Raw genomic sequence first — 144179 nt, 5'->3', positions numbered from 1 at the left:
AGATGCTCAGGAAAGTCTATGACTAGCAGCACTGGTAATATGGAGGTAATAATACACGAGGAACTGTATGGACAAGGGCAAGTGGAGGTAGTCAGTGGTCTGCGTTAGCAAGTTGTACCACTGCTATAGTGAGGAGGAATGTCCAACAGAAACGAGGAGGTGATGAGAGTCAGCGGTCTGCGGATAGCAAGTGGTACCGCTGTCTGAGTGAAGGAATGGAATCCAAGTGGAGGTATCCGGGAAGTCAGTGGTCTGCGGTAGCAAGTTGTACCACTGCTATGTGAGAGGAATGAAACAGGTGATACTGGAACAGGAATCAGTGGTCTGCCTTCAGCAAGTTGTACCACTGAAAATATATGTGAGGAGGTGTACGGGGAGAGACTGCAACACAGGATGTACACGGGCACATTAAACACGATCCACAGTAATATGCACAATATATATAAATGACTGAACAGGTCTGCAAATGTAGGAAGTCTCTGAAGTAATCCAGTACAAGGTAACACAGTCAATGATGGCAAAAGACTCAGCGGATTGCAGACTCCAGAGGAGAACCAACACAGTCCAGCAAGATATGCAATACACCAGCACAGTCAATGAGAAGTATGCATACCGTGGTTCAGAAGGCAGTCAGACAGGAGTGCAGTGATACCTGGGCGGCAGGAGGCCGACAGGATGAGAAGTCCCTGGATGTAAGAAGCAGGAGTCTAGTAGGTGCAGCGCACAGGTAAGTAGACCAACAGGGACACGAATCCAATGCTGACAGGAGGGTAGCGACCAGGGGAACCAGGAAGGCGTGGAGAGCGGATCAGCAGTAGATGGACGATAGGACTGGCAGCGGCAGCAGGACTCTGCGAACCCACGGGAGAGATGAGATGAGGCTGAGGTGCACAGGAGCAGCGGATAGGAATCAGCTAGCAGTCACGATGATGAACACAGGCGAGTTGCCAGCTGGAGGCTGTAGTGCACGGAGGCAGCGGATAGGAATCAGCTCACGGTCACGATGATGAACACAGGCGAGTTGCCGGCTGGAGGCTGTAGTGCACGGAGGCAGCGGATAGGAATCAGCTCACAGTCACGATGATGAACACAGGCGAGTTGCCAGCTGGAGGCTGTAGTGCACGGAGGCAGCAGATAGGAATCAGCTCACAGTCACGATGATGAACACAGGCGAGTTGCCAGCTGGAGGCTGTAGTGCACGGAGGCAGCAGCTAGGAATCAGCTCACAGACTTGATGATGAACAGGTGAGTGGATAAGGAGAGAAGGCTGTAGTGCACGGAGGCAGCGGATAGGAATCAGCAAACAGTGACTATGGAATATAATAGCGTTGAAGTGGTATAGGAGACTGTAGTGCACGGAGGCAGCGGATAGGAATCAGCAAACAGTCACAATGGAATATAATAGCGTTGAAGTGGTATAGGAGACTGTAGTGCACGGAGGCAGCGGATAGGAATCAGCAAACAGTCACGATGATACAGTTGATGGTAGAAGTGGTATAGGAGACTGTAGTGCACGGAGGCAGCGGATAGGAATCAGCAAACAGTCACGATGATACAGTTGATGGTAGAAGTGGTATGGGAACCACAGTAGGAGAAGTGGTTAGGAAACCACAGAGGTAGAAGTGGTTTGGAAACCACAGGAATCAGCAGCGCTGAATACACGAGGAAACACAGGAACACCTTCAGAGGCTCATGGGGAATGAGACTCCAAGATCAGGCAACGTGGTGTTGACCACAGGTGCTTAATATAGGGAGTGTTGCCTGATCTGCCAATTGAGTTAAAGGGACATACACTGAAGTATAGGAGAGGGCTGCGCATGCGCAGACCCTCAGGATGGAGGACGGCCACGGTTCCTAAATGTCCGGGAAGAGGCACTCACGGTCCGGTGAGTGACAGTACCCCCCCTTTTAAAGGTGGGCACAGAACGCCTGGAACCGGGCTTGTCCGGATTTTTGAAATAAAACTTCTTCAAAAGGGCAGGAGCATTAAGATCTTCAGCTTTGATCCAAGAGCGCTCCTCAGGACCAAAGCCCTACCAATGAACGAGGAAACGGAGTACTCCTCGCGAAATTTTTGCGTCTAATACCTCAGTAATTTCAAAATCTTCCTCCTGATGAACTTGAACTGGCTGCGGAGCTGAGGGAGGTTTTGAAAAACGGTTGATAATAAGAGGCTTGAGTAAGGACACATGGAAGGCATTAGAAATCCGAAGATTCTTAGGAAGAAGAAGTTTCACACATACTGGATTGATTACTTGAATGATCCTATATGGACCAATAAAACGAGGGGCGAATTTCATAGATGGGACCCTCAAACGAATGTTTTTAGTAGATAACCAGACACGATCTCCAATTTTTAGTGGTGGAATAGCCCGCCTCTTCTTATCTGCGAAAGATTTATATTTGATAGATGTTTTCTTCAAACAGGTTTTGACCTGAGACCAGATATTTTTAAAGGTCTGACAGGCCGTCTCCACCGCTGGAACTTGGGTGGGCGGGAGGGCAGGAAATTCCGGAAAAGACGGATGGTGACCGTAGACCACAAAAAATGGAGTTTTGGATGATGACTCATGGTACATGTTGTTATGGGCGAATTCGGCCCAAGGAAGCAACTCTACCCAGTTGTCTTGATTGGCTGAAGAGAACATCCTTATAAAAGTCTCAAGATCTTGATTGACACGCTCAGTCTGTCCGTTAGATTGCGGATGGTAAGAAGATGAGAGTGCTAATCGTATGCCCAAGGTTTTACAAAGGGCTCGCCAGAATCTGGAAACGAATTGTACTCCTCTATCTGACACAATCTCAGACGGACATCCATGGATGCGGAAGATCTCTTTAATGAAATGTTCGGCCAGGATAGACGAGGAAGGCAAACCAGACAGAGGGACGAAATGAGCCATCTTCGAAAATCTGTCCACCACCACCCAAATAGTGTTATGATTCTTACTAGGTGGTAAGTCAGTAACGAAATCCATACTAATATGGGTCCACGGCTTGGACGGAATGGGTAGTGGTCGCAGCAACCCTGCTGGAGTTCTGCGGGAAGATTTGAATTGGGAACATAATTCACAGGAAGCAATGAACTCTTTGACGTCTCTCCTCATTGAAGGCCACCAGTAACTTCGAGAGAGCATCTCAAAGGTCTTGTGTTCACCGGCGTGTCCAGAAAAACGAGAGGCATGGAACCACGAAAGGATTTTCCTCCTTAGAGTAGGAGGCACGAGAGTCTTCCCAAATGGTAGCGTTTTGGTGGATGAAGCAGCCAGTGAGATACATTTGGGGTCTAGAATGGTATGGTTGGAAACCTCTTCTATATCAGAGGACGTCACAAAAGCTCTAGATAAAGCGTCAGCTTTTTTGTTCTTGGCAGCTGGTTTGAAGGTTATTATTAATTCGAAACGGGAAAAGAAAAGAGACCATCTTGCTTGGCGAGGGTTCAAGCATTGGGCAGACTGAAGATATGACAAGTTCTTATGATCCGTGAAGATCGTCACCGGATGGCGAGCTCCTTCCAATAGGTATCTCCACTCCTCTAATGCAGCTTTGATAGCTAGTAACTCCTTGTCCCCGATAGTATAATTCTTCTCTGCGGGCAGAAGACCCCGAGAATAGAAGGCACAAGGATGGAATTTTTGCTGTTCAGAGCGTTGGGAGAGAATAGCTCCCAAGCCCACATTAGAGGCATCTACTTCTAGAAAGAAGGGGAGTGTCACATCAGGCTGTCGAAGGATTGGAGCCGAAGAGAAGGACTCTTTGAGTGTTTGAAAGGCTTGAAAAGCCTCAGGCGACCATTGCTTAGGATTAGCCCCTTTTCGAGTCAGGGCCACAATAGGAGATGCAATGGAAGAAAAGTCTTGAATGAAGCGTCTATAGTAATTGGCAAAACCTAAAAAACGCTGAATAGCACGAAGAGTAGTTGGCTGGGGCCAATGTAGTACAGCATTCACCTTGTCTGGATCCATCTTCAGGCCAACTCCGGAAACTATATACCCCAAGAATGGAATCTGGGGCAATTCGAATGAACATTTTTCTAATTTACAGAACAATGAATTTTTTCGTAGCCTGGAGAGGACTTCTGCCACATGTTGGTGGTGAGAAGGCAGGTCCTGAGAAAAGATCAATATGTCGTCCAGACAGACGACGACACATACATATAATAAGTCCCGAAAGATCTCATTGATGAAGCCTTGAAAAACAGCGGGGGCATTACACAGCCCGAAAGGCATTACCAGATATTCGTAATGCCCGTCTCTGGTGTTAAACGCTGTCTTCCATTCGTCACCGGAACGGATTCTGATTAAATTGTAGGCACCACGAAGATCCAGCTTAGTAAAAATACGGGCTCCCTTGATGCGATCGAATAGCTCAGTAATCAGCGGAATGGGGTACCGATTCTTGATAGTAATGGCATTGAGTCCACGAAAATCTATGCAAGGGCGTAATGATCCATCCTTCTTTTTGACGAAGAAGAACCCAGCTCCAGCGGGAGAGGTGGAAGGTCGAATAAACCCACGCTGGAGGTTCTCCTGTATGTACTCAGATGTGGCTTGAGTTTCAGGTAACGAAAGTGGATAGACCCGGCCCCTGGGGGGAGTCTTGCCAGGTAGAAGGTCGATCGGACAATCCCAAGAACGATGAGGAGGAAGACGTTCAGACTGAGCTTTATCAAACACATCAGTAAATGAAGCATATTGAGGAGGGAGTCCCGGTGAGGTAGATGAGATGGAAGATTGCTGTACTTTGAGAGGAATAACTTGGGAAAGGCAACGATGGTGACATTCAGGCCCCCAAGACGTGACTTGAGGGGTGCGCCAGTCAATCTGGGGAGAGTGACACTGAAGCCATGGAAGGCCTAAGACAATCGGACTTGTCGTAACAGGAAGGATTACAAACGATATTACTTCATGATGCAGGGCACCAATCTGAAGTGTTACTGGAGACGTACTCTGAGTGATGAGACCGTTGATGAGACGTGATCCATCTATAGCCGTCACAGTAATGGGTGTTTTTAAGGTAATCACTGGTAGAGACCATTGATTTACTAATGATTTGGAAATAAAATTTCCTGCTGCTCCGGAATCAATTAATGCCTGTGACTCAAAGGTTTTGGTAGCAGAGGAAATCGTAACATCAAAAGCGCAGACTTTAGATTTCATGGAAGATGGAGAGGACTCCAGGGACCCTAACTTCACCTCTCCAGAACTAGTTAGGGCCTGGCATTTCCCGATCTCTTAGGGCAGGAGCTGAGAATATGAGTGGAATCAGCACAATAGATACAGAGTCTATTCTTTACTCTTCGTTTTCTCTCCTCGGAAGATAATTTGGAACGTCCTATCTCCATGGGAATCACAGAGGGTGAAACTGGACGAAATTGAGGGTTAGAACGAAGAGGTGCTATAGCAGAAGTTGTTCTTTCAGCCTCCCTTTCACGAAATCTCATATCAACACGATGGCAAAGAGAGATCAAATCTTCAGGTGACGAAGGAAGCTCTTGAATAGTCAGTGCATCTTTAATTTTATCGGAGAGCCCCTGCCAGAAGGCGGCAACTAGGGCTTCAGTGTTCCACTGAAGTTCAGAGGCTAAGATCCTAAATTGAATGACGTACTGGCCTACTGTATGAGGTCCTTGTCGTAGGCGGAGGATGCTGGAAGCAGCGGAGGTCACACGACCTGGTTCATCGAACACACTTCGAAATGTAGAAATGAATTTGGCACTATCTTGCAATATAGGGTCATTTCTCTCCCACAGAGGGGAGGCCCAAGCCAGGGCTTGTCCTGAAAACAAAGAGATAAGATAGGCCACTCTGGAACGATGGGTAGAAAAATTTTGAGGTTGGAGCTCAAAATGGACTGAACATTGGTTAAGGAAACCCCTACAAGTTTTGGGGTCTCCATCGTACTTTGACGGAGTAGGCAGGTGAAGCGTGGAAGCTGTAGACACCTGGGATGGCACTGGGGAAACGGAGGAAAGCACAGAAGCCTCAGGAGTAGCTGTCACAGTCTGTCCAGATGTTCCTTGGGAGGTTAATGACTGATAACACTGAAGTAACAGCTGTTGGCGGGCATCCTGTTGCTCCACACGGCTGACCAGATGCTGCAGCATCTCTTTGGCTGTAGGTTCCGTATCTGGGTCTGTCATGGCCTGATCTTACTGTCACGGGCACTAGGAGTCTTTACCCAGGGATCACCAGGTGGTAAGCTTACCAGAGCAATGTAGATGGTAATAGTGTACTCTGGTAGCAGGGTGATCACGGAACAGGCAATAGTAGATGATGAGATGCTCAGGAAAGTCTATGACTAGCAGCACTGGTAATATGGAGGTAATAATACACGAGGAACTGTATGGACAAGGGCAAGTGGAGGTAGTCAGTGGTCTGCGTTAGCAAGTTGTACCACTGCTATAGTGAGGAGGAATGTCCAACAGAAACGAGGAGGTGATGAGAGTCAGCGGTCTGCGGATAGCAAGTGGTACCGCTGTCTGAGTGAAGGAATGGAATCCAAGTGGAGGTATCCGGGAAGTCAGTGGTCTGCGGTAGCAAGTTGTACCACTGCTATGTGAGAGGAATGGAACAGGTGATACTGGAACAGGAATCAGTGGTCTGCCTTCAGCAAGTTGTACCACTGAAAATATATGTGAGGAGGTGTACGGGGAGAGACTGCAACACAGGATGTACACGGGCACATTAAACACGATCCACAGTAATATGCACAATATATATAAATGACTGAACAGGTCTGCAAATGTAGGAAGTCTCTGAAGTAATCCAGCACAAGGTAACACAGTCAATGATGGCAAAAGACTCAGCGGATTGCAGACTCCAGAGGAGAACCAACACAGTCCAGCAAGATATGCAATACACCAGCACAGTCAATGAGAAGTATGCATACCGTGGTTCAGAAGGCAGTCAGACAGGAGTGCAGTGATACCTGGGCGGCAGGAGGCCGACAGGATGAGAAGTCCCTGGATGTAAGAAGCAGGAGTCTAGTAGGTGCAGCGCACAGGTAAGTAGACCAACAGGGACACGAATCCAATGCTGACAGGAGGGTAGCGACCAGGGGAACCAGGAAGGTGTGGAGAGCGGATCAGCAGTAGATGGACGATAGGACTGGCAGCGGCAGCAGGACTCTGCGAACCCACGGGAGAGATGAGATGAGGCTGAGGTGCACAGGAGCAGCGGATAGGAATCAGCTAGCAGTCACGATGATGAACACAGGCGAGTTGCCAGCTGGAGGCTGTAGTGCACGGAGGCAGCGGATAGGAATCAGCTCACGGTCACGATGATGAACACAGGCGAGTTGCCGGCTGGAGGCTGTAGTGCACGGAGGCAGCGGATAGGAATCAGCTCACAGTCACGATGATGAACACAGGCGAGTTGCCAGCTGGAGGCTGTAGTGCACGGAGGCAGCAGATAGGAATCAGCTCACAGTCACGATGATGAACACAGGCGAGTTGCCAGCTGGAGGCTGTAGTGCACGGAGGCAGCAGCTAGGAATCAGCTCACAGACTTGATGATGAACAGGTGAGTGGATAAGGAGAGAAGGCTGTAGTGCACGGAGGCAGCGGATAGGAATCAGCAAACAGTGACTATGGAATATAATAGCGTTGAAGTGGTATAGGAGACTGTAGTGCACGGAGGCAGCGGATAGGAATCAGCAAACAGTCACAATGGAATATAATAGCGTTGAAGTGGTATAGGAGACTGTAGTGCACGGAGGCAGCGGATAGGAATCAGCAAACAGTCACGATGATACAGTTGATGGTAGAAGTGGTATAGGAGACTGTAGTGCACGGAGGCAGCGGATAGGAATCAGCAAACAGTCACGATGATACAGTTGATGGTAGAAGTGGTATGGGAACCACAGTAGGAGAAGTGGTTAGGAAACCACAGAGGTAGAAGTGGTTTGGAAACCACAGGAATCAGCAGCGCTGAATACACGAGGAAACACAGGAACACCTTCAGAGGCTCATGGGGAATGAGACTCCAAGATCAGGCAACGTGGTGTTGACCACAGGTGCTTAATATAGGGAGTGTTGCCTGATCTGCCAATTGAGTTAAAGGGACATACACTGAAGTATAGGAGAGGGCTGCGCATGCGCAGACCCTCAGGATGGAGGACGGCCACGGTTCCTAAATGTCCGGGAAGAGGCACTCACGGTCCGGTGAGTGACAACCTGATCTTTACCCATAACCCATCCAGCTTCACTTTACGGACAATGAATAACAACCTCACTGCCACATATCAATATACCATACACAATATACATATTTACAATGAGCTACAATGTCCCCTTATCCACATGTAATTAGTGTCAGGCGCCCTCTCCGCACTGACACATGGTGCAGGAGACGGACACCTGCACCATCTCGACAGCCACGTCCCGATAGGCAACGGGATGCTATCTACGCTCATCTCCATCACCAAATCAGGGTGGATCTTATGGTTTATATAGCGCCCTCAGACACCTGTAGAGTGCCAGAGTATTGGTTCACTCCTACTCCAGTGCTTCCTGAACTACTGATCCTGTGTTCTTCAGTTCTGATTTGGCTTCCTGTTACCATTTTCCTGTGTTACGTTTTGGTGCTTCTTGGTTGGTTTGACTATTTGGCTTGACCTGACTTCTCTCTGGATCCTTCCTGTGTACTGCATCACTTGTTTGGCATTGACCTGGACTACCTGACTATGCCTATCTACCACTGTCTCTACACAGGTGACTGTGTCTTGGAGAACAGAGACCTGCGTACCTTCTGCAGCTAAATCCAAACTCCCTTGCGGGGGTTCCTTGTGAATACCGGGGGTACGTTAGACTCGGCGTCTCCCTGTTCAGTTGCGCTAATACCAGTTAGCGGCCATCTCTGCAATTCCGTAACAATTAGACACTGCTTTTGTACTCTGTTGGGCTGGGGAACAAAAACAAGTGCTATAAAAAGGACATGCTATAATCCACATTTTGTGAAAAACGAGGGACAGGCTTGTTAGGGTGATATTAATACCTTGTTTCACCACAACAATGCATGAATATAACACAGTCTTTGTGGCAAAGCAGGAATATAACATTCTTTGTGACAATGCAGAAATATACACAGTCTTTGTAGTAATGCAGTTTTACAACACAGTCTTCGTGGCAATGAAGGAATATAACACTGTCTCTCTGGCAATGTAGAAATATACACAGTCTTTACTGCGAATTCCCCCTGTGACTGAGCAGTGACAATTACTGCAGTCTGTGCTTGAGGCTACTGTATAGAGCTATATGAATAGCATGCAGATACAAAGCCAGATATTAGGAACCAGCAGACGGTAAGTTGCAAAGTCAGATGTCAGGAACTAGGAGACCATAAGTTGCAAAGCCAGGTATCAGGAACCAGGTAAATGCAGAGCCAGGAACTGTTTGATGCACAAAAGCACACAGGACACAGATACAGGAACCAGAAATCTAGCCTAAAACACTATCCCTGGCATTGAGTGCAGGTCACTTGAGAACTTTTAAAGTGCAGCCTTCCAATCAGCACTCAGAGGGAGACACAAACTTGAAATGCATAGCAGATTTGTGTAACAATCAGAATGCAAAGCAGATGAAAACCTAACACTACCTGGTAGAACTGGGTGTTTAAGAATGTTCATCCTAACTTTGTTTTTTTTCAAGAACCATATGAAAGAAGATACCATCTGCTGACATACAATAAAGGACATAGAGAGGGGATATTAATGGGTAATGCTTGGAAAAGATAGAGAAGTCTTGGAACGATGATCATTTAAACTGAGCTGTTATGGCCAATATGGGAAATGTTCATTTTTTTCCAGGATAATAAACTTGATTTAATAGTAGCCGGAAAGGGGAGTAGTTAACCAGAAAAATTGATTCTAGGTTGTTAGTAATATAAGTACCTAGGTATTTGAATTTACTTAGCTGCCATTCAAACGGAAACTTTATTGCAAGTAATGTTTTGGAATTAGGGGGCAGAAATAAATCTAAGGCTTCAGTTTTATCGAATGAGTCCGAATTGATGAATTTTCCTGAACATCTTAAAGAGCATAATCAGAGGTTTGGAGACAAACAGAAGAGAATTGTTGGCGTACAAAGCTATTTAATTTGGGGATTTTGTCGGAGCCTGGCAGACAATGGTTCCATTACTAGAGCAAAAATAATTGGCAAAAGAGGGCAACCTTGACATGTGGGATTCGAAATCTTAAAGGGAGCAGAAAAGGAACTTTTCACTATTACAGATGCTGATGGGTTATAGTAAAAAGTGGCAATGCCGCATCCAGAAATTTCAAGGACTTCATGAAGGGCGAAGTAATGCGATAAAAAGTCTTTTTGGCATGCTTTTTAGGCAAGTGTCTTGAACTAATTAAACTGTTGCACTAGATCAATAGCTCTTTTTGTTGTCTATGGCATGTCACAAGGCACATGATTTGGGTGTTATAGCTTTAGAAAGCCAAATATTGATTTTAGAAAAGATTTTTAGATTAATGTGCTGTTGTTGTTTCAAAATATTCCTAACCTATTAATTGCTGAGGACAGAAAATTCATCAGGGTCCAGAGTGGAGCTGGTTTTCATTGAGCAAATAGTTGTCAATGTTTCTTTTTGTTCAATTGGAGCATTAAGGATGTCTATCGCAGCTGTGTAAAATTAAGTAGGTTACAAGTTGAGAGGTAGTTAGTACTGCTGTGTAAATTTTGAGGACTGCTGCTGACTTAAACAAATTGTAAAGTTTGTAATAGAAAGATTGAAATCCTATGGTGCTTTTTTGGGGGTCGTACTGTAGTAGACCTTGTGAGTTTTGAGCTTATCACTTTTTGAATACAAATTTTAATTCATCCACTGACGTGTCCTATCAGCTTTTTAGGAGAGGAACACATTGACTTGGCCCCTCAAAGAAGTAAAGAGGTTGTGTCCCTGACACAGATGTGGATTGATGCTGAGACTGCAATAACTGAATCTGGTATTTTGGACTCCTAAGAGTAAATTTACTAAAGCTTCTAAACAGGAAAAATGGAGGTGTTGCCCACAGCAACCAATCAGATTCTAGCTATAATGTTTCTAATACATTCTAGAAAATGATAGCTGGAATCTGATTGGTTGCTATAGGCAACACCTCCACTTTTCCTGTTTAGAAGCTTTAGTAAATCTACTACTAAGAGACCAAAATCTACCCCCCAAATGAGTCCATGTTCTTTTCATTTTCTTTTTGAAGCCAAATTGACTATTTTCACTCTGATGGTTTCCTTATGGGTTTCAAAGAAAGTGGTCAGAGAAACATTATCTGTGGAGTTTTAAAGGAAGTGTTCATTTAGGTAATCTATTAGCACATGTTGTCAGATCTAACACTATGGTCTGATACCTTTGTATTTATTTTGTTTTAGATTATGAGTAACAACTACACAGTTTATACATAATATACATAATAAAATATATAAGATACCTAATTATAGTCAATATAAACCAATTGATGGAATGTTTGTTGAAATGTTATTTAATGGGTTAAGAAGCTGTTATAAATATATGTATTTTTTTATAACAAATTAACTGGAACAAATGTTTTTGTATATGAAACTTCTATGAGATATTGTTTTCTATATATGACATAACATGTTTTGTGTTTTAAAAACGGCTCGCCATATATAAACGCAAGTATTTGGTAATTTCATTTATGTAATAGAAGATCTGTTTGGCTTCAGGAGTTTCAATACATCCTCCTCATTTTAGATGTAAATGTTTTACATTTGAATTAATCTATGATTTAAAATGCAACTATGTTTATATTTTTTTAAATAATTTTATTTGTAATAGCAAAAATATCACATAGGCTACAACAAACATATAATTTGTGGTGCAATTTCAAATATAAGGGATTATAATAAAAAGAATAAAGATAACACAAACAGGTATAAAACCCCATGAGTAACCTATTGGGGTTTTAGTTATTATACATAAAAATAATCATAAACCTTTGGTGATGTGAGGTGGGGGGGGGGGGGGGGGGGGGGGAATGTGCATCCGGTAAAAAAGATGCAACTTGTGTGGGGAAAGCGTACGGAGGGGGGAAGCGAAGTTGTCCAGGTATCTGTGCAATAGATAGAATAAATCAAATAGAAACTGAATCTCGGGAAACTAAAGGGTAAGATAATTAAAGGAGGTAAAATTGGGGATTTATAAAGGTAATAACTGGGGGGAGGTTATGTTTCTGAGTGGTTACTGTTATAATGGAGAGACTACAGGTTCCAGACTGTATGGAATTTGTCTACTGTATCACGAAGGATACTCTATGGAGGCAGATTCTGGGATGGTTCCGATACTTTTTTCCAGTTGCTAGCTATTTGAAGTTTGGCTGCATTGAAGATGTGTCTGATCAGTTATTAGACGAGTTATCTACCGATTTAATTGGTTGGCATAGTAAAGTGATCATTGGGTCCTTGGGTAATTTGGGGTCAAACATTTTGTCCCGGAATCTAGATATTATTGGACAGTCCCACCATGTGTAAGAAGGTAACACTGTGTCCACAATAAGCAGAACATGTGGGGATAAATAGTCTGTAATTTAGTATAGATTTTGTAAGTGTTGTCACGTACAGCTCTGTTGATTGGTTTGTGATACATACATGTGCGAACGACCATCCCTCCCTATTCAACGAGACTCCCAGGCTGTGTTCACATGCTTGTTCACATGATTCCGCTGATTAAGTAATGATAGGGTAATCCTGCACAGTAATAAGATAGTACCCAGTCTTCTTGGCGTATAAATACAGAAACACTGTAATGCTCAAACTATGGGGGGGGGGTTCTGAGTTTAGAAGATTGTATTTGAGTCTGTATGAAACTTTTCAGTTGAATATAGCAAAATTGGAGTGTGAGGGAGGCGATATTTTTTCCTTATGAGAGAGGATGTGGTGTCAGTGTAAATGGATATGGCGCTAACTCTAAATGTTAAATAAGTTTATGACATATCTCCAGTGTAGTGTATGGATGGGACTACACAAGCTGAGACTGGTCTAAGGCTCCTGGAGAGCCATGGTAGGAATCGTACTCCCTGATCGCTAGACATCACTTCTCTAATATCAACCCATTTCTTAAAGACCGAGTCAATGTGCCAGGAAAAGATGTGGCTCTATTGGGAGGCGTGGTAATATTTTTCAAACAGAGGAAGGCCCACGCCTCTAGTATGGACAGACTCTTCTGTTTCTGGGCATTTTTCCATTCCAGATAAACTTACCACATAGCGATTAGAAGGAGTAGAGGAAAGGAATTGGGACTTTAACTGGTAAAGTGTCACTCACCGGACCGTGAGTGCCTCTTCCCGGACATTTAGGAACCGTGGCCGTCCACCATCCTGAGGGTCTGCGCATGCGCAGCCCTTTTCTATACTTCAGTGTATACCCCTTTAACTTAATTGGCAGATCAGGCAACCTCCCTATATTAAGCACCTGTGGTCACTACCACGTTGCCTGATCTTGGAGTCTCATTCCTCATGAGTCTCTGAAGGTGTTCCTGTATTACTTGTGTATTCAGTGCTGCTGATTCCTGTGGTTTCCAAACCACTTCTACTACTGTGGTTCCATACCACTTCTACCATCAACTTTATCATCATGACTGTTTGCTGATTTCTATCCGCTGCCTCCGTGCACTACAGTCTTCTACACCACTTCAACGTTATTTTATATCAATGTGACTGTTTGCTCATTGCTATCCGCTGCCTCCGTGCACTCCAGCTTTTACCTCACTCACCTGCTTCTCATCAAGTCTGTTTGCTGATTTCTATCCGCTGCCTCCGTGCACTACAGTCTCCTGCTTGCAACTCGCCTGTGTTCAACATCGTGACTGCCAGCTGTCTACTATCCGCTGCCTCTGTGCACTACAGTCTCCTGCTTGCAACTCGCCTGTGTTCAACATCGTGACTGCCAGCTGACTACTATCCGCTGCCTCTGTGCACTACAGTCTCCTGCTTGCAACTCGCCTGTGTTCAACATCGTGACTGCCAGCTGACTACTATCCGCTGCCTCTGTGCACTACAGTCTCCTGCTTGCAACTCGCCTGTGTTCAACATCGTGACTGCCAGCTGATTACTATCCGCTGCCTCCGTGCACTACACTCTCATCTCATCTTTGCTGTGACTTCCTCGAGACTGCCGCTTTTCATTACCATCTGCTACACTTCGTGATCTACAGCTCCTGCCCTGCGCTGCACTCCTGTTTCCCATCGCTGTTGGTTCCTGTGGTTGCTACTGGTTACCTCCGTGTGCCGCTGAGTCCTGCCGCTGTGGTCAGCGCTATCGTCCATCTCCTGCTGATCCACTCTCCACGCCTTCACGTGTTCCACTGGCCTCTACCCTCCTGTCAGCATTGGATTTGTATCTCTTCTACTACCCTCTGCTGGATCATCTCCATTCTCCTGGGTTTCCTATGAGTCCAGTTCCACGTGTTGCTGACTCCTGTGGATTCGTGTCCCTGTCGGTCTACTCACCTGTGCGCTGCACCTGCTAGACCGCTGCTTCTCCTATCCAGGGACTTCCTATCCAGTCGGCCTCCAGCCGCTCAGGTACCGCTGCAATCCCATCTGACTGCTACTGCTGAACCACGGTATGCATACTTCTCATTGACTGTGCTGTGTATTGCATATCTTGCTGGACTGTGTTTGGTTCTCTCTGGAGTCTGCTATCCGCTGAGTCTATTGCCATCATTGACTGTGTTATCATTGTGCTGGACTACTTCAAGAGACTTTCTAGATTGCAGACCTGATCAGTCATTTACATATATATATACCTATATTGTGCATATTACTGTGGATCGTGTATAAGGTGCCTGTGTATATCCTGTGTTGCAGTCTTCCCCCGTGCACCTCCTCACATATATATGCAGTGGTACAACTTGCTGATGTCAGACCACCGATCCCTGTTTCCGGTATCACCTGTTCCATTATCCGCTCACATAGCAGTGGTACAACTTGCTACCGCAGACCACTGACTACCTGGATACCTCCACTTGGATTCCATTCCTTCACTCAGACAGCGGTACAACTTGCTACCCGCAGACCGCTGACTCTCATCACCTCCTTGTTTCTGTTGGACATTCCTCCTCACTATAGCAGTGGTACAACTTGCTATCGCAGACCACTGACTACCTTCACGTGTCCTTGTCCATACAGTTCCTTGTGTATCATTACCTCATTATTACCAGTGTTGCTAGTCATAGACTTTCCTGAGCATCTCATCGGCCATCATTTCATGTTCCGTGATCACCCAGCTACCAGAGTACCCTATTACCATCTACATTGCTCTGATAAGCCTACCATCTGGCGATCTCTGGGTAAAGACTCCTAGTGCCCGTGACAGTAAGATCAGGCCATGACAGACCCAGATGTGGAACCTACCGCCAAAGAGATGCTGCAACATCTGGTTAGCCGTGTGGAGCAACAGGATGCCCGCCAACAGCTGTTACTTCAGTGTTATCAGTCATTAACCTCCCAAGGAACATCTGGACAGACTGTGACAGCTACTACTGAAGCTCCTGTGCTTTCCTCCGTTTCCCCATTGCCATCCCAGGTGTCTATAGCTTCCACGCTTCACCTGCCTACTCCGTCAAAGTACGATGGAGACCCCAAAACTTGTAGGGGTTTCCTTAACCAATGTTCAGTCCATTTTAAGCTCCAACCTCAAAATTTTTCTACCCATCGTTCCAGAGTGGCCTATCTTATCTCTTTGTTTTCAGGACAAGCCCTGGCTTGGGCCTCCCCTCTGTGGGAGAGGAACGATCCAATATTACAAGATAGTGCCAAATTCATTTCTACATTCCGAAGTGTGTTCGATGAACCAGGTCGTGTGACCTCCGCTGCTTCCAGCATCCTCCGTCTGCGACAAGGATCTCATACTGTAGGCCAGTACGTCATTCAATTTAGGATCTTAGCCTCTGAACTTCAGTGGAACACTGAAGCCCTAGTTGCCGCCTTCTGGCAGGGGCTTTCCGATAAAATTAAAGATGCACTGACTACCCAAGAGCTTCCTTCGTCACTTGAAGATTTGATCTTTCTATGCCATCGTGTTGATATGAGATTTCGTGAAAGAGAGGCTGAGAAAACGACTTCTGCTAAAGCACCTTTTCGCTCTAACCCTCAATTTCGTCCAGTGTCACCCGCTGTGATTCCCATGGAGATTGGACGTTCCAAGTTATCTTCTGAGGAGAGGAAACGAAGAGTCAAGAATAGACTCTGTATCTATTGTGCTGATTCCACTCATGTCCTCAGCTCCTGCCCTAAGAGATCGGGAAATGCCAGGCCCTAACTAGTTCTGGAGAGGTGAAGTTAGGGTCCCTGGAGTCCTCTCCATCGTCTATGAAATCTAAAGTCTGCGCTTTTGATGTGACTATTTCCTTTGCTACCAAGACCTTTGAGTCACAGGCATTGATTGATTCCGGAGCAGCAGGAAATTTTATTTCCAAATCGTTAGTTAATCAATGGTCTCTACCAATGATTACCTTAAAAACTCCCATTACTGTGACGGCTATCGATGGATCACGTCTCATCAACGGTCTCATCACCCAGAGTACGTCTCCAGTAACCCTTCAGATTGGTGCTCTGCATCATGAAGAGATATCGTTTTTAATTCTTCCTGTTACGACAAGTCCGATTGTCCTAGGCCTTCCATGGCTTCAGTGTCACTCTCCCCAGATTGACTGGCGCACCCCTCAAGTCACGTCTTGGGGGCCTGAATGTCACCATCATTGCCTTTCCCAAGTCATTCCTCTCAAGGTACAGCAAGCTTCCATTTCAGCTATTTCACCGGGACTCCCTCCTCAATATGCTTCATTTACCGATGTTTTTGATAAAGCTCAGTCTGAACGTCTTCCTCCTCATCGTTCTTGGGATTGTCCGATTGATCTTCTTCCTGGCAAGACTCCTCCCAGAGGCCGGGTCTATCCACTCTCGTTACCTGAAACTCAAGCTACATCTGAATATATACGGGAGAACCTCCAGCGTGGGTTCATTCGACCTTCCACCTCGCCCGCTGGAGCTGGGTTCTTCTTTGTCAAAAAGAAGGATGGATCATTACGCCCTTGTATAGATTTTCGTGGACTCAATGCCATTACTATCAAGAACCGGTATCCCATTCCGTTGATCACTGAGCTATTTGACCGCATTAAGGGAGCCCGTATTTTTACTAAGTTGGATCTTCGTGGTGCTTACAATTTAATCAGAATCCGTTCCGGTGACGAATGGAAGACGGCGTTTAACACCAGAGACGGGCATTACGAATATCTGGTAATGCCTTTCGGGCTATGTAATGCCCCCGCTGTTTTTCAGGGCTTCATCAATGAGATTTTTCGGGACTTATTATATGTATGTGTCGTCGTCTACCTGGACGACATATTGATTTTTTCACAGGACCTGCCTTCTCACTACCAACATGTGGCAGAAGTCCTCTCCAGGCTACGGAAAAATTCATTGTTCTGTAAATTAGAAAAATGTTCATTCGAATTACCCCAGATTCCATTCTTGGGGTATATTGTTTCCGGAGTTGGTCTGAAGATGGATCCTGACAAAGTAAATGCTGTACTACATTGGCCCCAGCCAACTACTCTTCGTGCCATCCAGCGTTTTTTAGGTTTTGCCAATTACTATAGACGCTTCATTCAAGACTTTTCTTCCATTGCATCTCCTATTGTGGCCCTGACTCGTAAAGGGGCTAATCCTAAGCAATGGTCTACTGAGGCTATTCAAGCCTTTCAAACATTAAAAGAGTCCTTCTCTTCGGCTCCAATCCTTCGTCAGCCTGATGTGACACTCCCTTTTTTCCTAGAAGTAGATGCCTCTAATGTGGGCTTAGGAGCTATTCTCTCCCAACGCTCGGAACAGCAAAAATTCCACCCTTGTGCCTTCTATTCTCGGGGTCTCCTACCCGCAGAGAAGAATTATACCATCGGAGACAAGGAATTACTGGCTATCAAAGCCGCATTAGAGGAATGGAGATACTTGTTGGAGGGAGCTCGCCATCCGGTGACGATCTTCACGGATCATAAGAACTTGTCATATCTCCAGTCTGCCCAATGCTTGAACCCTCGTCAAGCAAGATGGTCTCTTTTCTTTTCCCGTTTTGAATTAATAATTACCTTCAAACCAGCTGCCAAGAACAAAAAAGCTGATGCCTTATCTAGAGCCTTTGCTACGTCCTCTGATATAGAAGAGGTTTCCAACCATACCATTCTAGACCACAAATGTATCTCACTGGCTGCTTCATCCACCAAAACGCTACCATTTGGGAAGACCCTCGTGCCTCCTACTCTAAGGAGGAAAATCCTTTCGTGGTTCCATGCCTCTCGTTTTTCTGGACACGCCGGTGAACACAAGACTTTTGAGATCCTCTCTCGAAGTTACTGGTGGCCTTCAATGAGGAGAGACGTCAAAGAGTTCATTGCTTCCTGTGAATTATGTTCGCAATTCAAATCCTCCCGCAGAACCCCAGCAGGGTTGCTGCGACCACTACCCATTCCGTCCAAACCATGGACCCATATTAGTATGGATTTCGTTACTGACTTACCACCTAGTAAGAACCATAACACTATTTGGGTCGTAGTGGACAGATTTTCGAAGATGGCTCATTTCATCCCTCTGTCTGGTTTGCCTTCCTCGTCTATCCTGGCTGAACATTTCATTAAAGAGATCTTCCGTATCCATGGATGTCCATCTGAGATTGTGTCTGATAGAGGAGTACAATTCGTGTCCAGATTCTGGCGAGCCCTTTGTAAAACCTTGGGCATACGATTAGCACTCTCATCTTCTTACCATCCACAATCCAATGGACAAACCGAACGTGTCAATCAAGATCTTGAGACTTTTATAAGGATATTTTCATCAGCCAATCAAGACAACTGGGTAGAGTTACTCCCTTGGGCTGAGTTCGCCCATAACAACATGTACCATGAGTCATCATCCAAAACTCCATTCTTTGTGGTCTACGGTCACCATCCGTCTTTTCCGGAATTTCCTGCCCTCCCGCCCACCCAAGTTCCTGCGGTGGAGACTGTTTGTCAGACCTTTAAAAATATCTGGTCTCAGGTTAGAACCTGTTTGAAGAAGACATCTGTCAAATATAAATCTTTCGCTGATAAGAAGAGGCGGGCTATTCCACCACTAAAAATTGGAGATCGTGTCTGGTTATCCACAAAAAATATTCGTTTGAAGGTTCCATCCATGAAATTCGCCCCTCGTTGTATTGGTCCATATAGGATCATTCAAGTTATCAATCCAGTATGTGTGAAACTCCTTCTTCCTAAGAGTCTTCGGATTTCTAATGCCTTCCATGTATCTTTGCTCAAACCTCTTATTATCAACCGTTTTTCAACTCCTCCCTCAGCTCCGCAGCCAGTTCAAGTCCATCAGGAGGAGGATTTTGAGATTACCGAGGTACTAGATGCAAAAATTTCGCGAGGAGTCCTCCACTTCCTCGTTCATTGGAAGGGCTTTGGTCCTGAGGAGCGCTCTTGGATCAAAGCTGAAGATCTTAATGCTCCTGCCCTTTTGAAGAAGTTTTACTCCAAAAATCCGGACAAGCCCGGTTCCAGGCGTTCTGTGCCCACCTTTAAAAGGGGGGGTACTGTCACTCACCGGACCGTGAGTGCCTCTTCCCGGACATTTAGGAACCGTGGCCGTCCACCATCCTGAGGGTCTGCGCATGCGCAGCCCTTTTCTATACTTCAGTGTATACCCCTTTAACTTAATTGGCAGATCAGGCAACCTCCCTATATTAAGCACCTGTGGTCACTACCACGTTGCCTGATCTTGGAGTCTCATTCCTCATGAGTCTCTGAAGGTGTTCCTGTATTACTTGTGTATTCAGTGCTGCTGATTCCTGTGGTTTCCAAACCACTTCTACTACTGTGGTTCCATACCACTTCTACCATCAACTTTATCATCATGACTGTTTGCTGATTTCTATCCGCTGCCTCCGTGCACTACAGTCTTCTACACCACTTCAACGTTATTTTATATCAATGTGACTGTTTGCTCATTGCTATCCGCTGCCTCCGTGCACTCCAGCTTTTACCTCACTCACCTGCTTCTCATCAAGTCTGTTTGCTGATTTCTATCCGCTGCCTCCGTGCACTACAGTCTCCTGCTTGCAACTCGCCTGTGTTCAACATCGTGACTGCCAGCTGTCTACTATCCGCTGCCTCTGTGCACTACAGTCTCCTGCTTGCAACTCGCCTGTGTTCAACATCGTGACTGCCAGCTGACTACTATCCGCTGCCTCTGTGCACTACAGTCTCCTGCTTGCAACTCGCCTGTGTTCAACATCGTGACTGCCAGCTGACTACTATCCGCTGCCTCTGTGCACTACAGTCTCCTGCTTGCAACTCGCCTGTGTTCAACATCGTGACTGCCAGCTGATTACTATCCGCTGCCTCCGTGCACTACACTCTCATCTCATCTTTGCTGTGACTTCCTCGAGACTGCCGCTTTTCATTACCATCTGCTACACTTCGTGATCTACAGCTCCTGCCCTGCGCTGCACTCCTGTTTCCCATCGCTGTTGGTTCCTGTGGTTGCTACTGGTTACCTCCGTGTGCCGCTGAGTCCTGCCGCTGTGGTCAGCGCTATCGTCCATCTCCTGCTGATCCACTCTCCACGCCTTCACGTGTTCCACTGGCCTCTACCCTCCTGTCAGCATTGGATTTGTATCTCTTCTACTACCCTCTGCTGGATCATCTCCATTCTCCTGGGTTTCCTATGAGTCCAGTTCCACGTGTTGCTGACTCCTGTGGATTCGTGTCCCTGTCGGTCTACTCACCTGTGCGCTGCACCTGCTAGACCGCTGCTTCTCCTATCCAGGGACTTCCTATCCAGTCGGCCTCCAGCCGCTCAGGTACCGCTGCAATCCCATCTGACTGCTACTGCTGAACCACGGTATGCATACTTCTCATTGACTGTGCTGTGTATTGCATATCTTGCTGGACTGTGTTTGGTTCTCTCTGGAGTCTGCTATCCGCTGAGTCTATTGCCATCATTGACTGTGTTATCATTGTGCTGGACTACTTCAAGAGACTTTCTAGATTGCAGACCTGATCAGTCATTTACATATATATATACCTATATTGTGCATATTACTGTGGATCGTGTATAAGGTGCCTGTGTATATCCTGTGTTGCAGTCTTCCCCCGTGCACCTCCTCACATATATATGCAGTGGTACAACTTGCTGATGTCAGACCACCGATCCCTGTTTCCGGTATCACCTGTTCCATTATCCGCTCACATAGCAGTGGTACAACTTGCTACCGCAGACCACTGACTACCTGGATACCTCCACTTGGATTCCATTCCTTCACTCAGACAGCGGTACAACTTGCTACCCGCAGACCGCTGACTCTCATCACCTCCTTGTTTCTGTTGGACATTCCTCCTCACTATAGCAGTGGTACAACTTGCTATCGCAGACCACTGACTACCTTCACGTGTCCTTGTCCATACAGTTCCTTGTGTATCATTACCTCATTATTACCAGTGTTGCTAGTCATAGACTTTCCTGAGCATCTCATCGGCCATCATTTCATGTTCCGTGATCACCCAGCTACCAGAGTACCCTATTACCATCTACATTGCTCTGATAAGCCTACCATCTGGTGATCCCTGGTTAAAGACTCCTAGTGCCCGTGACATAAAGTTTGAAATAAATAAAACAGTTTGGGCAAAACATTCATTTCTGAACCACAAACTATGTATGTTTTATGTTTAAACAGTAATTGCTGTCAATTTTTGGTTGTACGTGTAGTTCTTCCTATCAGCACTAACATCAAGGTATAACGTAGCCAGTTGGAGAGGTGTTCATTCATAATTGAAATGCACAGCAAAGGTGTTCCAGGTAATATGAGGTCCAGCCAATATGAGGTGCAGCTAATTAAAGGTGCAGAGGTGAGGAGCAGTCCAAAGAGTTTCTAGACAATAGCAATGCCGCCTCCTTAATGAGAGTGCAATTACATATAATTTGAATTTTAATGTATATACTGCATTTGATCCATTGTAGATTTGTCTGCTTTTATAGATTTGTCATGCTCCATGCTTAGGATCTGCAGATGAACTTCACCTGTGCAGTGGAGATAAAGATTTGAACTCTAAAAGTGTGATCTTCCATTTTGGACGGTGCAGCGGACCAACTTTTACTTGGAAAAGAGAGAGAGAGGTGTAACGTTGCTCTTACATATTTTATATATCTGTATATTTTTAGGTTTACCACTGCTCTTTCATGTAATTTTTTTTTGTTTTTGCATAAAATAATCACTGGTCAACTAGTTATTATTTTCCAAATTTTATAAAAACACATTTTTTCTGTGGGAATTGCAGGTCCAGTTAAAGCATGTAAAAGCTGATGATTATTTTGGATTTTAAGATAAAAAAAACTATAAACAATTTGTATGTACCCTAATTAATTGACTTCTCCTCCCTTATTCTCTTTCTGTAGCCTTACTATTTACTTTGAAAATAAAATCTAGTAAAAAACAATTTAAAAAAAATAAAGCTGCACACAAATAAGCTAATGTTAAAGGTCATAAAGTATCATGGCATTTATGCTACTATTAATACACAGTAGTTACATTTTCATAATCTGTTAAATGTGGTAAACATGTCTGTTCCATTTCACTAGTGTGAAGAAGTGGCAAAGAGGACATTTTTGTCCTAGACTATTGCAAAAACGAATCTTTCAACTGTCATCACAAGCCGACCAATGGATTGTCTTTCAAACTCAAGAGAATGATCTTTTGTTTTATTCAGTTTTAACTGTTGTGTTATGTATAGAGTAAATAGCATTAATGTTTTGTAACTCGTTATTATTGGATTATTGTAGCAACTGTTTGAAATAAAACTGAATTATTGATCTTCTTGAAAACACAGAGGTGGCCTTCTTAAGACAACTTGCAAGTGATGGAAGATTAAACAACATACACGTGAGCTTGAAATATTGAATAAAGAGAAATGGGGAAAACTATTGTAAAGATGAGAGCAGATGTATTTGCAGTTTGAAAATCAATAATAAATGTTTTGAGGGGATGAAAATCATTCGGGACCAATCTGTCTAGAGTAAAGCAGGAAAATGGCAAGGGCTGCTTTCAGCTTTGAAGGAAATATTTTAGTATGATTGCTTTCAAAATAAATTGGAAATTGTCATTTATTTCACTTTGCTGCAATTTTCAATGCAGGGTGAGTGAGTACAACGTTATGTGTAAAGTCGATAGGAAGTCAAGGTGGATAAACACATATTTCAATGATGAGGTTTCCTATCATATTTTTCTAAATTGTTTATAGATTATTTTTACGGCTTAATTTTTCTAGTCTTTTCCTATATAAGCATAAAACCACAAGATGAGAAATATATATTCAAAGTAACAAAAGTCCAGTGCAGCTATCTAGTATAGCATTTAAAGGATTAGTCTGACTTTTTACATTTAACAATAATTTTTCTTATTCTAGTAGAATGGATAGATACAGATCAAAATCTCAAATTTTATGCAGCTGCATGGAGGTCCCCACCTTCTATTCTCCTGTAACGTTATTTTAGTGATATCACTGGTTTACAAATCCCCAGTGCGAAAGACTATGCACATGGGAAACTTCAAACCTACTGACAACTAGAGATGTTCACTGACCCCCTGTGTTCTGGTTTTGGATCTGGATTAACTTTGTGTACTGGTTTTTGTTTTGGCAAAACCGCGCTTGCGTTTTTTGGTTTTGGATCATGATATTTTTCTAAAATCCCTATTTTTTTATTTTTTTAAATAAAATCACATATTTTTGCTTTTTTCCCCACTACATTATTATTAATCTCAATAACACTAATTTCAAGTCATTTGCAGTCAATTTTGATGACCTCACAGATCACAATATTATTTACATACACTTTCAAACAAAGACTGCAGCAGTTCTTGCCAGTGATAAGTAGAAGGCCATTGTCATGCCTGGGCATAAGACCAAAAAATTCACGTCTTATGTGTGGAATTATTTTTACCCAAATCCTGACAACAGTTGTCTAGCCATTTGTAGCATTGTAAAGCCACAGTTAGTAGAGGTAGGGACCTTAACCATCTAGGAACCTCATCCATGTCATTGAAAGCTTTTGTGAAAATCAGAAACTTATGCTAAAAAATAACAACAAGCAGTCCAGCATCAGCTACCTCCCTTCTCTCAGCTAGATCCCAGCACCTGCAATGTACACCCACAACACTTTTATTATCAATATCCTCACAAGTGATCAGAGTTAGTCCTGCATCCAAGTTTCTAAGGCAAGATGACTCCTCCCCTATCCAGGACTCCTGAGAAGAATGCTTCAGCGTTTGGCCCACTGCTCCTGCTGCTGGGGGTGTATCTTCAACCCAGAAGCAGACCAAGTAGAAGACTACTAGTAGTTTACAACAATTGACTGATAAACAATCCTTTGCAAGAGGAAGCAAGTATGAAAGCTGTCACCCAGTCGCAAAGCGGATCACAGACACCATGGCGACTTTGCTAGTATTATACTGAGTCCAATATCCACTATTAATGCAACTGGCTTTAGACAGTTACTTGAGCTCTTCTGTCCCCGTTACCAAATTCCATCACGACACCAATTTACTAGAAAAGCTATTCCTCACCCCTACCAGAAGGTTCGAAAAAAAAATAATTATTGGGCTACAAAATGCCATTCTACCCACTGTACTCTTAACCACAGACATGTGGAGAAGTGGAACTGGGCAAACTAAAGATTATATGATTGTGACAGCCCACTGGGTTGGTGATTCGCCTTCACCAGCAGGGACAGTCGCATTTTTCAGAGGCTATTCTGTGTATCATCTGCTTCACTAAGAGGCATATTATTATTATTATTACCATAGAATTGTAAGGCACCACAGTGCTCCACAGCGCCTTAAAGTAGGGAAGACAAGGACATACAAAAAATAAGAACAGACACGGCAAACAAAATGAATGGAGACATGAAAACAAAGGGTATGGAGGACCCTGCTCATTAGAGAGCTTACATTCTAAAGGGAAGAGGGCACAGCTGAAACAAGAGGAGTGAGTGTGGCTCAGAGTGGAGTTTGGGATAGCTGTGAGGGTACATTAGTGTGAATAGTGCTATCGATGATAAGGTCACCTCTAAAAAAAGAGATAGGTTTTCAATCTAATCTAAAGATTTAAAGGCTGCGGGAAAGTCTGATTGAGCGTGGTAGGGAATTCCATAAGTGGAGAGCAGCACGGGAGAAGTCTTGAAGGCGGGAGAGGTGGCTATCAGAGACGAGACAAGGCGCAGATCAGTGGTAATACAGCTGACAATCTGTTTGAAAAACTAAAGGATGTCATTGCAACATGGCTTATCCTGCTTGGACTCTCCTGAGGATATGCGATTTCTGACAACGCCACCAATATTGTTAGAGCATTACAGCGGGGAGGAAGGGGATTCCATCACATTCCTTATTTTGCAAACACAATCAACTTGGTGGTACAGAACTTTATAAAAAATGACAATGACATGCAGGAGATCCTGTCTGTGTGACAAAATATTTAGGGTCATTTTCGGGATTCCGCAACAGCATGTAGGAGAATGCAGCAGCTGCAAGAATAGAATTTAAGGGGAATGTACTTTAGTCCAGCGCAGTGGAGAATACTTTCCGTGTTGTGCAAGGTGCTGAAACCACTCGAAGTAGTCACCTGTAAAGAGAGTGCAGGCAATGTTAGCTTGAGTAAAGTGATTCCCCTAATCAGACTTTTTGAAAAGCAGCCAGAGAAATTGAAGGAGGAAATGAAACAAAGCAATTCCGCTAAATATGTTGGACTTGTAGATTAAGTACTTTATTCGCTTCACCAGGATCCAAGAGTTATCGACATCTTGAAATCGAGCCATTACATTTTGGCAACTGTGCTTGATCCTAGGTTTAAGAGCTATGTCTTTTCTTTCTTTCCAACTGACCCACATCTCAAGAGATGCAATGAGCTGCTGGTCAGCAAGCGGACAGCTCAAGTGGTACATGACACAATGACGTCTCCTCCTTCAGTTTCTTTGGAAATTGCTGCTATGAAAAAACTTAGCTTTTTTTGGTCTCGTCTAAAAGAATTGCCCAAAAATCGTGACAGCTCTTCCTTAAAATCATCATCACCATTTATTTATATAGCGCCACTAATTACGCAGCGCTGTACAGAGAACCCATTCATATCAGTTCCTGCCCCATTGGGGCTTACAGTCTAAATTCCCTAATACACACACAGAGACTAGGATCAATTTTTGTTAGCAGCCAATTAACCTACCAGTATGTTTTGGAGTGTGGGAGGAAACTGGAGCACCCGGAGGAAACCCACGCTAACACGGGGAGAACATACAAACTCCTCACAGATAAAGCCATGGTCGGGAATTGAATTCATGACCCCAGTGCTGTAAGGCAGAAGTGCCTACAAATTCCATGAGGAAGGCCATTAGCGGCAATTATATCAAAGTACACAGACTTCTGTGATGGTGGATTTCAGCGGGGATAAATTAGTATTTTTTGAGGATGATGTACACACTGATGATAGTGAATATGATGACAGTGTAGATTGCAGGTGCTGAGATCTAACTGAGAGAAGGGAGCTAGCTGATGCTGGTATGCTTGTTAATATTTTGGGTAGAATGACATGTTGGCAATTTTATGTTTTTCTACAGTAAATGTTCACCTTCATTAGAGAGGTGTTTTTTCTTTACAAAAGGTACAAGCTTTTTATTTACATTTTTTTTTTCCCTGACTTAAAACCACTATGCACTTGAACATAGACTTTAGCACATGAGGTAGAGGGATTAGTATAATCATGACTGAGACTTGAGAGTGACAAAAAAAATGCCACCCCTCCTGTTTCTGTAAGAGCTATGGCACAGTAGAATATCACTGGAGACTTTTAAGAACACAGACAGCCCTATTATTACAATTTCTGTTTCAGTACTGAACCTTGCCACCTCTGCTGTTTCTGAGTGAGCTATGGTACAGTAAAATGTAACTGCAGATTTAGATCAAGATTGCCAGCCCTATTATTTATATTTCAGTAATGACAATTAGCAATGGAGCTCTCCTGAATGTCACTTGACACTTTGAAGAACACTGCTACCCCTCCTCTTTCTTTTCCACCTATTATTTCTATTTCAGCAATGACAATTAGCAATGGAGCAATGAAGCTCTCCTCTTTGTATGTTGCCTATATAACACAGTACAATGTGACTGCAGATTTAGAACACAAAGCCTGCCAGCCTTATTATTTCTATTTCTACAATGACAATTAGCAATGGAGCTCTTCTGAATGTCACTGGAGACTTTGAAGAACACTGCTACCCCTCCTCTTTCTTTTCCACCTATGACGCTGCCCAACTGCACTAGAGACTGTCAAGAACTGTGCTACCCCTTCTGTGTCCCTCTGTGAAATGGAGCTGGATTGTTGTGGAGGGCGATACCTATAGAATCCAAAGCTCGCGAGATCCGACATCAGACGACGGAACAATGACGTTTTGCCTCGTTTTCAATTCTGAGGGCGCGAAAAAGTACTGTCTCGTCTCAACTCGATAATCGGATCTGCTAAGTTCGGGTGTGTTCATTTCTCGGGGAACAGAGCCTGAGCATCTCTACTGACAACATAATGATACAATGCAAAGGGCCTCCTTTGGGAATGCACAGGGACTCTGCATGTTCAGAGAACTCCCACAAGAAGAGAGCAGAGGTTTTCGGAGGGCAACATGAGGACATTGTGCCATCCCCCAAATTTTGCTATGGTGCCTTATAATACTGTGGACCGTCTCTGCTTACTAATTATTGATTTATATATCTTATAGGTATTTGCAGATTAATAAGCTAAAATATATTTTAATTATTTGCTGTTCTTCTAATATTGTGCATTTGGCGATCTTGCAAATCTATTGTGGGAAAAAAAACTATTTATTAGTATGCATGACTTTATTTATTTTTAATTATTTTCTATTTATTGTTCTTCTGCAAATCATATTTTTACAATGTATTGTGCATAGCAAATTATATGTCTCTACATATTTATTAACATGAGTGGAATTTCTCACTTTGTAGCCAAGTTATGTAACAGGGTTCTACTCATGGACTCTAGTGACACAGAGCCCCTAGTGGTTAAAGGATGATAAGGAGTTATAGAATAATAAACAAAAATCAATAATGATTTTAGCATTAACGAAGATTTGGTCTAATTTTCATTATAATAACAACAATGTAATGAATTTATAGACGATAGCAATATAATTCATTGTAGAAACTTCACAGACCTCTGCTCCTTCTACCTTACATTGCTCCATCAATCCACCCAAATTCGTGAGCACACAGGGACACCTAAATGGCCTTAACCTGATCCTCTTCTCAGCATCATTAGACGCACCTATCATTGGTACCATGTCCTGCCTTAACACTACACTAACTACAGCCCTAGATGAGGCAGCTCCAGCCACCACATCTCATCTTCGGCAATCTGCACACCAACCCTATTACTACAAACAGACCAGCTACCTGCAAAAGTGCTCCTATACCGCTGAGCATTATTGGAGAAAATCTTGCTTCAAATCGGACTTCCTCCACAACAGATTTACCTTGTCTTCTTACTATACCACGTTCTCTCTCACCAAGCAAACCTACTTTACAACCATAAGAGCTACCTAATCGCCCAGCCCCCATTGCCTCTTTGCCACCATCAACTTCCACCTCTGCCCACCCACTACCCTCTCCTTTTTCCTCCTGCTCATAACTTTGCCACCTACTTCAAAGGCTAAATCAACATCTGTCTAAAGATCTCTTCTTGTTAGATCCATCACCCCACTCCCATCTTCTCCTCTATTCAAATAACCACCCTCAGTTCTTTATCTCCTGTTACTGAGGATGAGATCGTCATACTCTTCCTCTTCCCACTCAACCAGCTATCTCTAGTCCAATATTTCCCCTCCATCTCCTCCAATGTTTGTTTGCACCTAGCTCACCTCTTCAATCTGTCCCTCTCCAGTGACACTTTACCTTCCATTTTCAATTATGCACTCATCTCTCCTATCCTCAGGAAACCATCTCTCCATCCTACCTCTCTCTTCAGCTACTGCCCCAATTCTCTTCTTTTCTTCCAAACTACTACAGTACTTATCTACAATCGCAAGACCCACTTTCTCTCCACTCACTTGTTGAAGTCAAATAATTGGATGAATTTGGTTAAATTAATATCGGATTACTGTGTGATTGCGATTAGTATGGTACGTCTAATGACACAATCGCATGTGTAAACAACCCACACACTTATACTTGAAAATAGTACACCTTTTCAAAAAAGTTCCAATCCACATTCGATTATTTAATAAATGAATGAAAGGTTATTTATACATAGATAATATTATGGTAAAGGTATCTATGGTTAAAGTACCGTAATAACGGTAATTACGCGCACTATTACCGTAATAAAAGTAGTCATATAATTATTATTAAACTGGGCAGCCTCTGGCAATGCTCTTGTAGCAGTGTAGCATCTGCCAGCACAAAGCATGCACTAGCAGCAAAATGCAGCTCCTGGCATTGTTTAAGAATGCCTTTAACTTAATTAAGTTTTCCTTTGCTACTATAGTTAGAAAATAAATAGGAAAAGCATATATAGAACTTAAATGAGGATTTTGTGCATATAATCCACAAATTTGATCTGCGCATGCCCAGAACCTGACCATACGTAACTAAACGCAGCAACGTACAATTAATCTGCACTTGCAAAGGACACTTACTAAAGTTTATGATTTCTGGGAGGAAACAGGGTGGGTGAGGAGCGTTCGCTTGTAGTAAATGTACAGAAAAGCTGTGCCAAGCACGAGCGCACACAACCATGTCCGATTCAAGCTTTGGGCATTACAAAGGTGCTTGTTTTTCTGCCGTATCTCCTGCTCCAGCTACAGGGCTCGTCTAAGTCCTCATTACTAGTGATGACAGTTGCGTACGCATGCTAAAATATGTATTTGCAATCAGGAACTACTGTAAAAAAAATATTTTATTGTTCAATAGACATTAACAACATCCTAAAAAATATTTCATGGGGGGAAAAATACATAAAAAACCCTTTTTTGGGACTATTTTATCAGTTACCTATAACATTAACAGGCAACATTATTTTTTTTTTCCTGTCAGTTCATTTGCAAATTTAAATTCCTGATAGGTATTGGACATATCCTGCAGTGTCTAAGTAGAGCTGTGCAGACCTACACCTGAATTCAAAATTGCACTTATCTTCAGATACGCTCCTTGTTGAATTCCGGAGTGTGTATGCCTGAACTCCGTGCGTTCTAAAACAAACGCATGTTCTGCTCAGTATGCGTGCCTTGATGAATGAGGCCCTATTTGTGGATGTAGATCTAAATATAGCCCATACTTTGTATATAATTTTTAGTTATTTTACTGGTACAATAGCTGTGTGGCACTTGTAACCATTTACAGTAAACTGTTATCGTCATATGCAAGCTAATTACTAGTCATATAAAACTGAAAATGTGTTTGTAAATGAATTCATAGGGGCATATTCAATTAGCTTTCCGGTCAGCGGGATCGCGCCGGAACGGGCCGCGTAGTCAATACACGGTACCGCAATAACATGGATTTTCGTTTGCAGCCCATAGGGTTGCGTACGAAAAGCTGCGTTAATGCGGTACCGTATTAACGGCAATAGTGCGCAGGATTCGCGGTAACAAAGAGGGAGGAGGTCCTGAAGTGTAATAGGCTGCACCTGCACAGATCTGAATATAGCTGAATGAATGAACTGGTGCTGGGACATGGCAGTTTCCAGATGGAGTGCAGGTAACGAGACAGGTACTATCTGTGGGACCGGAGCGTTACACTGGGTCGTGACAGTGGTCTATAGTAATTTACATCTGTTACTGTTAGAATAATTGCACATTTTTGAATAATTCTTAAATGTACTTCTTTGGCCATTTGAAATGCTGAGCAGTATAAAACATGGCTGGAATTCCATAGTAGGAGGTAAAGCAGTGACGGCTGCCATAAGTCCAGTAATCTACACAGGTGATTTGATGGTGGTGAAGAGAATAATATTAATTTATATCTAAGCTGCATTGCTAGAGTGCAAGAGATTGGCAACACCACAGTATTGGTTTACATAAACAGTATTATTGGGCATGGAGTGGCATAGTAGGGCTATCTGGTAACATGAGAGAGCTATAAGGTGACACGATGAGCTTAAATAGTGAAAGAATGGGCTATATATTTGTATGATGGAGCTTAGTCAGATAAACACATCATACCACCATAAGTAAGTGGAGATATACATGCCTAACATTTCCAATCTGGGAGGACTCCTTAACTAACAAAAGGGGACTAACATTATTTTAGGTTATATATAGAAATGTTATATTGTAAGCGCGCTTCATTAAAGTGTGTGTTTAATTGTTTATAAAACCGTAATAGATGAGAGAAGCCTTTTTGTGTTTTTATTTCTTCATTCTCTGCGTACAACAGAGGGGGTGCTCTTAAGTCGTCAACAGAACAGAAAATCATCACAGAGATTAATTACATGCTGGTTAATCTTTTTTATTCATGCAAGTACACACTAGGCGCCATAGATTTGACTGTTTAATCATTTTACAACTATATTACACTATTTGGCTATACCATTATTTTTAGGTTAAATGAGAACATTTTATAGAAGATATTATATACTTTATAAGTGTAATTGCTTGCCGCTTCATCCACTGCACGTCACCTGGTGGGCATTATTTATCACTTTTACCCACTGGTAATGTATGATACCATCACTGGGAAGTTCCAGTTATATATTTAATTTCATATTATTGCACTGATCCAGTGTGTTTTCTTCTCTTTTTTTTTTCTTTGCTCATTTTGGTACAAACAATAAGATTTTGGAAAGAATAAGAAACAAGAAATATAGAAGATTCAATTGCCGGCAACTACGGTAGGAACCTCCGCTCATTTTTCCTCGCACCTCTTTACTAGTAAGTGGGCAGGATACGGTAGAATGGCCTGCTCTCCCGGGATACATATGCGGAATTTGGGAGTCTCCCAGAAATTTAAGGAGAATGAGCAAATATATGTACAGTCATGGCCAAAAGTTTTGAGAATGACACAAATATTTTTTTTCACAAAGTCTGCTGCCTCCATTTTTATGATGGCAATTTGCATATACTCCAGAATGTCATGAAGAGTGATCAGATGAATTGCAATTAATTTCATGACATTTTTGTCATGACAATGAACTTTATCCCAAAAACAACATTTCCACTGCATTTCAGCCCTAACACAAAAGGACAAGCTGACATCAGGTCAGTGATTGTCTTGTTAACAGAGGTGAGAATGTTGACGATGACAAGGCTAAAGATCACTCTGTCATGCTAATTGAGTTAGAATAACAGACTGAAAGCTTTAAAAGGAGGGTGGTGCTTGAAATCATTGTTCTTCCTCAGTTAACCATAGTTACCTGCAAGGAAACACATGCAGTCATCATTGCTTTGCACAAAAAGGGTTTCACAGGCAAGGTTATTGCTGCTAGTAAGATTGCACCTAAATCAACCATTTATCGGATCATCAAGAACTGCAAAGAGAGAGGTTCAATAGTTGTGAAGAAGGCTTCAGGGCACCTAAGAATGTCCAGCAAGCGCCTGGACGTCTCCTAAAGCTGTGGGATCGGGGCACCACCAGTGCAGAGCTTGCTCAGGAATTGCAGCAGGCAGGTGTGAGTGCATCTGCACACACAGTGAGGCAAAGACTTTTGACTTTTTGTCAAGAACACCAGCAAAGAAACCACTTCTCTCCAAGAAAACCATCAGGGACAGATTGATATTCTGCAAAAGGTACAGGGATTGGACTGCTGAGGACTGGTGTAAAGTCATTTTCTCTGATGAATTCCCTTTCAGGTTGCTTGGGGCATCTGGAAAAACGCTTGTCTGGAGAAGGAAAGGTGAGTGCTATCATCAGTCCTGTGTCATGCCAACAGTAAAGCATCCTGAGACCATTCATGTGTGAGGTTGCTTCTCAGCCAAAGCAGTGGGCTCACTCACAATTTTGCCTAAGGCCACAGCTATGAATAAAGAATGGTACCAAAACATCCTCCAAGAGCAACTTCTCCCAAGCATCCAAGAACAGTTTGGTAACGAACAATGCCTTTTCCAGCATGATGGAGCACCTTGTCATAAGGCAAAAGTGATAACTGAGTGGCTCGGGGTCAAATCATCATCACTGGTGGTCAATCCTCAAGAAGCGGGTGGACAAATAAAAACCCACAAATTCTGACAAACTCCAAGCATTGATTAGGCAAATGTGGCCCAGAAGTAGATGCCAGGACAAATTGCCAAGGTCTTCAAAAAGAAGGGTCAATACTGCAAATATTGACTCTTTGCATAAACCTAATTTAATTGTCAATAAAAGCCTTTGACACTTATGAAATGCTTGTAATTTTACGTCAGTATACCATAGCAACATCTGACAAAAAGGTCTAAAAACACTGAAGCAGCAAACTTTGTGAAAATCAATACATGTGTCATTCTCAAAACTTTTGTCCATGATTACATATACAAGACTCAAGTTTGTGACTGTTTATCCAATGGGTTATTTACCAACATAAAAGTTCACTACTAATACTGCATTTAGGCAAACAATTTGCACTAAACCATGGAAAAACACTTGCTTCCCTTGTCTAAATTGCACTATATAGATAACATCTAATTGCTGATCGGTTGCTGTGGTTCAATGCAGTGACAAGATTGAGACCTTAGAAAAAATTGTCATCTGTGCAATGTGCTGCCGCATATCTGGAGCGGGGTTGTCTATAACCTGGTGATATTGATTGCTGAAACCCCCTGTAAGAAAGAGAGCTACTGGGTCTAAGAGGACACAGATTAGTAACAACAAATAAAATAAGCTACTATTACAGTAAACAAATAGTTGCTGTATAATGATAAAAAAAATCTAACAATTTGGAGGACAATTTAATAAAAAGTAAAATATAGCATTGAAATAAATAAAACACACATCATTGTTAGCCCCTATCACTTTCCCTAAACTTGAAAAGATCACACATATTAGGCAAACAGGATAAGCATTCAGGTCATTACAAGATTAATAGCGCCACCGAGCAGTAATTTATGGCAACTAAACACACACTTGTTTTCTGTGTCTTACGCTACATCGATGAAAGCTAATGGTTGATTCGTTGCTATCAGGGCCGTCTTTCCCATTGGGCACAATGGGCAGGTGCCCGGGGCCCTGCAGCCCAGGGGGACCTGTCGGAGGCAGCAAAAAAAAAAAAAAAAAACCTGAAAAAAAAGAAGAAAATACTTACCTTGCGGTCAGCTGGCGATCCGGCTCCCTCCATGGTCTCCTCCTCCGTGCGGCGCTCGCAGTGCATGACGGGCGTGAGGTCATCACGCCCGTCCGACATCCATTGCGGAGCGCGACGGAGAAGACCATGGAGGGAGCCGGATCGCCAGCTGACCGCAAGGTAAGTATTTTCTTCTTCTTTTTCAGGTTTTTTTTTTTTTTTTGCTGCCTCCGACGGGCCCCCCTGGGCTGCAGGGCCCATATATATAATCATTTTTTTTTTTTGTATATATAGGGGCCCCGGTGCACTGCTGTGCCCGGGTGCCCAAGATGTTCTTAAGAGGGCCCTGGTTGCTATGGGTTACTGGACATTCACACATCTATTAGTAAATAGCCAACAAGAACAGCCAGAGAAGAATAGTTAGTTGATCCATCGAGGCAGAAATGGCTTCTGTTCCTCCTAATATGCTTGAAACATTTGTACTACTGACCGGAGTACCCGCTGTAGTTGGTGCAGTGAAAGCTGGGAAAAGGAGTATTTGCTGCTGAAGTGTTGTGGAAAACGCGATAAGCTGATGCATTTTGACCACGTGAGGCCTCCGTACTTCCTGTAGGTGACAGTGGTTGTCCTTACGTATTCTCCGTAACGCTGCGCCTGCGCAGTGGGGACCTACAGAGCTGGTAATCATGGCGGCGCTTAGGGCCAGCCTGCTGGCTGCGGTGACCCGTAGGGCCGCTCTGGTATCGCTTGCTGGGCGCAGGGCCGGTCCGTTGTTGCAGTGCTGCAGTGTGAGAGCAGGTGGGTGACACGTTATAGACTGACCGCGATCTGGAGGTCATGTAGACTACAGGCTGTCTCAGTGTCACCTTCACACTGTGCATGTCCGCCCAGAGTTATATGTATATAGACAGTCATACTGGTATCTGACATAACTGTATATGTGTATATAGATCCGAAGCTGGATAACATATATGTACCACTACTTGCAGTTATTTAGATTTTATTTTCCCTTTGAATACCCTTACAGATCATTTTGTCTGTAGTATATGTGTCTGGCAGGGGCAGGCTGGGCTGGGGGCATCTGCCCCCCGAGCTGGTCCCATAGTTTGCTAACTTGGGCTGGGTGATCTGCATTTTTTTTCCTTTTTAAAAGGCTGCTGCGCCAAGTCTTGCCCCCTGGGCTAAAATATGTCATCCCTCCCCTGGTGTCTGGTGAGAAAAACTGATACATCTTGATGAACCATGCAGAAGTAGGGTTCTCGTTAATAAGTAGTGATCAACTGTACAAATGGAGTAAACGGCAGTTTCCCTGTAAAATGGCATTTGCATAATTTATGAAGGGTTCATGAAGGAGAGAAATCATAGATGACCTATATATCAATATGGGGACCGCAAATTTATCCAATATATTGAGCAGTGAAGGATGTCGTTACCTGTCATTTTCAATGGATCCCTCACCTGTGGAAGTGCTATGCTCCATTCACTGACAGTGTTAGGCTACTGGTAATTAGGAAAAAAGAGGGGGTGACTTCAGTGGGGCTCCCAGAGCAGCCCTGGCATAATGAAACACTGCTGTAATTTACCTTGCATAACTGTGATTTGCAGTGATGCTTATTGATTGTCACTGTATTATTTTAATAAATAGACCCCAAAGTCTTCATAAAATATTTGTTAAATGTACTCCCTAAAAAGAAAAAAAGTTCAGTCCTTTGCAGGAAACCTTACATTTATTATTGTTACTGCTCACTTTGTACGATGTTTTGCAAAATAAAGGTAATTTATGAATCAAAATAGTGTAAAACTGCAGTGCAAATGCTTTGGTTATATTACATGGTACATAAATTAATATGGGTGTAAGGTGCTACCCAGTGACAGTTAGATGCAGCTTATGTGTAAAAGGGTGAAATGGAGTCTAATGGGACATACATTACAAAGGACTGTTGCACAGTTGTGCCTTGGTTCCAGGGAAGCAGTATATTCTGTGGTGCAGAAGTTTGCATGGGCCCCTCGGAAAATATGTTTGGAATAACTGCTTGCGTGCATTTACTTTTGTACTGATGTGCAGAAATGAGATTTCTTTTTGGACATTGGGAATAATTAAATGAGCTAAAGAGTCAGTGAGTGAAGATCGTGCCCTGTCACTTTACTTTTAATTGGTATACTTTGCACCTTCTATTTCCACTTAAGTCATAAATTATGCTAAACCGAGCTCTGCTTTAGAAGAAAAGTCCTAAAAGCATAACTTAATAAAGTGGTGGTAGGTTGGACTTTGAGCTTCATCATTGTCAGCTATTTATATATTGCCACTAATTCCGCAGCGCTGTACAGAGAACTCGCATCAGTCCCTGCCCCATTGCAGCTTACACTCTAAATTATTTTGATGTGATGTTATGACTGTTTCCACCAGGTCTATGTTTCGGCGTAACTTCCAACATGCAAAACTAGGTACAAAATGAATTTACTTTTATATTCTGTGTATAGTAGTATATTACTTGTGCTATATAAAAAATAATATATAAAATATGAAGTGTGCATGTATAATTACACCATTTTTGAATTCTTCTACTGCTATAAAAAATGGTTATGTATTGCACACACACATATAGTTATGTAAATGTGTGAATATGTAATACAAAACTGCATTTTATACCTGCTTAAAAAATAAAATAACCCTAATCTGTACACATAAGTTACATGCCCTTAAAATAAACCCATATCTATTCTGCTTTTTAAATTCTTATTTTTTATATTTTAACATAGCTTCTGACCTTCCAAAGGATCTTTTGCCTGGACCGTATCCCAAAACAGAGCAAGAAAGAGCAGCTGCAGCCAAGAAATATAATATGCTACTAGAGGACTATAAACCTTACCCAGATGATGGAATGGGGTGAGTTACCTGAAAGATGGACTGCTAACCACTTGCCATAGAAGACTTGATTGTATTGTTCATTTTGTGAAACCCTTTTTGCTGTTTTCATTTTGTTTATTTTTTAACATATTATACATGTTAGATAACTTTTAAGATAAAGACTAGAACACCAGAGAAAAAAAATGAACATTTATTGTTTTATCCATTGTGTATATCAGAAATCATATTGTGAGCTTGGTAGAAGTTAAATAAAAAAAACTCCACACAAGACTTACTTTGTTGTCTTGGGTGGAGTTCCCTATGAAAAATAAAAGTATGGAGGTTTGCTTACTTTGTTATATGGACTTTGCCGGGGTTGCTCTCCAGCCGTGGAACGATCTTCCACGTTCCATCAGGTTAGCATTTACTCTCAAAGGCTTCAAGCGTGCCCTTAAGACTCATTTCTTTATTTAAGTCTATCAGTCCTCCTCCTAACTCCCTTGTCCCAGCTCTCTCCCCCAGTTAGTACCACCCTATTTGTGTCTCCCCCTTTCCTTTAGGGTGTAAGCTCTCTGGAGCAGAGCGCTCTTTCTTTGTGGGCTCCTTCTACTGTTCCATCACCCTCTGTACCTCTTGGCCTGCTTCCCTAGCCCTGTTTTCTTAAGCTTCGACCTACTTCTCGCTCATTTCTACCATCACTTTCACACATTGTCCCAGATATATTTTGATTTGCATTACCCTGTTACCTGTGTGTATGTGTTTTTGTTTGTGTTTTTGCGTTTTTTTGTTCTTCATTTTCTGTTTTTTCTGTATCATGTTGTGTCATGGGTCACTATTTTCTGTATATGTCATGTACGGCGCTGCGGACCCTTTGTGGCGCCTTATAATTAAAGATGATAATTCCTGATCCACCGGAGTTCCCAAAGCCTCCCATAGCCAGTCTTCTGTATACTTCCTATTCTTGCCTGATGAAATATTTGCCTTATGTGAAATAGTCAATCATATGCTTTTATTGAATGCAATCTGAAGAGAATCTTATTTTTATCTTCCCAACATGATATCCAAAATTATTGTAATTTTATTGTAATTTTGGATATCATGTTGGGAAGCAAAAGAGAAGATTCTCTTTAGATTGCATTACATTCAATAAAAGCATATGAGAAAATTAATAACACTGAAAACCAAAAGTGGGGCATATAGTTTCCACTGTGGGGGATCTGATTGTACTTTTAATAATGTTTGTCAAATCAATGCAACAACATTATCCTGTGGTATAACCATATAGAGCTCAGCCACATACATGGTAGACAAAACAGGCCAAAGGTAATTCACATATCCTGTAACAATTTAAGGTATGTAGAAAGAGTTGTACAAAAAGTTGTAATAAAGCATCAAAGATGAAATAAGGTTGCTGAAGTGAACTATGTACTGACACAATGGTCTGAGCTGGTGGACCATCCAAAGATTGATACATTTTTGGTAGTGTGTTTAAAATGGGTATCAATGGATATTCTGTGAACAAGACATCCTATAAGTCAGAATCAAGGCAGCTGTCTGAGGATGCCTTGTTCAAAGGTCCACTTAATTGTCTCTGGTGTTCCTTATTTGGATCAGAAGGTAATAATTAATAAGCCTCAGAAGCAGAAAGCTGGATTGTGCACTTCTTCCAGTAGTTTGTGTAGTTATTCACTACTGTTTCCCCACAGTCATTATCTCAGGATCACTTGAAAGCTGCCCATTCTGTGTGGGTTAAACTTAGTTGCTGAACTAGAGTGAAAAGCAATTTTCGGTTTAAATTTAGAAGAATGCATATTAGCTGATTATTTTCAGCCAAGTTTGCATTGTAGAGCATATAAATTAATATGCAATGAAAAAGGATTGGAGGGGGAAATTAGTTATTTATTCAATGAGAGAGCCACATACTCCATAAAAATCTCTTGGACAAATGGATAACTGTTTTTGTAAATTGGAGGTTGTGTTGAAATCCTTCAACCTCGTCCTCTTTTTCCCCCACCTTGTTTCTGAGGGGGGACTGTATTGTGGACATCCTCGTGGCATGAAATAAATACTATGTGACTGAACAGTATACAGATCGGTGGCAGTAAATACTGAAGAATAATTGGAGCTGACGTCAGCTGTAGATATAGAGAGATAGGTTTTGGTTTGTGGATGCATCTCCAATGGAAGGCATGATGCCTCTCATTTTGTAAAGATAGCCAATTGTAAGCTTGTCGTTGTTTGTAATCCCCCTGTACGTTAATTGTTCTTACATTTATGGTGTGTTATCATATGTTTACTATGTTGATTAATGAGAGCCTCTGTTTTCTCCGTTTGTATTAGAGTAAGGTGTTTTTTTCTGAAATGCTTCTATATCTGATGTTTTTGCTCTCAGATTTGTAACCACTTCTGCAATAGTTAACAGCATACAATGAAGTGAGCACTTATTTGTAATGGCACGCAATTGTCGTCAGAAGTCTGGATTATTATGACTGACTAGGCACATTGCATATATAAGATCACTTGAGTAATTGTTAAGCTCAATGGTATTCACTTAGCTGCCCCCACACATTTCGTTTGCTAAAATAAATGTTGAGTGGAGAACCCTTTTGACACAATCAACATCCCTACATTTATTAAAAAAACAAATAAACAAACAAAAAACTCCATTTAGTACTGAATCAATGGATGTCTGAATAACATGTATATGTTGAAATATTGATTTTAAGTAAGGCATATCCATATCTTGTATCTCTATAGTTACAATTATGAACAAAACTATTCCTTTTACTACTTTATTTTTGGATTAAATATTCTCGCATTATAGAATTGTAGTAATTTATTTAAGAATTAGTCAATTTTTAAAGGATTTGACTTTCTAAAAGTGTTTTTACAAAAATAAAAATCCCCACTTCCCTTAAATGTGTTCTTAATTTTAAATGTCCTATTTGCCTTCCCTAAATGATGGGAGTCCCTCTTTCTGTTGGTAGTAACAACCCTACAGAGCGGTAGGTAGTTTAATGTCAAATCCACTCTGTACTAATGGGGCTTTCCTGTATACAGTTTGTTAAATCTTGTCATTTATATGTTGTGGCAAAAAAAATCTCTAACTGTAAAATCACTAAGTAACTGATAGTGTTGCCTCTGTGGGAGATATGTCTGCTGTGCAAAACATTGGTAGTGACAGTGATTCTGTACACACAGTCATTCCCGGTAGCAAACAGTAACTTTTATTTTATGACTTATAGGCTACATTGACAACTGTAAAAAAAAGATAAAAAAGTGTTTTTTTTTCATGATGCTCCAATGGCAGCCTTGTTAAACAGCTTAGTTTGTTCATCACACAATGCAAAAGATGTACCCAAGAGCTTGCAGTCAATAGGACTCATTTATGAACACCACATTTAGGTACACAATTTGCACTGAACTTCAGCAACCAATCAATTAGCTTATATCTGTCTAGTGAAACTCAGAAAATGAAACACAGTTTCTGGATGCTGTGGTTTACTATATTTTGTTTTGTACTTGTAAATGAGCTTTAATGTGTAGTAGACTATTCCTCTAACTACAAATAATACACATCCCTTTTAAATGTTAGAAATCGCATAATTCTTTCTGGAGTTGCACTAATTGCAAAGGGTGCAAGCTTTTCTGCTTCTTTTTCTGTATATTCCACTAAAATAAAAATATATCTTGGCAGTTCCCGAGAGGTTATTAGGAAATTGGTGCATCAGGTCTTGTTTTCATAGGTCTGTCTTTTGTTTTTATGTTTTAAAGTCAAAAACCACTGCATGTTTAGAAAATAGGAATAAATTATTTGATAATATTATACCTTTCTCAGCTTTAGCAACATGCTTTGCGGCTGCTGCTGTTTCTTTGAGTACAGTGTGGCAGGGTATTTGCTTTAACTAAAAGGCTTCTAAATTGTATACATGATATGTGAATTACATCTGGTTTTTCCATGTGTATTGTTTTCTAGGTATGGTGATTATCCAATGCTTCCTGACAAATCACAGGAAGAAAGAGACCCTTGGTACGCGTGGGACTATGCTGTCCATAGGAGAAATTTTGGAGAACCGGTGAGCACAATTGCTACAGTCTGGCTGAGGGAAGGAATGCACTATATATATATATATATATATATATATATATATATATATATATATATATATATATATATATATATATATATATATATAGTGCCCAGGAAACACTAGTGTATTTGGTGGATGTCCGTTGCACCTCTTCTTCTTGGAGTGTTTTCATGGGTGGATGGGGAGGTCTTGGTGCATCTGCCATTTGAAAAGGCGGCATCTTAGAAATAGGGGAGGGACACTCACTCTTAGGAAATCGGGTTTGTGTGACCTATGTGGTGATTTCCATACTGCCAATAGATGCTGTATGGACTCAAAACTAATTGTGTCTGTCCAATCAGATTCAGTAACATGATCACAACATCTATGGCTAGCTTAAAGTGGATGATATACGTATTATCTATTTGTATGTGAAAGTGATAGGTGGATGTTTGATACTGTCTTAAATCAGTTTTGCACTTTCAGTCTCGACTGGGATCTGTAGATACATTTTGTATGTTAATGGCACTGCTTTGCTTTAGTTTCCTTGTGTAAATGAGTGATAAGTACGCAGGCAGAGAGGACCTGAAGAGAGGATGTATCTCCTTATTTGTGCTCTACTGCTTCCTGCCATGTGGAAGGGAACGTGTACCTACCCATCGTCATTAGAGGCAGTCATTTTCTGGACTATGTACATATTTAGGAGAATGGATCAGTGCCGCCATGATGTAACTAATTTTTAGTGAATTGTTAGTTTCAACATAGTGGCTGCCTCTACTAATGTGTGTTGGCTCAGATACACTTTGAGGCGTTACGTTTTTGTTACAACAGCCTTGTTTTAATCTTTTTTTTTTTTCTTTTCTTTTCTTTTTTTTTTTCAGATGCATTGGGACATTGACAAGTTTGTCCGGACTCGAGTTGATACATCACCAACCATTGTCCCATTTAATACAATGTTAAAAGTTGTGGTTGGGTTCATCGCTGCTATGCTCTTCATGTTCTATATTGGAGAACAATACCCAATTTATCCTCCTATTGTATGTATTGAATATACTTGATCATTTGAAATGAACTGTCAAGTAATATTGTATACTGTTCATCCAACTCATTGAATTTGCATGTGTTGGCCAAATCTGGTTTTGATAGGAGTTTAATGACTTCACAATTCATTCTCTTCCAGCAATTTTAAAATGGACCTGGCATTACTGCATACAGCTACAATGATAGCTTTATAATTCCAGACAAAGATTTTTGTACATCTTGTGTTAAAATAGAAACTGTTGTAAATTGTGTTAATGCAAGTCTGAGATTGTTGATGAATGCTTTATAGCCATGTCTATTCAGAATTCTACATGCCTCTTATACACTTCTGAACAGCATAAAATGCAAACTGTATTACATGATCAATGTCTTAATTTACATAGGGTGACATGATCTTGCAATAACTACTAGTTATGGTTTCTACATTTTTATTTTTAAATATTTTTATTTTAATATTTTTTTAACTGGTAATTGTACATATCTTTATTTACAACATATTCAATCTTTTCTTTAACAATTCTGCTTCAAATACATGTACAAGAAGATAAAAACTAGAAGCTAAGACAGAGGATATGTATAACATTGAACAGTCTACAGAACTATGGTCTCTTTGTGCCAAGTACTTTAAATGATCGCCACTAAACATGTATGATAACTTAACAATGCTGGGTCACCAGGACAAAGTAGTTATGATGTGAATGGGAAAGAATTAGGAATTTAGCCTCTCTGGGGTTTCTACATTTTTTTTTTTTTTTTTAAACGTTTAGCTCCTCCTGCTAGATCCATTCCCTCTGTAAAACTATAGTACCACCTGAGATTTTTTTTTTTAATCACTCATGGGACCTGTGCAGTGTGACTTTTCCCTGATGACCAGGTCTAAGACATTGTGTACCTTCTAAAGAGAGCTGGCTTTCATACTTTGTATTTAATTCTTCATTGCTTGTGAATATAGGGCACAATCTTGAATCAATGTTCTAAAAAAATATCCAATTAATAATTTTTATGGTGTCTTTTTTTTAATTTTTTTAATTTTTGCATCATTTACAAGTTCACTGTGATGTACTGTATCATAATTCACTGATTCACTGTACCTATATGTTACAATAGTCTAGTTTTAACACAACCATCTATTGTCTTACAAGTAGGTACCACACCATATAGATTGAGGGAGAAATCTTGCACAGATTACAATTGCACCTCTATCATGTAGTGATATTTATTTGTAAAATAAAACAGCAGAAACATCAGTAATAACCCTTTATTTAGATTGTTACATACAAATGACTCGCATTTGATTTATGGTGGCTGATGTTTTTCGGTCTGGCTAATTATTAGTGGCGTCATTCAGATGAATTGCTGAACATATAAGTAAACCTGTCACCTATACACAGTGGCGGCATCCTTATTGTGTGCTGAACTAATATACAGAAGAATGCAGCTTATCAATCCATTAGGAAACCATATATGATGATTGAAGTCAGACCTGATAACATAATTCACATTCTGAAAACATCTATGTACTTAAGGACCCTATGCTAAGAACACAATTGTTTTTTTGTTTTTTTTTCTTACAGGCTCCCAAGCAATATCCTTACAACAACCTGTACTTGGAACGTGGGGGGGATCCGTCTAAGGAACCTCCTGAAGTAAAAAATTACGTCTTCAAATAGATTAAAATAAATGGTTGATGGAAGTTCTACAACTGTTGTTTATACTGCAATAAAGGCAACCTAAACAAATATTTATTAACTATATTTGCATCTGTCTGTCTGTGTAATGGTTTGGGTTATTTTGCATGACCTAGATTGTAAAAGATGGAATGACAAAAAATAAAATAATTTTATTTTTAAGAGCCGATGGTAACAATATACTTATACCTGTGTATGAACACAGCAGATATAATCCCTGTGGTGACTTTGGAATTGGTTTTGCTAAATGAATATTTGGCATATTCTGTGTTAACCATCTTATTTCAATACGTTATTTAATGCTGTAATTGATTTAAAGGGAAAGTTAGTTATAAAAATAGGACTGAGTTGTGGTAACACAAATGTAATATTCTGTGCTCATAAATGTTTATTGTTTAAGGTTTTTACATGGTAGAATACACCAGTATTGCTCTAAAATACAACTGAACCATGGTCTAAAATATGTTCCTGCAGCCAGGTTTTGTCAGTATAAGGTCTCATTGATGACAGATGTCTCATTCATTTTTATATTCATGAACTGTGAGGCACTGTTGTGGGAATGTTTATGTTGGTCTCTGACAGGAAAAAACACTGTTAGCTGTAGATCATACTTAAATGTAATCCAGTACATGGCGTTATTTAAATAACTGCAGCATAAAATGCAAGTCAAACTTGATGTTTTCATGAGGGTATTACTACTAAGAGGGTGACATAATGAAATTATTATATGTCCATGCAGAAAATATAACTAGTGGTGAGGGTGGCATTATAAAGGAGAGGCTGTTATGAAGAGGGAACACTATTCTCAATGTGTGTGGGTTTGTCTTTTGGTTTTGTTTTGTTTTGGGTTTTTTTTATATATAAATGAATCAAATATGTGAAATAATATTCAGCTCTCCATAAGAGAATAAAAATGTCTAGAATCATTAAAAAACCTCTGCACGGTGAGACAGGTCATATTTGTGTGAAAGAAAGCACTGTTTTAACATTACCATTCTTATTAGTTAATTTAAGCATCACATTGCATAAATCAAGCAGTGCTATGGTATAGTTAATCTGTTAGAATAGCTTCAGACAACATTCGTCCCACCACAGAAAATCAAATGTATAAAACTTTCCTTTAGAAAAGCAATATTTATCAAAATAAGTTGGGTTTAATGACTGCAGGGAGCAGCCATGTTAAATGACCTGGCTTCAAATGCAATAATGAAATAATATTGCATGAACACAATGTAAATGTGTGAATCTTATTTTACTAGTTAAAAGAACTAAAATGGAATGAGACCATGGGGTAAATTTATCAACCTGCGAGTTTCTCCGGTTGCAAAGTGGAGATGTTGCCTATAGGAACCAATAAGATTCTAGCTATTATTTTATAGACTGTACTCAATACAATATAGCTAGAATCTGATTGGTTGCCATAGGTAACATCACCACTTTTCAAACCCACCGGAAACTCGCAGCTTCATAGATTTACCCCCATGAGCATTAAAACAGCAAAAAAAAAAAACAAATATACCCAGTGTAATAGGAAAATATAGTGGACTGATAAAGATGTGTATGTGTGTGTGTATATATAAAAAAATAAATAATTGTGTGTAATATGCTATTATAAGTTACAATACCAAGATGGAATTTTTTTAAAAGGTTTTAGTCTATTCCACTGTTGCCAGCTACTGACCTCTGTTATCAGCATCTTCAGTGCAACTATAGAGTTGACCCAGGAAGGTGAATGCAGCTTAGATGGTTATTAAAAAAAAAAAAAGTGACCTTTTGATCAATGTCACAATCACAGTGCCAGTATGTACAGTACTGACTGGATGGACTGTGGACACAAAAATCTTTTTTGTTGTTAAATCTTCCAGTGTCTGATGCCCATGCTATGTTTTGGAAGTGCTCTCCAAGATTGATTTTTTTTGAGGACCCTCAACATGCATGACCTTCAGTGGTGGTACTGAGTACTATCTTTTTAGTGCCTTCTATTCCCAAATGGGATGTATATTTTGCATCATCCTTACAGTTATTGCTGCTGTTGCATTTGAGGGGATTTATACAGCTGGCAGTGATATCAATGAAAACTAAACCAGCATACATATATGTAATTTGTATTTCTCCCTGGGCATAGTGGGTTTGTTGCTGCTATTGTTTACCTGAATACTGTTTTAAAAAAATAATAATAATTATATTATATATAATTTCTAAAGGACAGTATGTCAGTACACACTGGTGATTTCCTGAACGCTTAGACCTTGATGTTGCATTCATGATCTAGAAATAGACATCACGCTCACTGTAGATATCATGCACAAAACAAACAGTGCTGTGGTATAGTTAATCATTCATAAGATTTACCTTTATTAGTTTGCTAGGAACCAGTAACATTATTGAGGTGCTTCATTATCTGATATTCTGGAGACACTGCTAAATTCAAAATGAATATTGCTTCAGAACACAAAACGGCTACGTATACTGATTATAGAAGACGTGAACTTTTAGCCTTTTTGAGTCACTGACAAATTTGCACATATGATGACAGCTGTGGACCCCTCTAAAATGCTACGTACACTTTCTTATGTATTTCTTTCACATGGAGGGAATTCAGACACAAGGTGACGCAGTCATCTCTGGAACAGTCTGCGTTCATTTCCCCCCGCGTTCCTAAGAGATGCAAGGCAAAAGGAGTGTAGATTTTTGTACAGTATTTGTCATCCATGTGAGCAGCAAGACATAGAGATGACTGGCGGGAGCTTGGCAGAAATTGAATTCCCCCTTCCATAGAATAAAACGCATGCTTTAGGACTACATGTTACTGTCTATTGATTTTCATGGAAAACATAATGGGCACTGCCTTAAAAATGAAATAAATCCAAAGAAAAAAAAAGTGAATTTTAATGATAAAATATTAACACCAAAGTGGAGAATATTGTTTTGCATAAAAAAGTGTTTGATATTGTGAAGTGGTTGACTCCAGGGAAGACAAACTCTCAGCTCCAGGAACCTGTGCTTTAGATTAGCTTCCCTCTATTTCTGTGTGTGTGTTTGTGTGTGCACATATATAACATATATATATATATATATATATATATATATATATATATATATATATATATATATATTATTATTATTATTATGTGTGTGTGTGGTAAAGATTTTACCAATGACAAAGTCCTGATCAACATGCCGATTCATGCATAACACTATACACGATTTACCATCTGATCTGTGATTTGTCTGTCATAATCGTTAGTTCAAATGATCATGACTGTACACACTGTACAGATATATGCCATCCAAGCAGCTAAATTAATTGAAATAAAGGGTTGAACCTCTGTGCATAAAATACTCACAAACGTACATCCAGAAACAGCAAATGCCATCATCGCCATTCATTCCATTGTTTAGCTTTGTGTATAGTGTACGTTCGGCAACTCCATTCATAACTGTACATTTGTTACAATTTAAATATACCAATCACCTCTTCAAATAATGAAAAGCTCATGCTTTGTTGCTTTTCGCCTTGGCCAGAACGTGGCAAACATTGAACCGGAGGAAAAGAAGATGAAAGAATCGGATTTGTTGGACTAAGGAGTGGTTTCAGAGGAGACTGATTTTCACATATGCCCCTGCTACAGGAGACAGGAGACACGGGACAACAATCCTGATGACTTCAGGAGTTTCCTGCGGATGAATGATTCCGCATTCCAGGACATGCTCCACTTTGTCACTCCACTCATCCAGAAGGTGGACACCCATTTAAGGAGACCCATATCTCCTTATGCACGCCCAGAGAGGCGCCACAGTTGGAGGAACTATCAGCAGAATTGTCGGGCAGATGGTTGTGAGTTCGTACACACTGCAGAATTGGCACAACATCGTTCATAAAGATTTTTAGTCCAGTTATAAAATCAAATCAAACAATATGATGTGCTTTGTGATGATAAAACATGATCGTTAGAGCATACACCCTAATGTGATATCTGACCTAACGGTCGTTTATTGTGTGTTTGGAACAATATTGGGTGAAAAAACTAGTGTGTACCAAGCTTAACACATTTGTTTTAGGGGCAAATGAGTCTCTCATTATATTAAACCATACTCCTTGATGATCACTGGATCCTAGATGCTCACTCATAGATTTGATACTCTGTCACCATTTCTAAGTATTAAGTCTAATATTGCTTTTTGCCAAGTGGGCTTCCTCAGCAATTACTTGAGAGGTGCTCCTGCTGAGAAATGTACAATGTCCTTATGGTGAAACATGCAGAAGACACACTAGAGTCCACATTAGAAAAGTCCCCCCTGAGGTTTTCCTCTTCATTTGATAATGTCATCAATAGATTCCAGCCAAGTTCCTCTTTCTGCTCTGATGGTCTGTAAATCACCCCAATATGAAGAATATTGTTTTCTCCAAAAGTGTTTGTATTAAAGTAACATTTCTTTCACAGAAGTTGGTTCTTCACACCTCTCCTTGGCCACACATTGAATCTTCGTCATTTCTGTGTACAGGCAATACATCTGAAAAGGTCACAGTGGTTGCTACCTACTTGGATGCAGTCCTTAATTTCGTAAATTCTTCTTCAGCAGTCATAATTTCAGTACTTACCAGATCATGTGTACAGCCCAGTCTGAACGTTGCTCCCATACTGTGCTGCATGTACCAGGTCCAAGTCATCAATGGTTAATCTGTTTCCACGGTCACAGCTTCCAGGATCACCAATTCATCTTGGTACAGCTGGATCGACCAGCAGGAATTGTAATCCCCCGATAGTCCTATCAACCAGCTCTTCAAGAACTCCTGAATTCTCTGTGCAGCCTTATTTTAGACCTGCTCCTAACCCCATGGTATGTTGTTCTGGGTACAGAACACCATACTACGGGAACCTTTATATCCTGATTGGTGGATTTTTTTGGATAGGGACGCACTGCCCCACTCTCTCCTGGACCTCCTGATGACTGTGTCTTTGTGAAGTCTGGAGATAAGAGGCACATGCAATTTGGGTCCATATTCCCAGTACGGCAGATGTACTCAGGCGGTCTAGCATACGCTGGGAAGAGACTGCATTCAAGCCAGTTATTGCAGGAGGAAATACCCTAGGGAATATTAAGCATTTTTACATAACATTCTAATAAATAGAACATCATAGGGTTACATGAAAATCAGAACATTACACTTGCACACTTTGGGAAAACATATCTCTGGTCAACACTGAGGGAAGGGGTCCTGAAGAGACTTCACCTTTAGCGAACATGCTTGACACCTAAATCTGCTAGTACATAGGGAACACTTGGGAAACATAGGATAAAAAGTATCCCAAATACAATCCTACACACTGTGGGAAATGAGGAACTTGTGTGAAGAGGTATCCCATTTTTCGCCCACCCCACCACAAGCCAATCATATGGTAGCTATGGTTAACACTTGTGATTGGCTGAGCTGCTTTTGACACTTGCAGGAAATTGATTCTTCACTCATTCTGTGACGGAGCAGTGTGCATCGTCTCTTATGTTTTGTTTTATTTACAGTGGGGTACAAGAAAGAAAATTTCCTTTTGGATTATAAATATGGAACATTCTTTTTGGATTAAAAAAAGAACATTTTCCCTTAGAATATAAATAGAATATTTTTTATGACTAAATTGGTGAAAAGGGTTTGATAAGTTTTTTTTCAATAAACATTTATTTGACAATCATGTTTGTAGTTTATTTATATTGTATTACTATTTTACATATAATGTAATAGGATCTTATGGACAACTTACTATTATCCTGGGATCCACTAGGGTAGCAACGTTCCACTTCATGGGTCCCAAGAGTCACTATTACCCCATACCCACAGCCTAGTATTTGTGTGAGTACACACGCTGTTTATTTTTATTTTTTGCGGAACTGGTCCCATAGAGGCTCCAGTCTGGGCTGGTTTTGCTAGGACAGGGGTACCCCATGCAGGTTTTCTTGTTAGTAGTGGGAACGAGCCAGGCTGTCCCCCTGCATTATTAGGAATCAGACGAAGAGGTTAAGGAATAAGGGGATGGGAAATATGATGCCTTCTTTTATTTATTTTTAATGTACAGATCTTCTCCCATTAATTTCAATAATGCATTCATTTTGACATACAGCTCACATATGATAGTTGATAAGTGTTTGCAAATGCATCCAGAATGCCTTATAGTATAGGACTGGTGTAATGGGGTTAAATCATTTAATCCCATGACATCAGTCCTAACTTAAATGACACATCTCTGCATGGTTGCCAACTATCAGTAATATGTGTCACATATTAGCTCATCAATAAAAAAAATAAGGTGAGATAATTAAAAATGTGGCATTCTGCAGACACCAAGTTACACAGAAAAGTAACCACTTCATGGATCTCATATTTGCAATCATTAAACCCAGCAAGGTGGCTTAGTAGTTAGCACTTCTGCCTCACAGCACTGGGGTCATGAGTTCAATTCCTGACTATGGCCTTATCTGTGTGGAGTTTATATGTTCTCCTCCTGTTTGCGTGGGTTTCCTCCAGGTGCTCTGGTTTCCTCCCACACTCCATAAACATACTGGTAGGTTAATTGGCAGGGGTGCACGCAGGGGGGGTTTCTGGTTCTCCAGAAACCCCTCCCCTTTGCGAAGATCGGGGGCTAAACAATGCTCCTACATAGCAGGACTGTACTGTACAGCAGCCGTGACACTGTCAAAGATGACAGCGCCGCGGCTGCTGTACAATACAGTGCCGCCGAAATGCAGCAGCTCTATTTTTATTTTTTTTTGCCTTTTAAAATCCTGCGTGCGCCCCTGATTGGCTACTAACAAATTGACCCTAGCATGTATGTATGTATGTATGTATGTATGTGTTAGGGTTTAGACTGTATGTTCCAATGGGGCAGAGACTTATGTGAGTTCTCTGTACAGCGCTGTGGAATAAGTGGTGCTATATAAATAAATGATGATGATTAAATCCCTCTTCCCCTATATTCCACTACTTTCACTTTGTGATATAATTTCCAATTACATAAATAATGTGTCAGTAAAGAAATACTGTCTGTCAGTCAATATTTACAACATTGTAGGCAAAAGCATTATTTGTAAGGTTTGCCAAGCCTGCATTTCTGTTGCAGTACAACGACTGTGGGAAATAGGTTGCACAGAACCAAGCTCTGCGATTTCCCCGATCTGTGAACCAGCAGATGGCAGCAGCAGCTCCTCCTCCTCCCTTGGCCTTGACCCGCCAGCCCCAGCAAACAGTGCGGGCTGGGCAGCGTCTGGGAGTTCTGTGCTCCAGCGCGTTTTACTCGGTGAGTCCCGCTCCGGCCGCCGTAAATCCACAAACCCGGACCAGACGATCAGCAAGACCGGTAAGGATCAGTGCCGGGGGGACAACCGGGGGAGGGGAAGGTCGGGATAATGTGGGAGTGACGGGAGTGCATCACTTAGGTACTCTGGAGTTGTGTTAATGACAAGTGACGTAGTTACCGGGCCTGTCACTGAGGTGCCTGATGGAGAGCACAGTGTCAGTGGCTGGGAGTAAGTGCAGCGGGTTAGGTGCTGACGGGCAGGCTGGGAATGTGCAGGCTGGAAGGTTACATTGCTTTTTCCAATAGACTATATAAATAACTGGGTGTATAAGTGTAACACACGAGGAGCAGGACAGTGCAGCTTGGCTTGTACTACATTGTATGCTGTCTATATAAATAACTGGGTGTATAAGTGTAACACACGAGGAGCAGGACAGTGCAGGTTGGCTTGTACTACATTGTATGCTGTCTATTGTTAGGGTGTGTAGAATGCAACCACACTGTCATTCCATAGGTAGAAAGAGTTTGTGCTTTCTGTGTAGTACTATGGTGATTTTTATAGGCTGAGCCACTAAACATGCGTGGGCTGTACACATTAGGCTGACAACAGCAACTCCCACATTATGTCAGTCATTGACACTCCACAGCTAGCTCCATACACTTTTCCTTAAACACTGAACAGCCCTATATAATACAGGAAAGTCTATAATGGAAAAAAGCAAAATGTACGATATGTTGTATCAATGATATGAATCCTGATGTTACCTATTGGTGTCATTTGTTGCAAAGCACAGTTATGTTTAAGGTGCATTTGGTAATTTACCTTTTATTTTTCTTTCCTTGTTCGTGACACTCTTTTGGTACATGTTTTTCTTTAATTTGCTTCGTATCATGACCAGTAATGATGTCTCATTATTGATTTTAATTTATACGCTGCCAACAAACTCTGTCGCACTTTACAATTGGGGAAAACACAGTAGTAAAACAAGGTTGGCTATTAACTAACAGACAAAGAGGTAAGAGGCCCTGCTCACAGTCTATAGGAAAAAAAGGAGTTTGGAACATGTGTCACAGATTACACAGCAATGTTTGTCATGGGGTCCGTAGGTAGAGAATAAATGTAAGTTTTGTACAAATTGTGTAGTGGGTGGAAATTAGGAATAAGAGCCATGGGGATTAAGGAACTTGTTAAACAAGGAAGAAGAGGTGTGTTTCAGTGAACAGGTTTGGAGGCTTGGGGAAAGTTTTGTACAAGGAAGGGAATTCGACAGAATGGGTGTAGACAGGAAAAATATCCTATCTTGGAATGGAAGCAAGTATTGAGTGAAGATGAGAGGTCCTGAGCTGAAAGATTGAGATGGGAGATATTTTGAAACAAGTGAAGGAAATTTATGTTGGTGCAGTCTTGTTAATTTGTATTTAAGTAGAAGTATTTTCTTTTGGATTCGGTAATGTCCAGTCAACCAGAGCAAGGACTGGAAGAGCATAGCAGCAGTAGAAAAACAACTGTTCTATTCAAAAAGGATTGCAGGAATGAAAAACTAGTTAAGGGGAGATGAGTAAGAAAGGATTGCAATAGTCAATGCAGAAGATGAGTGTATGAAATATATATTTTGGCTGAAATAAAAGCTGCATGACATTTCATTGTTTAATTACTTGCTGCGAGAGGTGGAGTGAAATCATTTTCTCTAAAGTCAAGTGCCAACAACTGCTGACTAACCCATACTTCTTATTAATTGTGCCATTCTACCAGTCGCATGTCTCTCGATGGGTGGCCAGGCAACAGGTTTTTAGATAAGTTCTTCTTAAAGTGTACTAGTCAGTTATTAAAGATCCATCTGAGGCCTGGATAAATTTCTTGGAAAGCTAGGAGCCAGGGCTAAAAGTGTGGCGGATGCAAAATTTGTAAAACATTTGGACTGTACCAGTACTCCGACAGTACTGAAGCACCATTGACTTCTCCTGCCTGTGCACCCACAGTTCACTATCACCCTACATATCATTTAGTGTATATCTCCCAAAGTCATTCCCAAACAGTCAGTAAGGCGCGTAAGTGCAGAGATTTTAAATGGAACACTCCCAGCTATGAGCTATTATTACAATGTCTTGTATATTTTATTCAGCAACTAACCACATATTATCTGTTGCAATAACTGGAAACAATTCACACACTATGTACTGTACTTTGTACTGTAACAATCAATGCCCAGAGACTATATATGCAATACAATAGTATATACCAAGTAGTGTCTTTATTATTATATACTCAGCCCAGATGGTCTCACCCCACAGTACTACAAAAAGTTTGCGGTGTTCTGTTCGCACCTGACAAAATTCTTTTAATGAAGTGCTTAAGGTGTTGCCTTTGATTCTGCCACCACTAGGGCTAACGTTATTGTTATTCCAAAACCGGGGAAAGACCATTCTCTCTGTGCTAGCTATAGGGCTAGATCATTACTCAACCTTGATTTAAAACTTTATGCAAAAATTTTGGGCGCCAGATTGAACCTGCTCCTCCCATCCCTCATCCATCCTGACCAGGTAGGTTTCATTCCAGGGCATCAAGCCCCTGATAATACTATAAGGGTTATCAATCCAAGACATGTGATTCATAGCGATAACCTTCCCTCCCTACTTATGGCGCTAGATGCCGCAAAGGCGTTCAACCGCATTTCCTAATCTTTTATGGATGGGGTGATTGGAGCAATGGGATTCACTAGTAGGTTTCTGAAAGGCATGTTGGCCCTATACCACTTTCCTCCTGCTACGATCTCTGTGAATGGTCTGACCTTGGTGCCCTCTGCTATTTCGATTGGCTTGCGTCAAGGTTGCCCCCTCTCCATTTATATTTGCTCTCGTCATTGAGCCTCTGGCTGCCAGGATCCAGACCAATCATGAGATAACTGGCATACCCGTGGGTCCCTCTACCCATAAAATTGCGCTCTACACTGATGACGTCCCATTGTCCATCACTCACCCGACTACTTCTCTACCTCTCCTCTTGGCCGAGCCTTACCTAAATGGGCACTTTTTAGGCTACAAGATCAACCCGGACAGGACTGAGGTTCTGGACTTCATTTCACACCCTCTATCTATCTGGGACTCCTCTTCTCAAAATTTCAGCCTTTCGCCTCATCCCTCCCCAGTGATACCGCTACTTAACTTCCCAGAACTTATCCCCAATACTTTTCAGCTGTGGCACTCAGCGGGAGTCGGATATCTTAATCATCTAACTTCTTCCATGATTTTTCCTCAATTTTCCGAAATTCAATCTCGCTTTTACATTCCCTCAAAACAATTCTACAGCTACGCGACTTCCATAATAAAGTCAAAACTCGCTTTTCCTTCTGCCTAACTACTACCTCTGAATCTGCTGTGTCTACGTCAATCCTCTATAAAAGGTCTCATCTATACGTTGCATTATGAACTAGCTCCCCCTACTTCAGGCCTTCGGTGCCCCCCATGAACTAGTCTGTGAACGTTACCTTAGCGAAACACTATTAATTAGGAATGGCCTGAGATGAATGAGAATTCAGCCTCCAGTTCTATCTGCATCAGAATAAAAGAGAACATCTATAATGTTTTGTTTCGTTGGTACTATATGCCTTCGACTTCATTGCATCCTCCGTGGGAGCCCCCTCGGTGTCCCGGTATCGGACGTATTTTCTCGGCAGCCACCTGCCAGATTGCAGCAGACTGGTGGTGGCAAACTCCCCCTTGCCTCCAAACTATAATTAATAGGGTCTGTCGGCCACACCGGATGGAATATTTGACCAGCATCGAGAGCTTCCACCAAGGTATGGGATCCGTGGCTTTCCTTCTTTCACGCTTGCCCACCACTCGCATAACTTTGTGCTGCTCTCTATCCCCCCCCTTGCTCTTCTCTGCAAGCTTCTTGCATCTCCTAACTTGGAACTAGCCACTCCTCCTTCATATCTCTACCCTTCCTTTCTCTTTCTACTTCTTTTTTTCTTTCCCCCTTTACTCTGTAAGAAAAACTCTTGGCCATTCTTTCTATTCATTTATAATCCTATACTGATGTAGAAAGTTTTACTACTGCTACGCTGGTTGTAGACACAGGTTTTTTTTGTTTATTTAGCTTGGACATGTGAACTCTTGTTGTAAACTATTTATCATTTGACCTTGCAAAAATAAAACTTTAAAAAAAAAAAAAAAAAATATATATATATATATATATTCAGCAGTGGAATAAGATATTAAATACCCAGACAGTGGTCAAACTACATTTTATTTTTTCTGAGGAATAAAATTACTCCTAATTTATTTAAGGAGTACTTCTATCCAAAGAGGAGTATAACATTATATCAGTAATTCAACATAATGATATTAAAAACTCAAGATACAAGCAGGGCAGCATTGTAGTAACATCACTTGCCATTAAATGCCACTTAGACACCACACTTGTCCCGAAATGCATCCACATGCCCTCCAACCTCACTTGTCAAAAAATACTCCAACTTGCTCCAAAACACCCCCACATGACACTCAAACCTCCCACTTACCGTACAGTCTGGAGCCTGAAGAGGAAGGAGGCAGAACGCATGGTACTGAAAGCAGTGCACTCCCTCCTCTCCTGATGTATCACGTGATCGTCATGTGTTATACAGAGGTGGGTACCAGTGTGGAAACCAGTTGCTCCCATCATGTTCAGTCTTATTCTCTAATTTATAACATAAAGCAAAAAATAAGTGGGGTGTTGGCAGGTAAAGGGTTACTGGCAAGGGGCCATCTGTTGCCCACCACTGTCTATAGTAACATGCTTTGGAGCACAATAATCTCTTGCATATAAAGATACAGGAGTCTGATCTTGAGGAGTGTCAGGGTGACATAGACTCCTATACATATGTTATTACGATCTCTGTACTTAGCAATGCCCAATCATGTATCCAGAACATTAAATGCAGAGCAACGGGCATTATATATCAGCTAGTGGCCAAAACTGTATTATGCAGAGAACCAACATAATAAACGCATAACAATGCCCAATCTGTGAACAGTATCCAGCACTGAACACAAGTGTATAAGATGTATTTGTGCAGTGCTGGATACTGGTTCTGTGATTGGGTGTTCAATGTATTTGTTCTTTGCTGGATTTATTGTAACCAGTAGTAAACCATACATGTCGTTATCATCATCATCAACATTTATTTATATAGTCAGTAAATTCCGTAGTGCTTTACAATTGGGGATGAATACAGTAATAAAACAATACTGGGTAAGACAGACAGAGGTAAGAAGGCCCTGCTCGCAAGCTTGCAAGCTATGGGACAATGGGAGTTGGATACATGCTCAAGGTTAAGTCTACATATTGCATTTCTGACCAGCCAGAATGCAAAGGTAAAAAGTAATTTGTATGCTATATGATCCAGTCACCCAGTGCTGGTCAGGGGGTCAGAGGGTTGTTGCTTTGTGTGAATTATGTAAACAGTGGTATATATACCATGTAGAACCCAGATATCTGTTGCGTTTAATTTGAAACTTGATGTCTGTGCTTATGTCAAAAGCTTATTGTCCTTAAAATTTGGGGGGGGGGGGGGGGGTGACTATTAGCGCAAGCAAGAGGTTTAATTGGGCCCTTTTATCCCATTTCGTCTGCGCTGTGGGTGGTTTTGCAACTGACAGTGGTTATGAACAGGTGCCAGTTACATTAAGGATTCCTTAATGTAATTGGCAACACTCACTAACAGTCACTTCCAGCACTTAAAGAAAGCCAACCAGAAACAGTGCAGTACTTGTCACGCTGACGTCAACCTCGCTACCCACTGGTACCATTTAGCTTTTCTTAATTGTCAGCAGCTTCTATAAGTCGCAGGAAGGCAGAGTGGCAACTGGTCGATGGCACCTTCATTTTTGGTAAACAGGCTGGATTTTTCCACTGCTGATAGAACTTCATTCTTGATTTCTCCCTCACTCTGTGCCATTAATGCCTTAGACATTATTTAAATATTTATATATGCCCAGACAATGGCTAACTCCATGCAGACAAGTACAGAGGTGACAATAGAACAAACCATATGCCTTTGGCTCATAGTAAACACAACATTATGCTTGTTTATATGGTGTCTGTCTAGAGATCTGTTTAATGCGCAGTTGTATGTAGGTACATGTCTGCTTTAACGTATAGGATCCTAGAACCTTAGGTGTCATATCATGATCCTGTCTCCAAGAAAATAGTATAATACAAACTGATCATGAATAATAGTTTAATATTTCTGTTTCTATTTATTCATATTTAATTATAATATATTGCATATAGCCATAAGTAATTCATGTTATTACATAAATAAAAAAGTTGAACTATGATTGTATCAATCTGGGTGCCCGATGGGGAAAAAGCTAAGAACCCCTTGGTTTAGATAAAAGTAGCTGCCTTTTTTTCTGTGGACGTTATTCTTGGAAATATTGATACTGTGGGTAATATGGACCAAATTGGGCTGAACTAAATATGTGTGGAAATGCAGCTCATGGGCTCATGCAAGTGTGGTACATTTAAGCACATTAGTCCTGTGTCCCATTAAAGCATATGTAGAAAGAGGTAGGACTGTGCAGGGCCAATACATCATAGTCCTGTATGTGCATGACCATACTTTATCATGATGCAGGACTAATGTGTCTAAATTACTTCCAGTGAAGAGGAAGACTTGCACCTCCATGATTTCCAACAAGCAATCAGTGTTAAGTGGCTGATTGGCAGTCGGGCATCAATAGAGGAGAGGCGTTCAGCAATCTAACCAGCAATCTAACCAGCCACAGCACCGAATACCTCTTCTATCTCCAGCCCACAGGTATACTTTAATACATCTGCCAGGTTTTGCTGTGTTTGCAGAAAAGTTCAGAAAGTAATGATTGCCACAGCAAAATGTCCTTTTGAGAAGCACTGTACTACACTATTAAATATATTAAGAGGAACTCCACATAAAATGACATATTTACTTTTTTTAGCTGATAATTGTACCTGACATACTTTCCCATGCCTCTGCCTGTACTGGTCACTCCTCCTGGGTGTGAAGCCTTGTAGCTTGAATGAATAGAGTGATCAGTGCAGATGTATACATAACGCTTATTGAACATCTGACATGCCATCCAGTTGGTGTTATCACTCTGATGCCCTGGGGGAGAGAGATGGCTAAGAAGCCCGCTCAGTATGTTAACTCCGTCTTGAAAAGCACTCTGTTCCTTCCTCACAATGCCCTTGTTGCAAACCAACATTTCTCAATGGTCTAGATGAGCACCGGTTGCCCAACTCGAAACTGAATCTCCAACGTGAGTGGGTGAAGGGAATGAGAGTTTTGTGGACACTCTTTTAAACTCTTCAGTAAATGGTGGGTAATTCTACAACCAGGTATCAAAAGTGATAAAATTTTTCATTTACAGAAAACACTACTAAATGAAGATTCTTAATTAGTATTGTTAAACATGCAAATTTAAAGTGCAGATACAAATTTAATCCTTCTCTGAGTGCAATGTTATCTCATGTCCAAATCTGTTACATAAACAAATCTCAGAGTGTTAGACTTTAATTTATTTATACAAGCTGAAAAAGGAATTTTCCTGCAACAAGGTTGTTGTGCCTTTGGGCCAGCATATGACAAATGTGATTTATTTGAACAATTGCCGTCATTGATGTCTATGGCTTAATATTCTTACTGAGAATAGTCTCCCTGTCCCAGGTATGAGTGGGATCTGTCGTCTGTGATTTAGATTTGCTGCAGTCACAGAAAGCAAATGCCAAGTTCAGTCTTTTTCTTGCTGCTGCAAATTATGAAATTGACGGATGCATGTAGTGACATGCTTCCATTTACCTTCTGATTCCTTACGGGAATGGCAAGAGAAAGGGAAAAGTCTTTTTAAATACGAAAACAACTGTACAACAGTTAAACACTATGGCCCTGATGCGGAGTTGGATGAATGCCTGTAAATTACGAGCACTTGCACTTTGCAAGCCCACAGAGGGCGGACACATGCGTGCATGCAGAGGTGTGCGCATCTGACACTTGAGCCTTCTTGTGACTGGGGAGGAGGAATGGAGAATGGAAGGGGTGGCATAACGTAGGCTAAGTAAATTAAGGACGTGCTTGTGCAAATGTGGCTGAAGCAGACCAGCACTGAGATGCATATATGCCTGTTAGGAGCCGTATATTTTGCACCTGCTAGAGGACATGTGCAAATACATGCAGATCATGATGATGTCTTCGCCCGCACTTGCTAGCCTTTTTTGATTGTCTGATTGGGCATTCACCTCTGACGCTGATAGGTTCTTTCTGCCATGATTGTGCATATATTATAGGATCATAGGGCGTATTTTAAAAACTATTTTTTATTTATATTTTTTGTTTGCTTCTTTCATTTGTATGCGAGAAGAAATATTATATCTAATAGCGAATGTTAAGAAACTTTTCTTGTGCTTATACTCTGGCTGTGTGTATACGTATGCGGGTGTATACATGCCTGACACACACCTGGTACATATGCTACTGGTGCCGATCTGGACGCATTTTCATATGCCCCCAGCTCAGCATATGGGTGTAAACACGCTGTCTTTACGGGCGGCTTTTTTGAGCATAAATAGCGCCCAACGTGTATCCAACTCGGCATCAGACTATACGTCTTGAATGACCACAGCTGTGCATGCTTTTGAGCCTCTAAAATACTTACCAGTTTAGCAACACCAGAATCATGTTGCTCTCCTGGTCCCTTGCACTGAACACAAATCGCACAGCTTACAGGTAGTGGGCTCTATTGATAAACTTAGGTGTCCTGTCTTCACCCTCTCTACCCTCTAAGCGGGTTGAATCAACTCAGGCTTGGCACACTATTGATCCGGCATGCCCACAAATGTCCTCTGTAGCGCTGCATGGCAAGTCTTTCACTCGAAACTCCATCAGTGTAAATCTTGACTATAGCTCAGTGCCCCCAATATCCCTGCATGGGTCAGCAAAGGGCTGCAGTCCGTTAGGTGGTACTTCGCCAAAGGCATGACATATAGGTTGTGCAATGTTTAAATGTGCCATTATAGGGACATATTCAGTTGACCACGTTACTGCCGAAAGTATTGTGTCCTGCGCACTACTACCATTTCTACGGTAATACTGCGCATAATTACTGTTAGTACAGTAATATTTAACGCTGGTTTCCTTGAAACTTGAGTAATTTTAACGGTAAATTAATTAATGTCACGTTGACTGCGGGTAATTACTGTTAGTACGGTAATCTTTAACGCTGGTTTCCCTAAAATCGGAGTAATACGGTAATTTTAACGGTAATTTAATTGATGCCACGTTGACTGCGGGTAATTACTGTTAGTATGGTAATCTTTAACGCTGGTTTCCCTGAAATTGGAGTAATACGGTAATTTAATTGATGCCACGTTGACTTCGGCCGAATTGAATTCCCCCTTAGAATATAATTGTATGAATGAGTCATAAGAAAAAATTCATCTTATGTTAGTGCCTTTTTCTGTTTTATGATAGAAAAGTGGACCAACGTTTGATAGCTGTGAATAAATCCTTAAGGACCACTGAAAATAAAATGCTTGTTGCTCTATAGAAAATATGTATTAAAAGCATACGTACATGCAGTACATAAAATGTTTTGTGATCTAAAGCTAAAATAAAGTTGTGATTATAAACGCACATTGAGCAACATCTGCACTAAACCATAGCAACCAAACATTTTCTTTAATTGTCCAACTAGTACTAGACAGGAAACTCTTTACTGTTGATTGGTTGCTGTGGTTCCGTTCATGTTTTGTAACTAAATGCAATGGTCGTTAATGAGTCCTATTGTCTTCTACAAATTGGCTTTGATCATTGAGACTAAAGTCTGGTTTGGTAATGATTGCATTATCTTGCATCTGGTATACTCCGTTAGAATCCAAAAGGCCCTTATGTTTTTATTATATAGTCCAAACATTTGACCATTCGGTTTATAGCCAAATCGGCCATAGTTTTGGATGTTTTGTGATCAGCTTTAAGCTACACGACCACAAGACCATTATAGCACCACTGCTTCGCTGCAGCCCTATGCTGCCATTTTTTTTCATGCTTAGGCTCACAGCTCCAACTGAAAACTGAAGATATGTGACTTTTGGAGGGGGGTGTGGGTAGGAGGACCAATGAGAAGCCGCAATCGTGGACATTGCCTATTCTGGTTAGTCTTTCCATTCACATCCCCATTCTGCAGCCATTTCAAAATGATGAATGAAAATGTTCTCTACTTTAGGTGGTAGTTAATTATATTAGTGGATACTATAAGGAGAGTACAATACCTTGCTGGTTAGATTATATACAGTTTTAATCATTATTGATACGAGAACTATTACATATATAGTTTCAATATGCTTTTTCTGCAGTGGCTTTCTTTCAGAAGGTATTTACAAATCTCTGCTATAAAACACCATTGCTTTGCAAAATGTGTAATTTAATTATGTATTTGAGGAACTGTGGGTGGAGACATACAAATCATTCCTTTCGATGTGTCTGGAGCCAAATGTGGTACAGAATCGGCAAAGATGTAGAGCCATATATCTAACTTGCATACAGCTGTTTCGCTCTTATTAGCTCTAAGATATGGAGCAAATGGTTCGATGGTTGTGTAGAATTAATGGGCCCATATAGACTCTACACTTAATGGTTATTCTGTATAAGTGCTACACTGTATATTTCTATCCACAATTCCTTACTAATGAAATATGTCATTTTTGTTTTATTGAGTTTGAGCTCTAGAATAGTGGTAAGTAGTTGCATTTGTAACATGATCTTGCAAGTTTTCTTTCAAGTAAAATTAATACAAAACGCACATTTCTTTGTTGATGCTTTTTTTTTTACCTAATATAAAATGTAGATCTGCCTGTGCCCAAGGAGGGGGGGGGGGTATAAAGGTACCCCATAGAGGTGAGGTAGCAACATTTGTTTGCCATGGAAGGTGGGATGCTTGGTCATATAGTGCATATGCATTATTACCATGTTCGTTTCCCAAGCACTTATTAGGCATTTAATTATTCAATTTATTCACCTCTCAGTTTTTGACACATCATTTTTTTTTTTTTGTGGCTTGTTTTCACTCAGACAGGGGTAGCAGGCTGTACCCTAATGGCCCATCTATGTGTATCTAGTGGAGGTGGTGTTGCCTTTTTCCCACCTGTCTGCTGATTTTGTATGTTCCCAATTTGGGGGGGTAGAAGAGGACCAGGTCCATGGAGGATTGTACCAAAGGGGAACCTGAAGGCATTTGTCCACAAGGAGCTTTATGGTTCTGGTGGTCAGAGAACAAATTATTTTGGTTACGTTAGGTAATGCTATTTTGTATAACAAAGATATATAGATGTCATCTGTTTTTAGAGGGTTATTTGCTGTAGTTTTAGCTCGCCTCACTTGAACCTCAATGGTTGTTCTATTTAAGATGTTTTTCATAAAGAATATTTTTCTACAAAGAACCTGTCCCTGTGGGAGGGGTGATTGGTGTTTATTTATGATGTAGGGCCTTGTACACTATGATAAAAACAGATAGAGCCTGCTCACTTTTGAGCCTAGATTCATATGTGCTATATTCTACCAGGCTGACCTTTTTTTCTGTTTTTCCTCTTTCTTGCCAGTTCACCCCGGTGACAGGTTTTCTGTAGAGCAATGCTAGTTTTGTGTATATGCCTCTTATTTTTGGGCGCCCCTATCCTCTTCTGCTGGCCATTACTTTTTAGGTGCTATCTTTTTGTATAGCTTTTTACATAACACATACAGCAATGTTTTGCTACCAGTGGTCCATTATCAACCACTGTGTATTTATACTAGTCGTGTATGTTGGTTTAACTGATTTCACTAAACTTGTCAGTCCAAATTGGACAAGCGTAGCTGAAAGTTCTTCTGTTTTTTTTTTTCCTTTAAATTATTCTATGTGTTTAAAGCAATTTATGATATTTGTTCTCCACCTGCCGTGACTCACACAGCAAGTCTTGGAATGTTAATTTTGTCTTATTCATGTTCTTTTATGTATGTGTGTTACACATTGCTCAATGTTAATTATCTCTTTTTAATGGTACAGAAACAGGGAGTAAACTCTTACAGCTGCTGTCTTAAGCATAAAAAAAACTCCCTCTGCATTTTCATTTTTTTGGCTGAAGGAAAGTAGCTGCCAGACACATTGTGCTTATTGTCACTTTTTCTTGCCATTGTATTCTGCACATGGAAGACTAAAAAAACCTATTTTTATAAGGTAAAACAAGGAATTGGATGCAGGGTTGAATTTAGAGATGACATTGAATGCTGTGGCCGTCAGAATTCCGACAGATCAAATGCAAGCACTTAACGTCGGCAGGCTAAATGCCGACACTTCCATTGTACTGACAGGTTCCCAATGTCACTAGTTGATTTGCGACATTGACGATGTCGCTAATCACAATGCCGACATTAAAAGAGTAATGGAGTCCGGCAGCTATACCTCGGACCCACCTCCATTACTCTTTTAATGTCTGTATTGTGATTTGCGACATTTGTCAATGGCGCGAGTCGACTAGCGACATTGGGAACCTGTCAGTACAATGGTAGTGTTGGCGTTTCCACTGCTGAATTACGTTTCCACCTATTGCTGCTCCAAACTTTTAACAGAATGAAGGTCAGACGATGGTTTACAATGAACTCTTCGTTTAAGTTCACCGTGCTGGATTATTTCACCAACTTGTTTGAGACAGCAGTGTCTGGACTGGCTGCAACTTTCAGATAAATAGCTTCAGAATGCTCTTTTTCATGACGCTCCAAAGCTTGTATGGATTAATAATAACCAAGTTTGTCACATGTAGTTAAAATCTTTTGGAAAAAGTAAAGATGAGCAGATGAACGAGTAGTATTTCCATCCTGCACCCATCTTAAATAGCTAAAAAGTTTTCTGTTCTCAGTGTCCTGTATGGAAGTGGAAAATAGCAGTTGTAAATCAATCCTCAATGTGCAATCTCTGTTTCCTCTCTGATGTGTGCCATAGCCTGTAGTACTGTATCTGCCATGCGTATATACCATGCATCTCCACTGCAAAAGGTAACGCTGACGAAGAGGAGACTGAATTTAGAAGCGTAAGGGGAATGTAAGTGGATGGAACCCCCCCCCCCCCCCTCCCAGCCTGGGGTACTGTATGCTTGAGGTGGCTGGACCCTGCCCCGGGACCAGACACTTTGCAGCTTGTGTGCAGATCGTTTCTGTCTGCACTGTTCACAGCCATCTCTCCCCAACAAGTACTGAAAGCAGCAAGAACAGGTAGGAGAGAGCAGGACAGTCTGTCAACTGTTCTGACACACTCAGTCAGGATTTTGTCCTGATTGTAGGGACATTTGGGAGGTATGTCCTGCTTCACACGGCTCTGCTTTAAAAGGGAGAGCTGTGTGCCCCTAACAGTAGTGCACGCAGCATTGCCCGTGTATATGATGGGGATAGGAAGAGTTGGAGAGCAGCCAAGCACTGTCTAAAATTATAGCCACGCCCCGAAGCATGCTGGCCACGCCCACTGGTGGTGTGGCATTGAAACTCCTCTCTACAAATCCTGCGTTTGCCCCTGTTAGCACCTCAACTTCCCAAGTGCTGTACATCACTACAAAATAAATACATACAGAAATAATGCATAAATACAATAATAGTACAGATAATACATAGGAACAAATTAGAATAAAAGATATGCAACAATGCACATAGCAAATAGCACAATTCAGCACACCACGTGCAGCGTACAATGTAACGGGGACATACAGACAGGAGACAAATGGTAGCAGGAACCTGCCTCTGTATCTCTAAAATCTACAAATTTAAGTACCACTGAAAAATGTTGTTTTTTCAGGTAGCTGACAGAACTAAAGTAGTTACTGACTTAATCCTGATATGACTACAAGAAGCTTTATGGCACTCAGAATCAGTTTGAAATATATTCTTAGAAGGCTGCTTTACAAAAGGAGAGTGCCAGAATCTCCTCAAAATGGATGAGTTGGCAGAGCTCCTTTCCCATTCCTTGCCACAGGGCATCTAGTGGCTACACATATCTAGGTTACAGGATTAATAATTGCTAGGCTAGACAAGTCCGCTTCACAAAGCCCTGCAATGTCCTCGAGGACTGTCTGCGTCGACCTGTTACATAAAAATATACTTTCCGTGCACTATATGAAATGAAATGAAATACAGTTATATGAAATAGGTATACCCTCAAATCTCTGATATTTTACATATCAACACATAACAATTTCCATTTCACCACCAAGTCCTAAAATGTGGTAAGTCAGAGACAAGTGGGCCATAACAGATATTACTTTGTTTTTCTTTATTCAACAAAAGTAGACCAATGTGAAAAAGCAAGTGCTGCTAATCAAGTGCACTTAATTATTTGACCATCAGGAAGGGTCACCATGGTTTGGTCAAAAACAAGTAAAATTCTGTAATTTTGAGCTTATTTTTCTTCCTACATTAGTATTTATATCATAAACATTCATTTACAGTCTATTTTCTAGTGACCACCTCACAACTGTCAATATTTTCGCCAATATTGGCCTCAGGCTGCAGCGAGCTGGCTGTCTAAAAGTAGTGACAGAGCAATGGCATCAAAAACATGGCAGTTTAAGAAAAAATACACAGTGGCATGGCATTGGAAGATAGGATTGTAGTTAAATAAAGTAAAGAACACCTCTAAAACTTACAGGCAGGGCACAGGCTGATAGAATGGTCATTTTAGAAAAGAAGATACTCCACCAGAGTATACTCACCCAGAAGTGAAATGGTTACAATGGTATTATTTAATCCTCAACATTATACAGCATGTCATTGGATAGGGAGATTAATGGCCGAAATAAAAGGTAATTTTAGATAGCATGATATATCAAGGTGGGTAATATAATGTAGAATAATGCAAGATGGAATGGTCCTTGGGCCCTCTCATTCACTCTTATGATATAGATATAGATATATAGATATAGATATAGATATATATAAATATATATATATATATATATATATATATATATATATATATATATATATATATATATATATATAAATTTGTAGTTCATTTTGATGGAAGTATCCTCCTACAATGGTTGCTCACTGTTTCCGAATACATGCTGGAGGGTGGGTAGCTTAAGTACACCATAGCTAGTTTGTACAAATAGCCCTTTTCCCTCCCATAATTCAAAGGGATGGTCTGAGATGCTAATTTGTACATCATCATTAGAAGTAATCTTCTTCCATTCTACTGATACAAAGTGTATCAGATTGAGACATGGTAGAGGTGTCAATATATTTGGATATTTCTTTTGTGTGCTCTGTTGACTCCTCACGAGTGTGACGCTTAGTAAAGGTAAGTTTTTTTTTTTTTTTTTTTTTTTTTTTTTCCAGCTGTAGTATTTTTAGGAGAAGGTCAAGCAAGGGTCGTGTCATGTGCCACTTGAGCCGACAGCTTGCTCACAACGAGCTTTTTGCATCTGTGAAGATTTGTGTCAGTTGGAAATAAAGACATTACTTATAACTTACTTACCTAGGATCAAGCATGGTTACCAAATTGTAGTGGTCCAGTTTCAAGATGCTGCAAACTCTTGGGTCCTGTCGTAGCGAAAAAAGATCTTTATCTGCACGGCCAACATACTTAACAGAATCGCTTACTTTCATATCCTCCTTCAGCTTCTCCAGCTGCTTTTCCAGTAGTTGGTTTAGGGGTACGACTTGACTCGGTGGTAGTGTCTGAACTCTTTCACTTGTTACAATTTCAAATGGTTTGAGTAGCTTGCATAAACCGAAAGGATTCTCCAGTATTCTGGGGTAAGGTAACATGTCCCCCTCTCCCTATCTGGTGGCTTGATGTGTATGGCTTGTTGCTCTTCCTCCAGTTGCTGAAACATGTATATTGTGGAATTCCACCTGGCTACTACCTCTTGCTTCAGTTCATGTTTATGTGATATACTTACTGCCCATCACAAAATATCTTTTACTTTCTAACACTTTCTATTTTAAAATCAAGAAATGTTTTTTTCTGTCCGCTCCTAATTAGTTTAGTAATATACTAGTACTACTACCAATAGTCACTGATTGTCTTCTCTTCACTCTCTTTAATTTCACTCTTTCACAATTTAAGCGGACTGTGATCTGTAAATAAACTATAAAGATTTCTGCAGTACAATCACAGCTAGTCCAGTACACATGGATTGCCTTTCTCACCCTCTACAATCTACCTTCCCACTTGCTATCTGTTCTAAAATGTAAATATGAGCGCTCCCCCCCCCCCCCCCCCTTCTGTGTACACATTTGATAAATAGGTTATTATCTCTTTCTTGCCTCCTTGTCTGTGTTATCCATCAACCTAGATGGCTGGGTATATTTGCCACTGAGAGGGGCTGGCTGTGTTCAGTTTCTGTGTTTCGATGGAACGGAAAGCAGAAGCACAGGGACCCTCCCAGCTACTCTGGCAAAGGTTCTAATGAACTCTGTGGGAGAGTGGCATCATGGGAGTTCCAGAAAACCAAGCACTGCCTACAAATTGGTCAGGAAGGATTCAGCCAGAGCAACTAGCAAAGAGGTAATGCAGCTGCTAAACATTGCCCAACATGTGTGAGCATGTTGGTGAGGGAGCCTGGTGGTGGCAGCAGTTACGTAGAACTAGGGACACTTCGTGGTTGCACATTTGTCACCATCAATCGATGAGTGGCTGGCTCAGACAGGCGACACCAGTAGGAGTAGTCAGTGGTTTCTAGTTGCTGACAACCCGAAAAAATCTGTATAAAGCATGGTGAAATCCGTTGACAACCCACAAGCACAGTGGTGGTGGGAGCTTGGCCAAAATTGGATCATGGAATAGGACAATGGTCCTAAGCACACCAGCAAATCTACATCTCAATGGCTGAAAAAAGAAAAGCATTATTATTATTACCATTTATTTATATAGCGCCACTAATTCCGCAGCGCTGTACAGAGAACTCGCTCACATCAGTCCCTGCCCCATTGGGACTTACAGTCTAAATTCTCTAACACACACACACACACACACACACACACACACACACACACACACACACACACACACACACACACACACTAGGGTCAATTTGTTAGCAGCCAATTAACATACTAGTATGTTTTTGGAGTGTGGGAGGAAACCGGAGCACCCAGAAGAAAACAACGCAAACACGAGGAGAACATACAAACTCCTCACAGGTAAGGCCATTGTCGAACTCATGACCCCAGTGCTGTAAGGCAGAAGTGCTAACCACTAAGCCACCGTGCTGACCTCAATGCTCAATGTTGTGGATCTTAAAAAAGCTGTGCATAAACAAATGCCCTTAAACATCAATGAGCTGAAGCAAATGTTGTAAGGAGAAGTGGACTGATAAAATCATACAGAAGCTGATTACTAATTGTTACTGCTAAAGGTCGTTCTGCAAGTCACTAAATCATGGACTGCACTTACTTTTTCACACATGGCTTCTTTATGTGGAATAAATAATGAGAGAGCCAAATCTGCTATGGATTTTTTGCTCATATGAGATGGATTTAACAAATGTTAGGACTTTGTGAGGGCTAAATGCTTGTTAATTCCCGATATGTAAAAACAAATTTGAAAGAGGGTTCAAATTACTGTATAACTGAAACTTACTTTTATATACACACAGCGTCTCTTATAGGAAGCACACGTGATGCATACTGCAAATTGCCTTGATTTTGCATCCTTAAAAATGTATGCTCAGCACAGCACACATCAAAGTGAAGTCTTAGGGCTAGATTTACTAAGCTGCGGGTTTGAAAAAGTGGAGATGTTGCCTATAGCAACCAATCAGATTCTAGCTGTCATTATGTAGAAGGTACTAAATAAATGAAAGCTAGAATCTGATTGGTTGCTATAGGCAACATCCCCACTTTCTCAAACCCGCAGCTTAGTAAATCTAGCTATTAGTCTACTCTTCAGAGACTCTTTCAGAAGCTACAAACGTGGTGCAATAGTGTAAAGGTTACATTAAGTGCACAAGTTCAACCTCCTACTATTTTAGTACCATCCCTTTCAATAAAATATCTGTTTTTCAGTTAGAATACCGAGTATTAATGGCAGTGTGTCCTTTACACAACATGGAATGCCCCTAAATTAGCGCCTTCTTCATTCCTTTGTCTAATTTTCAGTAATCTCATTCCACACATGCAGACCTATGCAGAAATGTAGACACACACTGGGACCAAAGCTGCGTCATGTGACCTATTCTGCACAGAGCAAGTAGGTCACGCTGCATAAACGGAGGAGGAGGTAGCGCATTATGCTCTCTGTCCTTTCTCTGTGCGCCCCCTACAGGGGGTGGAGGACCATGCATGTTGTCACTACTAGTTTTAAATAACATTATTCTGTTTAAAGAGTCTACATGTTAGTATACCATATACTCATTAGGGTTGGTTATACACTGGTGTTGCGTTTACCTGAAAAAAAAAAGGGGGGAAAACACACACAAATGCTACACGTCTGATAGGCGGTTCAAATGCACTGGACAGGTTCATACTCAAAATGGCTTTGAAATGCATTCTTAGAAGTCTGCTTTGCAAAAGGATAGTGCCAGAATCCTTCAAAATGGTTGTCTTGACAAAGCTCTTTTCAAATTTCTAGCCATAGCACATCTAGTGGGTACACATGTCGTTGTTACAAGATTATTAATTACCATGCTAGACAAAATCAGCTTCACAAAACTTTGCAATGTCCTCCACTGCTAATTAGGGGTAGGGGAATGTTTGTTGAACAATAACAATGGAAGAGTGCGCCACTGTTTGAACTGTTCAACTCCTCTCTGCAGTTTTTAGTTGTAAGTGCTCATCTGCTAACAATGCATTTCAATAAATATATGTATAATTAGTCTCCCTTAATATTCAAGACCAAGCTTTGTAGTATGTATAAATATATATTATTTGTTTGTATTGCTATTGTATCTTTTGTAATCAACACTTTATGTATGTTATACAGCGGAAGATGAAGCTGAAAGAAATTGAACGATCTGCTGTCCAAGCCTGGAGCCCAGCCAAACAACACCCAATTTATTTAGCAACAGGTAATCTTGTTTTATTTTGTTTTTTTTAATTACAGCAGAAAAAAAAAGTTGTCTTCAATTTTATAAGCCTCCACACTGTACTACCTGCTTTGTAACCTTTGACCTACAATCAGGTCTTACAGGGAAATAGTATACTTTGTAATATTACACTGACAGTGAAAAATCTGATTTAATTTATTCGGCTGGAGGTGTCTCCGGAAAGTCCACGGAGATGCATTTTGCTGATGTTTAAATCTCAGATCCCATTGAGGTGCGCAGAAAATGAGCTGAGATTCCTACCGCAATGCCTGGCAATATGCGCATCTGAACATTGAGGTTATCTACAGCGGCACCTCGCGCTCTATTGAATCTCCCCCAAAATGTTTTTTTATTCTTTGGGGGGTATTCAATTGTTAGCGAGTTCGCTAAAATACCCGCGCTCTAAAAACATTACGATTAATACGGTAATATCTCGCTGGATTTCAGCTCCCTGAGCTGCGAGCTGAAATCCAGCGAGTAAATTACCGTATTAACGGTATTTACGCGCAGATTACCGTATTAACGGTAATATTTTTCGAGCGCGAGTATTTTAGTGAACACGCTAACAATTGAATACCCCCCTTTGAGTAGTAATTGTTGTTTCTCCATGTGCAAGCTCTGTTCTCTTATGGAATCACTAAGTGAAGGCATAACGTTATTTTTAATCTGATTCCATTACCCATAAAGTAGTCAGTATGTGTAAATTACTTGGTCACTTTTAAAACCACTATTTTAATTGCAGAATCTAATGGTCTTACAGCTAAATGTCTAAATGTTTTTCCACTTCAATGTTGTTAAACCTTAATATGAAATTGACTTGGTCCTAAACTCTGCATGCTCTTATCTTCTCTTAGGTACGTCTGCACAACAGCTTGATGCCTCCTTTAACACCAGTGCGGCCCTTGAGATATTTGAGGTGGACTTTGGGGACCCCCATCCGGACATGAAAAGAAAAGGTGTCTACCCAGCATCCAGCAGGTATGCGGGAATACATGGTAATTGGTATCTCATTGGGATTACCTACCACTTTATAAATAAAAGTTCAGTATTTTTGTTATGTGCTGTATTAAACACACCCTTAACATTATAAATATCTTGTCTTTATCTCTGTCTTATGACAGATGTGTGTATGATTAACTTCAATATCTAAATGACGCTAAATGTAATACAGTATTACGTTAATATTTTCCTCCTGTTTAGTGCTTGAATAACTATTTGCAAAATTCTGTTCTATTAAAAGACTTCTACTTCCATGTTCCACAGTCCTTTACTTACTAGTACTTTATTTTAATCGTCACCCGTCATTTTATAACCACTGTCTAGCTCTGGCTGCTGCGTGCTCCTACACATCCGTGCTCCTGGTGGTAAGCTGATTTGTTTCAGCATTTGATGGAGCTTTCGGGCTCTGGCTATACTGCCACCAATAGCTGATCATCATCATCAGCTATTTATATAGCACCACTAATTCCGCAGCGCTGTACAGAGAACTCATTCACATCGGTCCCTGCCCCATTGGAGCTTACAGTCTAAATCCCCTAATATAGACACGCACAGAGAGACTAAGGTCAGTTTTGATAGCAGCCAATTAACCTACCAGTATGTTTTTGGATGGCATAGCACATTGCCATATAACATGTACTGTGACTTGTTATCACAATGTAAGTAGCCCAATATAATCAGCCAGGTATGTGAGGACAGATAGAACTTTATCAAATGCTGTGAGAATACCCGCTTACAGCCAGGTACTAAGATAAGTTCAACCTCTGCACTGATTGTGGCTTACCGTGAATTGTGTTTTAAAGTGAGTATAGCTTGGGAATAGGTAGTTGAAAAAAATATTTCAAGGTGGATGAAGCCATTTTTATTACTAGAAAACCACTATATCCAGTTTTGCCATTTTTGGTTACAAATATTGATACTCTGTCCGAAATCCTGATTATTTTGGTAATTGTCTGGATAGGGCAGTATGGTGGCTAAGTGGTTAGCACTTCTGCCTCACAGCACTGGAGTCATGAGTTCAATTCCCGACCATGGCCTTATATGTGTGGAGTTGGCATGTTCTCCCCGTGTTTGAGTAGGTTTCCTCCGGGTGCTCTGGATTCCTCCCACAGTCCAAAAATCTACTGGTAGGTTAATTGGCTGCTAACAAATTGACCCTAGTGTGTGTGTGTGTGTGTGTGTGTGTGTGTGTTAGGGAATTTAGACTGTAAGCTCCAATGGGGCAGGGACTGATGTGAGAGTTCTCTGTACAGCGCTGCAGAATTAGTGGCGCTATATAAAAAAAATGGTGATGATGATGATATTATGGAAATCTAGAGGAATCCTCAGCAGTTGTCATGTCAGCAGATTCCCTAAATTTCTATATGATTACCTAACATGAGTGGTGTTCTAAAATGATTTTAATTTGGATTTAAAATTGATGTATTTGTCCTCTTTAATTTCATCAATTCTATATGACATATTCCTGCAGATTTCACAAGATAATATGGGGCAGCTTTGAAGGAGGTCTAGCTGGCACTTCTGGAGTAATTGTAGGTGGAGGAGACAATGGAGAGATAACACTGTACAGTGCCTCCCAAATTCTGGAATCCGGAAAAGAACCAGTTATCACAAAGAATGACAAACATACCGGGCCTGTCCGAGCACTTGACCTAAACCCATTTCAGGTACTGCTGGCCTATCCTTGCATATCAGTAGTCTTATTGTTGCTGTTTGGGTTCATTAATATTAATAGTTCACTGTATTGATTCAACTGCATGTATTATGAAGCATTTAAACTGAATTACAGCTGCCCGGCTATATATAGTAGCTGGATCAATTACATGGTTCCGTTATTGCCGTTTCTTTGTTACTGTGAAGATTTAACAATGAAGATGTATTTACTTCTACATAGAATTGACAGTATTAAGGAACCAGCGATGTGTCAGTCATTCTGCTAACCATCCATATAATTACCAATTACAGAACAATCTCTTGGCTTCTGGTGCCAATGATTCTGAGGTTTTCATATGGGACCTGAATAATTTCAATGTGCCAATGACCCCAGGAGCAAAATCCCAGGTAAGCAGTAAGAAATGCACAAAGTACATATGGAACCATGAAGGGGAGATTAAAGCTGGTTACCCAGCAGATTGTCAAATGTGATTCCATAACCAGCACTTGGGCCATGGTAATTTGCCTGAGAACAGGCGTGTGTAAATGACGCTGCTCCTGTCTGCTAATAAAAGGGGTGTGGAGTAATTGGAATCAGTAAGTTTCATCCTCGTACATTTCTGCCAAACGAAAAGGAAGCTTTGTTATGCCATTGATGGATACATAAAATAATTAATTTAAGTGTCTTGTTGAGATTACCTTGTGTATGCCCTGTACATATGTAAATGTATTGTTTAAACTCCAAGGACATTAAGTAAGAAGCATTTTCATGTACTTGTCAGTCACGCTACTAGGGACCTCACAGGCCACACAACTAGCAAAGGCTTATTCCAGAGGAAAATAACAATGGCGATGTGACTTATACATGTAGTGTACTATTTAGCTGACACTGCAAAGCGTTAAGATCACTGGACCTATACATGTTTCAGTGCAGTCAATTTCTGTATTCTCCTACTCGCAATGCACATTTCAATTCTTTTCCTTCTTAAAGAAACAAAAAAGTAAATGACTTGCAATGCAAAAACGATGCAGTTCATCTTTGTTAGTACCCATATAGGTGCTCATCTAGAGGTGGTCGCATATGCTTTCAGAATGTATATAACAAAAAGAGGCACCACAAAGATTATTTAATTGCCTATGTTCCTTTGGACACAAACAAATCCAATATAAAATTCTTCTACTAACATACAAGGCCGTCGACAAAATTGCACCAACATACATCTTCTCACTTATCTCAATATATCTCCCTACTCGACACCTCCGTTCTGCACAAGATCTGCGTCTCTCTTCCACTCTCATCACATCCTCCCATTCTTGGTTACAGGACATTTTTCGGGCTGCACCCACTTTGTGGAATTCCCTCCCTCGCACAGTAAGACTTTCCTCTAGTCTTCAAACCTTCAAGCATTCTCTGAAAACCCACCTCTTCAGGCAAGCTTATGATATTCCTCAACCACCATCTTCATCTCCCTAGGTTATCCTATTACCACCCTCTACACAACTAACACAAGACAACAACCCTCTGACCAACATTGCAACACACACAGCCCACTCAATACTTTTACCTTTGCATTCTAGCTGGTCCATTGTGCAGTATGATGTAGCACATGCCCTTGTGTTTCAAACTCACATTGTCATATAGATTGTAAGCTTGCGAGTAGGGTTCTCTTGCTTCTCTGTCTGTATGTATTGCCCAGTATTGTTTTATTAATGTTAGTTCCCAAATGTAAAGCGCTACGGAATTTGCTGGCGCTATATAAATGAATGTTGATGATGATCAACTCAAAAACAGCTGCATTTGTACAGGCATATGTCATACGTGCACATGTGTATGCTTACACTCTTCAATAGCATAGTGTAGAGAAAGCTTGGCAGTGTTGGTTGTAAAATATTCATTTAAATTAAATAACATCTCTTGTTTTCTCCTTTAAAAATCAAATTAAGATTTTGTTTCCTGCAGTAGTCCAAATGAAAATGTCAGGATGCCATCAGCCAATCGGAACAGGCTAGCTACTGCTGCCGATAGTTGTCAACATTTAAATGTAAATGAGCTCCATAGTGTGTAATATAGATATATTTTTAAAATCCGCAGCCTCTAGAAGACATCACCGCCATTTCTTGGAACCAGCAAGTTCAGCACATCTTATCCTCTGCTCATCCTAGTGGTAAAGCTGTGGTCTGGGATCTCCGCAAGAACGAGCCTGTAATTAAAGTCAGTGATCACAGCAATAGAGTGAGTACATAACAAGCGTTTGTATAACTTCTGATTTACCGCTTTAATAGAGCCTAAGCTGGGTGATGTGTTTAGATTTTTCTCTCCATAATGATCCAAGGCTAGTGTGTGGCATATATCTGTTGGTATTCAGTATAGTAAAACTATTTAACTTATAATAACTATAATGTAGGTAATTGTAGAACAGATTCAATTAGGCAGTCGTGTGTGAATCTCCATTATTTTTATGTTGTTTGTTTCTTGTCACATTTTCCACAGATGACAAAAACAATGAGTGGAATTCACAAAGTTATTACATGTGTATTAGCTTAAAATAAAGTGGGTGTGGCCAAATTACCAAACTTAACAAATATTATTGGGAATAGTTCGTTAACCACTTCATCACCGGTTTGTTTTTTTCCTTTTTTTATTGCATAGTATATATGTGGTATTTTTATAGTTTTAAAAAGATCACACACTTCTATTTTGATTTGCTCATGATTTCATTTTGCTGTGTATGTTTTATTTATTACATTACCCAACCCGATATTGTTTTTGGGACAAGTAGCATTTTCTTTTGATAAAATATATTATCAACTTTTCCCTTTTTCCACCTCCATATAAATGAAAAATACGAAATAACTAAATTATTCTTTGATTTCACCAAATGATTGTGACTAGTGCTACTGCATAAATATATCCCAAAATGTATTCTATTTATCTCGATTACAGGGACTGAAATAGGAGGGTAATTATGGTGTTATGTCCTCTCACTATTTTTGATGATGTTCTTAGATCGTCTTGTTAACTCCTTGCACCCCATTCACACCTTTCCTTCTGCTATTTTCACTGTGCAAGTTCCAGTCTCTTTACCACTTAGTAATACACAATCCTCTCCGCTAACTGTAACAGATTCTCTATAACAATACTGTATTTATTTACTATAGATAACTCAGTCGCAATGCAGCAATCTTTGCCTGTATGCGGCAATCCTTGTATTTATTCCTTGGTTGTGTCAGACAGGGCAGGCTTCTCTCTTTGTGACGCTTCTCTGACTCTTATGAGTCTTGTCTCTCCCTTTTGTGTGTTGCTGCTTTCTGATAGTTATGTGTGTTTCTTTGTTGCTATGTTACTGGCTCCTCTCTTTGTGTGTTGTATGTGCTTAGTTGTTTTCTGTGATTGTGGTAAGGGTGAGTGTAGAGAGCATGTTGTCAGGGGCGAGAGACAGGAGTGCTGTGCTCTGGAATACCATGCGATCATGTCTGCGCAATAACCTCATTGCACACACGTGGACGCATGACACTCATACATGGTGGTTTCTGTGTCCCTTCTGCTGTCCCACAGACCACCACTGGCACACTGCACAAGCATATACATTTCCCTTTTATCCTTATATTTTATAGTCAGCAATAATTGGCTACAGAGGCCAGATTGCTCCCCCTTTTTAATTGACCAAAAAGATGTGGACAGACTCTATGGATGAACACTTTCACGTGAGGTAGAATGCCTTAACTTAATTAGCTCTATTAAGAATTTCCTTTATGTAGAAATCGGCACTGAAATGTTTCCTGATTGTCTGTAGAAGGAGAACCCAAATTGTGTAGTTTTGAGGAGCACTTGAGTATGTAGCCAGTTCTGTTCTTAGTGATGTGTTGTTTTATCGCTTTACAGACATAAGTGTCATTTTATTACTTCAATAAAGTACATTGATCTAGTTCCTTCTGTTTACAGCTTCTCCCACCTCTGATCCATATACCTATATTAGTGACTGGCATGACGACATTCATAGTATTAAACCTCAGGTAGAAGTGCAGCTGTCATCTCTCTGCCTGGTGTGTTCATTCATACAGGTGCGCTCATCCTGACGCCACCTCACCCCCTCCCGGCTCTGGGACCTTCAGCTCTTAGAGGAGTTTAAAAAGTGGAACACTTGTATTTAAATGTCCATGTAACCGTCTGGTAAATGAGGTCCCAGACTTTTTTGTCCATTTGTGCCCATAAAATGGGCACTCATGTTGCTTTAGTTGACTGTTCTTCATATATACACCTAATAAGCATAGGTGTAGCCAGTGCGTTCTCACATCTTTACACTGTAGCTGACAAACCTACCTAGGTTATAACTTTTTACTTTCTAGTCTGTCTATTAAATTAATGAGGTTTTTGTCAATGAAAAATGGATTGTGTTTATACAGGCAGTCATGTCTTTGGGTACTTCTTGGTAAGCAGAGGGTGTTACTATTGAAGTGCAAAAAAGCATATTAACTTTTCATATCATGATTTTTTTCCTTCTCCCACCCCACTGCTAGTGCTTGCCTAATGCAGCTCTCTTCCCTGCAAACCACTGCTAATATTTAGGAATGCACTGCTGTCACTAGCATCCTGATCCGAATTCCTGTGTGCCCTACTGCTAGTGCTGGTCATGGGAGTTTCCTCATAGAATCAGAAGTGGTGGTTAATGTATCACTATCCTCTACTGGCTCAGACTTTGACATACCAGAGAATCCACGCTGCCATTGTCATTAGACAAGAGAAACATGCTGGCACCGGGGTTAGCTCTATTGCCTCAAAGTGCTGGGGCAATGGGTTCAATTCTGACCAGGACCCTGTCTGGTTGGAGCCTGTTCTGTTTTTGTGCGAGCTTCTTCTGAGTGCTCTGGTTCCTTCCCACAATCCAAAAACATATTGTTCAGTTAATTGGCTACTTACAAACAATGAACCATAGCGCGTATGTGTGCGCGCTTGTGTGGTAGAGAATTTAGCCTGTAAGCTCCAGCAGGGCAGGGACTGATGTGATTGATCAAATATTATCTGAGCAGTGGGCTGTTTAAGGCATTCATGCTTGCCTACAGCTTGCTTCAGCTCGCAGAGCCTGCTCACTAGCTTTGCTGTGGCACTGCAGTTAGGTAAGTAGTGTTGTCATTAAATGGTATGTAGGCCTCTCCCACCCTCTCAACCCTTGGCTAATGACACCATCCAATCCCTCCTCGCACCCTGTCCTTTCTCCTATGATCCTCTCTCCCCTGTGATAATGTCCAATTCCCTCTCCGTTGTTTAAAATAAAAACAGGATAAACATCAATTTATATGGAGTTTTCTATTTTTTATGGTATTATTATCTCATTATACATGTAAAAAATCCACATTGGAATAATGAACACAAACTTTCCAAAGAAATAAGCACTGACAATTAGAATTCCTACGTCCTTCCTAGCATCCAACCTAAACACACATTCAGAGCTGCCTGTTATTAAAAATTGGTTAATAGGGAAATAAATGATTTAATTTAATTTTTGTTTTTACTTTTTCACACAGTAACCAATAGGCAGCAATACAATTACTGATTGATAATGATAAAATGACAAATTTTTAGCATTTCAGTGAACATAACAAATAATTCATAACATAGTGTAAATAACTGTGAATATCATATTATTTTAGAATTCTTTCGGAAGAGACAGCGTGATTTCCCCGCAATTGCTTTTTTTGCCCTGATTTTCAGAATAATTTGGTGCTGTTCTCTTAATGTGCTTAGGTCTCAAAATATGTCTTTCTTAAATTCATGTTTTCTTTCCAGATGCACTGCTCAGGGATGTTATGGCACCCGGAGATCGCCACTCAGCTTGTCCTCTCATCTGAAGATGACCGCCTACCTGTCATTCAAGTTTGGGATTTGCGCTTTGCCAGTTCCCCTCTGAAAATGCTGGAGAATCACACCAGGTAGAGCTGGAATGTGAACCAGAGACGAGTCCTCTGCTCCTGACAGTCAAGCACCTGTGTGTGCTTTCATTTCTGTGACATAGGTCCACTAAACACTACCTAATAACACAGGATGTGAAGCAGGAGACAATATTGTACTTCTTCCTGAAGAATTTGTATTTAGAAATAATTTATATATAATTTGTGGTTCTCTCTCTTCTCCAGTGGAGTGGTTTAGGTGGTAAGGAAGGACTTGCATTAAATATCCATAATTATTTTGATGCCTTTGTTACTGTTTGTGCAGTCACCATCCTGATTACAAGTAGATAACTGCACCCGTAATGTTTGAGAACATGTAATGAGTTATCTGTTCTTTGTTTGCTTCACATAAAATGTGGAATGTAATTACAATTGTTTAATGGAGCATTTGTAATAGCCTCATGTTTTCTGTGTACAGGGGTATTCTATCAATTTCCTGGAGCAGAGATGACCCAGATTTACTTCTTAGTAGTTCTAAAGATCACCGTATACTATGCTGGAATCCAAGCACAAGTGAGGTTAGTTGTATTTGTTTTGCATATACAGAAATACTCGTTCTAATGTGTACGTAAATGGCGTCCTAGTGTAAGAACATCAATATGTATGGGTCATATAAAGCAGATTTTCCTTTGTATTATTTGCTTTCTTTTGGGAGGAGTTCAACACCCCCCAGAGTAGCACAGCGTTAAACCTATTACCGTTCATACGATAAATTTAACCCAGATTGGTATTAGTGCGCAGGCCGTGTTACTTTCGGTAGTAACACGCCCAATTGAATATGCCCCTGTTAGTATTGGGGGAAGGTCATTATGCCACTCTCTTCTCAATGTTACATAATTATTTAACTTGACCTATAAAGGTAAAGCCCAGTTTTGGTAGACCTTCTCTCTTTCTCATATACTCATATACTTTCTTGATGTAATAAAAAGGAGGGGTCACTCCCTACCTCTCCCAGTGACCCCTTTCTCCATTGCTTGAAAGTGGGAGCTACATTGCATTATAAGGACTCCAGGTGCATTCAGTCCCCTTACATAAACAAGCAAAACAGTAGTACCATATTTCATCAGTACAATATTAAATACACTGTGTTGGCAAAAGTTATGTTGTGGCGAATGTTAAATAAAGATGCCGCTAACTTGCAAAGACCATGTATAATATATAATGTAGTAAATTGGTTTATGAGAACGTTCATAGGACATTTCTATTATTCCACACACACATCCTCAGCGTCCCTCGGCTATAAAACTTTACTTTTATTTCGGATCATGAAAACGAACGATTTAGTTCATGAAGTGTACTAGATAAATGTGGAGAAACTCTTGAACTCTCTGTTTTGGACACATAACTATTCCCACAGACATAAAATATATAGGGGGATTAAATTATTAACATTCCACAAACTCCATATTAAATAATATAATAATGTAATGGAAGATGCATGAAAGGGGACATTAAAATACATTAAAAATAATGTTTTTTTTCTTTTTATGCATATTGTATTAGAGCCTGCATATTTAATATAAAGTATAGTATTTTTTAGTACATAGTTTTAACTCTGCTGAAGTATGTACCTAAAATTTTTTACCATGAGGACTTGTTTACTATAAGTTATCATCTGTGCTTTTACAGGATTTAAGCATATAATAAAAGATACTCCTTATTTGTCTTGTAGCATATCTCATATAATCACAAGAGTAAATAACTTGGTTATCTGCAATAGGAATGTATAAATGCAACCATGTTTAATGGTGGTAAATATGTTTACTTACTGCTTAGTATATTATGTCCAATACTCCAGGTAAACGTTATCAAATTAAGTTTACTGTGGTACTAAAAACAAATTGGGCCTGAGTCATTAAGGAGAGGAAAACATAAAAAAGGAGTAACTTTGCAACTGGGCAAAACCGTGTTACATTGGAGTGGGGGTTAATTTAAAATTTGGGGACAGATTTATAGCATACTTGCCTACTTTTGAAGGCAGCTGTCTGGGAGGGGGGGGGGCTGTCGAGGGGGGCGTGGCCATGCGTGGTGCGCCGTAGGCTCCGCCCTTGTCAATCTTAGCCAATTTTAGCCAATCGCAGTAGGGGGCGGGACCACCATAGTGCGTTTAGCCCCGCCCCCACCATATTCAACAACTGCGAGAGCTGGATCCGGGATTTTTGCCTGCTCTCTCGGGAGTCCGAGGGAACTCCCAAAAAGTCGGGAGTCTCCCGGACATTCCAAGAGTGTAGGCAACTATGATTTATAGTTGGAGTAGGACATGTCCTAGATCAACTTTAAATTTCAGTGTAAAAATAAAGCGATCAAGTATTTGTGTGCTACATGAAAAAACAGCCAGTATTTAACTTATGTGCAAAATAATATATTCATTTGCACCCCTTGCATTGTATGTAACATGGTTTGTCCTGGAGAACATTTACACGTTTTTTTTTTTTTTTCTTCCTTACTTTACTTAATGACTCAGTGTGTGGGGAGAATGATCAGAGAGTAAAGGGTAGATTATAGGAACATATCAACTTGATTGAAACAGGGAAGCCCCAAAAAAATGTTTCCAGTTTATTTAGGGGCATTATCCGAATGTAAATTTATTTTATGGGGTTAAAAAAACGTAAAAGAATTAGGTAAATTATAGTGTATTGTATTGAATATATACTAAGTAAATGGGAGTTGTTTATGGGTTCATGATTTAAAACCAGTAGATAATTGAGGAGTTAGTGTATGATGAATACAGATATACATTGTGTATTATAATTTCCCCCTTTTGTGCTAGTTCTGTAATGGTACATGTTGAATATGGGTGAGTTTGTGGAATATTTTATTAGACGTCTATTTTTTTTACTTTATTGCTTAACTATAGTAGTTACTTGATTAGCCCCCTTATATACGTCTGTGAGACAAGCATCTCTTGAGCAGTGTTTCTCTTGTTTTAATGGGACTTGTTTTAATGTATTGAAATAAAAGTGAAGTTTTACAGCTGGGGATGCTGAAGCTGTGTGGGAAATACACCAAAAGGCCTATGAAGTTATGTAGTTTCACTGAATCGTATTTGCTACATAATGGGGCATATTCAATTATTGTTTTTCCGCGCCGCGGAAAAACAACTACAGTTAATGCGGTAATTTGTAGCTGGATTTCAGCTCGCGGCTCAGGGAGCTGCAAGATGAAATCCAGCGAGTAAATTACCGTATTAACTGTTTTTCCACGCACGATTACCGTAATAACGGTAATCGTGCACGGACCGCGGGATTTTCTGCGTTTCCGTCGACAATTGAATACGCCCCATAGAGTGTATGCTTTATTTTGTATTTATTTTTAATTTTGCATCCAGTCGTCTTCAGTAGAACTGAATCTAGGGGCTTTATTCATCTCCATTGGAGAGGACAAAACAGACCGAGTCTTCCGACATGCAATCACCCACTGGGATGTGGCTCTTGGATTTGTGTAACCCATTTTCTACATAGGGTGGTGCATGTGGAAGAGTTCTCCAAGTTGCATACCCACTTTAAGACACTGACATTTAAAATCATATTGTGGTTGTTATTATTTATAGTTTGAACATTTACTTAAATGTGAGAATAACTGACTGTTCTGCTGTAAATTGACCATCTCAGACACAGAGTAACCAGTTTGTGTTTATTATAATCTCCTGCTGTTGCAGGTGTTGTACGAGCTGCCAATTAAAAGCCAGTGGTGCTTCGATGTCCAGTGGTGCCCACGTAATCCTTCAGTGCTCTCTGCTGCCTCTTTTGATGGTTGGATCAGTGTGTACTCGGTCATGGGCGGTAGCCTGGAAGCTCAGCAGAGGAGCCAGGCTGACATGGTATGTCCTGAATTGTTTTTCGAAAAATATTTGTTTATATGTAATAGTATAAATGTTTTTATTAATTTTGGATTGTTGTGGTTTTTTTTTTTGGTTTTTTTTTAAGATGATGTACATATTGTGGTTGCCCGAGATTAAGGGGAAACAGTTTCCAGATAAAAAAGAACCTTGCTATAATGATATAGCTTGAGAAGGAAAACAGCACAGGGAACACACTTACTTACAGTGTCACAATAAATTTCCATTTTCCGTGGAAAACATATAGAATCCACAAGTTTATTTCAAAACATACATCTAAAACAATGTTCTCATAAGCCTGTGAGGCACAAAGACGTGTACTATTTCATTTCAAATATGAAGATAATCAATTCCCAACTGTAAAATAAATTGAAGATTAAGAACAGGGTATAATATTCATGTTGACAATCTGTTGCATTTACAGATTTGCTATCCTTCATGTATAATTATTCAGAGAAGGACATCCCACTTTTATGCATGCTAGTATATTTAAGAAAAGAGTGAAGGCAGTGTACACATTTGGATGACCTTTTCACTATATTTTATAGTTGGGAATTGTACAGGGGAGGATTTTGGCAAAGTAAATTAGTTCCTAGCAAAGTATGGAGTAGGTGCACCAGTGTGACTTGTTTTGCGGAGCAGTGCAGAAATAAGATTTCATTTAGCAGAGCGAGGTTATTGAAACGACAGCCATTTCCACTTTGCAAAAAGACTGCAATACTGCAGCTAATCTCGGAGCTGGTAGCCTACGAGTCTTGGCCTTGATATTGCACTTTGGTGAAAAATTGCATTACCAGGCGTACTCTGAGGAATATAATAAAACAACTCACACACACAATTGCCAATGCACACAATGCAGGAACAATCTTCCCTCACTCTCAGGATTAATTTAAGCCATACATAAGGCTGAACATAGCAGCATGTTAGGTGACAAAAAGGTTATTGTAAGGGATGATTTTAAAGCAGTAGGAGTTTAGACTTGGATGTGCTGTATCTACTTTAAATGTAACTCCAGTAAAATAATGTTAGTATGATTGAGGGATAATTGTACTATTGTATGGATGTGGTCCATTACAATACACACAATAAAAGTTTGCCAGGTATGATGGGAACTAAAAGCCATAGTGACGCCTCTTTCTTTGTTTAAAGTGTTTGTTTAAATACAACAGTTATTCTGTGACTGAATTGCTGTGTGTTAAGACTTTCCCATCTTATTGTGAGTGCTTCGTTGTCTTTAACTAGCAGTCACTTTAAATATGAAACCTGATTTTGGAGAAATGAAGGTGAATCTTTTGATAGTGGATTCCTGCCCCAAGCCTCCTATTACCCACCAATAAATTTACATTCCTGCCAGTCAGAAATGTACTACTATGAGGTCACAGCAAGTTCACAGCAACTAACACAATTCCTAAAATTAGTAACAGTACACCCTAACATAGGAAAACACACAACATCAAGTAATATTACCAGCTTTTAGCCCCCTCCTGGGACTTAAAGTTGCAAATGGTGTAGAACGTCAGTCCAGCTGACGAATATAATGTCGTACATTGGCAGCCCCAGCTCCTACACTCTCTGCTTTTTGCAGGCCCACCCTGTCTTCCTTGATCTGAAAGAACCGGTGCTGTAGCATCCAGCTGTCACCTGCTGTTCAACCATTCACAACAAAATCAGCCAGACAGGGACTTAGATCCTCCAGTCTCTGATTACCTGTTGCCTTCCCCCTACCCGGCAGTCTTTTATCCTATATTCCAAGGGTCGCTCAACTCTGTTTTACCCCAATGGTTATGTAGGGGACAAGATAGGATAGGATAGTGGGTTGATGCTTGTACAAGTGTGTTTAAGCCTTTGGTGAATATTGTGCTTTCGTCCAACTGTACTGTTGAGAGCCAATGGATCGCAACACATAAAAAGTGCATAGGGTTGGCAGGCTTTGGAAGCTTGTGGGAGGAACACGCTTTGCATGAATTGAACTAAAAATATCTCGGAGAATCAATTTGTGTTGCCCAAAGGCTCATACCCTTTATTGACGTGGCTCGGGCACCCCCTTTTATCATTACTACTATGAACTTTCCAATATCTATGAAAAAAAGAATAATTCTGTTAATTGCTATGTAAGCAATAATTAAATATGATATTGGTTTGTTTTAAATATTTTAAAAGTAATCCGTATTAGTCTGTAGTTTTTGTATTTTTTCTTTACTTTTATATGTTCTTGAACCTGTGTTTTTATTTTTCTTCAGATATCATCCTCCTTTAATAATTTAGATCCATTTGGAATTGGGCAAACTCTACCTCCTCTCCAAGTGCCACAGCAGGCTGCACAAACCACCGTTATACCACCCTTAAAAAAGCCCCCACGCTGGATTCGAAGACCTGTTGGAGTGTCCTTTGCGGTAAGCCAGCACAATAATGCAGCCATATGTTTTTGATTTATGTCTTTTATTTTGTAACCAGTGTTACTTGTTCATTATGGGCCTGCAAAACGGGGAACTACTAGTGACGACGATTTTGTCCATTTGACTTTTGACCTGCTTGCATGTATTAGAACCAGTGGAAGTGTGAAGTGTTAGACTTGAATTTCCTTAGCTGCAGTTTCTTCATTGCTGTAGTTCACTTTTTAAAATGTTGGATAAATACACAATATCCCTATAAAATGACTGTTCTATTGTTTATTACTCATTCGTAAAATTGGGGAACACTGATACCATGGGTGTATAGAGGATCCTCCGGGGTCACTTTAAATAATCTTGAACAAATATTTTCTCCCTCTATATCCCCATCCTGCAGAGACCTCAGTTTTGGAATTGGGTGTCTTTTTGTAACTGTTTCAGCAGTTTGATTTTATTTATTTAATTGATTTTTACAATTACTGCTGCAGCAGTTGTATGTACATGCGGGCAACCTCGCAGGTCTGCCTGTGACCCAAAGTGGTATGAGAAGGCACCTTCTGCTCCTGGAACACGGTCTTCTGTAGGGTTCAAAGCCACTACCAGCGTAGGCAGCACCAGACAACGCTGCCACCATTGGACAATGGTGCTGCTACAGAGCACCTCCTCCTTGTTGGGTCACAGTATGCTGACTGAAGCCTGCCAAAAGAGAAGGCACAGTTCATCAGCTCCAGCTTCTTCCTTTTCTGAGGTCCCCAACTGCAGGGAAGTATTATAGAGTGGAGGTGGAATTCATGAGTTAGTCGGTGTGTGTTTTTTTTCACACGGCTGGGTCATTGCAAGTTCACTTTCTTCCCTGAATGTGTTCTCTGTATCTGCCTGTTTTTCCCCTGCTTTATCTCCCATATCCTATAAGGAGGGTAGTTCCAAATCTAAGACTGAAGGGCCTTTTTATATGACTTTATATTTGTTTTAAATGTCATTCTAAGTTGCCCAGTGGACAATCAGGCACGGACGCCTTATGCTCAGCCTGCGAGGTTATTAACGTTCCCTCTTCTTTAGAAAAGGAAAAAACGTTAGCGCTTTGCTTGTTACCTACTTGAGGAGGTTCTAACTCCGAGGGCTCCTCGCAAGAAGAAGGTGAGTTAGCAGAGGAAGACATTGGGTATTACTTGTGGTTTGACAAGGATTCTGCAGTACAGTATGGTGTGGATGATACAATGCCAATGCTTTGAGGAGTCAGCTGAGTCTGACAATACATTGTTGAAGAAGAAGAATCCGTTGCTTTATTTTCCTTTTAATCTGCAATTGAATAGTTTGCTTTGTGAAGTATGGACTAACCCTGAATGAAAGTTTCCGGTTACAAGCAAATTACAAACGCTTTTATTCCTTGTCCAAGAGGGATATGGATGTTGGAATAGTTCACCTGAAGTTGATGATAATATTGTTCTGTTTATATAAGGCCACTGCTATTCTGAGTGCTATTCTTAAGTTTTTTCATGTAGCGGGTGGTGCCTCTCTGAGAACCATTCCACTTCAGTTTGGGTCAGGGCATCTCTGGGAGGCTTAAAAGTGCACCTCCAAAAAGCGTCTGGGATATGCAGCTTTTGATGCAGATCTTATTGGGTCTAGAGTTTTGGTTTCCCACAAGTTCTACTTGTCTGGATCATGGCATGGGGGCAGATTCACAGTTTAGGAGGGCTCTTTTGGGTTCTCTTATTTGGGCTGGAGCTGGAGAAGATCCTTATCCAGGCAGCGGGTCAGTGAAGTTCCTTCCTTCTGGTAAATTTATTAAAAGTGTGGGGCTCTCGCACTGGCCATGTCCTCAGATAATCGGTCTGTATGGCAGGCAGACAGTCCACATGGTAGTAACTGTGGTGTGATCCCGCCGGGTTCACTTTCAAGGTCTGTGGTTCATTCGACCTTCTGAAAAAGGGACATTATGAATTGGGGATATATCATTGCTCTCATTGGAACTCCACCCAGTTGCTTTTTAACTATCTAGCTTCCAGTGGACTGAGCAAGTGACAGGGCATTGTGAGAAGACCTCAAGATCCTCAACACTTACTGTGGAAAGAAAACGTATGTTCCACCGTGCATTGTGAATGTTTTACACGGTGCGTTCAATAAAGACATCAAAACAAATATTATTTTTATGTTACTAGTTTAAGCAGATTGCGTTTGTCTTTTCTTGTGACATAGATGAAGATCAGATCACATTTCATGACCAGTTTATGCAGAAATTCAGGTAGTTCCATATGGTTCACATACTTTTTCTTGCTATTGTATGTTTAAGAAGATCGGTTCAGGATGGAACCCTTGAGATCTGTCATCAGCTATATGGATTCTGGCGAGTTTTCTTTGATGTCAAGGATGTTTTACAATCTGGGAAGGTCACAATGCCTTCTCAGGTTTGCAGGCAAGTCCCTAGATTTTAGTTTCAAGCTCTTCTTTTTGGTCTGAGGACAGCTCAATGAATGTTCACAAAATTTATGACTGCTCTACTGATGTCCAGAAGGTGAAGTTTTTACCTTATCTGGATGATTTCTTAATCAAGGCAGAGTCTCTGGCTTTGCTTCAGGGGCGTTACCAGTAGAGTCTCACTGTTGGATAATCAACTTTCAGAAATCCATTCTGCTCCCTACTCAGAGGCTAATTTTTCTGGGTCTACTATTCGATACTCCACACCATTGGGTGTTTTCTTCCAGGAAACAAGATAGCCTCTTTAAAATAAATTGTAATGTTTCTGTTGGATCTAAGATGGACATTGGTGCATTTAGGCTCGAATCCTGGAAACGATGGTCTTGACATTCAAAGTTGTGCAGTTTGTACGATTCCCATTCAGGAGCATTCAAGAACAAACTCCTCTCAAAAAGTGGTACTGTCACTTGACCAGACAACAGATCGTTTATGTCACCAAGAAGGCTTTGGTCGCTTCTCTGGTGACTGAGAGGCAACAGTCTCAACAAAGGCTGTCCCTGTGAAATCTGGAATTGGACATTTGTGATTACAGATGCTAGTTTCAAGTGCTGGTGGGTTGTCGTCCCTCAATGTCCGATACAGAGTCTGTGGTACGTAGTGGGAGCAAAGCTTCTAGACTCTCTAGTTCAGGGTCACCTTATATTGCAGAAAGTCCCATCCGGATTAAGTCAAACACCTTCACAGGTGCATACATCGATTATCAGGGAGGCATGGAAAGCTCTTTTGCAATGGAGGGCAGGGCCTATTAACCAAGTAACCTTTTTATTCTCCAGATCTAGTGCGACTGACTTTTACAGTGTGACTGTTGGAACCAGGTTTCGTAGGATAAATGGTGTTCTCTGATAGTGTGGTCAGAGCCTGAAAAGTTTCCAACTATTGTTTTTTAGTTAGCTCATTTGTATCTTTTTTTGCAAGATGGCTTAGACAGCGTTTTATGGGTTTTTTTTTGTTGCATGTAGCGCATGTGTGACCAGCATTCAGTTCTCCACAAGTACTTTGGGACTTGAATTTAGTGATGAAGGTATTATAGCAATCTCTGAATGCTTAATTTAGTGGAGTTTTTCACATGGAAAATGTTTTACCCTTTGGCTATTTTCCACAGCTCAGAGAGTGTCAGACTTGGCAGCTCTATGTTGCAAATCTCCATTTGTGCTTTTTTTTAACCCTTAGATTAAATGGTAGAGTGGCCGGGTCCTGCCATTGCTGCTTTAAATTTAGAAATGTCCATGTTGTTTGATGGCGTAGTGTGGCGGCCAACTGTATCTTTGCAATTTATAGCAGTCTGCATGGAGACTCAGAAATGTGCTTTGGGTGTTTTCTTGTAAGTCTGCATTTCATCATTGTCGCGCTTCTTCTAATCGGAATTTCTTAGTCTACATAATCCTTTCCTCCATGTCTAATGGATGACCTTCCCAACTGCCTCTGGGTGAGCTGTTAGGTGTTGTCTCTTGTTCAGACAGGTCTTCTTTATTTATTTACTCTTTTTTTTTTTTTTTGTGGTGGGGGAGGGTTTGTGTTTCTTACCACTCGTTGCTATTTGAATATGGAGAACCTTGGGTTGGGCTTGGGAAGAAATTAAGGAATGGATGCATCTATTCTGTTTTAATCCAGAAAAGTATTAATGACAAATCTCATTATCTTATTGTACCTTATTTTACATTGATTGTCTTTAATTTGGTTTCTCTGGTGGTGTGCTTGTCACTCTTGATTTGTTCATACAGTCCTAAGATGTTAACTAGTCAGCAACGTTAAGCTTTTTATTTGTTGATTCCATGCTGATTATTAGTATAAATATTTGTAGCTGGAAATAACCGCATTGTCTTATGATCTGTTAATCTGTGTGTTTTCTATGTCAGTTTGGGGGAAAATTGGTGTCATTTGATTGTCCCAAAGCCACTGTGCAGCCAACGCAGGAACCCACAGCCCGCCAGGTCTACATCAGTCAGGTGACTACAGAGAAGGAATTCTTAACGCGATCTAGTGAGCTACAAGCAGCTCTGCTGTCTGGCAACCTCCTGGGCTACTGCCAGAATAAAGTACAGAACTCCTCACATGCCTTTGATAAGAATATCTGGAACTTCCTCAAGGTATTGTCTTGGTTTCATTCACAGCTATAAAGTAAGGACTGTCGCCCTGTTTTGCTATGTATAACTTCCATTTTAATATTTACACACACAGTTTGTGCCATTCAAATTATATTTATCTCTCTTTAAAATTTCCTGGTAAATATTAAAGTGAAAGTATATCTGACAATACAATGCTAGTTGATATAGTATGAAAAGTCATAGTGTAACATTTAAAGATATACATACAGTGTTCCCTCTTTATAGTGGCATCTTAACATACATGCCAAACCTGGTGTTATGTGGCAGGCAGTGTAAAGATGACAACATAGAATAGACTTCTAATACACTGTTGTTCTGAGAAAATATCTTCTTATAAGAGAGTTTGGTGTTATAATGATGGGTGGTGTAATTGGTCATTACTACAGTAGGTAATCCTTGCAAAGCAGATATATTTAGATCTGACTATTCTCTAGGTACTTATAGATAGAACTTGCATTGCTTTAAGCTTGGAATGTCTTGGAAGTTCCCTTCTTTACCTCTGTACTTACCGGTATTTAATTCCCATCCACACATGACTCCTACTTGCTTTATATTCCACCTACTTGCTTTATGCTCCATTTGATATGCTCATTTAGAAGAATTATACCTGTGTGATGTGATCACTCAGCTCATTCATGCAGAACAATTGTATTTTACCATAATACAATAATATGATCTGTTGCCCATGCACATATTATACATATAATAAATGCATGTAAACTGTGCTAAGATGTAGAATTACTGATCATCAGAGTCACCATGGATTATCGCAGCTATAATGTACCACATAACCCCAAATCGGATGATTATAAACTTGTTGTTCAGCATTATGGGCCTCTCTTTTAGAGTTTGATGTAAGTTAAACTCTCAGGCGTAAAATTCCGCTTTGTTCTACTGCACATGATGGGGTGCATGCAAGCGCAACTGATTTACAATAAGTACAATTATGTAAGTGGAGATGTGGCCTCTTCCAGCATCTTCAGATACTCCTGTTAATTCAAGCTCTGGGGTAAAGATATGTGCTGATGGTAATGACTAAACTGATTTAAATAAATAAATGAAAACATTGGGAATTTAGCCCAGCGCTGACCAGGCTGGGGATGTTTCCCGCTATGACAGGGGAACCTCTCAATTGTGCTGTTTGAGGCTTTTGTGGAGGGGGACCCACGCTGTTTCTCACCCCGCATTAAATGCTTTAGCTATAACCAACCCAGGCTATAAGTACTGGTGCCTGTTGCACTTTACTGTCTTATCCCACTGACTTATCCTGTCTTATTTGTCATTTCAGGTTAACTTTGAACAGGACGCAAGGGAAAAATTCTTAAAGTTGCTGGGATATAACAAGGAAGAGCTGGATAAGAAGGTCTGGATCAATATAGGAGAGGAATAAGATTTAAATAACAAGGAATTCTAGTCTCTAACAAACTATTCTGCATGAAAACATATTCTAGAATCTACTAGGCCAGTGTTACTGTGGTCCTTGTGGCTACTAGCGATAGTGTCACACAATAATGGGGTACTGTATGTTGTTCCTTTCCAGATAAGCATGTGAACCATCCCTAGGAGCTGAAGATCTGCCTTTGGGACACATTGGAATGAAGGGGAAAAGCTTGTTCCCTGTTACTTGACAGTGCTTTATGTTTCAAAGAACTGCATGCACTCATTTGCATACTGTAGCCACTGGCATTAGGCAGGAAAACAGGAGCGTTTAGGGACATAACTCTCTCAAAAAATATATGCATGATTATGATAAATGGGTATTTTTTGTATTGGTGATTAAATTCTTATGTAGATAATTTGTTATAGATGCAGTACTGTGCCAAATGAAGTATTCAGTTGGTTTGATGATTTAGTTCTCTCTCTGTTTTTAAGCTATCCTGGTTGTTAGAATATACTAGCTGATTTTCTTCAGGCTCCTCCAATTTGTTCATTTCAAAGGCCTTTTTTTTTTTTTTTTTTTTTTTTTTTTATAAAGTAGTGTGCCCAGAGATTGACTCTGTCAGGAGCTTCTGTGAGGGATCAAAGTCTGGCAGTGTCATCTTTCAACTACAAGCCGTGAGCAGTAGTAGCGGCCTTATATTTTACTGTAGTCAGGAGGCCTGAGCACACAGACAGATAAGTTCCAGGCTTGTGTAGAGTAATTATAGTCAGGCACTCTGTGGCACAAACGCATATATGAAGCAGTGTTGTAAACAGTATACAATGTACCAGGATTCTGCATAGTAGGCAACAGACAATAATTCATCAGCGCAGCACATTCCATGCACAGCTTTCCGTCAGAGCTGAATTTAGAGGCAGCTGTGGTCTAGAGTGACAGAAGTGATATGGAGTCTTCTGACTGTTATCCTTCTTCTGTTCAGGGCAGCCCTACTGGAGGAGCTGTTCGAAACAATAATGCCTTATGCACACTATATAGTACTTCATCATCATCATCATCACCATTTATTTATATAGCGCCACTAATTCCGCAGCGCTGTACAGAGAACTCACTCACATCAGTCCCTGCCCAATTGGAGCTTACAATCTAAATTCCCTAAAACACACACACACAGACCGAGAGAGACTAAGGACAATTTAATAGTAGCCAATTAAAGTACTAGTATGTTTTTCGAGTGTGGGAGGAAACCTGAGCAACTAGAGGTAACTCACGCAAACAGAGGGAGAACATACAAACTCCACACAGATAAGGCCATGGTCAGGAATTGAACTCATGGCCCCAGTGCTGTGAGGCAGAAGTGCTAACCACAAGGCCACTGTGCTATTTATAAAGATGCACAGGATTCAGTGAAAGTGTACATTTATGCTTCTAAGAATTATCATTTAGCTCCCTCTTTTTTGCCAGTTATTCCTCTATGGAATAATCCTAGTTTTGAATTATGTTGTGGAACTCATCCCCTTGGCCCCTTGTTGGCAGATTCTTAAACAACCTATTGTAGACTTGCACTTTTCTTCAGCTTTCTCAATCCTAGTGAAAAACTTTTAGCAATTCTTGTAGCTCACACATTTCTATGAAACAGCCGAAGCTATTCTTTATGGAAGGTCTTTAACAACATTTGAATATCTTTGTTTGCATTGCGTTTCCTCTAAAGACCTTATCTCCACTATTTAGAATTTTAAGTCCCCCAGCAAAAGATTCCCATAAATTTCACTGAGAAGCTGACCTGGCTGAGATCCTAGATGAGGAGGAATGGGCTGAGATTTGGGAGAATATTGCTAGTAGTTTTGACTTAATAATAAAAAAAAATAATTAAAAATGCTTATACTGTTTTGTATTGCTGGTATCTTGCTCCAAGAAAACCACTTAAGATGTTGCCCTAGGCCTTGGTAGATGCTGAAGTAATGTATTCATCCTGGCTGTTTTCTTCACATCCTATTGGGTCCTCCAAAAGTCATACATTTTTGGCAGATTATTAAAGACCTCATATTAACAGTGGTACAGGTGGACATCCCTCTTTCATTAGAATTCTTTCTTCTTCTGGTCTTGGTCCCCTGGCCTCCCATCATCAATCATACTTTTCATTGCTGTGGCCACCTGCCACCTTGTGGCCAACTCGAATTGTCCATCTGCACCTTCTCTACAAGTGGTCCTCAGCAGATTTTAGAACAACTAGCACATGGAATATATGACATGCTTAAAAACGAATCAAAAATGTTCTGTAAAATTTGAAAACCAAGGACGGCGTATCATAGCTTGACGTTACTTGTCTGTGCTTAACCACATGTCATTCTTATTTTTACTCTCCACCTACCCTATTTTCTTCCCACCAATTTATTTTTGTTTCTTTTTTTCACGGTTCCTCTCTCTTGATTTTAAAAAAAATAGATTGTGGGTTAAGTCATTATTTTATCACTTCATTTATTTTAGGGCAATATGTCTTGATTGCATATTATTGTGCTACTATTTGTTTGTATTGCTTTCAGGCTAACACTGAATATTGCATATGTTCCCATTGGTACTTCAATTAAGATAAATTTATTACAGTCAATAGATGTAGCATGCTCAACGATCATCAGTGCAAATATTATTTCATGAGGTTTAATAAACAAAATCCAGGATACAGTCGGCAAAGATACACATCTGTAAAGTTTGCTAGCAGTTTTAATGTCATTGTGTTCAAATAGACAGCATACTTTCCATGGAGACATTTCTTATATTGTCCACAAAGTGCTTTTAGCTTCTTGTTCACCATCGTTAAGGATATTAATCCTACCAATCATTTAACCAAGTTGTGTTTATCATAATGCTCTATGAATAATGTTTTGCTGGTTCTATATTTCAGATCTCCACTGCCTTGGGGGATAGTTGGCCAAACAAAAGTAGCCCTTCAGAGGGGGAAGATCTTGTACAGAGTATCCAGTCTGTGTCTAGCCAGGTAATGTGTACACTACAGTGCCCAGTTATTGTGATATGCAGTACTACTGAACAGTAGCACAGCTCTTGTTAATGATCGTGGATGAAAGACGTCTAAAATGATATACACAAGTGTTCTTAATAATTGTATAAAATCTTGGAAATAATTCTAATGTCAGTGCTTATAATTAACAAGTTCTAATGTTATCAGTTCAGTGTCTATTTGACAGATCACAGATATTCCCTCAATTCAGATATTTTGGGTGAGCAGTATAACACTGCCCAGGCCGCAACCAGATATATATATATATATATATATATATATATATATATATATATATATATATATATATAGTGATAGATAGATAGATAGTGATAGATAGATAGATAGATAGTGATTGATAGATAGATAGATAGTGATTGATAGATAGATAGATAGTGATAGATAGATAGATAGATAGTGATAGATAGATAGTGAGATATATATATAGATGGATAGATAGTGATGTGTATATATGTAGATGGATAGATAGATAGATATATATATATAATTTGTGAGCTGAAGTGAAGGTCTTCTTCCCAAGAAATGTGGATTTATATGCACTTCAGGTCTGTGCATACAATGATTGCATATACCATTATTGCTTCAGTGTGCTGGTCCGTATACTGTTGACCAGTTCCACATATCATTCTTGTTTGTGCATACTTTAATAATGCTATGAATGTCTTTCGGTGATGACGTGTTCATAGTTACATCTGATGTCTTGTTTGTCTAGGCTTCCAGTAGCTTCTCCGGACAAACTGTGTCCTCTGCCTCCTCCATGGAGTTTTTTAACCTACCTCCCCAGGACTCAGCCAAGTTTGAGATCCCAGTAACATCAGGTACATACATACAAATGTGCAGTCTGAGGACCAACATCATTACGGACATGTACTAACAGGGTATATAATGCTGTCATTTAATGAGCAGTAATACAAATGGCATAAAGACAAATGGCACTGTTACTTTAATCTAACAGAATCTAGTTTAACAAAGAAGCAGCTGTAATTACATTTCCATACTGTTGCACATCATCATCATCAAAAACCACTTACAAGATCCGATTTGCTTTCTGGTTTCTAGTATTGACTTTAATTTTGGTGTTTTTATCAAGAATAAGGAGAGTCTTTAACCATTTGTGTTCAGTCCAGTTTACATTGCCCCACTAGAGGCAATTAAATTACAATGTGTTTCAGGGTTTCTCAAACTGTGGTACATGTGCACTCGGGTAGGTTCAATCAGTTCTGCAGCTTATTAAATTTAACTCAAAATAACAGTTAACATACTACTAAATCAAAGACTACTGCTAGTACACATTAATACTCATTAAGTTTAGTACTCATTAAGTTGAGAGCATTTTCTTTAGGAACTGTGGCTATCTTGGCCTCTAGCGTTTCGGAGGTGAAAGCAGATAGACAAGCATGTGTTGAACAGTTCTGTCTAGTGTGAGGCAATGAAGGAAGATAAGGATTTAAAATGACCAAGTAAGCCAATCAGGTCCAGGAGCTTTGGCTAACGAACGGGATTGAATCGCTCATAGTTTGTGTTAGGGACCAGTGAACATTAAGAGACAGTAATGTGTCAGGGGGAATTACAGCATTCAATAATACATACGTATATGTTCTGAGTTGGCTGAGGAGCAAGTGGGTGGTCTTTCACGTTGTTGAGCATTTTGTAATAAACTGAATGCATCTATTGTCTGGGATGGGCTGCATTCTTCCAGCCCCTTTGGGGAGCGTATGGTGTGGATAAGGGAAATCGTTAATGACAATTTCTCACCATTTTATCCCTTCAACACTTTTAATAGGATAAACACCTTATTATTCCATTCTAGCACAGATGTCCCAGTGTCTCAGAGATGCTAGTCAAAAGCACTAATTATACATTTTTATGCATATTTGCATGTATGTAATCTATGTCAGCTTTCCCTGGCCAAGTACCCCCTAATTTTAGTAAGTATCCTTAAGCTGTTGTAAAGGAGATTGGGAATGGACAACAAAACTTCTAATAAAGACAAATACGTGTATGCAATCATAACATTCTGTCTATGATCGCAGTAGAAAAATAGAAAAAGTGAGAATGCATTTAATTAAGAAGAGAGGCAGCAACATATGAGTTGAGTTAAAAAGATAGCAGTAGAATTAATGCAGAGATGGAAGGTGAATTCTAAGATGCTGAGCCACGTCTGGTGCCAGGTCTGAGTCTAAGATGCTGAGCCACGTCTGGTGCCAGGTCTGAGTCTAAGATGCTGAGCCACGTCTGGCGCCGGGTCTAAGATGCTGAGGCACGTCTGGTGCCAGGTCTAAGTCTAAGATGCTGAGCCACGTCTTGCGCCGGGTCTAAGATGCTGAGCCACGTCTGGCGCCGGGTCTAAGATGCTGAGCCACGTCTGGCGCCGGGTCTAAGATGCTGAGCCACGTCTGGCGCCGCGTCTAAGATGCTGAGCCACGTCTGGCGCCGGGTCTAAGATGCTGAGCCACGTCTGGCGCCGGGTCTAAGATGCTGAGCCACGTCTGGCGCCGGGTCTAAGATGCTGAGCCACGTCTGGCGCCGCGTCTAAGATGCTGAGCCATAACAACCTATGGGTGTACATTATAGATGGAATGGAGTTCACTGTGGGACAAGAACCCGGCAATCTTTTTAAACTAGAGAAATGTGTGTGGGTTGGGTGATTGGTCATTTAATCTTCAAAAGCAGGAAGGAGTTCTTTGTAGCACTAGTGTAGTTTGGCCACATGGTGAGAACTTATTATTTATGTTTTTGTATTGCTAAACTTTTACTGACCACTTTATACAAGATTTTACAATTCATACAGTTGAATACAATGACTGGTAACATTTCATGGCACAGCAGGCTGCTGCTTACTGGATTCTGCTCCTGAAAATGGCTAAATGCACCTTTTGCCCAACATTTTGAGATGTCCCTTAAGAAGGGCAGCCTAGCAGAAGTCCTCAGTTTGGCCTTTATACCTTGCTGTACTGTTGATAGTGATAGCAAGCAAGAACATTACCGCAGGGCATTCATTTGGTCATTTTACAGTGATAGTGCAATATCAAAAGGTCAAACTATATTTCATGTATTTCAAGCTATATTTGATCACTCTTGTAGATACAGATGGCCTGATAAGTCAAGCTCTCCTGATGGGAAACTTTGAGGCAGCGGTGGACTTATGTTTGAAGGATGGTCGTTTTGCCGATGCCATTATATTGGCCAATGCTGGAGGGGAAGACCTACTGAGAGAGACACAACAATGGTATTTTGCTCACCAGAAAAACAAGATAACATCAGTAAGTGGAAAATCTGCCTCACTAAATAATGTAAAGTTCCAGAGCATTTAAATTTTTTTGAAGGGCCTGAAAGTGTGTAATTATCACAAAATTGCTTACATTTCAGTTATTGTCTCGCATGTACAAATTCACAATACATTTATTGAGTGGAGCTGGGTAATTTAATTTCCCAAAACTTGGTAAAATGCTACATTAATTAAATGGTTTGCATACACCAGTTTTTTCACGTGGCACAAAGACTGTAACAAGGCTTTATTATACCAAATATATGTACTTTTATTAAGGTCTTCCACAAGACCACACTTCTCATGTCATAGCAAGACAAGTGTCAGATGCACACAGCCCTGTATGCTCTGTCTGTGGGTATGCACAATGCAGATTTTTTTAATTTACACTACGCAAATGGATAGACACCCAATTCCACATCAGGCTCTATGTTGGGAATCCAGTACTGCAATAGATTAAATGTAACTTAGATTTAATAATAGCTGTCTCTAGTTAGGTAGGTCAGGTATTGTTTTGTTTTGTAGTGCAGGGGCTTACCTTCCTTGTGGTCCTACGACACACCTTTCGGTGATGTAAGCTGTGGGCTGGGCTGGCTACCCAGAGAACACTAGTCTGCTACCTACTGGAGCAGATCTGGTGTGTATTTTGAATCTTTCACCACGTTCATTGACAGTCTTTTCATGAGTGTGCCACATCCTAGGTCACAGGGTTCCTAAATGGAGGACCAGGCAAGCATAGGACTTGAATCTGCTCTTAGTGTTTCCTGTGCCTGGGAAATGAGTCTGCTACCTTCACTGTGACTGTATAGCAGCTGGACATCTGGAGCACCATGGAGCCTGGGTGCCACTCCAAACAGTTGAAAGGCACCTGCTCTAAAGTAAGCTCTAAATTAGGGGTGCTTTGTTATTCCTGCATTAATAGTTTGTGGTTGGCTGTTAGTAATATCCTGTCCTTTCAGTACTCTTGTAGAGCCTGTGGAAGGGATGGACAATAGCAATGTACAACAACATAAAGTTAGTGTATCCTGTCATGCACCATTAATAGCCTAAGCTGATGGTCTTTTGTACAGTATGTAGTTCTCAAAAGAAGGGAAAAAAGTCAGTCCACCAAGCAGTTTAAGGAGCTTATAGCTTGGATGGAGATGGGGGTCTTCTAAGGGACCCTAATGATATCAAATATGGAGAGGCTGTTTTAAAAATCTTCATATTTCGTCTGGAACCACATTGAATTCAGACCTGGCCAGAGCACTCAGACTGTGGGGTGAGGCACTTTATACGGATGTCCAAGAGAAGATAAGCAGGCAATACATGTTGACAAGCATTGAGGTTATGCAGAGAGGCGTAGACTTTCTGTGAAGCATCTTTGGACACCAATGCTTTTCCAGCAAGTTTGATGGCATTACCAGCGATGGCTAGTATAGCCCTCAAGTTTCGCAGTTGGGCAGTAGATGCTCAGTCATTAAAGAGTCCACCCGATATACAATTTGAAGGGTCTCTGCTCTTAGGAGATAAATTAGCTAACATGATACATAAATCGTCTGGTGGTAAATCTAAGCACTTGCCACAGGATTAAAGGTCAAAATACATCCACTCTTCGTCGTCTTGTCAGCACTTTAAGTGAAAAGCTGTAGGGCAGGAAGACAGGACACCAGGCAGAACACCAGGCAGAATGTTCTTACTATGCCCAAACAATCCTTACAAGATATCAGACTGAATGTGTAGCAAAATAAAAAAAAATGTTTATTGCAGTACCGTGTCAGCCAGAAAAATCTATCTGATGTTGAATACTTTTGTGTAAAAAAAAGACCAAAGTATTATAGGAGTGATACCTTTATTGGCTAACCAAAAGAATGTTTATATTTGCCAGCAGCTTTCAGAGCACAGAGGCCCCTTCATCAGGCAAGTTTACAAATGAATGACTGAGAAAAGGGCACAACATTTAAGAGATGTTACATTACTTACAGTCCCCACATGAACATCTTGGGGAAAACCGCTGCTGATCTTCAGCCCATGTTTCAGAAAAGACAATAGACGAAGGAAATATTCCCAGATTTACCTCTTCTTTCATACAAACAATCTCCGAACTTAAGAAATCTCCTCGTTAGAAGTGCCCTCTCATCACCATCAGAGACTGGCACCTTCCCTTGCAAAAACAAAAAATACAAACCCTGCACCCATGTCCTACCAACAAACACAGTCCACATACCCAACACACAACGGGACTATAAAATCACTGACACATTCTCATGTACATTCTCCAATGTGTGGTGTACATGATGCAGTGTACAAGGTGCCCTGAGGGAATCTACAGTGGGGAAAACAAGCAGAAACTACAATCCAGGATGAATCTACACAATAAAGAAGACTCTGGACACCCCTGTTGGTAAACACTTCTCTGGACCAGGACACAGTATGACAAATTTAAAAGTCTTAATACTGAAAGGTTTTTTTAAAAATGACAGGGAGAGAAAAGTCTGGGAATTGAAGCTGATAAGATCATTCCAGTCATTGACTCAAGGACTCAGCCTAACACCTGGATTTATGACCCACTACATGGACACACGTCACACCTCACAGCAGAGTGAGTCCAGATCTCTGAACTCTTAGGACTTTCACTCTTCCATCCATAATGAAAACCTCTTTGATGTATCTGCTCCCCCCCCCCCCCCCCCCCCCGGACAAATTGGTTGATGTAACATCTAAATGTTGTGCCCTTTTCTCAGTCATTCATTTGTAAACTTGCCTGATGAGGGGGCCTCTGTGCTCTGAAAGCTAGCAAATATAGAACTTTCTTTTGGTTAGCCAATAAAGGTATCACTCCTATAATACTTTTGTCTTTTTTGATACAAAAGTATTCAACATCACAAAAATATCAGACTGAAAGAAGAGAGGACAAATCAGAGGACTGTGCAATAATTATTGTCAGGAGCAGTCCTCATTAACACAAATAGGGGGCAGAATCACACAACAATATGCAGTGATTTGGATCTGCTCTCTCACTGATCAATGGGTTTTGGACATTGTAAGAAATGGATACCAGATAGAGTTCCATCAGTATCCCAGGGGCAACTTCTTTATCCAATCCAAGACTCCCATCATCCCGAAAACAGTTGGTTACAAGCCTTACACAACAGACTGCAAGCAATTTATCTTGTTCCTGCAGTTCAAGAGGACACAGGCTTTTATTCCAGACTCTTGCTCATCTGGAGCCTTTCACATTGTCCTGTATTTTTAGCGACTCAACAAGTTTGACTGCAACAGGCACTTTAATATGGAGTTGGTGAATTCTTTTCACAGTTATCAGCAAAGGAGTTTATATCACATCCAGTCACGATTCCAATTTTTAACTCCCTGTTGCAGTTCATCACAGGAAATTTCTCAGGTTTTTGGTCATGTATCAGCACCTTCAGTTCACCTGTCTGCCCTTCGGTCTGACAATATCCCCGAGAACTTTTACCAACTATTAGTTACTCTGAAGGCGTAATCAAGAGAGCGAGGTATCATCATATGGCCCCGTTTGGATGAAATTCTCGTGGTGGGGAGTTCAGAGATCATTGTCAACTGCAGGACAGCTCAAATGATAGACTTTCTGCAACAAGGCTGGATTTTGAACAGGATAAAAAGTCATCTCACCCAGATAAACACCATTCAAAACAAGGTTTCTCTGGCAGAAGAAAGGTGTCAAGATTCAGTTTCTGGCAAGGTGCTTCGATTGTTGTTTGTTGTGAATTTTTTCCTCAAGGGAAATCTCTCAGCTGGTGGCAAGAGCAGTGTCGCATTAGAACCAGAGTGGATAATACTCAAGACAGACTCCAGTGTCACACCTTCTGGCAGATATAGCACAAGGAACGTGGCCACGAAATGTGAGAAGACTTCATGTAAATGTCTTAGAAATAAGAGTAGAAGCGAGTCCAACACGTTCACATTCAATTAAAAGGGAAATATCTCAGAATATTTTCAGACAACATGACAGTTGTGTCCCTCATTCCTTCATAAATTGCCAAAGAGGTACCAGATGCATGGAGGTTGAGCGAGAGCCGCTCAGAGAGATACATGTTTCGGAGCCAGTGATCAACACATTTTTACAAGCGAGAAAAATAACTCTTCAGTGATGTATTACAGAGTCTGGAAGAAGTTTATCACATGGTATGAGTCTAAATTCAATACAATTGCAGCAATCATTCCACATATCCTTGACTACCTTTAGGAAGGATTTAGCAAGGATGTTGCCTTATACACACTCAAGGTACAAGTATCAGCACTGAGCGTCTCTTATGCAACAAATTAGCTTCAGAGGAATTGATTATCCTTTTCTTCCAAACGTTAAAGATAATTCATCTCTCTATTAGGTCTTTTCTGGCTCTATTAGACCTCAATTTAGTTCTGTACAGTCTGATGTCCAACCCTAAACAACCACTACCAGTGGTTTATCTGAGACTGATGACACTGAAGGTGGTGTTAATAGTGGTGGTTACCTCTTCCTTTGGGGTTTGGGGAGGATGCAAGAGAAAAAATAGGCTATTATACCTAATGTTAATTCATTTTTCCTCAAGATTTTCCATGGCAGCCCAGTTTCCCACCTATGTTTGATATGTTTTGAATTTTCAGAGACCACTTGGGAAGTTACGCAAAGTCGTAGGGAAGACTGGGGGTGTTTTTAATTTTATCTGTTTCTACCTGAACTTCCTTCTTGGCAACGAGCTAGTCCAACATTTTTGAGAGTCATTTAATTGTTAATACATCGTTCGACAGCTCTGCTCTTGCTCTATATTATTTGTTTGTAACAGTAGCACTCACTGGATATTTCAAACTTAGCAGCAATTTGACTATTGTTATTTGTGGAGGGCACCTTTTTTAGATTGATTTAGAATATCCTATACCAGTGTTCATAATCTAAGTTTATTGGCTAATTAAATAGATGTAAACAGCAAGCTTACAAGACTACTTAGGTCATCCTGACATCATCATCAGAGTGGTCTTATCTATTCAGTAGCCAATAGAGGATGTCACTTTAACTTACATTTTTCTGCCTCTTTCAGTGTCTTAGGGCTAGATTTACTAAGCTGCGGGTTTGAAAAAGAGGGGATGTTGCCTATAGCAACCAATCAGATTCTAGCTGTCATTTTGCAGAAGGTACTAACTAAATGAAAGCTAGAATCTGATTGGTTGCTATGGGCAACATCCCCACTTTTTCAAACCCGCAGCTTAGTAAATCTAGCCCTTAGAGTACAACACTTCCGTTTGGTTTGAAACACATCACAGATTATGCACTGAAGTGTGTCCTGTGTAACACAACCATAGACTAGTAACACAACTGTGACTGAAACTCCAGTCTGTGCTCGTAAATGCTGGTAGGCAGGACATCGGTTCTAACAGACTTCCCTTCATGCACACATTACAGTAGTCCAAATCATTTAATTCATAAAGCAAATTTTTAAGGAGCACACTGAGCAGATCTGCTGCTAAATAGGAGGGGCAAACACTTATTAAAATGCTACATGTTTCACCAGTGGAATAGCAATGGACCCTGTTTTCAAGCTGTCCCATAAAAAGCAGTTTTAACTGTCAAATGTTTCAGTATTTGTTGGATGGTTTTTCAACAGACTTCCTGTTTTATTTAGAACAGAATTTCATAAAAGAAATCCTGTATACTGCTAAACTATGATTTAATGTCATGATGCTCAGGTGTTCTCTGTACACAGCTTCTCTCTTCTGTAGTCCAGCACAAGTGGAGGGATGTAGTTCTCAGCTGTAACCTGCAGAGCTGGAAAGAAGCGTTAGCTCTGCTGCTGACTTACTCCAAGCCAGAGGAATATGCTGAGCTTTGTGGTAAGCACTGTTAAGGGGGCTCTGTATAGCTGGGGCTAAACACTGGTGACTGGGTAAATGAAACATCTTGCAACATCTATGCAATTGTATATCATCTTGTGCCATTTAACCCTTTTTCGGAAGGCAACATCTTCATATGTTTATCATGTTATATGTATTATTAAAAAAAGTATTAATTTATTATTACTTAATTCATAAATGATTCCTCAGTAATCCTTATCTGTCTAATTCACAAGCCTGCCCTATAATTGATCGATGTATTTGTTAGTACTAACGTTTCACTTGGCACTGTGACTTTTGTAATAATTTTAATTAAACTGCTAAGTCAATTGTTGGCGATCATTTGCTTTATGAGAAGACATTCGCAGAGGTGTGCTTAGTGAAGCATGTGCTGAATCAGTGAAATATAGCAGTACTTTGCCTCTAGATACCCTTGGAAGCCGGTTGGAGTCAGAAGGAGAAGGAAAGTTGTCTGCTCAGGCGTGCTTGTGCTACATATCTTCGGGGAATGTGGACATGTTGACAGAGTGCTGGGTCAGAACCCATGAAACCTCAACCCCTCTTGCACTGCAGGTAACACAGAAATGGGAACCGGTGCTACCCTTGTTTGATCAGCATGTCCTTCATCTGCTTCTTTATGCAGTGAGTTCATGAAGAGTAGCAGATGAGTATGTACTAAACACATTTAATATTTGTAACAAAGAAAGAAAAAAAGTAATACCAGAGTTAAATAAAAAAAAACACACACATTGCAATTAATACATGAAAATGATTTACTGCAGTGCAAATTAGTGTAGTAAAGGTGAACCTGCTTTGATAGTGATGTGAGAATTCAAGAATGTACATTGGTTCTCCAGTATATTCAAAGATGTTGATCATGTCCTTGTTAACAGTATCAGGATGAGTTCTGTTGTGACTGGTATTGTCCTTGTAGGACCTAGTGGAGAAGACTATGGTATTGAGGAAGTCCATTGAATTACTCCGAGGGACAGCGCTGCCACCACAAGGCCCTGTGCTAGCAGGGAAGGTAGCACAATACGCCAATCTGCTGGCATCTCAGGGGAACCTAACTGCTGCCATGAGCTACTTGCCCAATGACTCTGATGAGGTATGTGTACATTTAGTCTTTATGTTTTGGGTGACGAGTACTGTTATCTCCTGCAGAAATCCAGAGGTCTCATTTCAGTCAGGTAGATTTGTTGTTGTTTTTTTTTTTTTTTATAGCATATTAAACCACTAAATGTTATTTCTCTTTCATCCAGTCTGGGGGACACTGCTTACCATGGGGTGTGAAGGGGAGCATGGGAGTTGGCACCTAGCTAGTTAATTTCTAGCATTGCTGACAGACCCCTCCCCTCTATAACTCCCCCCTGCCTCTTCCTCCTCAGTTTTTTCTAGGTGCCCATGGAGTTAGGCACTGTTTTAGTTGCTGCTAAATTTTATTTTATTTTTATTTTTTTTAGGGAGAATATCTTGGGCAGATCTGGGAGTGTGTTCTATTATAGAGAGCACACTCCCAGAACAGCAGCGCAGGCACTGCTCTGTCCGCTGAGAGCCAGAGGCTCTCACTGGCAGAGCAAATTAGGGTTCTTGATTATAAAGTGACTAGCAGTCTCTCCGGACCGCTATCACTCTTGGGGCCTGACTGATAACCGGCGCTGCCATTAGGCATGGAAGGCCGGTTATCGGAATGAAAAAGAAATGCCGGCGGCCATTTTAAAATCCGCGGAGGAGAGGAAACGGAAAGGGGCCATACCAAGATCCCCCCCCCTCTCATACATAGGAGGGGGCATCGGGGTCAAAATCCGCTGCGGAGACCTCAGGTCTCCATTACTCTGCCATATATATATATATATTATATATATATATATATATATATATATATATATATATATATATATATATTTATTATTATTATTATTATTATTATTATTATTATTATTATTTGTTTTCTTTCTCCTCCCTGCTAATGGGGCAGGAAAAGCACTTCAGAGAGACAGCATTATCAGAGGGGGGGAGCTAAGATATAGAGCTCCCCTGCTCTCCATGGAAAGTTGGACTAGCCCGGCCTTTTGGCGCCAAATATAAGCCCGGGAAAGGACGCAGAGCAGAGGGAGCAGGCACCAGGCACTGCTGATTGACTTCTCCCCTGTTTGGCCTGGCTAAGTATCTGATTTATTTAAACAAATATTATTGTATTGCTGACTGCAAAGTGGGCTACTGAGAATTATATTATAGTTCTCGAACTTGCCAGGTTATTTTATTTTGGTTTAACAATTTACAAGTATAACTTTTATGTCCGATTACTTGTTTCTTTTTTCTTTTTCATATTATTTTCTCTGCTGTCTCTCGCTCTCTAACAGCTAAATTTAAGTCTGTATGTTTGGTGTGCCTTCCTTTGTAAAATGACAGATAAAGTAAAGTGTTTCACATGTTCAAAATGTAATGCAAAATTACCTACTCGGCAGAGGGACCCGTTGGCTCTATGTTCTGTCTGCGATGCAGGGGGTCCCCCTACGCAATCCCAGCTTGTTACAGCCCCACTGACGGAGGAACCGACCTGGGTGGCCTCCCTGACACAGTCGGTTTCTTCTTTAGCACAGATGGTGTCACAGTCCAATCAGCTGATGTCTACTGTGGCAGCCGCGGTGGCTAATAGTGCTAGTACGCCTTTGGGCCTCCCTGCTTCCACAGGTTCTTTTGAAGAGTCTATGCCAGGACCTTCCTCATTGCTTACAGACCAGGCCCCTGTTCCCACAGAACCGGCATGGTCCGCAGCATTTATTAAGGGTTTGGATAAACTAAACCAGTTACTTGAATCCCCAAACATCTCGCCTGCTAAGAGGAGGAGGCCTAGATCCACTAATACCCTTATGGTCCTTTCAGACCCAGAGGGGGTTTCAGAGAAGGAGGGGGAAGTATATTCTGATCCTGACCAGGGGCAACCTTTGGAGCAGGAAAAAGACCCTAAAAGCCATTTTGTTAATGATTTGGTTTTAACGGTAAGAGAGGCGTTGGACCTCCCTGAACCCGAGGATCCTACTCCTAGAGACAGAAGTCTCTTTAAGAAGGTCAAAAGTAAGGCTATTCGTTTTCCCCCTTCGGTAGAACTCAGAGATATTGCAGAGGGAGCCTGGAAACAGCCTGATAGAAGGTTCTCTGTTCCCAGAAAGTTTCCTTCCATGTATCCATTACAGGAGGAAAATGTGGCCCGCTGGGAGAGTATTCCTAAGGTAGATATTCCAGTAGCCCGTTTGGCTAGACACACTTTACTACCAGTCCCAGTTTCAGCAACTCTGCAGGATGTCAATGATCGCAGGGTGGAATCCCAGCTAAAATCTATATTTGTGGCTGCGGGTTCTTCCTTTAGACCCACATTTGCTTCAGCTTGGGTTGCTAGAGCCATGGAAACATGGGCAGACCAACTGGCAGAGGCCTTACAGGACTCGGATTTACTTCCCCTGGCTTTGCATCTGAAAGAGGCATTGGGGTACCTTTATGAGGCGGCTCAGAACTCAGCGTCTGTGTCCTCCTCTATTCAGGCTGCATCCATTTCAGCAAGAAGAATGTTATGGCTGAAATCCTGGGAAGGAGATTCGGAATCAAAGAAGTCCGTTGAATCCATTCCTTTTTCAGCAGCAGGTTTGTTCGGGCCGGAATTGGATACTCTGATTTCCCAGGCAACAGGGGCCAAAAGCACTTCTTTGCCGGTATTCTCAGGTAGGGGCAGGACTTCACGGGTCAGCTCCTTTCGTCAGCCCTTTAGAGGGAACTCCTGGCCTAGAGGACAGTCATTTAGAGGTAGACAACCAAATGCTCAAGGCTCCTCAGTCAGGGGTAGATCCTCGTTTGCGGCTAGGCGCCAGACCTCTAGGACACAGGAGAAGCCTGCGTCCTGACGACCACTCTACTCTGCCAGAGGTGGCGCCGCGGGGGGAGACGTCTGTCTCTGTTCGGGAACAGTGGGCAGCGTCATCCCAAGGCGCTTGGATTCGAGGTATTATAGCAGGGGGGTACATGTTAGACCTGCTGGGTCCGGTACCACATTGTTTTTTTGTAACACCTCTACCCCAAGAGCGATCAGGAAGTCAGGCAATACAAGTTTGTGTCGCCTCTTCTTTTACAAAGAGTCATCTGGAGCCTAAGATTCACAGTGGGGTCCTCCCATTACCAGAGAGGTTGGGAGGTGGTAATCTTGCTCCTCCGGCTCCAGGGACCTTGGTCGGTCCAGGAATCAGCCTTACAAATAAATGTGTTACAGTTGAAGGCAATTCTTTTAGCCCTTCGGGGGGCCCAGCCCCTTCTTTAGGGCCACCCTGTCAGAATTCAGTCCGACAATGCCACGGCTGTGGCATATGTTAACAGGCAGGGAAGAACCAGGAGTGCAGCCGCAATGAAAATTGCAGCTCAGATTTTTTTTTGGACAGAACAATAGGTTCGAAAACCAGTTTCGGCTCGCGTCTATCAGCGGATTTGGAGAGCCTATATCAGATGGTGTGAAAATAGGTCATATCACACGTCTTCCTTACGTCTCCCTCGCTTATTGGCTTTTCTTCAGCATGGGCTGGAAGCAAGTCTTCGTTTAGGTTCCCTAAAGGTTCAGGTATCGGCTCTGTCAGTCTTTTTTTCATCGGAAATTAGCGGAGTTACCAGATATCAAGACTTTTCTTCAGGGAGTCTTACATATTCAACCTCCCTATGTTCCACCTACAGCACCATGGGATCTTAACCTGGTACTGGACATGCTTAAAGGGCCTCCCTTTGAACCTTTACCTGAGGCAGATTTTAGGTGTTTGACCTGGAAGGTTGTTTTTCTTTTAGCAATTGCATCGGCACGGAGGGTATCGGAATTGGGAGCTCTGTCTTGCCGGGAGCCATATCTGGTTTTTCATGAGGACAGAGCGGTTCTGAGAACACTCCCCTTCTTTGTTCCAAAAGTGGTGTCCTCTTTCCATTCAAACCAGGAAATTGTAGTTCCGGTTTTTTTCATCTTCTTCTCACTCTGATCGGCAGTCTATGAAAAGTTAGATGTGGTCAGGGCTCTCCGTATTTATGTCAAAAGAACATCTCAGATTAGACGAACCGATTCTCTGTTTGTCCTATATGATTCTAACAAAAGAGGCTGGCCAGCCTCTAAACAGTCCATTGCAAGATGGATTACGGCAACTATTAGGCAGGCTTACACAACAGCTAACCGGCCTGTGCCGGAGAGACTTACGGCCCATTCCACCAGATCAGTAGGGGCGTCGTGGGCAGCGAGAAATGGGGCTTCTGCTGACCAGCTTTGCAGAGCAGCCACCTGGTCTTCTGTCCGCACATTTACCAAATTCTATCAATTTAATGTATTCGCATCCGCAGATGCAGATTTCGCTCGTAGTGCTCTACGAGCGGGGGTTTCAGAGCGGTCCCACCCTTAGGGGGCTGCTTTAGAACGTCCCCATGGTAACCAGTGTCCCCCAGACTGGTTGAAAGAGAAAAGAGGATTTATATACTTACGTTAAATCCGTTTCTCTGATTCCGTCTGGGGGACACTGCGATCCCTCCCTTCTGCTTTTCCTCTGTGTGCTCTTGTTTGATTGACCCTTCTCCTTGGGAGCTTTTTAAATTAACTGAGGAGGAAAAAGCAGGGGGATTGTAGAGGGGAGGGGTCTGTCAGCAGTGCTAAACTTAACTAGCTAGGTGCCAACTCCCATGCTCCCCTTCACACCCCATGGTAAGCAGTGTCCCCCAGACGGAATCAGAGAAACGGATTTAACGTAAGTATATAAATCCTCTTTTCTATATAACAAATCTGTTTCTTCTTAACAGAGAAAACTGATCTGTTTACATATAAATGTACCAGTACCATTGGCTTTTTATGCTGCAAAATCCTGATGCTTAGTCACTTCAGATTCCATCAATGTGTACAAGTGACTGTCCGACTGTGAAATATAATTCAGAAGTTAGAAGCCGAATAATAGATTTCAGTGTAAAGTAAGCATACACTGGAGGTATTGGTGAATGTGTAACGTAAGAAAGCGGCATAGACTATGTTTACAGTTATTGTTACTCTGCAGTAATAAAACACACATGTTATTTATTCTCTGTTATTTCAGAGTTCAGTGTGCGAATTGCAAAATCGCCTTCTGAATGCTCAGGGACAGACTGTGAATGGGCAGCCATACACCTCTAAGATGTCCAGTAGTTTCCCTTCACCCACAGCCAAATCAAGCAAAGCACCAGAAGGTTTCCTGCACAAAGAGGGAAGTAGACAGGTGAGTGTCTGTTACCTGTTTGTACGGCAATTCTTATGCCACACTTTTTAAAACCAGACAGATCACTAAAATCATGGTGGGGTTGTAGAATGTGTTCCCTTGTGCTATTAAGTTTCCAACACTAGGTGGCAATACTGTGCCACGTCACAGCTCAGCATTGGCGTCCCGTTTCAGAGATTTTTTAGATATTGTGTAAATGTCATTTCAATTTGACATTCATGTCATAGCCTATCCTAAATTTACATATATGGTTTATTTATTTAGAGGAGCTCTGTACTGGAAAATACAGCAACATTTGTCTTAGAAGTTATTTACATGTTCACTGTTCTAATATAGCATTGCCTCACAAAATTAAACAATGAGGAATTAAATGCCTACTCTTCTGTTAAAGACATGCAAATTACATAGCGTTAGGGTGGTTAAATGGACCACACTGCAAATAAAATACTTTGAAAGCCATATAAAAATAGCAAATTACATGCCACGTGCTTTAAAATAGCTTTGCCTCTCAAAACCATAAAATATAGGCAGTTAATGCTTAACCAAAGAATTCTGCATGGAAGTATTTGAATTACTCTTTATGTCCCTTCTGTTAACTATGTATGTCCATTACAATTGAAAATATTTTTTATTCATCTTGACTGCTAAGAAACTTCTTTTGTGTCCTGAATCTTTAGGCTTTATCCCAGTTTCCAGTTAGCACTGGAATTCCAACTCAGCCACCAGTGCCTTCAGTATTCACACCTCAGTCAATGCCCTCAACAGTGGGGCCCCCTCCATCCGTCCCATTACAGTCCGCCCCGGGCCCGCCAGGCAACGTCTATCCAAGAACTGGAGCTTGGCAGCCTTACTCATCACAGCCGCAGCCAGCTGTGCCAGGTGAGTGTGGCAGCACAGTAGTAGAGTCATTTAAAAAAAACTAAAAAAAAAACTAACCAGGAATCCAAGAACACACTGTGATACTGAACATGATACTATACCGTAGGTGTGCTCTCTATATCAACAAATGGCGCATCTGAGGAAGCATCTTGTTAGGGACACAAGTAAGCTTTTTGCAAACCGCTTAGCTGTTTTTGTTTTTTTGTTTTTTATGCCACTTTTGCGAGTTAATATCAATAATGATTCCTTACATGAATGGAACTTAGCAGCCATTCCCTTGTTGCCTCACTAGATCAACCAGCTAAGTAAGAAGTGTGTGTTTTTGTAATTATTGTATAACTTGCATGTGTTTTGGCTATAGGATTTGTTTTTTTTATTTTAACTACTTCCCAAACACCAGCCACCTCTCTCTGTCCTATCAGAATGCCCTGTATTCTGATAGACGACCTGTGCTCCATGTGTTTTGTTGGAGCTGGATCTAGGCTGTCACTGACTTCACTATGTTGTCGGTCACATTTAAAGCACAGTGCTAAGTCACAGCGAAATCACCAGGACTTACTAGCCATATTAGGGCCGTGGGAGTCCTTACTAGCCATATTAGGGCCGTGGGAGTCCTTACTAGCCATATTAGGGCCGTGGGAGTCCTTACTAGCCATATTAGGGCCGTGGGAGTCCTTACTAGCCATATTAGGGCCGTGGGAGTCCTTACTAGCCATATTAGGGCTGGGGAGACCTAATGCCTCTCTTGCTTCTCAGTACCATACGTTACAAATCTTCTTGCTCTGGCCAAGTCATCATTGCTAGAGCATGGATGGCCCGGCATTAGCCCCATTTTGTTGGCTGGGTAGCCCTGGTTAACTAAGCTGTAGGGAATAAACGATTCACTTGCCAGTCCTGGAACACTATGCTGAAATAGTTTTAAGGTCTGGTTTAGGTGGAAAAAATCGAGATATGCAGTGAGGTCGTTAGCAGCTGATTTTGACCTGGACTGAGTACTTCCCTTACGCCCAAGATTTTGATTTTCCTCCCTCTGCACCCTATGTTCACTGGAACTGAGTATCCCACTTACCTCCCTTAGTCAATTCGCTGGAGCCCCCCCATAGTCAAGCACCAAACAGTGGTGCTTTTCCTATGTTAACCACTATGTGGCTGTTGGAGGGGGGAGGTCCCAGGCTCAATTAATAGAGATTAAACGAATATGATGTGGAGAAAAAGCAGTTACTGGTGCTGTGCCATTCCATTGATGTCTATGGTCCATTCATTTCAATGGAGTTTTTGCATGTGGAGCACAACTCTAGTGAAATTAATAGGTAATGTGACTAAATGGGCTATACAAATCAATGGGAAAATAAAGCACAACACTTGCTAAACCACTTTTGGTAAACCTAGTATGCATGTATACAATGCGCTCTCGTAGAGATGAAATCGGAGGTAACAAATTAGTGAGTAACAACTCTTAGGGGTAAGACTTAAATGTTTCATTGAGGAAAAGTCAGGCAGAATCGCATTCATTCACTTCACTATCTTAAATTTTCATTCTTGTGGGCAATGGCAAAGTTATGAAGCCAATATCTGCGGAGAGAGAACGCTGGGAGATTGCAGCTAGAGCTGTTGCAGAATTGTAGGAATAACTTTGTTAAGCTTAACTGAAACTTTACGCAAGACAATATGGGCATTTCACTTCATATGACAGACCCCTGGATGTGATCATAATGCAGTGTACTTTTAAGTAACTTTCTTATTAAGCTACTAGCGTTTCATCAAGCACAGCAAACAAGAAAAAGTGGCCTTTGTAGTGGTTCAGTCTTAGAAAACAAATAATTTGAATCTGTTTTTGGAATTGAATGTTTATTTCTATTACATTCTCCCCCTAAAAATGTCCATTGTTAATTCCAATAGATGCATTTATATAGACACACGCCCAGCTTGGTATAGTGTCACCTTCCAGCACAATGCACAACATATCTCCTTCTTGCTGCATCTGGGCATATAAAAACCAGTCTCACCAGCCGTTACTAGTAGTGTAATACTCTGCCTGATTAAATTAGTTTTTGTAGCGGAATGAAGGAGAAATGTTGGACACAGTCATTTATTCTTGAAATCCAAGTAGGACACTGGTAGTGTGAGGGCACGGCTGCAGAGATAAAGATAGAGCAATAGAAGATTGTATGGTAAGGATGAACAGGCATATGTATAGTCTGCATCGTCATCAGCTCCTTAGCAAGTGCACAGGGTTGAGATTGTTGGGTTTTAAGTGTGAAACCGTGCAAGAAGATTTATTGTAGTTTGTGTGTTTTTTCCTGCAAAAATTTGTTTGCATAATGTTTATGTATAGCGTGTAGTTAGAAGGTGAGATTAGCATTTACCTTGGCCAAGTGCATACTAAATTGATCTGTATGGAAATCCTACAGTGCAGATATGGCTAAAGCAAAGTTATTGGCAGACGTGTAGGGATTCAGTTTATCCAGTCCCTATGTGTATCCTACTGGCAGGCCCATCAGAAGCTGTATGCTTTAGCTTTTTGTTAAAAAAGATTAGCCAGCAAATTGTATTGCAGGTTCACTTCTTTTCTCTGCAATGTAACATTGAAAGAATATTTTTAAACTTGCATTACTGTCTGATTTAACAGAATGTCGGTTTTAATCCCATAAATTTCTCTGTTCAAGCAAACTGGGCTCCTTTTATGATTTAATTCTCACATAATTGCTTTTACTTGCTCGGCATAGACGCTCAGTAACATCAGGTTGATTCTAGACTTATGCATGAGGTCTGTCACTCTTTGTCTGCAATTCATTTAGATCGTTGAAAGACTGGTGGCAGGTGGGCGGGGAACTGGTCACATCTCAAGTGCTTAATCCGCCAACTGTTGCCAAACACTCCAGTGGCTGTGGGAGATTTCTGCAGGTCCTTGATGCTGTTTTGTTCAAATACAATTCTCCTGTGTTGGTTCTTTGTCACCTACTCTTCACAAGGGGCTGGAGATATAATGGCAGCGGGGAAATAAGTTTTTCCTGGCCTGTGACTTTGGGGCTGTGGACAAGTGTATTAGCGAGAGAACTTAGCTCTGCTTGTCTGCTTGACTTCAGAAGGATGCTGTTGTTTTGCTCCATTAACCCCTGCTTGCCATGAATATCTGCAGTTCAATGATATACCAATACTGCAGTTACAGATGAAATATGACTTTTGTTCTGCAATAATGGTCTCTCCCTTCATTCGGGAATATGCTAAATACAGTCCCCGCTGGTCACATAAAAGTGACCAACAACTATCAATGTGTGAGACGTATTACATAATAACAAATTTACCTTCATACATAAGTGATTTTTCATTCTATACCGACGCTGGACTGGACAGCTTCCGTGTCCACACAGTCATACCTCCACTTTACGCCACGGCTGCTTGTTCTCTGTCTCTCTATAGATAGCAAAACTGACGAGGCCGTTACCTGGTCTGGCACATAATTGGAGGAATTGTGGTTTGGGTGACTATATAGTGAAGATTTAATGTGAAAAGTACTTGATGCCAACAAGGGGACATGCAGAGAGATAAAAGGGAGGTAGGTGCACATTAGCACATGCACACTTTGTCAGGCATAAAATGGACCGCTTACATTTTGTCAGTTTTTTAAAAAAAAATTAACTTGGCTATTTAAATCGGTTCAGGCCATATAGCAATTGCAAAATAACACAATATCTACAATGAAGGAAAACATATTCTTTAAAAAAGAAATATGTTGTATACATTTTAACAAACTTGCACAAAAAAGTGAAGAAAATAACATCAATGAGAAAGAAGGGCATACAGCAGGCGTTGTGACATACCGCAGGCGTTGTGACATACCGCAGGCGTTGTGACATACCGCAGGCGTTGTGACATACCGCAGGCGTTGTGACATACCGCAGGCGTTGTGACTTACCGCAGGCATTGTGACATACCGCAGGCATTGTGACAAGACAGTGTTTCAGCATGACTACATGGGGTCTATTAAATATTTCCTAAGTTATCAAACGGTTACTGCTGGAAAAATCAGAGATTAACCCAATTACCAGCACTTATGGGGGTTGCAGCATTATGTAATTCATTAAGCTGGCAGAACGTTTTGAGCGGGATGGCGCCGCCGCATTCTTCAGTGGGATCCAGCTGAATCCTCTCTAGTTTCACTGGATCCCTCCTGGGACAAAGCGTGACGTGCATGCGCATTGCACTTTCTCCCTACCGCTGCTGGCGCACAGACAGTCTTCACCAAGAAGGAGAATCGGTGCTGGGGTTCCCTGCGATTTGCATATTGATTGTCACTGCATGTTATTAATATATAGACCCCTTAATTCCAATAGTAAGTGTAAAAAAATCATTCAGAGAGCATTTGTTTTACCATGCAATACCCAACATAATTAAAAACTTGAATCAATAATAAACCGTTTAGCTATGTCTATGTGTCTAGCTATCTGGGTTTATTTTCAATGAACCATAAAACTAGAGATTTGAAGTTTAAAGGACTCCCATTGCTGCCTCCAAATGGCACAATGCATGAAGGGTTATTGTTCATATGCCAGTTTTTCTAACTTTATATCACTACTGAGGCTTTTCCTGATCTCAAGATATTGGGGGTCACACACTTCTAAAATGTCTTTTGCAGACAAGAAATAAGAGCCCTCTAATTGTAATTTCAAGGCGTTTTAATATATTAAAATCATTAAGGCAACACCATATAAGATGAATAAAGTGTCCCATTAGTGACAATTCATGCACTCAGGTTTGTAAAGCCTGCCCAGACGTTGGGTAGTGTAATAAAAATATATATTAACAATTTAAGGAAACCATACATTTTGTTATGTACAAAGTGTCTTTAGACGGTTTACTAATGTTTGCTTCTTCCCATTTTGCCCTTACTACCTTTTTTCATTTAAATATATCCCTTAAAAATGCTCCTATAGTTCAGCAATGAGTCCCTTTGTGGTTTTATTGTGTAAGGATTATGGCTGCTATGGATTTATTATATTCCAAATTTCAGATAAGTAGCCATTAGCCCTGACCTGGACACTTGACATGTGTATAGTATTTGTACCCAAATAAAACAAATGTTCCAAGTTTAAATCACTCCATCCATAGAAAACACGAACCTAAGGTTTATAGAGGTTGATTTGTTTGGGAAAAAATCCAACATGGTCCGTGTGTATTACATAACAAATGGCAAAAGTTAGCCTGGTGGCCGAAACCTTTGCCAGTATTTTGATGTCAGAAATGAGTAAAGAGATGGGTCTATATGACTCTCAACAACATGGATCTTTGCCAGGTTTAGGTATGACAATAATTCCTGCATCATATTGTACATGAAATCTGATACATTTCCTCCATCAAAGTGGGGGTAATAAATAATTTTGGTGTACCCTTCCCATACAGCTTGTATATCCCTGTGTCAAGTTCCACAAAGTATCAGGGACCTCTAGGATAATGGCAATCTTTCACAGATAATTTAGGGAAGGGTATGTCAAGACCATATTGTATTCTGCCATGCACTTATACTGGTTTTAAAAAAAATAGCCTCATTTCCTCCATAATGTCTTCAGGGGAGAAAACCGTCATCATGTGTATGTAAAACCGTTATAGAGGTTAGTGCACCCTGCTTCTAGAAATCTGGGTTAATAAAGAACCTGTTTCATCCCCTTGTTCAAAAAAGCTCTGCTTTGAGTGAATTTAGTTTTTGGATGTTTCCTTAAAGTGTTTGGAATATAGTTTAGTGAGGGCCTGCCAATTGTCTATTTTACTTGATGCATCTACCACCAATGTAGGCTGACCGTTCACAGCCGGCGTAATCCAAGAGCATTAAACCGTAGCTTAAGTAGTTCTGAGAGTGATAGGATTGTCTTTGGAGTAATGTAGGAGTATGTAGGCAAAATCACCTGTGTGTAATTAGTATTAGGTCTGTACATATACTTAGTACTGATCGGATACTCCTCTGTTTGTTAGCGTTTTTGTATAATTAATATTAGCAGTGTATACATGACATTTGGTATAATGGTGTTAAGTGTTGAGTAGAAGGTGTGAGTAGAACTGTCCGCCATATAGCAGGTTGATTGGCTAGTGCATTGTTTTCTAAACTCAGTCCTCAGGTTCCCCTAACAGTACATGTTTTCCATATCTCCTTGCTGGAGCACAGGTGTATTCATTACTGACTGACACATTGTAACACATCCACAGGTGGTAGAATTATTTCACTTGTGACTTGAAAGACCTGCACTGGTAGGGATCCCTGAGGACCGGGTTTGGGAAACACTGGGCTAGTGTGTACAGGGAACCTGGCTTAGCCACTCACCTTGACTGAACTGGCCAAACTGAACTCTGCCACCTGTGAGACTAAGGACCCAATTTTTTCCTTTTTTTTTTTCTAGGCAAAAAAAAAATATGAATCTTGCAGCAATTATATCATTTCTACAGCCTTTCGCTTTAAAGACGACTATTATACATATTCAAATTACAGGATAAATGCCCCTTTGTGGACTTTTTCATGGAAGTTAAATGTGCAAAACAGGTCTAGAGGGTCTGGTTCGCCAATATATTTCCTATCCTACGTCTCTGTGTGTTCAAGAATCCCCACACCCTGGCCGTAGTATAGAGTTGTGACTTTTTCCCACAACTTTCTTTCTTCAGTGCTGTTCAACAGAAATCCATGGGTTTAAGCCACAGTCATCTCTTAGGTTTTCTTAAGTTGGGGGGGGTAGGTAATAATGAAGGCAAGTTGTTGGACCCATTTAAGATGTTTGAAATACTTTTTAAATTTACTACCTACTTTGCTACGGTCTAGCATCTATCACCCAATATAGGCACCAAAAGTCATGTATGAGAAACCCTACCTTTTACTGAAATCTACATGTTCTATCACGTAAAGTAAATCCCTTTCATGTTTAGTGGCCCTTTATACTGCACTATGCTTCTGACCCTTCAACGTATTTTTTTGTGAATGTTACTAGTATCTAGTAGCTGTTATATATACAGCAATTTGCCTGTAGTTGGCCTTTGAAGAAAGTATTTTATTCTTTTATCCTCATTGTTTCATTATTTCCAAAGACAAATTATGTAAACAGAAAAAGATATATTTTTTTTTAATGCTCTCTTTATTTGAATGTTTGATGTTAATCTTGTAATTATCCTGTTGTTTTATTGCATAGACATGCAGAGTTTTTAGAAAGAAGGCTGCAGCAGAATTATACCTCACATTCTGCAATCTGTCATCTAGCTCAATGAGACTGCTGTGTCTCCTTCACCAGCTGCTCTCTGAAGCTGTCAAATGTAGCAACCTAGTGTAATAAGATCTTTGGATCTGCCACTTCCTGTAGCAAATACATTGATAATATTATACACTGTATTCAATTTACCTCTTGCAGTAAATATAATGCCTGCAGAAAGCAGGACAGACATGGTATACACAATAAGACAGGACTGTATCATGGATTGTGTTTTTATTTTCAGGGTTTGTACATCCTCCACAATTTAAACAACCTCCCCATGCTGCAGCCTCTACGCCTGTTCCTCCATCACCAGTGATGGGACATATACCTCCTCCTTTTTCTATGAATGTACCTGGAGTTCCTGCTGCTTCTGGAACTATGTTCTATCCTTCAACCTCAATTCCTTCCTCGCATACTCCTACCTCTCATCCTACTTCAAGACCATCTACAGGAATGGGCCAGCCTCCAACACCTCCCTCTATGACAGCCTCCCACGCTCCTTTTAACTACTCAATGGGAATGGGATTTCATCATGGAGGACCCGGAGCACCTACTAGTCTACCACCACCTCCTACAGGTACATTTTATGTACAAGGATTGTGTGTATAATACAGATCATAGTTGCTCACTATAATTACATATTAGTGTCTGTTGACGAAGATCATTATCGTGACTGCCAAAGTTACATACTATAAAAACAAAAGCGGTATAGAAAAGCAGTAGTTATCCATAGTAACCAATCAGATTCAGAATGCCATTTATTTTGTACAGTTCCCAAAATGAAAGCACACATCTAGATAGTTGCTATAGACCACACCTTCTTCTCTATACAGATAATGGGATTATTGTTAATCATCCGGGCACTACACTCGACACAGATAATGATCTGAGCATTTTTTTACTGCAGACACCGGGGCTGATTTAAGTTAGGTGCAGAACTTGCATATTGCAATCATGTTCCTTATGCTCTACCTGCTCTTCCACTCGTTTCCCTTCACCCCTATTGTCTCTATTTGCTTCCCTGCTCCTCTTGAATGTTTGCTCTACCTGCTCATCCTCTTTGTAAGGTTCCCTTTGTTATAACTTCTAATGTTTCCTATTGTCTTTTTTTTGTATTCATTTTTTACTGATTCTTTTGATTGTTTCTCTTCCCCTTACTGTATTGTTATGTTTATATTTTCTTCATTGTACGGCCCCGTGGGTTCTGTGGCGCCTTATAAGTAAACGATTATCATGCTACCCATACTGGCCAGGTCTTTTTTTACAATACATTTTAGAGATGGAGTATGCCGCACATGGTTGTGCATTATACATCCTTATGCCCCCCAGCAGCAGCATGTACTGTTTTTTCCAGGTTCAAAGTTTTGTCTGTAACTCGAAGTCACCTGCAATCTCTGCTTGTTCATGATTCAGGTAACCAAATCCCTGGAGTAACAGTGGGTGGAGTTCATGTCAGAGCAGCGCTGATATTTCAAGTGTGGTGCCCGTATAATTAACAAGTACTGATAACTGGTCTACAATTATTAGAGATGTCCCTATGTGTGTCTCCAGGTGCTGCTTTCTTAGTAGGAGAATACAATAACATTCTTGATGCTTTGTAATAATATGAATTTGTAATGTGTGACATGATTTGGGAAGCAGAAGTAGACTGAGTAGAGGGGGTAAATGGCAGAATATAGGATTCTACCTTGGTCTCAACAAGATAGATTCGAGAGTGACTGTACCCAGCTGAATTTGACCATCTCTTTCACCTTCAAAATATATTCTGCAATTATAGATAAAGAAAAAATTGTGTACTCTCTAAGTATAAGAGGTTGCTGGGGCAACTAACGTGGAGAACAGGAGCCGTGCTGTGATCAGTCAGAAACTGAAGGCACAATATAGTTTTAAAAGTGACTAACAGAATTTCATGATTAAATTATCTGAATGACCCTTTAATCTTTAGGTTCCTTTCCCTGGCTGGAGAACCGACAAGATGCAGCAGGTAAATATTGTGAAATAAGGCAGTTTTGTTGTGTGGACACTGTCAGCTTGTGCCGCTTGTAGTGTTGTAGTGGTTTTGTAGAACACAACAGAAAGAAACACACAATACTCGGATACAGTCTATTGAATAGAGATTAAGTCACTTCTGGGCTGCACCACCCAGAGGTCTAGTTCAGGCACATCTGTATCATTGTCTGTTTACAACTGAATGTTATGGCCCTGGTACCAATCCCTTAGAAGTCTTAAATCTGCGCATATTACAAATTAGAAATTCCAGGTATTAATAAACAAAATAGATAAGTTGCTGTTCTCTCCGGAGGTCTTCCACATAGCTGAGACTGCTTCTCTTAATAGTGTACTTAGTCTGTCTGTTGCAGTTGAAGCAGATTTAGAATAACTCCTCAACCAGTAATTACAGCGACTTTGATTAAGTAGTAAAAGTTGTACAGAATACATATAGACATAAACCTGTCTGTGAGCACAGAATAAAAATAAATTGGATGGAGAATGTAGTATACAGAATTGATGTTTAAAAAAGTGACCAGGCTTGGGTATTGCCCCTGTTGTGTAAAAATGTAATAGCTGGAGGATTTTTGTTGTACTGGCATGTGGGCATGTGTTATATGTCTTTGTGTGCCTTGCATGTATCTCATATTTTTGTCTGGTCTTGTATAACTTCAGTCTAGTTTGGTCGCACCATTAGGGGGCTTGCCACGCAACATAGTTCATCTGGGACATCTCACTTTGTCTCCAAACACTAGATTGTAAGTTCGGTTCAGTAGGGAATCTGCCTCAAATAGTCTGTGTGCAGTAAAATTGTATGAACTATATAAAAACAACTTTATGGGAGAGGCAGGTTGAAGGAACCGTGAGTGAGATTACATTGTCTATGTACTGGTTGTAAGAACTATGCTGCAGAATTGCAAGAGCACGCTGCTGCTTTTCCCTGTATGACTGTTTTATCTAGTTTTTATGTATAAAGTACTGATCTGCCTGCTCTCTATATAGAAAGTTTAGTTTGTTAAACATATTATCAAGCTAAATGGAAATGACAATTTCAGCCCTTTTTTTTTTTTTTTTTTTTTTTTTTTTTTTTGCTAAAAGACAATTCAACAACATAAATGTAATGTTCAATTAGTAGTTACATATTTAGTGTGAGGGAAAAAACTGATTGTGATTTTTTTAAAGCCAATCTAATGTATTGTCTCCTAGAGCACACCAAATTACAAGAGTTATTTTTCCTTAACTTACTACTAAACATTAATGAAAGACAATTTTATTAATACCCCCGATCGTTTACAGCCTTGCACAACAACAGGGCAGACGGAGGGGTTGGTACTTCTAGATAGGCATAGACTAATGATAATATGTTCCACTGATGTTTTATCTACACTTGTAATTGCTAACTCTACATTTTGTGTGTGACCGTCCCTCTGCGCCACATCAGGTTTGTACCGAATAGTGGAAATATATTTTCAGACTTACTCTATTCAAATCTGATAAAGTCAAGAAGATGGCAAAGTTTGGTCCAGCCCTACAAGACACTTTAGGGTGTGATTTGCACATTTATTCCTAAAAGAAAAATTTCCAAAAAAGTGTTATTAGTCTTTGAAGCACAATGTACTTTATTTATAAACATTTTATAAAATACCATGTTCAGTTAAAATATTGTAATAACTGTTAAAATATAAAATTCCTTATATTGGAATAAGCAATTCATTATTACAACCAAGCTTAAGTGTTTCTTAAAATAAGCAAATGCTCGTGTTCTATGTCATAATCTATCTATTTACTTGTCAAATAAACAGATCTCTGTGCATCCTCTGTGCATGGGTTATAGGAAAGAGCTGGTGTACTAATTACTTATAATGTGATTTCTTAACAGCAGGAGAACAGGAAGGGTGGACTGATTCCAGTGCATTGAAAGCTGGTATGCAATGGAAAAAGGTAATAAAATAAATATTTAGGTACCCTTAGAAGGTACCTACAGTTATGGCCGCCAGGATTCATGTTGGAGAAATCTTAGTCAAGGGTATTAATGGTTTGGAATAAAGACCTGATCACTTTACAACCACTTTTCAATACTACATTATTTATAACAAATGTTATCATTGACTTTTTATATAACACCAACACATACCATGTTGCTGTGCAATTTGCAACTCTCCGTCAACCATGTATGGAAAATATTTCAGACTTACATGGTGTGCTGAAAAAATTAATGGTATTGGTAATAGAGTTAAAATAAAATAAACAATGTTGTATAATAAATAAATAAATTGTATGGCTTTCATCCAAAATGAAACATTTTTTGTTTTATTTTTTTAACAAGAATTGTGGGGATTTTTCATAGGTTTGATGTCATCTCATTTATGGTAGAACTATGTTTGTGGGGTGAATACTATTAACAATACTGTTTATTACAATAAAGTCTGTGGAGGATATCAGGTCAGGATGGGGCCTCTAAGAAGTTGTTTGGTTCAGGAGCCACCAGACAGACAGACCACCAATTAAAATGGAAATAAATGATTTTAATGTAAAGAAGTAACTTCTATATTTCTTCTATAAGTGGTATATTTTCTTATAAACATTGGTGTATATACCTTGGTCTTGGACAACCGCAAGTTGATGAATGAATTGACATGAAGTAAGGCCAGGGAGTACAGAGCAAGTCATCCAAGCAGAGGTCCTACTGATTCAATCCTGAATTATGTTCTCTACAAAGAGTAATTAGTTCATTTTAGCCCAGCAATGGTTTTGCCTATTAGAGTGCTTCCTTGTGGAGGAAAATGCCAGTAAGCCATGGGGTTGAAGATGCTGAGTGTATCCTCTCTCTGTGGTCTTCGCCTTCCCCCCCTGTGCTCTCACACGTTAAAGCTTTTGGCTTCCTTGGAAGGCCTGGCTGGGAATCAGCTGCAGGCTGTGCTTACTACAACAGGATTAGCTCCTCGTTAAAACCATCTCCTTTTGATGTGGCCTTGTTGGAAAGGATCTGTTCTGACTACGTGGCTTAGCCAAGGCAAAATAATGCTCTCACATCTCCATCTCACACATGCCATAAGACTTTCTTTTTCCTTTTTTTATTCCCCTGCCGCTTCCAGAAAGCCGGCATTATAAGCCAGTTTAACGCTCCTTAATCGCTACATTCATGCTGCTGGGTAAAGGCGGCAGCTGAGCCAGTGAGTTCTCACCCAACGGTAATTGCAATATTCACCTGTAGATATAACAAAAAACACCTTGAATACAGCTTATTAACAGTACAGGCGGTGGACGTGCTTTAGTTACCCACTACACTATGAAATATTGTTTTCAAGACTGCAAACACGTATAGTAAATATATGTAACTGAAATGGTTCTCTCCCTTACTGCTAGTTTATATACTTTAGAAATAGGTGTCTGTATTATTACATGTAGAAACTTACAATTACAGCAAGAAAAATGCCATTTTTAAGTGAATGGAGAGCCTTATAAAATGTATAAAACATTTTATCAGTAAGGATAAATACATGACCCTTCCCTTATCTTGTACAATTATGGGGGTCTGTGTTCGGGTTACTTGGAGGTACATTGTGGTTACAGTTAGTGAAATGTTATCCATTGAATTAAGTACAATACTGTTGAGTTGTCAGCACCACGAAGTTGAAAACCACAATTACAAAATGAATAGATATAAATGATTTTATAATGAATAAAAACTGTGGTTTGTTTGGTTTTTAGCCAAACACTTTGACTCCTCCAGCTCCTATTACTACTCCTGTGATGAGTGTCCCCTCGGAGTCAGAGCCCCTCCAGCCTCATCTAAGCAGCGGTCTGGATCCCAGTCAGACTCCCCCTGGTGCTCCCAAAGAAGCGAACATGCAGGTAATAGCGGATACATCTACAGATTGTGCTTGTTCTTGAATTCTCATTTGGATTCTCTTTTATGGTGACTTTCCAGTTTTGGCCAGTAGGCGATTGTAAGCTTTTTGGGACAGTAAATTATTGCTTATATTTTGTTTTTGCTTTTTTCTAACCGTTGTATTTCTTTTAGTCTTTCACCTTATTGCCCATTACCAGAGTAAAGAACAGGTACATGTGCTGCATTAATAAACTTCTGTATGCCTAGGTTTACATGTTGCCCTGTCCACGCTGCTGCTGTTGTCATTGATTTGATTACTGACGTGGCAAGTTCTCCAGAGCTAGTAAATTATGTTTAATGTTCTAAGTCTGTCTGTGATTCCCTTTGCACTGAAGAATGAGACCCCTCCTATCTATGTATGACATCATTCACTATGATAATGTGTTCCTTTAGGAACCCTGTAACATGGATTTATGGTCATACCTTATGGGGACATTAAGTCAAAAAGTGAAATGTTATAATATACTGCAGGCTATTGTTTCTGAAGATGACAGAAGTTATCTATAGGTAACATACAATAAGAACTACTATTTTTACATTGATGCTTAACGAAGTATTTACCTGTTTAGTTTGTAATATGCTATGAATTTTTTTTAGCCGTGTGGTTCAACTTGTCTTTCATATTGCAGTCATAGCTGGTAAATATGTTCTGCTTATATAATACTACTGTTTCATTTATATCCGCTTCTGAATAATCATCCCATGTAAACACATACAGCTTTATATGTCATTTAAAATCCATTGTTTATTTTTTCAGGGCTATCACCGGATGCCCGTAGAAAGAATAGAGAAAAAGGAATTACTGGTTGAGCATCAAACGCTACAGAGGACGTTCAGTGGTCTTGTACAGCGCTGCTCTGCCGTGGCATCTGACCCAGTACGTCTGCTTTCAGGGTCATGTTTATTTCATTGTTTTGAATGATCGAACCCTTGTTCCATGTGCGTTTAAATGTTTGAAATCGGTTTAATCCAGCTAGATTAGGCTCAGTAAAAATACTCAGGTCTCAGTAGTATACCTCACCCAATACGTTGCCTTTGAAAGCTTTTAATATGTAATCTTGTTTACAAGTTCCATCTTGTTTAAATCATTGAGCATGGTAAGGACAGATACTATGTAGAACAATTGGTTACAGTATATCTTGTGTACATTACAGTCTATCATGCACAAAGGACCTGCCGTGTTTGTGGTTTTGTTCTTGTAGTCGCAGACACAGGTTGGCCACAGGGATAGACAGAGATATTTGAACACTGAAGACACAGACAGTCTGTACACACGGGCTTCTTACCATAACGCATACTGGAACCTTGCTACAATGAGTAAGAGTCCTATTCTTTTTGCATCCAGTTTGTCTTATGTTACGTTGAGTATGCATGAGATGTTCTTCTCTTTTTAAGGATCAATGATCCCTTTTATTGTTTGCAGCTATAACAACAGAACACTCAAAATGTGTAGATCAGAACCTGCCATGTGCACATATATCAGGACAGATGCATAAACAGCTACTCTGCGCAAAAAAACAAAAGAAAGACCTTGGAAACCAAGGTATTTTCTGTTCATATGCAGAGCCGTATACATCTCAAGGTGCTTCTGACTCTGTATCAGCAGCTTATGCTCATAGTTTAAGATATGTCATCTGCAACAGCATGTATTGGTACTTGCCCTATAGCAGGTGCAAAACATACCCCTCCTAACAAGCATATGTGAGTGTATCTGCAGATCTGCATGAACAAACCTTTAGTGTACTAGGCCTGCCTCTGCATGCCTCTTTTCTCCCGCATACCGTGTTCTCCAGGTGAGGTGGGCATACGTGCCAGAGCCACTCAAGTCTGTATAATAGTATATGTGTGTGTGTATACACAGCCCATTGACTTACCAGTATGTTTTTGGAGTGTGGGAGAAAAACCAGGCAAACACGGGGAGAACATACAAACTCCACACAGATAAGGACATGGTTGGAGTCAAACCCAGAACGCCAACGCGGTGAGGCAGCAGTACTAACCACTGCGTTTTAGAATTTTAACCTTACTTCTCGTTATGGTACTGCTATTTTAAAATATTGTGATACAGACATGCAATACACAGATACATTAGACCGGCGGTTCCCAAAGTGTGTGCCGCAGCGCTGTCACAGGGGTGCCGCGGGCCAGCCATTGAAAAAACAAACAGCACAAAAACTTACCAATCCTCGCGGCGCTGGGACCCAACATCCTCCTCTCTCACGCAGTGACAGCTGCGTGAGAGAGGTGGATGCTGGCTCCCGGCGCCACGCGGATTGGTAAATTTTTGTGTTTGTTTGTTTGTTTGTTCTGTGGCTGGCACGCAGCAGAGGGGGACAGCATGACAGAGAAGGAGGACAGCATGAGAGGGGCAGAGGAGGAGGACAGCGTGAGAGGGACAGAGGAGGGGTACACAGCGTGACAGGGGCAGTGGAGGGGGACACAGCGTGACAGGGGCAGTGGAGGGGGACACAGCGTGACAGGGGCAGTGGAGGGGGACACAGCATGACAGGGGCAGTGGTGGGGGACACAGCGTGACAGGGGCAGTGGAGGGGGACACAGCGTGAGAGGGGCAGTGGAGAGGGACACAGCGTGACAGGGGCAGTGGAGGGGGACAGCGTGAGAGAGGGCAGAGTGGGCATTTTTGCATACAGCTAAATAAGTATTTCTGTCCTGACCTAAATACTTATTAAAAAATTTTGACCCAACTACTTTTAAAACAGGACTGCTCAGTAATTATTTTGGAGGGGTGCCTTGAAAAAATTATGGAGACTAAGGGTGCCGAGAACTGCAAAAGTTTGGGAGCCACTGCATTAGACAACAACTATAACGCAGCTAAGGCAGGATTCATGTTGTGGACTGCATAGAAAGATTAGCAGCAGCTCCTAATTGCAATAGGAGGCTTCAGTCTTCTAGACGTAGATAGCAAGCTGCAGCACTTCAGTGGGAGGGCAGGGGAGGATTGTTGGACTGCTGCAAAAGAATGTTCTTGCTTCTAAATCTTAAATGGAATGAGCATAAGAGGAGCATCATTAGACTGGCTGATCTACTGAGATGCCTGAGGGAAGGCTGTCTAGGTAAAGCAGCAGGAAAGATGGGTCTCAGCAGGATGAATAATAAGATCTCAGCACGGAAAATTGCTTGTATGAGATGTTAAATAGATGGAGAGACAAAAGCTGGTAGTGAATACGGATATTCATTTGCTTGTACATAGTCCCTACTCTAAGCAGGACATCATGATTGAATATTGGACACACCTCATTTTATTTGCACAATGTCTTCCATTCACAAGACACATCTGTGACATGAAGGCATTTGGGAAAGTTTTCAGGTTTCAAAATTGTAATGAATTGACTAGCATTTAACGGAGTGTATTCATTATACAAATTCTTTATGATCTATCTGAACGAAAGTTTTCATGACGGCTTTGTGCCTGATTTTCCACAGTTGGTGTTTGCCGATTTCTATTCAATTTTTTTTTTTTTGCAGTTTTTTAGCTGCCTTTATATCAGCAGCCTACCAGGATGCCTGCTATGTACCCGGACAATAATGGCAAATATTTATCAGATTACTATTGTATAGGAGGGGTTTCGCTTTAAAAGTAATTTGTGCAACACAGTTAAAGCTTGAAGTCAGCCTATGTTAGCTGGACCCTGTTTGTAAAACATTTTTGTGATCAGTGTTTGCTATTGAATGTTGTGTATTCCTATAACGGACGACAGGATGTACTTGGCCCATCTGAGTTCTGAGATTTTTATCTTTGAGAATCAATATGGCCAATGCTTAGCACAAGCTGCTTGAAGTAGACATCAAAAGGGATATTAATATATTATAGGAATAAAGAATGTGGAGAGAAACCATTTAAGTTTATAGTTAGACCTTCTGATCTTCATGTCTAAATAAAGAGGTGTTTGTAAGTATGAAGGTCAGAATGATTTTGTCAATAGTTGGTTTACTGGTTTCATGACACAACATTATTATGGAAATCAGAAATGTATTAAGAGTCCTGTTGCAAGGACAAGACATGTTCATTATTGTATTCCAAATTTTTTTCCCAACCATTACTTAACGGTTCAAAAGTTCTGAAGGGCGGATTTAATGTAAAAAATAAAGATAGGAGATATGGCATGTAGCATTTATCTTATAGCAACATAACAAAATGATATGTCAGTCTGTCCATTGTCTGTAGTCTATATTACATTAAGAAGATTTTACAATACCACCTATCAAAACCACAAACAAATGAGACAAAAGAACATAAAACGATTTCTCTGCTACCCTAAGCATATATAGTAATTAAGGTTTTGATGGCAGTAGAAACTATACTTACTACAAGAGTAACTGGCACAAATATGCCAGTCATTGCCAGGTGTGACTTCTGTTCTGTCTATGTCTAATCCCAGCTGCCAGGATCCATAGATCATATTGCTGAGACCTAATAAGAGTTAGACAGGAGTATGTTAGTTGGAGTGATGGTGCCGCATCCACTTTCTATGCATTAAACATGTTAATGTCTAAATAGTCTGCCAGATATGTAAATGTTATTACTATGGTAATTATATAGGGAAGCAATGGAAGTGATTAATTGGGGTAATGGTCTGGTAAAATAACAATGACAGCACATTTTTAGTTAACACTTTCACTTCCAGAGGTATACAATAGATGTGTTTTATTCAGAGCACTATGCAGGCATAACAAAGGCATAAAAAGTGCAGCAGGAAATAGGCGAGTTCTTGGAGTGATGGGGGGTAAGGATTGAACTGGTTTTATAGTTGACTCTTCATTGTCATCCTCAGCCTCTTACTCTGCTAAAACGTGGTGCACGGTGGTCCGGGAATTGACAACAGATTATTGCACACAGCATTTGCTCCAGGTCCACACTGCATCTCCCACTCCAACTTGTAGTACAGACTTGATACAGAGGGGCTCCTGAGTCTGAGAGCTAGGCATGTTGTAGGGCCACAGGTTTACTCTTACTGCGCTAGTTAGGGCTGAGATTAGCCATCATGCTAGGAATGGGGACATTTTATTGATTAATGAGGGATGTCCAATGAAAACCAAGCATTAGACATGATGGGGCATGATCTAAACTTGGACACGTGTCTGTTTATGTGCAGTATATTGCGTGATATAGCTCTGCATATGCTCAGAAACTGACTTTACGCCAATGAATGCAGTTCGTGTCGGAAAACAAATGGCTCGACAGCCTACGAGTTGAAGCATGGAATAGAAAGGGGAGAGGTGGACAGATTTAGACAATGTACAGTAAGGGGTGCCGAGGGCGTTGCAACAAAAATGCTGCAGATTCAAGTCCTTTGTTTTTTGTATGTTTAATTTAGCCATATAATTTGCACCAGCTACAGGGCAGGTGTATGACATAGTCTTTGTATAAAAAAAAAACTACACATATGTGTGACTGGCTAGCATAGAACAACTACATGCAAGTAAGATGGACCATAAAAGCACATTTTATGTACAGTATGCATTAAGAACATCTTGATTTATGTATTTAATGTAACAAAAAGATGTATAATTTTTTGACAATACATGTTTTTATAATGATTATACTCTTTAGCGGTCATTTATTTTTATGATGTGACCAAGTGCATATGCTTGTGTGTATACTGCACTCTTTTCTGCCGGCTATTGTTTAGGCAGAGCGCACTTACACCCAGATTTAAATAAAAATGTATCTTAAGATCCCCTTTTTGAATATGGTTCGGAACATGAATTGTGCCCAACACGTGGAGGGAAGATTTTAGTGGGAATACATAGCGAGGATGGAAGAGGTGCTGGACCCAATGTTGGTAGGGAATATGGGTTGGAAGCTGATAAGCACAGCATGTAAAAGCTGAAAGCTGGTGTATTCTATGGATAAAGTGAGCAGGGACTAGAGACGCAGTGTATGGGAGTATGCAGTAAGGGATGAAAGGATAGCTTGTGGGGTGGGTATTGTACAGTGCCTGGATGTGAGCAGGGACTGGAAGCACAGTATATGGGAATACGCAGTAAGGGATGAAAGGATAGCTTGTGGGGTGGGTATTGTACAGTGCCTGGATGTGAGCAGGGACTAGAGGCACAGTGTATGGGAATACGCAGTAAGGGATGAAAGGATAGCTTGTGGGGTGGGTATTGTACCGTGCCTGGATGTGAGCAGGGACTAGAGGCACATTGTATGGGAATACGCAGTAAGGGATGAAAGGATAGCTTGTGAGGTGGGTATTGTACAGTACCTGGATGTGAGCATGGACTGGAAGCACAGTATATGGGAATACGCAGTAAGGGATGAAAGGATAGCTTGTGGGGTGGGTATTGTACAGTGCCTGGATGTTGGCAGGGACTGGAGGCAGTTGTAAGTAGCTGTTGATCACTGTGTAAATTATTTGAGTAGGGACTGGAGCCATGGTTTATGCAGAAGAAGTACAGTGTGGGACCAGGAACTTGTCTTCACATAATGAGTCTCTCTGAAAAAGCCAACAATCCGTTATAATCTGAATAATTTAATGGTTTGCACCTCTGTTTTACAAAGTTAAAAAACAAAATCCAAAAAAATATCTTCTCATAGGTATATCAGGTAACAGGCCAGAATGTGTGATACATTTATTTGTTCTATGTTTGCAGAAAACTAAAAGGAAGCTTGAAGATGCAGTGCAGAAGTTGGAGTGTTTATATGACAAGCTGAGAGAGAACACTGTAAGTACAGGTCACTCATTCATTTATTCTCCTGTACACTGTCCCCTGTTTAGCCATTTACATCATGACAATTCGTTAAAATTCTTCTAAGGATGTTGTTGGATTTCATCACTTTTAAATCATGGGCCATTTTACTTTACTTTTCTATAAATTCAGTTACGTGTGTGAGCTGTGAACCATGGTTTAGTGAACTTGTAATGGTCAGTTTGTTACTGTATTTTACATCCAAGACAGTAATAACAATCATACGTAATGTCTCTTAACAGTGCACACAATTTGCTGTAATGCAGCTGTGTGTCCCAGAGGACATGGTCATGCTACAAAGGAGGCTATATAATTATTGACCTCTGATTGGAGTAGTTTTATGCCTTGGGACCCCCACGATTGCATAGTAATATCTGTGGGTCCATGCTCAATTCAAATGTAGGGAGGAAGTGCAGCGATTTGATGTTTACAACACTTGTCCAATCATTTTCTGCATCTGCACAAACATCCCTTTCCTAGCCGTTAGAAGCTTGAGTCATTGAAGCCATAGATGAGCATTCTCCTTTCCTAACCCTTAAGGTAAAGACAGCAAACACAATGGTGTATTTGTCATGGAAAATAGAGAGCTCAGATTATTTTCTCAGAATCTTCTTGCAATCATTTGAAGTTTTTATATGTGGACAAACGTTAATGGTTAAAGACAATTGTGAGGGCTACACAGCTCTGTTATAAGAATAAACCGTTGATTAAATAGGCAATTACTAAAATGTTTAAACTAGGCTAAACACATTCTGATTCTGTTTGTAATGTTGAGAAATATTTGAAATTATTTCTGGAGTATTTAGTTGAACCTTGAAAAGGAAATATAATTATTCTGTTCACAAATATTTTCATTTTAAAATTGTTTCTGTCTTCTCCGTGTACCATATAATTGCTTTGTTGAAGGCTAGACCAGTAAGGCAGATTTCTGCCTCTTATGTGATCTATAAACTGCATTCCATCAGTCGATGGCCAACCCAGGGGCATATCCCACAAATAGAAAATTACTGGGGTTGTTCAATGCTGGTCACCCCGTTTCCCTCCATTACCTCTCCGATACCCAACGCTGGAAGCTTCTATTGCAGTACAGGAGGCCGAGTCCGTCCAGCCCTCTCAATACAGATAAACAGAAGAGCTCTATTAAAGAGAATTAAACTGATTGTTCCCCTGCAGTGCAAACTCACTGTGCAATAACAGAAAGGATCCTGGTGTAGATCCCCCATAGACTATATATGGGCTGGTGCAGGTTAGAAAGACCACTGTTGTCTTACAAATTCCTTTCATTGAGGATATAGTAAATATGGACATCTATGAACTTGATCAGGTTGGAAACTTTATGACAACTGTTGTTTGTCATATGTCACGTATAACGTTGCTTGACTTCCCCTAAAACACCCTTTTAAAGCTTGTCACTCAAATTTGGTAATTATGCCTCCCAAACAGACATGTTTGCCCTCTTGCCTTCTTTTTGCTCTACATGTTACTCCTTTGTGTTTTATTTGGTTAATCAGTTATATATTGTAACACTGATCTAGATTTGGCCTTGGTTATATAGTTATAGGTAACAATTATATTCTGTCATTTTAAATGTTGCATATATATATTTACAAAAATATAACATTATAGCATAAGTATAGAGGTATAGGATCGTTATCCGGAAAACCTATTATAATGAAAGTTACAGAAATGGATAAGATCAGAACAGGTCACTAATTATGCTGTATAGTGTCATACACACTGATCTGGTCACTGAGCATTTCCTCTTACAGTAATTGTATAAGAGAGTAGATCGGGGAAAGTTGTACAGGTGATTTGATATATTTTAGGGCATGGTCCAAATCATTCTGGATAATAGATGCCATATATGTATTTTTTTTTTTTAGTGCGTTTACACATCTGTCTTATTTTCCCTCCCCCAGCTATCCGCTCACATCCTTTCTGGGCTGCATGAAATCGCCTATTGCGTGGAGAGTCGCAATTACCAGCAGGGGCTTATTGTGCACACACAAGTGGTCAGCAGCAGCAACTTCAGTGAAGTCTCCGGTTTCATGCCCATTTTGAAAGTCCTTATGACTATCGCCAGCAAGCTGGGTGTTTAGCGCCAGGAGATCTTGCGGACATTGGAGGTGTGCACATGCAAACTGTCCACGTTAAGACTTTGTTTTTCTTTTTTTTTTTTTCTTTCTTTTCTTTTTTGTTTTTTTTTATTGGATGGTTAATCAGTTTGTGCTCCACAGGTGTAGCTTTCTCAGTTTCACTGAGTGCTTTCACATATACATTCATATATAAGCAGTGCAATATATTCTTCTGAAAGAGTACGATTACTGAAACAAATTGAATATGGAATTAGCAGACAGCCATCCTAAATTTTTTACGCAATTTTACCATTAATTATACTTTTGTGTTGTGTGAAAGCAAAAATGAAAGGTATAGTATAAAGCCCAGGCACTTAAGTGTGTGACCTTAATGTCCCTTCATTAATGGCCTCACGGTTTCTACATTTAAAGGGCTATGGGATAGATGAAATGTAATCGGTAACAAAAATGCACTTGTGTCTTGCCTGCTCAGATTAACCATACAAGACTATATGCCGCTAGAAGCCATTTAATTTGCGTTCCTTTGCACAGTTCTGTTGGCTTCAGAAGACAATCTGGATTACCTGTTTTTCTGCATATTGGAATAGGACTTTTATGTTCACCGATTTACAGTAATCAATATTAAAAACATTTGGACAGATGGAATACTTACTCAGTGCTTGCCTTTCCCATACTATTTATCCAACAGGGTTTTTGTTTGGTTTGAATCTATTATTTTTTTCCCACTGTTGCTTTAATAACTGCTGATACAATTCCAGGACCTGCTTATTATTGTATAATGGTGAGAAAATGCTGCGTCTTGGCAATAACAGGGTCTCTGGAGTATTATCTCCTCTTTAAATCTATTATTAGCCATTTAAATTTCCTACCAGCGGTGTGACCAACAATTTAAACCTCCGTCTTATTTAAAAGCATGGTGTGGTTGTAATATAAAGTAAACACTCAGGTAGATACTGCAGTGTCCATTCTATTAAGTTATTGCATTATTTTACATATGTTTATGAAAGCACAATATTCTAAATAAACATTCAACATGAATCTTAACACTGGATTGTATGCTGAAGTGTGAGACAGGGTTGTAGTGGTTTGATTAAAGCAGCAATTATTGCACTATTTCACTTCCTCTAAACTGCTTTTCTTTACGTTTATATGCAAATGTGGTCTATCTATATCTCAATGCAGTCAGATCACTGATGTAATTGGTTTTAGTGTTGGCAAGCTTTTCTATTGGTCCAAATGTCAGACAGTGCTGGCGTTGGCATATTTGAAAGCGTTTAAGTTCATAATACATTTGGCGCTAGATTTACTAAGCTGCGGGTTTGAAAAAGTGGAGATGTTGCCTATAGCAACCAATCAGATTCTAGCTTTCATTTATTAAGTACCTTCTACAAAATGACAGCTAGAATCTGATTTGGTTGCTATAGGCAACATCCCCACTTTTTCAAACCCGCAGCTTAGTAAATCTAGCCCTAAGTGTTGTTGTATTACTTAACATAGAACATTACCGCCCACTTTTTGGTGACATTACATGTTCCTGAAAATTAGGTCATATTTATATAAATCTAGTTTTATTCCATAGTTATAGATCATATATATCAATTACATATCTGACAAGCAGAGACAAACACATCTTACTGTGCTTATGATTCTATTATTTGTTATAAGAAATGATATCACAGTGGTTGATGCAATTGGAAGTGCAGGAACTGAAGATTGTCACACAGTAAAATAGTTCAGGTTGGACTACTGTCCATGGACTATTATCCCATGTCTGTCATACAAGGATGTACCTGAACCTTCTTTTCTGTTCACGATCTCATTGATAAAACACACTCATAACCCCTTTAATTGGTCACTCGCCCATTTAAAAATGTATGTTGTCACTACTCATGGATGTACCAGATCCCAAATCTTCATCAATGGAGTTTACCTCCTCCTCAAATCGTTCCAGGTATTTTGCTTCTATCTAATACTCTGTTCAGTGCCTCCATCGCCATTCATATCCCCATGGGTAAGAACTTTATTTTACTCCAGATATGTCCATGTTCTCGTCTACCCAGCCAATGACTTATAACTATGTTGCATATCTCTGCCTGTACTGGAAAAGTAAATGATCTTACTATTTTTTGGATGAGACTAGTTTATGCTGACTTATTCTGGTCTCTAGGCAGTGGAACTGATATTTGTTTAGAAATCATAGTACCAACAATAATTTGTATAGTTCAGCCCACTGCACTAAATCAATATTGAATGCACTTAATTTTAGCTTTATATCCAGAGCAAGGGAAAGAGAGAGCCCGTGTTTGTGAACATTATATGTGCTTATGGGTGGGTTAATATATTTTTATTTTGCACCCTTCTGCCAGTGACGTTATTAATTCTGCTTGCCTCACACCTTACAGATCTTTCTGACATGTCCATATATAGGAATTAAATAGATTTATAGACTCTCTTTAAGCCAGAAACATTCCTGGACCCTAGAAAGTTATTCCTGGACTACATAAAGTTCCTCAATGTAATCTTCTGCCAGAGAAACAGGAGATACTCCTCCTACCTTTAGGTTAGTAAGAATTATGTGGTCATCTCTCAAATGTGTCTATACCCTGCTCAAGTACATCAATTGCAAAATACATGTAAATAATTGTTAGTGCAGGTATTGGTGCTATGTGCCAGGGAATTGGAGTCTTGAAATGTTTTGCTTTTTTTTTTTTCTCTTCCCCTAATCAGCGTTAAGTGCCTCATTTGTGAACCTCTCAATACATCATGCCATTTTTTGGCAAGTGTGTGTGTTCATTATAAACATGGTGTATTTTCATTCAATAAAATAAAGTTGCCTTGCTTACATATTTGTATTGTATGTTTTAGTTCCGGAACTTGAGAAAAACATTAACCATCCCTATTTTATGTTAGGGCAAACAATGTAGATCCAGCCTATGTTGGTAGAGTTGGTGCCCTTAGACAATAGCGCTGTTGGACAAGTCACTGTCACTTGAGTGAGGTGTGTCCTCATTTCCATAAAGGCCAAGGCTTTGTTAAAAGGTAATTAAAAAGGGATTTTTTTTTTATATCCTTGAACTCTTACAGTGGACCCTCGGGGGAAGTTGAAACATTTGTGCAATTTTGTTGTTTTACAAGGGGCGTGATTCCCCGATATTAAACAACTGAACTGCCAGGATTACAGACTGAATAGATGGCACTACCACATAAATAGCTTATGTAGTCTTACTTTGTTCTCTTATCAATGGACATGTCTACACTTATGAGAATGTTTCCTTTATTTTGATGTTTGAACGAACATATATCAAGCTGCTGTTAGTTTACTAAATTCATGTAAACTGCAAGTAAAATACTACTACTAATAATCAATATGCAGAGTTTAATATGGGTATTATGAATTTTAGTGTGTCTTGTTTAACTCATCCTGTAGTATTTTCATGCTTTTATCACATGAAATATATTCAAAGTACATAGTAAAAACAACTGTTGGCTGCATCACTGTCACATGCATTTCTAATATGAGACAGAATAGATTTCCATATAACCCATCTACACCTGTGATAGGCAGTCTGATACACCACAGGGGCAGCATGCTGTAGCCCTCTAACCTTCAAAAGGGGCGCACATTGCCCTAAATCTAAGTAATTCGTTCAAATAATACATTTTACTAAAATAAAGGTCCCCTATCTGTCATATTAGCAGGCATTATAAACAAGTGTTACAAGCTAACAAATCTGGCACTAAAGAAGGAAGGCGCTGGGGGCCACAGGTGAAGGCTCGGGGGGGGGGGGGGGGCACCTGTTGCCCATCACTGATCTAAACTCAAAAGTTTGTATGCACCATCAAACATTCCTGCCAAGGTTCTTGGTGATTACATGTGGTATGGTGCAAATAATCCACTCCTAAATTAGATTGCCCACTGTGGATTTAGTGTTATATATAAGAAGTTACCAAGAAGTATTGTTCCCTAACTCTTCTACTATTTTAATGTGTCACAGTGATCTGACAACATTATAATAAATAAATCCTATATATAAGTGGGGTTTATTTTCCTTTTTTTTTTTTTTTTTTTTTTTTTTAACAAAACCTTTCTGTAAAACATTTGCGTGGTAGATGTTCTAAGCAGGCAGCCTTACTTCTCAATATTTACATTGCTTAATAGCTGCCACTGTTCAAGCTCTTTGATGTAAGTGCAGTTATACAATAGTCCATAGTGTAACCAAGTATTTACTTTCATTGTATAACTTTTACTAGATCATTTAAAATAACATGCAGCCTTTCTTCAGGCTCACATAATGTTGTCAGACCTTGTACAAAGTACATATATTTGGTAAAAAATATGCTCTAGATCACTACCCAGTTTAATTTTGGGGTAAATATTTGTAGTTGCACTAATACGAGAAGAATCATGAAACAGTATATTTTTCTTATATTTGTTTATTTCATGGGCTTTGCATAGGGTCAAATAGACAAATATTTTTTTCCAGGTGATGCCAATGTGTCTTTAAAACATAAAAGTTGATCTGGTCATTAAGGGGTGAAAACATACTGGTAGTTAATATATAACTACCTAATATCTATAAATATCTAGAAAGTTTTATAAATTTAGAAATGCAAATGAGCCCTATTCTTTTAAAACAAAAACAAAGTATGTCTATAGTTTACTATTTAATTGAAATAAACACATTAAAATAATGTGTGTCTAAAAAGCAGTGGTAGATTCTTAGCATTGCTCAATAGTGTTTATATGCAGTGTGCAAATAATCAGGTGACTCTATTAGCACTTTAATTTCTGCTCTGAAAATATAACACAGATCTTCAATCTGCCTATTTCAATACGCAGTATTTAGCATTTGGAAGCTTGGGGAATGTATTACTATTTTTTTTTTATTTTTTAAAAAAATTCTGTGGCTTTCTCTTATATACAAAGTGCTTGTTGAGATTCCCTATATGGGTAGCTTTTCTTCTAAAGAAGCCTTGTCCAAATGTTCCACAATAAAAAGGTTATATATCTTAGGTTGGAGTAAATAAGAATTATACAAAATAGTTATATGATAGAACGGTGCTTGTTATATCTAGTATAGGAAGCACCACCTAAATATTTAAAATGCATATACATAGGGCAGGCAATAATATACATACAACTGTCTGGAACTTGTAAATTGCCTATTGACACATTTGGACCACAGCTTAATTATAGGTGATCATCTTGTATGATCATCGGTTACTGTATGTCTTACGTATTTTGACAGTTTGGTGCTTCCTTTATCCATCACAATTTTACATGTTATGTTTATTTATATTGCAATATATACACATACTAATGTTGTTCTCCTAAGAATTATCCAAGATGGCACAAAAGATATACCATTAAAAGTAGTAATTCGCGTATGTTGAGATTCAAATATGAGCAAGATGGTCTAAAAATGTTACTAAAGAGTTACCATAGACACCTGATAAAACAGGAAGGCCTCCAAAAATGCACTCACTCCATCCTTTAAGAGTCATTACAATATGTATTTCAAAATTAAATTTTATTGTGGCTTAGTGGTTAGCACTTCTGTCTCACAGCATTAAAGTTTGATTCCCGACCATGGCCTTATCTGTGTGGAGTTTGTATGTTCTCCCTGTGTCTGCATGGGTTTCCTCCAGGTATTCCAGTTTTCTCCCACACTCCAAAAACATACTGGTAGGTTAATCGGTTGCTATCAAATTTACCCTAGTCTCTCTCGGTCTGTGTATATGTGTATGTTAGGGGATTTAGACTGTAAGCTCCAATGGGACAGGGACTGATGTGAGTGAGTTCTCTGTACAGCGCTGCGGAATTAGTGGCGCTATATAAATAAATGATGATGATTGTGCCATTTATATGCAGAATTGGGCACATAGCTGAAGCTTACCCACATTCTTATCTGAATGCCCTGGTATACCCATGCCCAGATAGCAATTTGCTACCATAGCAGTTAATGCTGCCTTGCTTCACTATACTGTGCACATGTTCACTGCACAGCTAAATGGCACAAGGATGTCACAGACATGAAATGGCTTTTTTTTGCTGCACCTGAAATTGTTTGTTGTTTAGTTTATAAATCAACTCTAGCTCATGGGCTTTCCCGATTGCTGGTCTAAAACACAATTTAAAAATCTACATTTAAAGACAAATATATTCTTTTTAAGCACTGCATTTTGTCATAACTGCATATTTAAATGAGGACTAAGTTTGTCTTGTGACAGTAGCATTCTCTGTCGCCAAACATCCGGATGCAACAGAGCGGGGCCAGCATTTTACACATACAGGAGCGGGATTTGTTATGACAAAAGGTACAGAGAGGTGACAGGCTGTTAGTTGGCAGATCCACCGCATTGAGAGATCAGGCCTCTAATCCTGTTTTAGATAACATCATGTCTGGGGGGCTAGAATGTTTTTGTGTCCATGTGTGTGTTTGGAAGGGAAGAGGGGATTGTTAGGCAGTATTTGTTTGTAAAGCCACTTGCTCTGTGAATAATACTTGCACTAACTTCTATTGAGCAAGTTCTACGAAACTCTGCAAAGTCTTTTCCCCAAAGTGTCTTTGAAGCAAGGAACCCATTGAAAGACATAAAGGGAGGGAGAGGGGATTAGTGTGTTCAGCAGCTGTGAATTTCGGTGGGAGGTTGATGAACTCCGAAGTCTTTGTTTAAATACAGGTTGAAAAAAAAGATATCTTTCTCTGTTGGACTTAGACATACATAGAGGCCACGAACTTAACTCGGAAAAGAAACAATCTGCAGGGTGCTGCGTGTTCTGTACCGATATCTTACCTTAACCATTTCAGAACTGAAGAAGTGGCTAATAACAAGACACCATTATTAGATGGATTAGCCGCAATTGTTATACTGCAGTGTTGCATATTGTGCTTCCCTAAATGTGTTGAATAATTATTTTGTCCCAGTGTGTATCTGGATCATGGAAAACTGCAGGCCTCAATGCTTGTTTATTCATAGTCCAGTAAAGCGTCTTCTACATAAAGCAGTGTTAAAAGAGGAGCAATATATAGATTATATACTGTACTCTAGAAATTAATTATATTCACATATATTAAAATAAGTCGTCTGATGGCATGACTCTGGGGTAATAGATTTCTTGTTTTGTCCATGTGACGTCACATGTTTGCATTAATGTACTCTGTAGGGGAGCTTATTACTACTTTTGTCTGTGTACATAAGGCAATTTATCAAGACAGAAAATCACAGTAAAATATAAAATAAATCCATTATTGTAGAGGTTCCTTTGCTCTTAGTATATAAGGAACATTGTACTAAGGAACAGCACCACTGTCTCTGATAGAGGTTATTACAGCTCCTGGTCAGATGACACTGACATTTCAAACCTATTTAAGAGGGCAAATAACCCCCCACACATACACCCTAAAAATGTACAAACTTCCTGCCCCCTGCTCCTTTACTCACTGTGTGTAACAGTAAAAAGTTACAACTGATCTCTGCAATGTACAAACATTTGTATGGACCCATTTTTGCCATGTAGATATATTGCACAAATTTATCATAATCCTGTCCTAGATTTTCTTAATTTCATTTTCATATGAAAACAAGTTTGCTGTCATTTATTTTTTTATTTTCACTATTAAATTAATATTATTGGTTTAGTTGATCTCATTTAGTATTAGTTCAGACTATGATATGCATACCTTGTTTTAAACTATTTTATATAACATTGTCATACAATATTTTCCTTTATATAACCTTTGTCCGCTTTACTAAGGCATCTAACATGATTATTAGATGTGGCTTATCTATTACTTCTATTTGTACTATATTATGTCCTTATTAGGATTCACCCAATCAGGAAAAATAAGTTTAATCTGCTATATTGGCTATAAATACTCAGGACAATGCGAGAAGCCTTGATGAAGTTGTAGAAAGAAATACGTAGGGAGATTACCCGCATGCCGGTCTCTTCTCCCACTCCAAGTCTGGGAACAGAAGAACCTTCTCAGTTGGCACTTCCAGGTTCAGCTGCCGGTGGAGTTCAGTTCTGTGCACCGAATTCCTCCGGCATCTACCTGCATCATTGAAGAACTTTTTATGACTTCAGTGGGCACAGGTATAAGATGTGCTAGAGTCAAATAAGTTGTGTGTGTGCACAGCGCAACAAATGTTATACAAGTTGCTTTTTTACAAGATGCAAGTGGACTTGCTTCCAACTCAGCCACAAAATATCTTTTAATTAGGAACCAGTGACACAGCCCTCAGCGTTCCAGCTTTTCTGAGGTAAAGGGTATGTCGTATGGACTGTTGGGACCAATCGAATAATGTTTTCAGAGTTTATGCAATGAAGCAAGTCGGCTCCAGTCCTATCCCCCCTACGATGACATATTCCAACATGAGCATGATGAATAAACCATTCCAGGATATGCAATGGATGTCCCAGCTGGAGCCTGTATACAAAATGCACAGTCGCCGTACAGACATAGGAGCATGTCCGCCAATGTCCTGTATGTGCCTCTGATGAGGTCATCACACACATATAAATGTAGATGATGTTGGGAGATCAGGTCTTTATATAGCTCAGACCTGGCTCTTCATGCTCTCTCTCTCTCCCACTGTAGCCCCTGGAAATCGACCAAGGATCTCTCCCCTGCTACCACCAGGGACACAGAATTTTTGGCCGAATTAGGATGGAAACGCTGAGCAATGGGAAAGCAAGGGAATTGTAATATGTAAATAGGATTTTACATTGGGAATGGATGAAATACATGGGAAGAATTGAAAAATGGGAATATGAAAGGATTTTGGGAAGGGAATGCAATTCAATAGATTAAAATGGTGATTAAAGATACTGGGATTGGTATATTGAGATAATGTAGATATATTGCTATGGAAATAGATATACGGAAATGTACTTGGGTAAATGTAATATCTAGACATGACAAAATGTTTATTTAGTAAGCATCTGTTTCAATTTGGCTTTTTAGTGGGGACACATCAGTTTCTGGTTCTGTATAGAGCATTCTTCTCATTTTCTTTGTGGTAATTTTGGCTGTTTTGGCCTTTGCCCCTTAAACTTCCCCCTCAGCCTGCCACATTGTCCATGGGAAACAAATACCAGCGGAACGGTAATGGTTTGGTAAAACTACAGGAGGGCTGAAAGTGTTTTGCTCTTGGCAGCAGGTGCCGGTGCAGTGAATAGAAACCTCCATAGTAGGTTCATGTCACATGACACACAGAGATGTGCTACTAGGCACTGTATGAAAGGCATTGAGAGCTGCCTGCTGGCATAGACAGGGAAACACAAACAGTGAATGAACAGGATCATGAAAAGAGAATTTATGAGCATTGATATCTGTGTTGTTTCCCCTCCCTGCGCTTTGTGTTGTGCACTATCCAAATTCTTCCTCCCCATACATGAAAGGTGTAAGAAAAGATGAATGTTCCTGTTAATGAGGAGGTTTGTGAAAGGCGTGAAACTGACACATGCCTTGGGAAATGGAAAATGATTGTGTTTTCTTTGCATAAGAGGAGTCTGTGTTATGAGTAGAGGAAGCTCTTAATTATGCCCAGGCAGTGAACCTGTCATTTGCTTTGTAACCACTCTAAATATAGTGGATAATTATCTGGGTAGAACCCATTAGTGTGCCTCATATGAAAATGGAAATGATGAAGTTAGATTGTCATCACTAAAGGATTAATAGACTCAAAAGCGTATATTTTCAAATATGATGCATTGGACTGTATGCAATATTCAAAGTTCCCTTGATTTTCAACTACTGCTTTGTTTAAAAAATAAAAGATCATATATTCTTTATTTCCTCTGTCACAAATGGCAAAACTCAGGCTTAAGGTAATGAAAAGCTCAAACAGCAAATCTGTGCATGCTCAGCTAATGGCTTTAAATATTAGTTATCCATTTTTAGAATTGTGGTCATGTTCCATGGTTTGCAATCACCTATCTATACTGACCATTCTTGTTACCTGGGAGACCACACACCCAATCAATGATCTATGAAGCTTTACATTCCTAGCACTACCTTCACTCTCCATTCCATGAAAGACAAGGAGAACCTTGACAATAAACAGCAGATATCTTGTGCAAAGGGTTTGTGAATACAATGTCAAGATTGATAGTGTCAATTTGTAATCGCAGTAAAGTGCTTGGAGGTTAATATAAATGTTTTCATATTAAGGAGGGGAAGGGAAAAGTGAAGGGGATTTTTCTCACACATGTCCACACAAAGCGGAGTTCAAGGTGAGACAGGTCCCAGATGAGATCACCGAGGCTACAGTAAACTAGGAAAATGGAGGGAAAAAGTGAACTGGCACCAATTGCCCAAATTAAGTGGAGACTGAGGAATTCTCCATTATGCTAGTATATGTATTCCAGACTCCCAAAGGACAGAGAGAGTTCTGAGAGTTCTGTTTCTTAGAAGAAGCAGCTATGAAACAGAAGGCTGCGTAGTGCATACATGTATTTAAATGTTTGGGAAGTTTAGGTGTGGGGGATATGTTTTGGGATATCAACAGCAGCTATATTGACCAGTAGATTTTGATTTTCAGGCCAAAACATTTGGATGGTGTCCTGAACATGTGTTGAACAATTCCGCTTTCATTTAAAGAATAGGATAGATAGCTTACTGAAAATATTTATTTAATATTTATATAAAATCTTTTGTTTTGTATATATACATCTCTGTAATAGTTTTAATATTGTTTTAATAGTAATAATATTGTCCTCTTCAGTGCCAACATAGAGTTTTGAAAATGTATATGTTTATTATTTGAGTAATGACGTACTCAACCTGTATACAGCAGGGTTGTATACTGTGGATCTTCAGCCTTGCTGAGAACTGTGTTGGCTCTATGTTATGATATATTGGTTTCTTTTCTAAACGCACAATATGTCGTACAAATATTGTTGGTACTTTCAGCTCCACCGTCTAAATGATACTGCCCATTTTATTGCACTGTATTGTAATGTGCAGCCCACTAGAGTTCACTAAGCTGGAACAAGTACATAACACAGCAAGATCTGTGCTTTTCATCTGTCATAACCATGGGCTGAAAAGATCGTCACACTGTAAACCAGGGTTGTCCAACATGCGGCCCAGCACACCTGTAAATGTGGCCCAGTAGGTGTTTTGGTTGTGGCAAGGGGGCAGCGCTGTTAATGGAAAAAAAAATCCTGCAATAAAAAGAAAATACTTACCTTGCGGTCACGCGGTCCCGTCAGCTGGTACTCCGGCTCCCTCCCTGGTCTCCTCCTTCGTGCGGCCCAACATCCATTGCAGAGCGCAGCACAGAGGAGTCACCCGTGCGAGAAGAACAATCAGCAGCAAAGAATTGGAGAAAAGAAGAGAAGAGGACAGGAGAACAAGCCGATTAAAAGGTAAGTTAAGGGGGATTTCTTTTTATTATTTCAAGGGACACTGACCAGTGCATAAAAGTCACCTGGTCCTGGAGCATCATGGACCTTATCTCCCTGCTACATACTTCTACTTGTAATACTAATGGGGCATTATATATTATTCTCTTTGGCCCATTATAAGTTGTTATCCTTTAACTAACATAGTGGTGTAATTAGCAAAACAAGTCACAATTAGGGGTCACAGTGGTGTATATGTCAGGTACCGCAGGCCTGGTCAGGGCACCATGATATACAATGCCTGGCTTATTGATATTGCATCGAAACAATACAAAAAGTGATTATAGTATAATAACTAGAGAGGATTTTCTAGAGGGTGATTGAAAGGTAAGTATAGGGGGATTTTAAAAAAAAATATGTATATATATGTATGTGACTTTTTTTCTCATATATATATATATATATATATATATATGTTTGTTTTTTTGGATGATCAGCTATCGTTAGTGTTAGTGTATTTTATGTGTGGCCCAAACCAACTCGTTGTCTTCCAATGTGGCCC

At 40.4% G+C, this 144179-nt stretch overlaps 2 protein-coding genes across 3 annotated transcripts; both read left to right on the top strand.

Moving 5' to 3' along the window:
* Positions 1 to 34929: 34929 nt before the first annotated feature.
* Positions 34930 to 43999, top strand: NDUFB8 (NADH:ubiquinone oxidoreductase subunit B8). Its single transcript, XM_075216607.1, has 5 exons — positions 34930 to 35086; positions 37049 to 37175; positions 41113 to 41212; positions 42088 to 42243; positions 43822 to 43999. Exons 1-5 carry the CDS (start codon positions 34975 to 34977, stop codon positions 43915 to 43917), a joined length of 591 nt encoding a protein of 196 aa, XP_075072708.1. The 5' UTR covers positions 34930 to 34974; the 3' UTR covers positions 43918 to 43999.
* A 7142-nt stretch (positions 44000 to 51141) lies between these two features.
* SEC31B (SEC31 homolog B, COPII component) lies at positions 51142 to 135107 on the top strand. Of its 2 annotated transcripts, XM_075216606.1 has the most exons (28): positions 51206 to 51284; positions 57874 to 58030; positions 70188 to 70272; positions 71145 to 71268; positions 72761 to 72956; positions 73255 to 73350; positions 75035 to 75175; positions 78728 to 78870; positions 79307 to 79406; positions 82547 to 82708; positions 84967 to 85119; positions 89451 to 89681; positions 90988 to 91062; positions 93980 to 94072; positions 94827 to 94932; positions 97199 to 97377; positions 103085 to 103211; positions 103639 to 103784; positions 104146 to 104319; positions 109307 to 109465; positions 110143 to 110344; positions 117812 to 118147; positions 119516 to 119554; positions 121439 to 121500; positions 123271 to 123414; positions 124209 to 124328; positions 130070 to 130141; positions 132085 to 135107. In XM_075216606.1, exons 3-28 carry the CDS (start codon positions 70194 to 70196, stop codon positions 132262 to 132264), a joined length of 3639 nt encoding a protein of 1212 aa, XP_075072707.1. In that variant the 5' UTR covers positions 51206 to 51284; positions 57874 to 58030; positions 70188 to 70193; the 3' UTR covers positions 132265 to 135107. The 2 variants fall into 2 exon arrangements, with proteins under 2 accessions (XP_075072706.1, XP_075072707.1); XM_075216605.1 differs by lacking the exon at positions 57874 to 58030 and having other exon boundaries at positions 51142 to 51284.
* The last annotated feature ends 9072 nt before the right edge of the window (positions 135108 to 144179 follow it).

Source organism: Mixophyes fleayi, chromosome 6 (genome assembly GCF_038048845.1).
Source record: "Mixophyes fleayi isolate aMixFle1 chromosome 6, aMixFle1.hap1, whole genome shotgun sequence".
NCBI lineage: Eukaryota > Metazoa > Chordata > Amphibia > Anura > Limnodynastidae > Mixophyes > Mixophyes fleayi.
Note: the sequence above shows the minus strand (reverse complement) of the source record. Positions and strands in the feature narration are given on the sequence as shown.

What these genes read in the sequence shown, in the direction of transcription:
- SEC31B (XM_075216605.1), top strand. Translation starts at nt 70,194, where the DNA reads ATGAAGCTGAAAGAAATTGAACGATCTGCTGTCCAAGCCTGGAGCCCA. An exon ending in AGGAAGAGCTGGATAAGAAG is followed by an intron (nt 91,063 to 93,979) that starts GTCTGGATCAAT and finishes TCTATATTTCAG; the next exon opens with ATCTCCACTGCCTTGGGGGA. An exon ending in TCCAGTCTGTGTCTAGCCAG is followed by an intron (nt 94,073 to 94,826) that starts GTAATGTGTACA and finishes TTGTTTGTCTAG; the next exon opens with GCTTCCAGTAGCTTCTCCGG.
- NDUFB8 (XM_075216607.1), top strand. Translation starts at nt 34,975, where the DNA reads ATGGCGGCGCTTAGGGCCAGCCTGCTGGCTGCGGTGACCCGTAGGGCC. An exon ending in TACCCAGATGATGGAATGGG is followed by an intron (nt 37,176 to 41,112) that starts GTGAGTTACCTG and finishes ATTGTTTTCTAG; the next exon opens with GTATGGTGATTATCCAATGC. An exon ending in GGAGAAATTTTGGAGAACCG is followed by an intron (nt 41,213 to 42,087) that starts GTGAGCACAATT and finishes TTTTTTTTTCAG; the next exon opens with ATGCATTGGGACATTGACAA.